This window comes from Puma concolor, chromosome A3 (genome assembly GCF_028749965.1).
Source record: "Puma concolor isolate L17-30 chromosome A3, mPumCon1.1.hap2, whole genome shotgun sequence".
In the NCBI taxonomy this organism is placed as follows: Eukaryota; Metazoa; Chordata; class Mammalia; order Carnivora; family Felidae; genus Puma; species Puma concolor.
Genome location: NC_141669.1, coordinates 30,161,760 through 30,299,864, shown reverse-complemented (window position 1 = coordinate 30,299,864; position 138,105 = coordinate 30,161,760). Strand labels below are relative to the sequence as shown.

The following is a 138,105-nucleotide window of genomic DNA, read 5'->3' as shown; positions in this document are numbered from 1 at the left end:
ACAGAAGGCTAGGAAGATGCCAAAAGTTTTTTCATGGATTAACGGGCCCTCTGGGGTGCCCCAGAGTGTTCCTCTGACCTGCATTGGGTTCCCCAAGACCATCACCGAGGTTTTGAGGGGCCCCAGAGATGTTCTGGCACTTAGGATAGTCCCCAGGAACACCTAGGAATCTGGCAGCGCCATGTAACTCAAACACTGTGGCTATGAAGTGCCCCATCCACTTGTTCCTTATTAGTTAACACCTGTTGCTTACAGTGATCGGGATACTCTGATTTTATGGGGAATCACTGGTACGCACCTCTAAAAATTGGAAACCCTGTCTTCTGGAACACTAACTTAGTATAGTTTGTATACTTTCAAAACCACAGAATTCAAAGTTCACCAACCACAAAATGACTCACTTTGCATTTCACTTAGATCCTACAACCCCAAGTCCTTTCTCCATCCTAGTGGTTTAATTAAGGGTAATGGTGGTTTTAGTCAGACTTGAAGAAGGATCTATTTGAGTGAACAAAATCTGCAATATCCTGCTAACAGGAAGGGCCTATTTTGTAGAAAATTCCCTTGTCCTCGATGATTTAGCCATTCACCTTACATTGCAGGCTGGTCCAGATGCTAACTCTGCATTGACTTTCCCTGTGTGCCTCTTTAAAGATATAATTAATCCAGTAATGTAAAGGAGAACCCACCATAAAACATCTGTTAAATAGCACTTGGAGCACTGGAATGAGTATGGCTAATTCATGTGCCAAAGTTTTCTGTGCTCTCATAAACTGCAGTATATATACCAGGTTCCCAATCTCTAACCTCAAACCACAGATATTTTTTTTTAATTTTTTTTTTCAACGTTTATTTATTTTTGGGACAGAGAGAGACAGAGCATGAACGGGGGAGGGGCAGAGAGAGAGGGAGACACAGAATCGGAAACAGGCTCCAGGCTCTGAGCCATCAGCCCAGAGCCTGACGCGGGGCTCGAACTCACGGACCGCGAGATCATGACCTGGCTGAAGTCGGACGCTTAACCGACTGCGCCACCCAGGCGCCCCAAACCACAGATATTTTTGAATTACCTCATATAATAGCATCACCAAGTTAAGGGTAATGGTAAGGGAAACCCATCATTTACAAATGAAATTTCCCAAACTGAAAAGCTTTCTTTAATTAAATACTGCATGGAATGCAAAAATTTTATGTTTAGTGTGAGTTGTAAAAACAAGGAGTTTGTGACTTGTGTAAGATGTGCTGAAATGTTAAAGTACACTGACATCTAGCTATTTTCTGAGTGAAATGGACCAAGGCAGTAGTTTTTCATAAGTAAGATTAACTTACTTAGAGCAACAGAAATCTCATCAGAAAGTTTACTTTGGGTGCTGGCTAACTTGGGTGAGAGTGTGGGGGAAAACTACCATACCAAGAAGGGAAAGCCACCAGCCCTGCCATCTGGACCCACCACCCATTGGCTCCCTTTTTCCTTTAAATGACTTGGAACGATGACCTCTGGGATCTTTTGACCTCTAAAAGTGAATAGTTCCAATTCTGCCTTGTCATTGCTCCCTGTTACCTAAACGAAAGATTTTTAGGAAGTACATCAAAAGTATTCTAGAGCTCCCAGGTAAAGTGTCAGCATAGCTTTTATTATATTTTAGGAAGCCATATTAACATAGACCCAAGTATGTTGTGCCACTTGTATATGTCAGAATGACGACCAGAAATGTAAAAAATGTTCTCATGAGGCCAAGTGATAATCCCATGAAAAGATCAGAAAGTCATTTTTGTAGGATGAGTTGTTTTGAGTGATTTTACTATGCTTTCAAAACCATTTAAAATATATACTTGCATGTTTCTCTACAGACTTTTGAGCCCATATATTTCAGAATATCCTGTTGGTGGAATAATTTTATTCAGTGTGTATTTTAGAAAGAGAATTCAATGGTCTCATATCTTTTGACAGCTATTAATGATCAAACTCCTGACACTCCCTCCCCTTTTCCTCCCCTCCCCGCTGGAACTCATTGGTATGTAGACCAGTAGCATATGTCTCCATGTTTTGGCTGCCTGGAAAAACAGCGTGTTGTATAGTTTGCAGATAAACATGGAACCTTGTATATTTGATACATGTCAAAATGATTGTGAATATCATGTGAATAATGTTAATTAGCAGTGTCCCCTCAGCTAACAACATTAAGGTTAGATTCTGCCAATTACCATTCAGGAGTTTTGAAAGTATGCACATTGAGCTAAAATACCACTTAATTCATTTAAATGGAAACTTTATTTTTCAGGGAAACAGTACGTGTTCAGTTTCCTTGTAGATCTCAGGGTCAGAAGAAATCAGGCTTTCTCCCAACTCTAAAACATTCAGGCTTTCTTTTATTCATTTTGGTCAGCCTTTTAAATAAGCAAGACAATAAACTCCTGTTTCTCATATCCTGCTATACTTGGGAATACACATCTAATGATTCCAATTAAGAAAAAATAAACCCTGCAAGCAGGCTTCCCCCACCCCCCCTCCCCGTCTTTAGGAACATCATTGCTTTCTGGAGGAGAAATTATTTTACTTCAGAAAATGAAGGTGAGAGATCCATGCAGTTTTGTCTCCTTGATATATGCAAGTTATGTACAGCTTGCCTCTGCAGAAAAACACAAATTTTATTTTGTATGATTTTTAAAAGTTATTTTGGAAGTACAAAAATCAGCAAGGAAGATGTGATAAGTTTATTTTATATACTGTCTTTCAAAATCTTAGATTTTTTGTGTTGCATGGGAAGCATGTAGTGATGAATTTTATTATGAATGCCTTGTTTCTACCCCATCCTCAACTCACATTTTACATATTATGTATTGCTCAGTGTCACGTAACTAAAACAGGTAAATGATTGCTTCAGTCTCTATAAGCTCATTTGTTTTTCTTATATTCTGCTTAGCACCTCTCCTGATTCCTTCCGATATAAAAAGTACTCAAATACTATCTGTGGGTTGAGAAATTAGAAAGCACATTTTCAAAACTCTAAATCTATCCAGATCTTCAAAAACAAATAAATCATCCCTGCAGGTTCCTAGCCGATCGCAGATATATTTAGATCTGTGAGGCTGATCCTAAGATTGAGGTCTGTACCCTGAGGAGGAATTTGGATCTCACCTGGAAGGTGGCAGCAGAATGGCCAAGACACCACCCTCCTGCACACTTCCAGTCCTGCCTACGTGGGAATTAAGCAGAGCATGTGGGGGACAAGGACATGTGTCTCAACACTGTTAAGGGTGCATCTTCTTTCCCTAACCTCTCTAGCACCAACCCACTGGCCTTTGATCTCTTGTGGGGCAGCTCCTCCAGTCTGGAACTTAAACCTGCCGGGACTGTCTTGGGCCCAGGCCAGATCCACCACCCTTTCCTTGCAACCCTCAGACGGTCCAGCTATTCCTAACTGGCTGTTTTTTTCCCCAAAGAAGTAGGAAGTACCTCCCAGTAGAAGATTGTCAAGAAAGGCATTCCTCTGGGGGAACTTGCCTTGGATTTGAAGAATCTAGGACAAATCCCTCGGGATGTTTTCAGGGCTGCTTTTTGCCTAGAAGATTTGATGGTAATTATCTAAACGTTTATTAACACTCCTGGGACCGAGCTCTGTGTTGTCTTGCTTTGCAGCTACCATTCCACCAAGGCCCAAGTGGCTTGCAGCCTTGAGCTGAAAAGCTGAATTGCTTCAGGAGCAAAATAGTCAACAAGTTAGAGACAGACTATATTTTAACAATCAAATGACTTTTAAATCATTAAGAGAATCATTAGAAGAGTAGTGAATTGAATTTTTCACATTTCACATTTCCATTTCTAAAGGAGATGGGTGTTTCACAGATGTAAATAGGGGTACAATTTAAATTACTGCAATTAACTAAAAGAGAAACAAGGTGCATGTGGCCGGCTCAGTTGGAAGAGCATGCGACTCTTGATCTCGAGGTCATGAGTTTGAGCCCCATGTTGGCTGTAGAGATTACTTAATTAAAAAAAAAAAAAAAAAGCAGCAAGTGAAGTAATGAAGAGACATAATGGCAGAACTCATATCCCACCATACCATTCCACTCCCACCCCATCTTGTAACAGCCTGATCTATGTATCCCTATTTTTGTTCATCCAGATAGGTGTACACAAATACTACACAGGGTTTTGTCTTACTCTACATGTTCTCTGCAACTTGCTTTTAAAATTTAATGTGTATTTTGAGCACCTTCAAGTCCATACATAGACTTCTTTTAAATTCCTTAATCTACACACACACACTCCCATGTAAATGAAATGAGATTTTTTTTGGTGTGTCTGTTTGCTGTAAATAAGTGGGATAACACATACCCTCTGCATCTTTTCTCATCCAAAAATGTGTGATGGAAATCCCTCCAAGTCTGTCTCATAGCTGTTATTTCATTCTTCTGAATGCTGTATAATACTCTATGATGACTTAAACTTCTTCTCTAATTAATGGACATGTACTTTGCTACCAGATTTTCACTATTATGGTAACTATGCCTGTGCACATACTCATGACCATGATGGTGTCACTTCTGTGGAGTAGATTGCCTGCAGTAGAATTGCTGGTTGACAGCTACATAGATTTAAATTTTTTTAATAACTATTGACAGATTATTTCCCAAAAAGGCTGGAGCAATTTATATCTTCATCAGTAAATGTACAGTATAAAAATTACCCATGCCCTTCATCCCCACTAGGGATGTTGTATCATTTTAAAAAAATAGAAGAAAAAAAAGACTGGTGGTGTGTATAATGATTTCTCAGTATTACTTTATTTGCATTTTACCTAATTATTGTAAATCTGCATAACTTTTCATATGTTCTTTGGTTATTTGGGTTTCACTCATAATTAAATTACCTTTTGTATTTTCTATTGCTGTATAACCGATTAGCACCAATTTAGCAGCTTAAAGTGATACCTGTTTATTATCTCACAGTTATATGGGTTAGAACTTCAAGCAGGCTTGACTGGGCTCTTTGTTTACTGTCTGATAAGGCTGAAATGAAGATGGGTGCCAGTCTGAGCTCTTAACTGAAGGATCTGGGGAAGAATTCACTTCCAAGCTCATTCATGTTGTTGGCAGAATCTGAATCCTTAAAACTGTAGGACGGTTGTAGATGGAGGGCTCTGTTTTCTTGCAGGCTGTCAGCCAGAGGTTGATCTCAGCTTTTAGACGTTACTCTCCAGTCCTTGTACGTGACCCCTCCCATCTTCCAAGTTAGCAAGGATTCATCAAGATCCTTCTCATGCTTGACTTTCTCTGCTTTTTCTTCTGCTGCAAGCCAGAGAAAACTCTGCTTTTAAAGGACTTATGTACCTAGGGCGAACCCACCCAGATAATTTCTGTATGTTAAGGTCTACTGGTTAGTAACCTTAATTAAGTCTACAGACTCCCTTTGCTCTGTAAATGTAGCATTATCATGGGAGGAACATCAGGGTGAAAGATTATGGGGGCCATCTTAGAATTCTGCCCTACCACAAATCTTCATATTTTTATTTATATCTTTATATTTGTGTCCATGTTTCTATTGTGTTTACCTTTTTATTTAGTTTGTAGGAGGTTTTTGTATATTACATCTATTAAGCCTTCCTACTCTTGGTTGCAAATAGTTTTACCAACTCATTTATAAGTTGTCTATTGACCACTAATATTATTAAGTACTTTTTCCACAGAAAACTTAGCTATTTGGATTTCCCTCTTAAGGTGAATTGCATATTTGTATTTTTTAATTCACATTTAAAATTTTTACTCATTTTTTCATTTACTTGATTTTTTATTAACATTTTGCCCATATGTGCACTGTCTTTTAAAAAAATTTTAAGCACTCTTTCAATCATTATATGTAAATGCTTCATCATATTATTTGCAAATTTTCTCCAAATCTGTCATCATTTACCATATTTATAATATATTTTCCCATTAAAAACTTTGTATTAGTATATACTCAAGTATATTAATTTACGAAATGTGAACACTTGTAAATACATAAAAATTTCAAAGTATTCTGTATTGATTAAGGCCTTCACTTCTGAGTGACGTGTGTAGTCTCCTAGAATGTCTTCTACATTTCATTTTTGTTGTTAGTGTTCTTTCACATTGTTTTTACTCCATTTGGAATTTGGTTTTGTATAGAACGCCAGCTATGGACCCAACTCTCCTTTCTTCCACGTGGGTTGCCAGTTGTTCCAGCACTTTTTATTAAATTATCCTTTAACAATGAAATGAAATACCAACTTTGTCATATATTAAATTTTCATATATAATGAGATTTCTCAATATACTGTGCTGTTTCACTTATAGTACTCTTTATATGTGGCAATATCACACTGATTTAATTACAGTGGCTTTATGTATAGTCATACAGTGGCTTCATAAAATGGTCAGGCAGAACTTTTTCCCACCCCACGGTCCTGCATACTGTTCTTTTTACTACCTTTCTTGGCTATTATCAGGCATTTCAAGTTTGTGATCATTTTATCCAATTAGGGGCTGAAATTCCATTAAATTTAAAAATTAATTTGGGGAAATTTGACATATGATATTGTCTTCTGTTTTTATTTTTATTTTTATTTTTTATTTTTTTTTAAAATTTTTTTTCAACGTTTATTTATTTTTGGGACAGAGAGAGACAGAGCATGAACGGGGGAGGGGCAGAGAGAGAGGGAGACACAGAATCGGAAACAGGCTCCAGGCTCTGAGCCATCAGCCCAGAGCCTGACGCGGGGCTCGAACTCACGGACCGCGAGATCGTGACCTGGCTGAAGTCGGACGCTTAACCGACTGCGCCACCCAGGCGCCCCTATTTTTATTTTTAAATTTAATTTATTTTTGATAGAGACAGAGCACAAGTGGGGGAGGGGCAGAGAGAGAAGGAGACACAGAATCCAAAGCAGGCTCCAGGCTCCGAGCTGTCAGCACAGAGCCTGATGCGGGGCCAGAACCCACAAATTGTGAGATCATGACCTGAGCCAAAGTCGGACGCTCAGCCGACTGAGCCACCCAGACTTCCCGCCATATGATATGTCTTCTAAGAACTAACAAAATTATATCATTTTCTGTTTGCTCAGATCTTGTCTATATCATTAGAATGATTAAGATTTGAGAGTTTTTTTCACTTAAGTCCTGTGTCTTTTTTTTTTACTAAATGTAGTCTTGTTCCTTAGTTTTTTGGTCATTATTAAGAACGGATTTTTTTTTCCCATTTTCATTTCTAAAGGCTTATTACAAATAAAAAGCCTATTTTTTTTCCTGTGTGCTTAAACCTTATATGTAACAGATTTATTATATATACTTACTAAATTTTCTCATGAAGTTTTCACTAGTCTCTTGGGACTTTTAGAAATATAATGATGATACAAATATTATGATACACGAAATCACAAAAATAACTCGTTTTTTTTTTTAATATTAGAAATATTCTTTTCCTCTCTAGAATCTTTATTGTCTAGAAACTCTATTATAGTGTTGAATGGTAATGGTGATAGCCAGCACCTCTGTCACGGATTTTAATTGAAGTAGTTTATTGAGCTGTTTCGAATATTCATGTTGCTTTTTGGTAAATAATCTTATCTAAACAAATTCTTGTTTTACCAAGACATTTTATCAGAAAATGCTGCTGAATTTTGTCAAATGCCTTTTCAGCCTTTTTTGATGTGGTTTTGTGTTAGTCTTCTTTAATCTGTTGACTACTTAGATTACATTGGAGCTGCTGATATTAAGCCACTCTTGTCTCCTTGGAATAAAACCTACTTGGTCATAATGTGTTATTCTTTTTTTTTTTTTTTTTATAAATCAGTATTCCAGTTGCTAATATTTTACTTAGAATTTCAGCATGCATATTCATACATGAGATTAGTCTATAGGTTTCTTTAGTGGTCTGTTTTTATTAGGTATAAAAAGTTATGCAGGTTGACAAAATGTGGGACTAATCAGAAGGCTCACCCACTGTGGTTGAGAATGCAAATTTATTCAAATGTGTTAGAAAACCACTTGGCTGAATCTACTGACGTGAAAATATAAAATCTAGTAATTCTGCTTCTGGGCAAACACCCAATAAAATGCATACATATGTTTACCAAAAGACATGTTCTAGAATGTTTATAGCAACATTATTAGCAATAGCTTCAAACCAGGAACTACCTAAAAGTCCATCTACTATAGCATGGATAAATACATTTTTGTGTTCATACAGTGGAATATTATACAGCAACAAGAATGAACAGTTTGTAAGCACATGCAATATATGGATGAATCTCAGAAACGTTATGTCGAGCCTTAAAAGGCAGATATAAAAAGAATACTGTGTGCTTGCCTTTTTATAAGTGCAAAAACAGGCAAAACTAATCTGTTAACTGTTAGAAGACAGGAGCGTGGTTATCTTCAGTGAGAGATAAGTAGAGGGGGAGGTAGTGTCTGAAAGAGTTTGAAGGGGATTCTGCAGTGCTGGTAACATTTTGTGTCTTTGTCTAGGTGCCTGTTTATGTTCGATTGTTTAGGTCATGGAAACTCATCTACTTTACACTTACATGTACACTTTTCTGTATGTATTTTATACTTGAATAAAATGTTTTTAGAAAGCAATACTTGTTTCATAGAATGAATTGGGGAGATTTCATCTTTTTCTACAGTTTAGAATTGTTTAAGAGGTCTTTGAAATTATATGTTAAAGATTAGATGAAACTTGGCCGAGAGACTTTCGGTCCTGAGGCCTTCTTGTTTAGAGGTAGGATTTTTCATTGCTTTTCTACCTTTGGTTCAAAATATTCACTTCTTGAATTAATTCTGATAATTTATATTTTGTAGGAAATACTTCATTTTTTTGTAGGTTTTCACATTTATTTTCTATAGATCTGTGTTTTTATGTTTCTTGTAATTTCTTCAGTGTGTGGTATTATGGTTTTTATTCTTTTTATCCAAGGATTATCTATCTGTGTTTCTTAATTTTCAAGGAGTTCAGGAAAAGCAGTACTAATTTTTCACATTCAGTTCCTCTTGGCAAGTTGAAGGGTGAGGAGGAAACAATCAAGGTGGATCAAGAATTTGCTCAGAATCCCATCTGAAGATTCCTGGATCAGAGGAGGTGTGTTACTGAGCTTCTCCATGTCCCTTACCTTTCCTGGAAAAACAGGACACCAATTCTTTTTTCCCCTCTCCCCAAGTCTATTGCTTTACCCAAACATCTCTTTTTTGTGTGTCAGTTGGAAGAGTAGTGTGGCTCCTGATACTATAGTCAGTGGTCTATTTCCACTAACGTAAACAGTCTTTCTAGGTACAAACATGTGAAACAAATGGCAAGGAATAATTAGGAATCGGCTATGGATATTAGCCACCTTTCCTATCTTATTCCCTTTGTGTTTGGTCATTGTTACTGGGGCCTATTTGCCGTCAATGTACAAAGTACAGCCCTGCCAATTTGCCTTTTGCTTCTGTATCAGCAAGAAATGGAATTAGCTTTTAAGTTTGAGAAAACCCAACAAATAATGGCCTAAAAAATAGGGTTTGTTTCTCTCCTATAAGAAGCCCAGTGTAAGGGAGTTGTTGGCATTGGTCCAACTGTTCAAAATGTCAAGAAGGACCCAGGCTCTTTTTATTTCTCTTTGCCCCTTCTGAGAGTATTGGATTTTCATCTATTGTTTGGTCTCAAGATGGCGCCCACAATACCAGTCATATTATCAAGTTCAAGGCAAGAAGAAGGTAAAAAGGGGGGAAGGGCAGAACTAATTAGGACTTTTCTTTTTTTGACAGCAAAGGAAATCTGCCCAGTGGCCCTCCAGCAGATTTCTCCATGTATCTCACTGGCCACAACATTGCCTCTCTACCTTTAATGGATGTTGAGAAAGTGAGTATCTCACTGTTCAGCTTCTGTAGTAGGAGATGGCAGTGAGAAGTCAATTTCAAATGGCTTTTGGGTTAGACAACAAATGTTCCCTCTCACAACTACCCCATTAGCCAGGAACCTCTTTAATCACTCATTTCTATTTTGCATTTGCCCTCATTTCTCCTCTCTCGCCCTGATTATGAAAAGAAATATATGTGGTTTGTGGATGCTGAGTCCTAATTTTCCAATTCTTGAGAACAGTGCCTCAAATCACCTTCCAAATGAGACATTTGCTTTCTCCATGGGATATTACAGTCATTCTAATCTTGTTTGTTCATTCCCGGTTTTGAATTCACTCACTCTCTGAAGAACCATCAAACAAACCCTGATAAGTAGGCTTCCTTTCACACAAATCCTGAAGAACTCTGTTGTCTTAGATATAGCCTGGAGTTTGTCTCTAAGGTTAAGTTTCATATCAGTTGGTACATAACTCTTCTTGAATTCTTTCTGCTCCAAGAGGATTACCTTTTACATCTTAGAAGAAGTCAGTTTGTTTTCCTAAAGATGCTATAAAAAAAAAAAAAAAAAAAAAAAAAAAAAACACCTTAAGAAATGTCATAAAAAATAAACATCCTTACACATAAATTCTTTGGGCCAACCAGTACCAAAAAAAACCCTAAATTTCAACCTTCTGATATAAAAAGTGTACCCCTCCTTTGCTCTTTAAAATTGAAGACCAAATTATGCTTCTGGCTAAGTGAAGTAACAGAGATCAGATTTACCGTCCCCCTTTAAGCAATAGAGGGGGAAAAAACCCCAGTAGTTTTCAGACATTGAACAACAGCCAGCACAAGGCAATAATCCCTGAGAGAGAGGAAAACAAATTGTTGACCTGGCTTCTTGCCTAGAGAGAGTGTCCATGATCAGTGCAAGGAGGGGCAACCCAGGCAGAGCTTAGAGATCTCTGAGTTGAAGAGACAGAGTTGGGAGTTTGGCAAGTCCAAGATAGTTAGAGTTTGCAGGACAAAATACTACAGGAAAGCTCTGGAGATCTGAACTGGGTCTTCTCCAACTCTTCAGCTGAGTATTGGTACGTACAAGCATGTGAGGAAACTATGAGAGACTGAGGAAAGAGTCACCCAGTATATAGGCAGAACAATCCTCTGGTGTTACACAGGGTTGGGAATAGTTTGTTTCCACCAGGCACAGTGGAATAATATAAAATGTGAGGCATTAGGTAGAGGGCTCAGAAGGATATTATTGCCTTATCACTGTGGAAAAACTCAGCCCTCGGCTAAAGGTTGCTTTGACTCTGTCTTAAAGCTTAAAAGTAAGATCTGGAAAGCTCAAACACACACACACACACACACACACACACACACACACACACACACACACCCTGAATATCTAGTTCCCCAAAAGGTAAAATTCAGAATGTTTGGAATCCAATTATCTGGAATGCAAAGAAGCAGGAAAACACAACCCCAAATGAGGAGGGAATGTAATAAATTAAAAATAACCCAGAATGAACACATACAGAATTAGTAAACAATGGCATTTAATTGTTTTTATAACTATATTGATATGCTAGAAGACAGAGAAGAATCTTTAAAACACTGAAAAGAAAAAACTCTGTAAACTTTCAATTCTATACCCAATAAGAATATCTTTGAAAAACAAAGGCAAAGACTCATAAGTGCCAAAAGTATTCATGACTAGCAGATATACTAAAGCAAGTCCTTCAGGCAGGAGGAAATTGATAGCAAATATAATTGATGCAAGATAATAACAGAAAAAATTACTCTTTCTACTTCTTAAATTGCTAAATGACAATTGACAGTTTAAAGCAAAAAATAACAAGGCGCCTGGGTGGCTCAGTCGTTAAGCATCTGACATAGGCTCAGGTCATAATCTCATGGCTTGTGAGTTTGAGTCCTGCTTTGGGTGAGCCCCACTTCTCTCTGTCTCTCTCTGTGTGTCCCTCATGGGATTCTCTCTCTCTCTCTCTCTCTCTCTCTCTCTCTGGCCCTTGCTCACTTGGCCCCTCTCTCTCTCTCTATTTTAAAAAGTAAAGCAAAAAATAATATACAGAGGGTTATAAAACAAATGTAGAAGGAAACATATGAGAATAATAACACAAAGGCTAGAAGAGTGTAATAGAAATAGACTGCAAGGTTCTTATACTATTTCTGAAGTAGTATAATATAAATTATAGATGTATACCATTGAATCTAAGGCAACCATTTTAAAAAAGCCAATAAAGGAGACAGAATAACAGAATAATTCAATTAATCCAAAAGAAGACAGGAAAAGGAAAAGAGGAACAAAGAACAAGTATGACAAATAGAAAACAAATATCAAGATGGTAGATTTACACCCAACCACATAAGTAACATTAAATGTAAATGGTGTAAACACCATAATTAAAAGGCACAACTGACAGGTTATATACAAATAATGAGACCTTGCCTATATGAAATGCTGCATATAAGAAATCCACTTTAAATATAAAGATTCAAATAGGTTACAAGTAAAAGGATAGAAAAAGATATGCCATACCAAAAGAAAGCTTAGTGACTATATTAACATCAGACAACATAGATTTCAGAGAAAAGAATATTTCCAGGGATAAAGAGGTTTTTTTCATAATGATTAAGAGGTTAATTCATCAAGAGAACATAACAGTCCTGCAAGTGTATGCCCTTAATGGCAGAGCTTCAAAATAAGTGGAGCAAAAGCTAATAGAATGAAGGGAGAAATAGACAAATCTACAATTATAGTTGGGGATTTCAAACGTCTTCTTGCAATAACTAAGAACAAGTAGACAGAAAAGCAATCAGGATATGGAAGACTTGGGTAACAGTACCAACTTAATTAACATTTTATGGAACATTCTACCCAACAACAGCAGAAAACACCTTTTTTTTCCCCAAGTGCCAAGAACATTTACTAAGATAGACCATATTCGGAGCCATAAGACAAGTCTTGATAAATTGAAGAGGATCCAAATCATACAAAGTATGTTCACTGACCACAGTAAAATTAAATTAGAAGCCAATAAAAGAAAGGTGTCTGGAAAATCTCCAAATATTTGGAAACCAAATAACACACTTCTAAATAACCAAAGGGTCAAAGGAAAATTAAAAAGTATTTTGCCTGGTGAGGATGTGGAACAAGAAATCTCATTCACTGATGATGGGAATACAAATGGTACCACTACTTTGGGAGACAGTTTGGCAGTTTCTTATAAAACTAGACCTACTCTTAGTATACAATTCAGCATTCATGCTCCTTGGTGTTTACCCAAATGAGTGGACAGGTTATAATCACACAAAAGCCTGAATAAGGATATTATAGAAGCTTTACTCATAATTGCCAAAACTTAGAAGCAATCAAGATGTCCTTTGGTAAGTGAATGGATAAATAAATAGTGGCACATCCAGAAAATGGAATATTATTCAGCACTAAAAAGAAATGAATTGTTGGGGTGCCTGAGTGGCTCAATCAGTTAAGCGTCCAGCTCTTGGTTTCAGCTCAGGTCATGATCTCATGGTTTGTGAGTTTGAGGCCCACATTGGGCTCAGTACTGACAGTGAGGAGCCTGCTTGAGATTATCTCTCTCCCTCTCTCCCTCTCTGTCTGCCCCTCCCTGGCTTGCTCTCTCTTTCTTTCTATCAGAAAATAAAAAAATAAACATTAAAAATTTATTTAAAAAAAAAAAGAAATGAATTGTCAAGCCATGAAAAGACATGGTGGAAACTTAAATGCATATTACTAAGTGAAAGAATGAACCTGAAAAGGCTACCTACTATATGATTCCAATTATATGATAATCTGGAAACTATAGAGATAGTAAAAATATCAGTGTTTTTCAGGGACTTGGGAGAGGGAAAGATGAATAGACAGCCCAGAAAATTTTTAGGACAGTGAAACTATTTGTATGATACTATAATGGTGGATATATGTCATTATACATGTGTGAACTCTGAGGTAAACTGTGAGCTTTGGGTAATAACGTTGTGTCAGAGTAGGCTCATCTATTTTGATAAATGTACCACCTGGCTATGAGATCTTGATAGTGGGGGAGGCTGTGGAGGGTGAGGGGCAGGGAGTATATAAGAAATTTCTATACTTTCTGCTCAATTTTATTGTGAGCCTAAAACTGCTCTAAAAAAAATAAAGTCTATAAAAAATATTGTGAACAAATATTTTGATCTGAATGAAAATGAAAATGCAACAACATTTGTGAGATACAAAATAAAGAGTACTCAGAGGGAAATTTATAGCACTGAACTCCTATATGAGAAAAGAAGAAAGCTTTCAATTAAATGACCTCAGCTTTCACATTAAGACACTAGACAAAGAGGAGTAAAATAAACCCAAAGTTAGTTGAACAAAGGGAATGATGGAAATAAAAGCAGAAATCGGTAACATGTAAAACAGAAAAACAGAAGAGAAAGTCAATGAAAACATAAGCTGTATTTTTGAGAAGATGAATAAAATGGTTATTCTGGCAGGTTCTCCAGGGAGCTCCTACCTGAATAGGTGGAGGCAGGGACTTGTAATTCCTTCTCACACCCAAGAAAGATGACAAAAAAGGTCTCTGGGTAATGAGAAATACCCACTACCATCTCTGCAGGTGGCTGATCTTCTAAAATCAAGTAAGATCTGCGTTCTTCAGTGAGGGAAAAACACAGGATTTCTTTTTTCATCCAGGAAACTCGTTCTTATCTAGTCATTTGAGAAGTTTCTATATATGCCTGAAAGTTTGAAAACAATATTTCTTCAAATAATTCTGTATTTCCGACTTCATGTTAGACATCTTTCTCTCATCCTCCCTCTTATTCAGAATTTATAACTTTGAGCTTTCTTCGTATCTTCACTTTATTTTGTTCCATGGCTTTTCAGCTTATTGGCTTTCTGTTTTCTTCTATAGGTAGCAAACCTCAAATAATTGTTTCCCCTCAAAATATTGGTGCATAATTTTATTGCATTTACTTAAAGTATGTTCTATTTACTTAAATGATTTTTTTTTTCTTGAGGCAGATTTGCGTTTAAACCAGCCATTTATCCAATATGTGGGCCCAGACAAGAGATTCTGTGAGAGTCTATTTTTCCCTCTAAGAAATGGTGGCTTCACATCTCTTATCCCACTTAAGTCCTGCAAAGATAGTAGCAGGCATCTGAAAGCCCCTCAGGAGGGCCAGGTTCTCAGCTCTTTCCTATTCCCACCCCAGCAAACCTAGGGTAGCTGCTCACAGTGTCCAGCCTGCCGCAAGAAGCTTTGCTGTGGAGAATTCTGGACCTGGTAACCAAAAGCAACACATTACAAAGACCTCTTGGTTTAAAAACATTCGTAACCTGAATCTTTCCAGGTGGTTTATTTAGAAACCTTCTTAGGAAAGGAGTCACACTAAAATAAAACTAATTTTCTCCATTCCTAATTTTCCCCAGAAAATGATGAGATTCATTCAAAAGAATTTATAGGCAATGCCACATTTAGGAGCAAAAATCTAAAACAGCTCCCTTTTAATTCCCCAAGTGTGCTTTTCAAGATGCAGCTTTGCTCTTTAAACTACGGAGATGGATAGATCCCAACTCCCCCATCCCACTGCCGTGACAGATACCACGAATTGATTTTAGTGTCTCTTTCTTTAAGGGCCCTTTGGCCTCAGAATCTCTCTTCATATGCTTCGTCAGGCAGTCACTCCTACCAGACACCCAGACGAAACGTATGTACCATCCCAGCCCAAAGCTTTCAGGGTATCAACCCAGTGTGGTGAAGGTGGTGTGGTTGCAAACATGTGTATATCTGAAAAGAGAACTCTTTGTTCTGTACTTTGCTCTTAGGAAGAAAAAGTTCCCCAACCCCTGGCAGAGCATTTGCAACTGGGACAGGTGACTGGGGTAGGCCTTGGCATTGTTGTGGGTGTGCAAGATCTGGGGCATCTAGAAACCTCTTTGAGGGTGATACTGCGGTAGGAAGGGCTTCCTAGGGCAACTTGAAAAAAACAGCAGCTGTCAAGTGGCCAGCAGGCCCCAGGCAGCCGCAATTACTGCCAGGGCCAGGTGGGCTTGCCACACTGCAACAGGTTTGGCAGGTAAGGACACAAATGGCCCAAGTGGCTTAAGACAGCCTACTACATAGGCTCTCTTGTCCCACGGGACATCAACGTGCATGGCAGGACACCAATACCAGAGGGCAGTGGATTCTCTTTATAAGCTATGGCTCAACCCTAGGGAGGGCCCAGGTGGAAAGTAAGTCCTAGGCATGATGTGGTGAATATAAATCTGCTAGCACAATTGGTGGCACGTTGGGACTTTGTCATTGATGTCTAACGGTTGGTTTTCCTTCTGTCACCGGAATTTCCCTAGGCCTCCTCAGCCTGTGGGTATGAAGGCAATCATAGGAACATAACTGCTCCGTAGTACTGGCTATCCTCATGGGCATGCTGCAGGACCAAGCATTTCTGGGGTCTTGAGGGTTGTCTCAGATCTTCTCATGAGCAAGCCTGTGGTCCAGCCAGGACACTCTTGGCCGCTGCCCCTGTGGGCATCCCTCCCTCCCCCCTGAGGCTGCCACAGCTCCACCAGCATTTGATGTCCAGGATGGGAGCAGCTCCCAGATGAAAAGGTTGATTTTTCACTTCAGGAGAATGCCCCCTCTCTGCAGAGAGAAACAGGCCTGTGGGTGTTCCAGGCCTTGCATGTAGGTCATAGGAGCTGGAAGGGTCCCCTGTGGTTTCCACACTCTGGTTGTCTCCTGGTTCAATGAGGGTATTCTCTTAGGAGAGAACCAAACTGTACTGCCGCTTTGCCCTTTAGAAATTTCTGTCTGCTCATTTATTTTGCTTGGTGCATATCTTAGACAGTTATTACCACAGTGGTTTGTAGCCTTCGACTTGCCCCTGTTCCCTCTTTGGCTTTCAAATGCCACACACACCCCCGCCTATTGAGGTTGGAAAGAAACTCCCTTTCGCTGGGGTTTCAAGGAGAAACTTGCAGACTATAAGGGTAATTGAAAAAAAAAATCGATATTGTAATATCAGGATACAGGTTTACAGATGCCTTGGGGATGTCAGGCTAACAACAATTAAATTGATTTGGGGTCTGGTTTTGGTGTTTGCAGTTTCCATGGCTTCCAGACCTTCCCTGTTTCTGTGCCCTGGGCAGCCATGTAAAGGCTCTTTGTTGAGAACCCAGATTCAAATTTGCCATTAACCTGAATATACCCTGCTCACCTCAACTGAGTGTGAAACTAGAGGAGGCACAGAAAGAAGCCATTCAGCTGGGATTGTACTTTTTATAAGAAAGCCTCAGCTGCCAAGCCGAGTTTAGGATTTGCTTACTTGGGCAGCCTCTAGCCTGCAGGCTCCGTTTGTGTAAAAGGGATGGCAGGAATAAAGCTAAGCTCAGTATTTCTCAATTACAGGAGAAGGAAAAGAAAAGAAAAGAAAAGAAAAGAGAAAAGAAAAGAGAGGAAGGAAGAAAGGAGGGAGGGGGGAAGGAAGGAAAGAAGGAAAGGAGAAAGAGAAAGAAAAAGCTTGCACTGAAACTGTGGTCTTTCAATCTGATTTGTTTTCCATGTAGATGGTTATTTAAACAGCACATTTCTCCTTGGTCAGGCCTTCCTACTGAAAACAGAAGTGGATCCCGGAAGCAGTGCCGTGCCTCTCTGACAGTCTTAACAGTCTTCGAAGGCTGTAGCCTGTAAACAAGTAATGTAAGTGTAGCCATCCAGGCAGAAGGAAGTGAAAGTCTTAGCAAGACAGTCATTGGTTTTCTGGGGTGAAACTTCTTTTTTTAATTTTTTTATTTTTTTATGTTTATTCATTTTTGAGAGAGAGAGAGAGAGACAGACAGGCAGAGCATGAGCAAGGGATGGGGAGAGAGAGAGGGAGACACAGAATCTGAAGCAGGCTCCAGGCTCTGAGCTGTCAGCACAGAACCTGACGTGGGGCTTAACCCCAGGAACCGTGAGATCACGACCTGAGCTGAAATCAGATGCTTAGCCAACTGAGCCACCCAGGCACCCCTCTGGGGTAAAACTTCTAAACAAGACCGAGGGAGACCGCACTGCTGGAAGGCTTTTATTCAGCCTGTCGTTGGTTCTTTCCCAATGCAGGAACTTGTGGACACACAGTCACTAGCATTCCAAACAACTTGATGAAGGAACTTCAAGAGGTTACTACCTGTAAGGTGATCAGAAAGAACAGTGGGGGTGCTTGTCCCCAGCCAGCCACATCAGTGTGGTTTCCTGAGTGGCCTTGCTGAAGAAGGCTGCTGCAGGGGGTCAATCCTTAATGGGCGGGAAGCTTCACTCTGTTCCCTCTCTGCAGGGTTGCCCAACACTTTCCAGATGAAGATCTTTCTGGAGGAGAGCAGAGGGAGAGGGCTGACTGGTTCTCCTATTCTGCTCCTGACCTTCCTCCCCTTTCTGTGACTGCTGCCTCCCTAACCCTGGACTTCATGAGTTATTCCAGTTTCCTTCCAAAAACTGCCCCTTTGCTTGAGCTACTGTGAATTGAGTTCCTGTTACTTGCAACTGAGAGAGTGTTAACCAATGCAGCCTCCTGTGGCCTGGCCCCTGCCTTGCTCCCCAGCTCTGTTCCTGGACACCTCACATTTCATGCTGTCACTCTCTCTGTGCATTGCTGCTTCCTGCCTCCTTGCCTTTGCTCCTGTCATTCCCTCTGCTGGGATATCTTTTCCATCTTTGTCTGGCTAAAACAGACAAACCCAGCTCAGGAAGCCTCCCCAAGCGTGCCTGTCAACTATCCTATCAGTCAGATGTTAGCTGTTTATCTTTGTGTCTCCCACACTGGCCTCTAAGCTCCTTGGGCAGAGACCAGATCTTATTCATCATCTCTGTACCCTGGTGTCTATTACCATACCTGGTGCATGATAGGTGTTTGTTGGAAGAAAACATGTTTGTTGAAAGAGATTCAAGAGGGTAAACTAAAAAAAGGGTTTCCGTTTCTGCAGAAGTGAGAGCAGAAGGTGAGGAGAAGAGTTACCCTGTGGGTGGGTCCCTGGAGAGGATTTTGGCCCTAGCCCTAGAAAAAGAGCGATTGTAACATACAGTAGTAGACGTCGGAAGGGCGTTCTAAACAGTGGTGCAGACTGGACGGAATTAGATCCTCTTTTTCTCTTGCCATCGTATCATGCTTCTCTCTTCCTGAAATATCTCCGCCTCCCATTCTACCAGCGCCATTGTATTAGGGGTTGACACTGTTTGGGTGATTTACATTCAAAGTTCTCATTTCCTGTATTCCATGTCCCTAGTGACATGTGTGAATTGTGTCCCCTAAAGAGAGGGACTCAGGAGGTTGCTGGAAAATGGGTGGGTCAGGATTTTGTATCCAGAGAGTCTAAATCTATCTGAGCAAATCGGAGAGGGCTCCAAAGAAGAGGTGGCATTTGGCCTGAGACTTGAAGCATAATGAGGAGTTTAACAAGAGGATGGTGAGCCCAGTGTGTTCAGGGAGCTATAGGGACTGTGGATAATAGGTTAAAATCACTCATCTCAGGTCTCCTGGGTGGCTCAGTTGGTTGAACATCTGACTTTCGATTTTCTGCTCAGGTCGTAATCCCAGGGTTGTGGGATGGAGCCCTGTGTCGGGCTTTTGCTGAGCATGGAGACTGCTTAAGATTCTCTCTCTCTCTCTCTCTCTCTCTCTCTCTCTCTCTCTGCCCCTCCCACAGCCCTGTCTCTCTCTCTCTCTCTCTCTCTCTCTCTCTCTCTCTCTCAAAAAAAAAAAAAAATCACTCATCTTAAGTGAGGGCAAGGTGGCCGGCCACAGAATCAGGTGTAGGAATGGGGAGAAGTGCAGTGTACCTTGGACATTTAACAGACTCTTCACTTTGTACATTTAATAGACCCTGGGAGCACACTTTGCAGAATTATACATATACTTTAAACTGTTAAGCTTGGTAGAGAACCTTCTATGTAGCCACCATTAACAAGAAGCAAAGTGGTTAAGTATATAGACCCTGGAGTCAGATTGTCTGGCTTTAATTCCCAGATCTGCCTCTACCAGCTCTGTGACCTTGGGCAAGTTATTTGATGCCTCCATGCCTTGGTTGCATGGTCTGTAAATCGAGCATAATAGTACCTCTCTCAGCAAGTCGTAGGGGTAAGATGAGTGAGTTAATACATGAGAAGCCCGCAGAATAGTGCCCAGTGCACAGCAAACACTCACGAACTGTCGGGCACTAGTATGATTTCATTTCTCATAAGGTTGTTTGCAATCACCAACCGTGCACTTAGTGCATGATCCCATGATAGTAATTACATGGTTTTAGTTGTTCATTTGGTGGTGTTTCCCGCTGGACTGTGAATTCCTCAAAGGCATTAGCTGAATAAATGTCTCTTTCCAAAGTAATTGAATTCATGCTTTCAAGCGTATTTCCTACTTACTACATTTATGTGTTGGTAATCTAAGGGGAGAACTTTCCTTAGGATTGTGAGGGGGAAATAACATTCTTAGTTGGAAACTCCTTTGCGAGGCGGGAAAATCTTTGCACACAGAAGCATTGTCTTCTTTATGAACCCAGGCCAGCCCCTTGAGATTGTTGCTGGAAAACTTGCTTCATGGAGGTTTTGTCCTATTCAAAAGGGTTTAAGGAGCCCAGAGAAATAAGAAATATCTGAACCCTGAAACTTGTCCATTTGGCTGGACATTTTTAGCAGAGCCTTGTTATAAAACTTTTAGCAAAGAAACTTCTTTCAAAGGGCCCTAACTCCTGAAAGGTGGGAAAATTAAGTTAAGTGGAGTTTAGACATCACATGCACCCAGAGAAACTGGCCTGATGCTCCTTCTCGGCTTGTTTTGATTGCCTTGGAGGAGAAAGGACACAGAGAAGCTTTTCTGCTGAGACCACGGAATGAAAGTTAAAGTTGCCTTAGGAGATTGGCTCTGAGTCTGCAGGACCCAGGAGCTCTGCAAAGGCTGGACCATAGCCCAGAGGGCAGACCCAGATTGTGTGTGTGTGTGTGTGTGTGTGTGTGTGTGTGTGTGTGTGTGTGCGCGCGCGCGCGCGAGAGAGAGAGAGAGAGAGAGAGAGAGAGAGAGAGAGAGAAAGAGAGATGGAGGTGATGGTGGGGGTTCTAACTTCTAACCCTCCCCCACTCAGGAAGGCAGTCAAATAAGTCAGTTGGAAGACAGAGATCTGAATTCCCTTTGTATCTGCATGACCTTCCTCGAGACTGGTTTTTCTCTTTTGCCACTGGAGGGCTTGACGTGAATTGTCTGTAAGGTTCTGTTCCCAGTGTTGATTCTGGCTTGGCCCCAGCAGTGTTGGGCACAGTCTGGGTAGAGCAAGGTAGCATTTACTTCCAAGCTTCCCACATCATCCATCACTACCAGGACCCTTATCTCCAAACTGCTCTGTGCAACCCTGACCTGACCCAGCCCACTCCCACGCCAGCCTGCCCACTGCATCATGGGGCCACTCCTCTCTGTTGCCAGCAAGCTCCCAGAAGCCTCAGGGCTTTCTTGCCCCTGCTCATCTGCACCCTAAGGGGAGGCTCTTCGTGCTCTCTCATCCCTTGATCTTCACGCCTAGGGTGGGGAGAGGCCTGCTCCTCACCTCCTTTGCCCTTCCAGTCTCCCTCCTTCCTTCTGCAATGTCTCCAGCTCCCTTGGAGATCTGACCTCAGCCCTCCACCCTCATCACTGCTGTCTTCTCTCAACTGGATCACCTCTCGTTCGCCGAAGATGGTGAAACTTGGCTCACTACTGGTCTCTCCATCCTGACTCACGCCACCAAATTTGGCGATTTGAACATCCACTCAGATGATTCTGGCAACTCCATAGTCTCCAGGTTCCTCGACGACCTCACCTCTGATGCTCCCTTCCTCCACACACATACACTCAAATATTTGTTGGCAACATGTAGACAATGGGCCCACTTGGAGAAGTTTCATTTATCTTGAAAACTATGATACCTAAACTAGAGTGATCATATAATTTATTTTCCAAACTGGGACAGTATTGTGAATGAAAGAGGACACCAAAGTGATTTAGATTATATTATTTTTGCAAATATTTATGTATTGATGAAAAATTGGCTTTTATATTAAGGCCCCTATGAAATAATTATATTCAAAAACTTTTTTCCAAAAATAAGTTTTTCTTCAAAAATTAAAAAAAACTGGGCGCCTGGGTGGCTCAGTTGGTTAAGCGTCTGACTTCGGCTCGGGTCATGATCTCATGGTTCGTGAGTTCCAGCCCTGCATCAGGCTCTCTGCTCTCAGCACAGAGGCCGCTTCAGATCCTCTGTCTTCCTCTCTCTCTGCCCCTCCCCCACTCATGCTCTCTTGCACATGCGCGCTCTCTCTCAAAAATAAACATTTTTTTAAAAAAGACAAAAAATTTAAAAACACTTGTATGTGTACATATTTTTATGTATGTACATTGAAGAGACATTAAACAAAACTCTTTTGTATTGATTATCTGCATATTCAAAAACATAGGCAGAATAAGACTTCCTTGTACTTGTTTAACTTCTTTAGCTTCTTAGCTGAAGTTCTCACTAATTGTGTGTGTCACTGGTATCTTTATAAAGAATTTCCTTTTTGAAAATGTTTTTGTATTTGGAGGTTTTTGAACAAATCTGTTTGTAATCGCTTTTGAAGTAAAATTTAGGGTTAAAGAATTTGAAATTGCTGACAATTAATGACTTGATTCCTCCCTGTAGACTTCAATGTTTTTAGTTGACAATATACTGTCTCTCCAGGTACCGAGAAATTTGGTAAGCTTGATACAAATTCTGCTAAATAGATATCTTCAAACTGTTTATGTTAAATATTTTGTCCCAAGTGTTGACACAGGTATAATCTTTTTGACGCCATTCATGGTAGCAGCCTTCAACACACATTTTCACGAAACACAATTTGTCAGGTAAGTCATCTTTATTAAGGATTCTTTGGAACACTCACCCATTACACACAGATTTCATATCCTAACAGATGAGTCCTTGGCAGGAGCTGGAAGTAGAAAGTGGAGCTCAACCAAACCCCATCCTGGCTTATCTGAATGCAACTATTAATGATCATATCTGGTTAACGACAAATGCAGTGCAAATGGTAAAACTGAATAGGACACAAGGCAACAGGCCCAAACAGGGGCTCTCCCAGGAAACACCTATAACACTGACCCCTCAGAGGCAGCTCATGGTTCTCAATCAATGGCAGCATAGCAGTATTGCCAGAGAGCTCTTCAAACAATGCTGGTGTTCAGGCTCCACCCCCCGAGACCCAGATTCCATAGCTATTGGAATGGAGCCAGCATTTTAGTCTCTAAGAGAGTCTAAGGTGCAGCTCAGGCCAAGAGCAGCCTCACGCACTGCTGTTAGGCCAGATCACCGTGGTCCTCCAGGGCCGTTCCTCAACTCCTAACGCTATAGGATGCAGGTACACAGTGACTCAGATAATAGAGAGGAGGGAGGTAAATCAGGAGTGGCTATGCTGCTGCCACACTTTCTCTGCACCCCCATGGTTGTATTGTTACCATGGGCCAGGGGTGGGTGCATAGCAGGTGCTCTGAGAAACGAGAAGAGCGGAGGGTGGTTCTGCCATAAACCCTGTGAACATTAGCCATGATATGGTCAGAATGATTGCATGTAATCCTTTAAAACATTTAATGAAGCTACTCCTCTATTGTTATGATAAAAATGAAATTTGTTGAGGGTTACAGAATTGTAATTAGAAATAAAAATGGAAAAAATCTCACAAAAGCTCTAGTGAAGCCTGTCTTAAGTTCTGCACTCGATTCTGAACATTTATTTTGAAAATAATCACCAAATGTAAATCCCCAGCACCCTCAAAATGATGTATCATTTTGCCTCATTCTATAAGTTTCTGATCATCTTTCTCACTCCAAGTTTCAAAGTATGAAAAACCACACAGGCAGAAAACAATCACAGCACATCCATTGTCCAAGCCCTACACGCCTTACTGCCCCATAATGCATTGGGGTTGTCCCAGAGCCAGTCGGGAAAGCAGCATCCGTCAGTGCTTCACCTGCTCTGAATTCAGTTTCGAGGCTGTGAGTTGAACTCTGTACAAATGTTCTGGATGACCTTGGGGACAAATTTGTACAGGTTGTCAAACTCGTCGACAAAGAAGGAATGGTCCTTGGCGGGGTGAGTGGCAATGACTTCCAGCTCGTCCTGCGCAGCCCATGCGACACCTATTGCGTAGGTGATCACTCCTGTGGGGACAAAGTTTAGATGAAGCAAAAGTGCCCAAGAAAAGGTACTGCTGATGAATCCTTGCCTTACTGTTGCTCTGTTGGCTATTGTGTTTGAATGCAAACAAATTCAAAATCAGAAGTGTTCCTCAAAGCATAACCACCTGCTATGTACCAACAGTAACAAAATTGATAGAGCTGCCATCTCATAGGAGTTTAGAATCTTTGGGAGGAAAAAACCCAGACAAAATGGAATAAATAAGTAAGATGTTCATGTCCAAGGGCAGTAGAGGGTATTTTGGGACAAGTAAAACTTGGTGCCGTGTAGATGACATCACACAGTACATGCCTGCTCTACCTGTGTGTAGAGCCAAACAAAATCTGATTGATTGATTGATTGATTTTTTCAAAGATTGTATTTGTTTTTAAATCATCTCCATACCCAACGTGGGGCTTGAACTCACAACCCTGTGGTCAAGAGTTGTCAACTTGCTCCACTGACTGAGCCAGCCAGGCTCCCCTCAGTCTTAAATGCATCAAAAGTCAGTTTGAGATCTTAACGAAAACCGTGGAACTGAATTACTTTAGGCTTGAAGGTGACTTTACAAGCCATACAATGCAATGTCATTCCCAGGGCAGGAGCCCTTGCACAAGGACCCGGAGAGACGGTGACCCAGCGTCTGCTCCATCACTGGTATGAAGAAAGACTTTCAAGACAAGGAAGTGCCCAACAGTATTGGATGCTGCAGGGAGGTCATGTGGGATTAAAACAAACAAACAAAAATGCACATTGGATTTAGAAAACAAGACATAGGTAGAGTGGTGAGAGCAGTTTCAGGGAAGTAAGTAGATGCCAAAAACCCCAGATGAATTGCTGTGAGGTGAGAGTGAAAAAGAACAGAAGATGTGGACACAACACATAGAACTGATCCTTTTCAAAAGTTTGGCTGCAAAGAGAAGGAGGTAGGTGGGAAGTGGAGCAGAACATGGTATCAAAGAGTTTGGTTTTATTTTTTAGGGAGGGATCTCGGTGTGCCTAGATGCAAATGGGGAAGGGTGCCGGGGGGTTAAAGGTTCTGGACTGCAGTGAGGAAAAAGAGTCCCTAGGGAGGAGAGGACAGACTCCGAGACTAGGCATCTGTCCTCAGTGGGAAAACTGGAAGACTCGCTGCTGGATGGTTCCTGATTGGGGTTGGGGGCAGCTGGTCAGCGGGAGCTTGAGGTTACTCTGCAAAAGCCTGTTCCCATGCCACCTGCAGGCTGGCAGAGTGGGGTCAGCTACTTGGCCATGAAGCAGAGGGGAGAGCCTGGGTGTGGCTCTCCTACCCAGCCACCCATGGCAGCCCATGTCACCATCTTCCAAGTGCCCTGTTGTGCTGATTGGAGAGTCATCCACACCTCACATGGCTGTGGCCTAAGCTGCTTTTCAACTGTGGCTCGATAAGCTGCATTTAAGCTGCCAGTCCCTTTTCTTACCTCTCCAGTGTCTTTTCTCTGGATATTGTCTCTGTTGTTGTCTACAAACACTAGCATTAGGCTTAAGAATGCTGCCAAGTGGCAGTGGGAACAGATTTGCTGCACAACGTGGCTCAGATCGGCTAAGCCCTCGTTTTGCACAAAGATTGAAAGGCTGCCCCCCAATAAAGGCAACACAAACAGTATTAGAAATTTAGCTTTTCAGATCCTTGAGTCCACCCTTGTAGAGAACCTTCTACTGGCAATTCTGACCAATGGTCAGCCAGCCTTGGCTTGGACACTCCTGGGGACACAATGCTCATTGCCTCCACATAATTTGCTTCTATTGTAAAGTTTCCCAGAACGTCTCTCTCAGTCTTCACTTCTTCTAATGAGGAGGCCGAGAATATCCTCTGGGTGAGGCCCAAAGGATGTCCATTGAGGAAAATGAGTAAGAGTGGAGCTAAACATGAACTGGAGACAGATGTTTGGAGATAGCAGGAGAGCCCTGGGCTTTCAGACAAAAGCTGGCCCATCTGGCTCTGCCCACTCACTTTGGAACTTTGAGAAGGCTGCGTCTCAGCTGTTTATCTTCACTCCGCTGACATGAGCCCGAGGGAGGCTGTGACTGCTGGCTGACATGCAGGCCGTCTACCATTTTGCTGTTGAATACCCCCCGTAGGCTCTACAAGGGCAAATCACTGGGAAGACTCTGCCTGAACCTGGTGTCTGGTTACTTTGGTTCCCAGAAGGCAGAGCTGCTGGTTCATGAAGGCTTGTTTATTTTTCCCCCTCCTTGTTTAGGGAAGGATTAAAGCAGCTTTAAAGAATACTGAATATCCTGCAAACTAACGGAAATCAAATGCAGGCTCAGAAGAAGGGGACAACCCTGGCCCTGAGTGAGTCTTCTACCCTAGTATGTATCTGTCCAGTCTTTGGTGTTCACAGACAACTCAGTTTACTTTGGTTATCCTTCCTATTATTACTAGCACTTGGGTTTTTGCCAGTTGTTTGTATTTTTGTGATATTTTGTGGTACTTTTCAAAATGGTGATTAAACTTGATTCTGTGAAAAAGGCATTTAATGGGACTGATTTTCCAAACAGCTCAATTTTCATAGTTTTAATTTTTTTAGTTTATTTTTTGAGAAAGAGCGAGAGCGAGAGAGAAAGAGAGAGAAAGTGAACAGGGGACGGGCTGAGAGGGCGGGGAAGAGAGAATCCCAAGCAGGCTCCGCACTGTCAGTGCACAGCCCAATGTGGGGCTCAAACTCACAAACCATCAGAGCATGACTTGAGCTGAAATCAAGAGGCAAACGTTTAACCAGCTGAACCACCCAGGTGCCCCTCATTTTTCATAGTTTTAAACTTTCTGTTGCCCTCTTACAAATTTTTATTCAGAAATATCTCTTTAAGTATTTTGGATGAAAATTTCTCTGAGGTTTCCTCAAAACCCCCAACATCTGGCTAGCAGCTACTTACAAAAAATAGTACTTTTCTTTTAAAACACTAGTTTTCTTCAAATTTCTAACACAATTTGGTGGCCTTCAATAGAGACTAAAATAATGAGTCAAATTCCTTTTTAATGCATTACAACTTCATGTGTAATGCCTCAGAGTGTTGGGCGCAAAGGAGAGGGTTAATGTTCCCAGTCATCTGCAGGCCTTGGGTTTGCCATGACACTTTGTAAACCATCGTGGTACTCCCCACCTTGTTCCTTCTTTGCTGCTCATAGAGGCCTGTAGTGCTTACCAACACCTCAAATACATTCCCCATGGTTTTGGGCATTTTATTAAATGGTGGACAAAACCAGTGCATAAAAAGACAGCCCCGGGGTGCCTGGTGGCTCAGTTGGTTAAGCTACTGACTCTTGATTTCTGCTCAGGTTATGATCTCATGGTTCATGAGTTTGAGCCATGCAAACAGCCACAGCTGTGCTGTGCTGACGGCAGAGAGCCTACTTTGGATCCTCTGTTCCCCTCTCCCTCTGCTCCTCCCCTGCTTGCGCGCGCGCTCTCTCTCTCTCAAATATAAATAAATAAATAAATAAATAAATAAATAAATAAAAATAATGTATAAATATATAAATATAAATAAATAACATTTATAAATGCATATAAATATATAAAAATACAAATATAAATAAAATATTTACATAAATAAAACGTATTTAAAATAAATAAATAAAATAAAACAAAATAAAAAGACAGCCCCTCCTTGTCCCTCACTGGACTGGTCAGCAAGACCAGCTTACCCTTGTGATGGGCAACCATGGCCGGTATTCGGACGTCATCATAGGATCTCCCATCAGTGATGAGGATCATTAACTTCCTCTTGTTGGGTTTGGACTTCTTGAAGAGCTGTTCCAGGGCATAGTTGATGGCGGCCCCCGTGCTGGTCCCACCACTCCAGTATCCCACCCTCTTGATGGCATTGAGGATGTCAGACTTGGTGTTGTAATCGTCAAATCCAAATTCCAGCCGCTGCTCGTAGGTGTACTGCACAGCCCCGATTCGCGTGTCTATGTCCGAAATCTCAAACTCTTTGCTGAGGTTGGCCACAAACTGGAGAACCGTGCGGAAGTTGCCTGTCCCCACGCTGCTGGAGCCGTCGATGACGAAGCCAATGTCGGCCGAGTTCAAGCAGGTCTTGCTACAGGCCAGTCTGTCGGTGTCACAGACCCGCTTCACCAGGGCTTGCACTGTCTTGTGGAGGCTGAACCAGCTCTGCACATTGAGCGAGTAGAAGCCATTTGTTCTGCACACAGCCTGGAAGACAGAGGGAAGGGACACTCGCCACGTCAGGTGTCACATTCTCCAGGCTGTTGTCACTACCCCGACCAGCAAGGCAGGCGAAGAAAGAAGCAAACAGACTCTTGTTTTCTGCACTCTTCTTCCTAATGCTCTTTCTGCACCACGGTTCCCCCAGTCAGGTGCTCATTGGGGCAAAGATCCCTCAAGTTATCTCTGGACTCAGTCTTACTCCCTCAGCTGGCTCTCCGCTTTAGGGGAGAGCTATCACTTAAGCAAATCCTTAGAGAGAGGTGAATCACTCATTTCAGCTTTGTACCTGTGCCTCCCTGGGCCCCTCAGTTCATTTGTACTGGCAGCCGGCCATAAGATTGGCACTGGTGGGCACCAACATATGAGAGGATTAAAGAAAGTTTTTGTTCTGATGGGGAAAACAAGATGCGTGAGAAATAGATGAAGAAATGTTTCCAGAGCAGCCTTGCACCCAGCAACAAGGGGTCCCATACATATGTAAGGAGTCATGCTAGAAGTTCTTGGAGAGATTCTCTCATAACCCCCTGCCCTCATCCTAAAAGGAGGATATAACCCCTCTTCGTGAAGGAACAAACTGGGGGCCGCCTGTGAAGGGACATCCCTGAGTCCCTAAGACGGGAACACAAGTCTCTCTGCCTGCAAAACCCAAATTCTGTCCTCCAGATGACCCTGCCTCCAGACAAATGAGTATTTATTGACTTGTGCCCAAGCGTGTTCCAGAAAAAATTTAAGGTAGCTACAAGTAAACATTGAGCAACCTGACTGGTGTGCTCCTGGAAGGGACCAGGCTTGTGTTCCTAAAGTGAAGTGTTTCCTCCTTGCCGCTGTCTGTCCGGGGGTCACAGAGAGAGTCACAGACCTGGTGACTACAGATGAAGCAGTAAGATTACCAATTTATTTTAAAACAAGAAATGACTTTAAAATATCCTAGGAAATGTTTTTAATTGGTTTGCAAAAACCTAAAAGGGGTTTATAAAACTTTCCATGAACTAGGTGGTATTTGAGATGAGTGTCCAGGTTGAGCTGAGTTCTAGCCAGTGGAGGGAAAGGAGGGAGACCCACCAGGCACTGGCTGAGGTCATGGAGGGAGAGGGCAGTGGTGCTTGGTGTGGGCAGGAGATGGGTCGGGACCACACTCCAGAAGGCCTCAAGAGTGTGGGGGACAATGAAGGGTTTGGAGCAAGGACCCCTCTGGACTGGAAGAACTCTCCATAAACAGGAGTTGGGCTTCATTGTGGAATCTAAACTAGACTGGGGAGCCATAAGCGGGGAGACAGACCAGATGCAGAGTGCTAGCATGACCCAGGGAGGTGGCATTGGGAGTTATCGAGGCCTCTGGGACAGCTGTGGGGCCATTCATGTGAAGTCCAGAGGAGGAATAAATTTGGTGGGAAAGATGGCACTCAAGCTTTTTACATGCAAGATTCAAAGCTCTTCATGACATCAGGTGGAGGGAAGTCAATTGGCTGGAAACAGATGGAAACAGAGCTCAGGAGAGACCGGGGTTGGGGATAGATGAGGGTATTGTTGCTTGTGACTTGTGAGTGAAGGTGGCAGATGTGGCCTGGGAGGACTCTGTGGGGAGAAAGCCCAGTGAGAGGGAAGGAGAGGGCCAAGCACTGAGTCCGGGCAAGTCGGGTGCAAGACAGGAAAGGGTAGAGAGAGCAAAGGAGATAAGAGCCACGCTGTGTCCTGGAAGTCAAGGGAGATGAGAATTTCAAGGACGATGAAGTGGTCAGCAGATTGGTGCAGGAGGTTGAGCCCTGTGAGATCTGGAGACACAGACCATCAAAGCTAGAAGGGCGTCAAAGACAAACCAGTACAACGTATTCCTCCCTCCTTTCTTTTCCGTTTCAAGCTGGGGCCTTTTCCTTGGAGGCAGGTTTATGTGGAGTCCCACTGTGTAAAACATACAAAAGGTGAGCTTCTCCAGGGGAGTGGGCGCAGAGGCCTGGCTCCCCGTCTATCCTGCTCCTGTCTGCTGTCAGCCATCTCCACAGAAACCATGAGCAGAGTTTGGAAACCTGATCTGCCTGACCTGATTCAATGCCTTTCTTTTCTTGTTTATCGGGTTGGTTAATCTGCAGTGTGTGTGTATGTGTGCATGCACATGTGTGTGAGCAAGTGGACATGTGGCTGTGTGTGTGCTCACATGAGGCCTCACCAGGTGGCCTGGTGGAGGTCCTCTGTGGCCATGGAAAGAGCCTGGGGAAGCCTCTATTGGAGACTTGGGGACACTGCTTCTCCCGAGGGGCTGTTGTTGGCCTCAGTTCACCAGGTGGGTGTGGGGTCTTGCTCTGAGAGGGTAAGTCTGGCTTCCAGACTTACTAGCCCCTCACTAGAGGCTCCCCTACCTAGAAGAGAGCTCAATCCTTCTTTGAAAGTAGGAGAACAGCCTTGATGGCAGTTACAGCTTTGCAAAGTGCAGCAGATCCTGACGGTGGGTGGGTCCCTTGGGCAGTTACGTACCTTATGAGAGAAGTTGGGCTCCACCACATACTGCTTCTCATTTTCAGTGGCACCTTCGATGGTGATGAAGAAAATATTGATTCCTGACTCCCTTGCAAACCTCGAAGCCTCCTCCACCTTGTCGGTGGGCCAGCCATCCACAATCACCACGGCCACATTGGGAGCACTGCCTCTGTTCCCATTAGCTTTGGAAAAGAAGTTCTTGGTCACAAAGGAGATGGCCCGGCCTGGAAGAAAAAGAAACTTCATGCTTGGAGTGCTTAGAAATGCAGGCAAGATCCTAGTGGTGTAAAGAGAGCCAGAAAAACCCATTCATTCTCTTCTTTTGTTTGTTGGTTCCCCCCACCCCCACCAACTTTTTTTTTTTAAAACCACATTAACTATTTTGAGGTGTACAATTCAGTGGTATTAAGTACATTCACAATGTTGTAAAACCACGACCACTAACCATTTCCCTCCCCCATTTCACTTTAAGCCTTTAACTTCTAATTGTCTTTTATTTAAAAAAAAAAAAAAAGTGTTAGGGACCAGCAAACAGATGAGAAAGACTTTCATGGGAATAAAAGGGTCCCCTCTTTGCCTGCATGCTGGAACCACACTATGCTCTTTCTGGGAGCATGGGGTGGGAGGGGTTGACCTGGAGCGACAGGAGCCTTTTCTCCACCTCCTGTCACTGGGGGTCAGCCAGCCTGGTGCTCTAGGGGCTGCTGGGTGTGGAAGGCTACATTCGAGGTTGAGTGGTGTCTTTTGTCCAGTTAGGGGCACAGGTCTGGCTGGCGAGGGAAGCACTGCACCTGCTAAGAACTGAGGGACTGTGTTCTAGCCCTGGCTGTGCTGCCTACTGGCTGTGTGGGCCCAGGTAGGTCACTCTGGGCCTCTGGGCCTGGATTTCCATTTCAGCTGAAAGCCACAGTTGTAAGATGTAATGGAGCCTCCCAGCCTGCCTTTCCAAAGCACATGTTTCACACCACATAGGACCTCAGGGATTTTTCAGTCAAGCAGGGTGACAATTGTCCCAGTTTGCTGGGACTTTCCCAGTTTAAGCGCTGAAAGCCCCATATGTTCCTGGGAAGATTGGGATGACCAGGTCACCCTAGAGTTAGCATAGCTGCATACAGTAAGGTGGTGCTCTTAACCCGGGCTCTGTGGACCCCTGGGGGCAATGGGCATGTGTATCCACAAATTCCCTGAAATTATACACAACATTTTGTGTATAAAAGTATTTATTTGGGTAGAGGAGTAGCTTTCAGGATATGCTCAAAGGGGTCTTCAATCTAAATAAAAGTTAAGAACCATCTTAAGACTTTAGGATTAACGTTATTTCACTCAATGCTTTTTGGTTTTGGCCAATATCCTGGCTCCACGGGTTAATCTTAACCTGTCAAAAGAAGGATCAAATGATCACACATTCAGTTGCTGGAGAAAAGTCTTGGAAAACCCATGTGATCTGGCTGCAGGGAGCACAGTTGCTGAGGGAAAACCTGGCTGCTGAGAACTGCCTTCACAGCCAAGGGACATGTCCCTCAAGGCCCAAGGCACCTGGCAGTCCCCTCTGGCTTAATGTTAGATGCCTGTAAACAGAGCACACCCCTGGCCTCACTCAATCTTAAATTTGGAGGCCATAGTCCATTACTGCTCAACCCACATTGCATCCACCTTCTAGCACATCTTGGAAGCAGAGGCTGGAAATCTGAAAACTACGTTGTTGAGACTCCCTTGCAACTACAGCCCTGGATTTGTTCTAGTTTCATGAATCGATGTGCATATATGAAATTTAGAAGAGTGAAGAGAGGCAGAGACTGTATTTTGGACTCTGTTCTTTCTGCTTATGAGCATCTGTAGGGTACTTGACTTCTTGGGTGGTGCCAGAGGAACTTATGTCTGCTGTCTAGCTTTGTTGCCATTGAGGTGGCAGGGTGCAGAACATTCTTTCTGTGCATGTGAATGGAGCAGGCAAGGCCTGGTTGGGGGGCTGACCACCGTAGCAGGAACTTCCTGACTGTGGTGGCTTCCTGGCTAAATCAGGTTCCTGAAGAGACTCTATTGGCAGAATTGAGAATGTGATTTCCTGATCTTGGAAGAGGCAGCAGCTCCTTGGAGGTCCAAGTTTTGCAGGAAGACTTTAGAAAACATCTCTCAAAGTTCAACCTAGAGTTCATTTCTGCAGTCCTTTTGATTATCTTCAAAACCATTTAATACCTAGGAATAAACCCCTTTCTGCTTGAACCAGTTGAAATGGGTCCTGTTCTCTGAACCCAAACTCTGATCAGTACAGGGCAGGGATAGAACATGTTATCTGCTGAAAAAGGTATATGATTTTATTAAGACACCACTCTAATCCCATCAAGAACATAGGGTGTCTTCGGAAGTTTTAAAGTTTTGCTTCATGATACATTACTGAAGTATGACTGATATAAGTATTCAATTGAAATCAAATCAGAAATAAACTCTATCGGGGCACCTGGGTGGCTCAGTCAGTTAAACATCTGACTCGACTTTGGCTCAGGTCATGATCTCATAGCTCATGGGTTCGAGCCCCATATCGGGCTCTGCTCTGGCAGGGCAGAGGCTGCTTGGGATTCTCTCTCTCTCCCTTTCTCTCTGCTCCTCCCCTGCTCACATGCTGTCTCTCTCTCAAAATAAATAAATAAACTTTTTTTAAAAAAGAAATTAAGTCTATTACATTTGCAATGTGGTAATACTGATTTGGGGTCCCAGATAGCAGTGACTTGGCTAATGTTTATTTAGCATTTTTCGAAGATCAAGGGCTTTTCATTTGCCAGATACTAACATACCGGTCCACAGAGATGTACAATGAAGCAGAGAACAAAATAATCAGACTTATAGTAACTTCAAAGATGTTCCTTCAGAGTCAGTTCTATTCTCTGTGTGCTCCATGCCAAGCAACTGTGGCTCACTTCTCCATTTCTTTGGGTTTCAATGATACAAAGAGGTTCCCTGAGAAGTAGACAGCCCTCCCAGTGCCCCCAAAGCCAGACTACCATTTATGAATTGATATGCTGGCCTAGGCTTACTGGCAACTTTTGAGTTTGGTTAGTGTGAAAGGGTTCCCCAATGCCTGGATAGCTCCTGGTGAACTGGCAAAATGGTTTCTGGACACATTGAGGGCTAGACTTGGACTTCTGGTAACCCCCCCACCCCACCCCTAACCACCAAGGTGCAGACATCTCAGGAGACTCAGCTTGAAACAAGGAACCTGTCTCTGTTTCCAGAGTCAACACTAGAACAGGGGAGCTCATTGGAGGAAGATTCCCAAGGGGCACTGTGGAGCTTTCTGAGTGGAATTGGTTATAACATTTAATGTTAAATAGTTTATGGCTTGTCAGTCAATTAGGAAACAGTTACAATAGCAGTCCTGCTTGTCCTGAAGAAAGCTGCCAACCTGAGGAACCAGGCATGCTGGAACTCTTCAGCATATGTGTGGTGATGATTCTTACCCCTGAATCCATGATGATACCTTAGAAAAGATATAATTCATTTGTATATGTGTGTCATTTCTTGATGGATTATTATTATTATTTTTCCTCCTCCTATATAGGATGTTAGAAGACAATCACACAGAGGGAGAACCGTGGAAGCAAGCTAGAATGATCTGAATTCGGTCACATACCTGCATTGGAAAGCCCTCCTCTCTGGGTGATTTTCTCTATGGCAGTTCTCAGATCCCGGGAATTCATGTGAGTTCTGAGGTTAAACTGGGCAGAAGGGTTGTCTCTGGAGAGTGAGAACAAGAAATAAAAATTAGCTGGAAAGAGAACATGTTATATGCTGAAAAAGGTATATGGTTTTATTAAGACACCACTCTAATCCCATCAAGGATATAGGGTGTCTTCTGAAGTTTTAAGTTGTACTCCATGATTACGTTACTGTAATGTGATTGATCTAAGTATTCAGTTGAAAACAAATCAGAAATCAACTCTAAAATCCAACTCTAAAATCCTTTGGAGGAAAGCAGAAATCAGAGTCTATTCTTTTATATATGAATAGAATGGAAGCCGCTTCAAAGCCTTGAGCTGGGTTTCATAAAATGCCCCACTGTGGACAGAAGGAACAATGAGATGGGGGGACTGGGGTCCTCTTCAGTGTGTGTAGAGAAAAGTGGTCTGTTTTAGGACTCAGGGTTCTAGTTTTGAGTGTGCTATTTCCTAGCTGTGTGACCTTGGAAAGTTGTTTAACTTCTCTCGGCTTCAACTTCCTCATCTAGGTAAAAGCAAAGATTGTGACATTCGGATTTCTAAAAAAACCAGGATGATAGTCAAGTGGGATTCTGCAAATGTGTAGGTGTCCCCAGGTTGCCTCAGACCCTCCTCTCCAGGGAGATAATCCCAGCTGGCAGCCACTGCCTGGGTCACCCCTCCACTGGAATTGCGCCTTAACAGTGTTGTCCAGGAGAGGACATCCCTTTATTTTTTCATTTTGTGGTGCCTGTGACTGGGTGAGAATATTCAAATCTTACCCAAAAGTTTAATCTATTAACCAAAAGGTCAGCTGGAGAGGAGGTGGAGTGAATTAAATGGAGAAAGGGAAGGAGAATCCTTCTCTAGAGACGAGTCTCTGTGGGTAAGCTGGGCGTACAGGCATGGGAGCAGCTGAGCAGAGGGTGTGGATATGTTTTATGACCAGGTTGGGGAGGGGGGGATCTATCGGGTGGGTGTTTGCACCCACAGCTGCGATGAAGTGGGGAAGCACAGTATGAGCACATCTCACGATGCACTGACACAGAGCCATTGGTGCGGCTGCATGTGAGTGTGACCTCTAAGGTCACGTGGGCCCCCCACTCCAGAAAAGCCAGTGCTCGGTTCAGTGCTCTGATGCTGCCATCTTGAAATCCTTAGTTTTTAAAACAGGGCCCAGCAAATCATGTAACAGGTCATGCCTGCAGTTTACTAAGCCTTCACGGGGAGGGAGAAGACTTTTTTCTGTTTATTTATTTATTTTGAGAGAGAGGGCCAGTGCAAGTGGGGAAGGGGCAGAAAGAGAGGGGGGCAGAGAATCCCAAGCACTAATAGTGTGGAGCCCTACGCAGGGCTCAAATTCACGAAACTGTGAGATCATGACCTGAGCTGAACCCCAGAGTCAGAGGTCTAACTAACCGAGCCACCCAGACATTCCAGGAGAAGACTTTAAAAAGCAGCCTTTCCACAAGCACCTGGAGTAGGTCCCAAGAGAAGCAGCTTTAGGCGGTTTAGGTGGGAATTCCAAGGGGACTTACAGTGGATTCTTAGCAAGTCCTCTAGGAGACCTGGCAGTGTGGTCACCAGGAAGCCAGTTCCCTAGGACTGAGAGGAGACATCTTCTGTCTCTCTCCCTGCTTCCCTCCCCTACTCTGCCCATGATTCCCACTTTTCTAGGTATCTCAAGGTGATCTATGTTGGAGGAGAACTCTTGGAGACTGGCAGTGTGACCCTCTGTCCTCCATTTTATTAGTAAACGTGAGGGACATGGGCTGGTTCTCAGACCAAACCAAAGCAAAGTGCCCAGAAGGCATGCTGGTCTCGGTGAGAGGCAGGACAGGCTCCATTCAGGGAAGATGAGGGAGGTTTAAAAGCAGCTCAGTGATGTGAGTGTTGGGGCCAAACCCAACCAGAGAAATGCCACCAGATGAAAACCAAGTTCTAGTTTAGGATTCAACAAGAACAAACAACAACAAAGCAAACTGCAGAATGGGGAAATGTGGGCGTTTTAGCTGAGCCCGACCTTACTCTCAACCTAAGTATGGTGTGGGTCCTCACGAATGGGCTGCAGTAACACAAGCCCTGTGCGGGACGGGGAGGAGGCATCACACAGAGAAGGAGCTCTGTGGTTTCCATGGTTAGATTTCTCTCTCCCTCCTGGCTCAAGGGTTTTGGGGCTTATATGCTTTGCAGATCAATCAGTGAATGCTGAACTTGCCCCCTGGCCATCAAGACTCAAAACCTGGACTCCCATCGCTATTTGCTCATCATAGGGCCTGTGAGTCCAATCAGTAAAACCCTTCAAGTTCCTCTATACACCATCACTTGCTTTCATCCCTCCTCCATATGTCTGCAGTGACCCTCTGAGTTCAGGCACCCTGCTTCTTGCTGCTTCTATTATAAGAGTCTCTATTTGGTCTGTGCAAAGCCAATTGTATGCACATCTTCTAAAAACCTCTTCCTCATGTTCAGCTCTGAGAGTAAAATTCCTCTGCTCAAAAATCATCAGAAGCTCCCATGGTTAAACTTCATATTTTGGCTTTCAAAAGCCCATCTATAATTTAATGCCAACGTACAATGTTCATATCATGCTCTCTGTCTTTGTCCCAGGATAACCTATATCCTAGTTGGAAAGAGCTGCTCACTGTTTCCTGGTTTTTGAGCTTTGTGACTTTGCTCATTAACTCCCTCATCTGGAAAACCCAAATTGTGCTCACCCTCTACCTCTAGCTCCCTGTCACCCTGCCCGGTGCTGACAACCTCCATACCTGACTCTGCTCTCCTCTAACTCAACACCATACACAGTATGTAATCCCTGCAGGTTCTCAATGAACAGTATGAAGAAACAAACATTTCCTCTTTTTCTGTGCATCTCTACCTCTAAATGATGGTGTTGCCCAGAGTGTATCTCCCTCATGTCTCCCTCCTCATTTATGCACTTCCCTGGGAGAGCTCATCAACTTCAGTCACCAGGGGTTCAGAGACCATTCACATGCCAACAGCTGTCTGGTGCACACTGGTGGATGCTCTGTCTTGAGCCCCAGATAGACATAAAATGACTTCCATCCATCTCTGTCCAGAATGCACTGTGTGGTGCCTGGGGGTGGTCCACAGCCACCTCAGGTTTGATATTTCCAAAACTGAAGTCATTTATCTTCTAAATCTGCTCCATCCAACCACTCATATCCCCTTCTGTGTTCCCTCTTCTGACTCATTGTCATCTCAGCAGAAAACATGCTGGACATGTTCTGACACCTCCTTCATCAAATGACATTTCCTATCAGACCAACCTCATAAATATCTCTTGTTATCTCTCCCTTCCTTTCCATCCCCATGTTTGTACTTTGATCTTTCCTTTCTTGAACTGCTAGAATTTCCTACCTGGTCTTCCTATACCCAGGGTGGCCTCTGAAGAGGACCTTTTTTTTTTTTTTTTTTTTTTTTAAGCAGGCTTCACACCCAGTGTGGAAGCCAATGTGGGGCTTGAACTCATGACTCCAAGATCAAGACCTGAGCTGAGATCAAGAACTCGATGTTTAACTGACTGAGCCACCCAGGCACCTCTCTGCAGAGGACCTTTTATTCAATAGGCTATACATGCTGATCAGAGGCAAATTAACCTGGGAGCTAATAATACTTCTTCCAAGGGGCCTAATTTTGTATTTGTAATTTTGTGTTCTTTTTCTTCACAGGACCCTTGAGCTGCATAGGCTTCAGAGTCCCCAGTCTTGATCTTCCCTTGGTTACCAAGGACTAGGAACTTTCTCAAGGCCTAAAAAATAAAATACGAGTTGAACCAAAACAAAATATTATGGGCTATAAAATTAAAAATTGCAAAATGGATATTGCCAATGGTAAGTATGTAAATTGTCTACCAAACATAACACAACTTACACTTCCATAGTTGTACAATTTTAAACTCACCAAATTTTAATTACATTTGAAACTGATTTGTGGGCTAGATTTTCTCCCTCTGCAGGATTTCCTGCATATGTGAGATGATCGTGTAGAAATCATAGCTAATCATAAAGTATTGCTCATACACACATAACTTAAAAAGCAAAAACATAAAATTTTCTTTTGAAAGTTTTTCCAGAAAAAAATGTATTTAAATGTAGAACCTAGTCACTTAGTCACGTCCACAGCATTCCCTGGAATGTTGCTCAGGAAGCTGTCTTGATATTCATCACTTCGCAGAGCAATCGATTACCTGTCTCTTTCCCATTCTACATATACAGCCAAGTCTCCTTATTTGCAGTAGTTACGTTCTATAAAGTTGCTGCGAGCATCACATTAGCAAATACTAAGCCCTTGCTCCTAGGGGAAATACTCGCTTAGGTTCCTGTGGGCCTCTGGTCACAACATTTTCATCAGCAGATCGATATATAAACTTGTTTTATGTACGTTTCTGTTGGAAGACACCTAATTTAATATATGTTTCTTACAAATAATTAATTACATGCAATATTTCTGTCTAATAAAACACAGCTGAGAAGGGTTTAACAGTTTCCTGACCCTGAGTAATGTTACCATAAATTTTCTTTGGCTTTTAGCCTCACAATGCTGTCCACCATTTTTTTTTTTTTTTTTTTTTTTTTTTGCAAATCAGTCTTCACTTCATGAATTCATAAGTTCAGCTACTTTTCCATCTTTTTCATAGCTTCATCAGACATTATAGATATTACCTTAGAACTTTCCAGAGCAGAAGCACACACATATCAGCGACGTTCCTCTTTCTTTTTCTGAAAGTACTGAATTATTGGTTCATTAACTTTGAGCTCATGACCAACGCACTGTCACGCATGCCTGAAGGAAACTTATCAAACAGTTGTAGTGTCTTGGTAAGTGCATCACAGCCTTCTTGTGCTCTGAACCCTAGATAGGATTTTCAGCACCACATTTGGGGGGCATTTCAAATAGTGAACATAACCAATGACAAGCACAAAAATATGAAGACTGTGGCACTAGATAGATTGTGACAAGGAGACTTGTTTATAGCATGGCGGCTGAAACAAGGCACAACATTGCCTTGTTTGACCTGGGCTGGGGATGTGTGTCAAGCAACTCAAATCCCACCCCTATGCTGTGCTAGTCTGCAGATGACTGTAAAAGTACCATGAGAGTTTGCTGTCAAATATGGAAGCCACAAGTCAGGAGGATCGACTGTTACCTATTTGAGAATAGGCGCTATGTCCCGGTATTTCCTATCCCTAGTGCTTAGCGTACAAGTGATAATAGGTGATTGTGGAATAAATAAATGAAAGGAAGAAAGCTCAAATGTCCTTTCCTCTCTCAGATCATCCCCGGTGGAGTTGAACACTCTGCTTCTGGGCTCCACACTGATCCTTCTCTTCCTTTATGATACCATAGAGGTGGATGAATCCATCTACAGAGGCAGACAGATGAGCTATTCACATACCCAGTGAATGGATGCTTTTAATTTTATTTAATGTTATTTCTTTTAAAAATATTGCCTCCCTTACTAGATGGTGAAGTCCTGAAGAACACAATCTCTATCACATTTATTGATTTATTTTTAGCAGATTGAAAGTTTGGATCAGAGGACCTCTGAAACTCTGCAAATGCTAAAATTATGATTAGGGGCAAAGCAACTGAGCCATCCATCAAGAGACTTATAGGCAAATGTAATCAAACCACTTAGAAGAATTTCACATTAGCATCTCCTACAAATGGCATAGAGCTTAGTGCATGGTAAACACTCAATAAATCTTTATTAAATTGAAATGTAATTAAATCAGAGGGATGAGTGATAAGTCTTAAATCTGCAAACTGTAGCAGCTCTTGGTACTAGAACACATGGATGTATGTATCCTTTTTCAGGATATACGGGCTGGTGGCCTGACATCCGAGCCAGGTTACTTTTCAGAGACAGACTAGTTAAAAAGTTCAAAGAGGTATGCCACTACATTTCCATCTAAGTAATTTTATTACAAGATCTCATTAAAGGAAAACAATTTTTTTCCCTCAGCGATTTCAAAGCTTTCCTTTGAAAATAAGAGAAGAAAATAAAAAAAGGTTTATAGCTCAAGGAGAAAATAACAAATTGTTCTGTTTGGAAAAGAAGCTAATGACGAGAAATTATAGGGAGCCAGAATTTGTGCATGGAAAGGAATAATTTATGTGACAGGAAATGATGAGTCTGTGCATGTTTAAGAAAAAAGAATACCTGTCAGAAATGGCCCCAGGTGATCAATTCCTAGGAAGGCTTGGGACCAGGGGGTAGGGAATTGGGATGGATATCAGTGTTTCCAGGCTTTCCTGCTGGTGCAACTCACCTGAGGCACTTGCTAAACTACATAGGTACCAGATCTCCTGCTGACAGAAACTCAATTCAGTTGATCTGGGCTGGAAGTGGGAATTTTTATTTGTTTGTTTGTTTTCAACTAGGGATCCAGGCGAATCCTATCCTTAGGAAAGTTTGGGAAGGCCTGGGGTCTGAGGACTAATGAAGCCCTTTCAGTCCTAAGGTCCATGCAGTTCTAGTCCCAGAGGCTACTGCTTTACCCCCATAATACTTTCGGTCACACTGCGTGAGCCCCTCAAATGAATTTTTATGCCAGTAGAGACATATTAACTGATCATATAGCAAGAACCTTTCAAAACGGGTTCCTCCAACAAGGCATCACCTTAAGGTTACTAATGCTAAAATGTGATGATTCATGGGCTTAGTCACTGAGATGTACCATGTGAAATCAGGAGGATGTTCTAGGGTGACCCTGGCCACCCAAGGACATGCTGGTGGCTACAGATTGGGTGGCAAACTTGTTCCTTTAGCGCATTACCTGGCTCAGAACAGAAATTATTTTGCCCCCATCCTCTCAAAGGACCGAGAGCTATGGTCCACCCGGTGGCCTGGGCCAATCTGCTGAGGGACTTTGTACAACTAGCCCCTTCTGAAAGGACACTGGCCTTACACTTCCAAGGATCAGAGATGGGAAGCAGGGTCTCAGAATCAAATTTTATCTTTAGATGAGTGTTTTTTTGTCACTAATGACAACAAATTCAATCCACCCACCAAAAAGTGGAGAATTGACCTGAGTACCTCTTCCTTGTGGGGGAAAAGCAGACATGCAATCTGCTCATCTGAGAGTCACTCTGGAACCAACGGACTCTCAGGCTGGCTCGTCTGTGACCACATCACAGGGCTCGGAAGCACTACAACGTGGAATGTCTTGGCAACAGACACACTTGCTGGCACCCCCTGGGCTCAGACGTGCACCCAATCTCCTGGGGATCCTGTCTGATTCTATAGGTCTAGAGTGAGGTCTGAGGTTCTGCCTTTCTCCCAGATGATACTGTGGATCCCATGTTGAGAAGCAATGTCTTAGAGGATGCCACGCCATCAAGAAAATCAGCAGTGCGCTGCCAGTGATAAGGGGAAGGGAGGAGAACAGCTGAGGAGTCTAGAGGAAGCATGAGAAAGGCAGAGAAAAGGAGGAGGAGGACGGAGCGGAGGCAGCTCTGTAGGCACAGAGCTGGGAGAGGATTCACCAGATGACAGCACAAGCCTGTGGGACTATCTGTGCCTGAGCTCTCTGGTTGCACAATATAATCACCTGGGGAGCTCTAAAAATTAATGATGCCTGGGTCCCACACTCAGAAATTCTGATTTAATCGATCTGAGGTTTGGTCGGGGAATTGGGATTTTCAAAAGCTCCCCAAGTGGTTCTAATTGCATGGGGGTGGCCATCTGCTTCTCTAGCAGAATGATCTAGGGATCTAGGGATGTAGGGAGAATGATCTCAGGGGGGGCCCTGGGATAAACCCAGCCAACGTGCGGTGGGGGCTGAAGGGGGACCGCTGAAAGGGAAGTGGTAGAAGTCAAGTGCACTCTGTGTTTTATTTGTACCTCTGGGAGAACTGAATGGTGAGGAATAGAAAAAGCATAGGGTTCCTTGTGTAGAGTTTATTCATAGCTCATTCAGCTTTGAGACTGTGTCCCTGAGGAGTGTGGCACACAGGCTCACCTGTGATCCTGTGAGAAGGGTCCTGTGAGGAAGGCAGAGGCAGTCTTTACAAGTTCCATTAGGCCCTTGGAGAGGCTGCTCGGGGGCCCCATTGGTTTCTGTAAAGGCAGTGTAGACTAGGGCACGAGGAGGAGAATGGGGTGGGCATGGGAGAGATCTGAGTTCTGGACGGCGTGGCCACTCTGCTCCTGGGAGGCCGAGCTGTGCCTGACTCTCTCAACAACAGACTGAAACTACAGACTAAAATATCAGCTTCTGGGTTTTTACCAGATTCTGACTTACTCAGTCTGGAATGGGACCTGGGCAGCGGCATCTGTGAAGCCCCCTAGGTGACACTAGCATGCAGTCGGGGCCTGGGCCACAGCTTCTTGCTCTGAGCCCCCTGGAGCCATGTCTCATGCTCCAGCCCTGCCCGCTCCTCTTTTGCTGCAGACTCAAGAGAATGTGACAGAATGGTCCTCCTTGCCAGGCATATTCGTTTTCTCTTTCCGCTGTAACAAATGGCCATAAACCTAGGGGCTTAAACGCTCAGTAGCTTACGGTTCTGGAGGTCAGAAGTCTGACACGGGTCTCCCTGGCAGGGCTGCGTTCCCTTCCGGAGGCTTGGGGGCAGGGGTGGGGTGGGTCCATCTCTTTGTCTTTTCTATCTTCTAGAGGCCACTTGCATTCCTTAGTTGTGGCCCCTCTCCTCCATCTTCAAAGTCAACACTCACACCTCTGACCATCTTTCCATAGGCATATGTTCCTCTGACTGATAACAGCTGGGGAAGATTCTCTGCTTTAAGGCCTCGTGTGATTAGATTGGGGCACTGGATAATCCAGGATAATCTCCCCATCTCAGGGTCCTTAGCTTTAATCACATCTGCAAAGTCCCTTTTGCCCTGTGAGGTAACATAATTATAGGTTCCAGGGATTTGGATGTGGACGAGTTTGGGGGCACTGTTCTGCCTGCCACACCAGGCCTGACATTGGTTCTTCCCTCCACTCTGACTGTCCCGTGCACGGGGGCTCAGCTGATCCACGGGAGTCTCTGGGCATCCTTTCTTTGTGGGGGGTGGGGAGGCAGGGAAGGAGGGAGGGGAGCCGCTGAGTGTACGACTGAGGGTCTTCAGTCCAGGGCTGATAGGTAAGAAGGGTAAGAAAGTGCAGCCCGCTTTCTACCTCACTGGACGACTGGTACAGAGCAATGAGCAAAGTCTTATTTCATTTTGAAATGAAGAAAAGCCAACATGTGGCTTTGTTCTGTAACTGTTTTCGAATGTTGATATCCTAGGGTTGATTACAGAGTTCAGAAGCACAGGTGCAATTCTGTTCCATTTGTACCGAAACTGGGGGCTAAAACAAAATCATGTCGAAGGTCAGGGGGCACGAGGCACACGCGGATCCAGGCTGCAGTGAAAACACCAGTGTGTTGGTTTCATTCGTTCTGCCGGCTCGAGTTCACCTACTAGCCACTTGCTCCGGCTGTCCTTGCGTTTAGCCTTTCCGTGTGCCTGTTGGCTGTGCACTTCTAAATCAGAGCTCAGCTGCAAAACAAGGGCTTGGTCCTAGGCTTTTTGCTCAAGCACAGCGTTTCAGTCTTCAGCTTGGTGGAAAGCTTCAATCATCAGAAGCTTTCTCGGCAGATGAGCAAAATCTTTGCTTTGAAGTCAATTTTGGTTGACATTGTAGGGATTAACCCAAGATTTAATACCTGCCCTCTCCCCAGTGGTCATGCATTTAGCTGTGTGCTCTTGGGCAAGTCACTCAACCTCTCTGAGGGCAGCACCGCCTCTCTTACAGCAGGCCTGTGATGATTGGGGAATGAACTCTGTGGTTGCCGGAAGGCTGGTGCGGTTGGGGGTTAGAGGCTTCTTCATGTGCAGGGAGGGGGGACGTGGGAGCATGCTGGTACCACAGTGGTTGAGGCCTCCCCTGGTCTGGATCAGGAGCAGAAGCCCAGGAAGTGCAAGGTGAAGGTGAGGAGGAGCAGAGACCGCGAGCCCGCTGCTCGGCTGAATGGGGAATCGAGGGGACAGAGAGACGCAGAGAGGCAAAGAGGGAAGGACCAACCACCTGTCAGTCCTGTGACATCAACCCCCTTCCCTTGGGCTACCTGGACTGATTTTCTGTTTCTTGCACCCAAAAGATCTTTGTGTAGGATGCTTGGGAATCAGGATTCGGAATGAGCACTGCATCCTGTCAATCAGATCATTTTTAATACTTCCGGTATTTTTTTTTTATTTTATTTTTTTAAATTTTTTTTTTCAACGTTTTTTTTTATTTATTTTTGGGACAGAGAGAGACAGAGCATGAACGGGGGAGGGGCAGAGAGAGAGGGAGACACAGAATCGGAAACAGGCTCCAGGCTCTGAGCCATCAGCCCAGAGCCCGACGCGGGGCTCGAACTCACGGACCGCGAGATCGTGACCTGGCTGAAGTCGGACGCTCAACCGACTGCGCCACCCAGGCGCCCCGACTTCCGGTATTTTTATCTCATATTTGCCTTTTGTTTCCTGTTAATAGTATGAGTCTCTTAAATTCTAAATTTAAAAGTCTAAATCTAGCCGTGAAAGTCTAAATTCTGACGCAGCCCTCCTAAGGAAATGCGGGGAAGGAATCTTCCGAGCCTGGCACGTATGAGCAGAGTTTCCAGATTTCAGGGACTCCTGCCTGGCCAGCTTCTTCCCAGCCCACACCTCTCCTCGGAGTGCTCATTGTTGGTAGGCTGGGCACTTCCTGTAGAACCTCATTTCCTCATTATAACACGCGGGACTTTCTATGGCCCCAAGGCTCTGTGATCCTGAGAAAGCAATGTGATCCCAGTGACCCTAAGGTGGGCACTGGAATCCACTGAGGACCCAAGACTCCAGGAGAAGGATCAGATACCAAATCAGCCAAACACTGGCCCTTCCTGCTTTTCATCTTCCAGAAACACAGGCCCCACATCTGCCTCTACTTCTGCTTCCTCCCCTTTCCTGCCCCACTCCCTCCCTCTAGATGCACTAAGACCATTTGGTAAAGAAAGGATTGAAGGGAGCCCCCTCAGGAAGGAAGCCAGGGGGCTGAAATCAAAAGCAATTTCAGCTGGGCACACGGATTTCCCTTCCACCTCACACACACTTCTCATACCGCCCTCCAATTTATTGTGTTCCCCACATTCCAATGAAGGATGCATCACCTCCGTGCAACACATCAGGTCATTACTGACCACGCCACCTAACTGGAACCAAGGCTGGAAGGAAGGGAGAGGCGGCTCGTTTAGTCTGTTAGCCCAACCTTCATTTATTGGGTGTCTTCCGAGTACAGAGCCAGTCACTGAATCACAGGACATCAGGGCTGGTGGCGCCCTAATAAATCATCCCGTCCGCCCCCAGGACTTCACAGATGGCAGCACTCACATGGAGGGGTTAAAGCACCTGCTTAAGGTCACACAGCAGAGCTCAGGCCAGAATTCAAGACATCTGTCACCAGTTTGTTGTGCTTTCTAGCCCACCCTATGGCTGAAGGAAGGTGCAGATGATTGATTCGCTTCTATGAGTACATAAAGTGAAGGAAAACATGCAATTTCTCTTAAGTGCTCCAAATTAATAAGGACCCAGGATACAGAAAAAGATGAATAGCAAAGGCATTTTTAGAAAGCAAAATTGGAAAGCATGGAGGTAACTCTTCTTCTGCAAATGGTGATCACATTAGGAAAACGTGGGGGGAAATAGTTTTCTGGGGGGAAAGAGCCTTTATTGAATTGGTTTTCCTTCCCTGCTACATTTGCTCGTTCATCCGCCTTCCCACTGGCACACAACACTATTCTTCCGCCCATTTTTCTTTCCCCTGACATATTTATTACCTTATTTTCATATTATACTATAACCCTTGGTATACACAGCTTTTAAAGCAGCTATTTTTAATGCAAGATGACGCGCCAAGCTTTGAACCCCCCAATAAAATTGACCGGGGACATCTGGCACTAAAATGCTTACACTTCCTCCCTAGAGAAGCCTGCTCTCCGTTTGCTATCTTTAAAAAGTAACGTAGGAATGAAAATAGGTTGACATTTCGAAAACAAAACAATGACCAAAAAATCTCATTTTTCTATTTCAAGTTAAAGTCTTCAAGATAGATCCCTTGAGAGTTGACATTTGACGCAATTGGTTATTTTCATATATTTGACTCTGACTATATACAAGGGCCAGGTAGCTCATCTACTAATTTTTCTTCAGAGGAATACAAGATAGTACTAAACGTGTCATTGGAATTCAATGTTAAAAGTACAAATGCTATAAATTTATGAAAACAAAGGATTTGTGATTATTTCTTTTGACAATTGAAAAATAAATATTCTAAGGTCTTTGAGATAACAGCCTTGATTAAAATACAGCTCCTGGAGATCCTTGGGGAATTCCAAAGGATCTGGAGACCCTCTGGTTGTTGTCAGGTACACATGTTTTTACTTTTTAGGTGCAGAGAAATTAAGTCGTGACTGAAGCTTCTGAGCTACAGGCACAGAGGTCTGTGTTAGTTTCCGCTGCTAAGGTTAAGCCGTGGGTCTGCGGGGAAGAAGGGGTCATCTTGTGTCTGAGAGTCCTTTGTGGAAAGGGAGATAACTATCCTGCCCTTAATGGTTTCTGGTCAAAAGTCCATCTATTATTTGAGATTTGTGCTTGTTCGCTCTTCTGACTGTTTGCTTATTACCTGTCAATATCTGTATATCTGCTTCAGGGAGAAGTAGGTTTCTCGTATTATAATGAAATAAGATGGGCTTATTATCCCAAAGAAGAGGTTGAGATTGGATGTCAGTATGAATGCTCGATTTCTACCCCAGCTAAAATAATAGAACGGAATGGGGACAGGCACCTGGTGCTCAGCTGACTGACAGAGACCACTCCCCTCCCCGCCCATTCTTCCCCATTGCCTGGTGAGCTCTTCTGGTACCAGTGCAGAGGCCTAAGGTCATATGGAGAAAAGAGAAAGGTCAACCTAGAACACCATATCTTCTGGGCATCTTACCTGTCTGTGTGCAGGAGTGAGCACATGGTACGGTCCACCTTCCTCATCTACAGACGACAAAACTGAGGACAAGAGAGAGGCGAAGGCCTAGCCTGAGGCCACGTGCTTGTTGTGGGCAGAGCGAACACTGGATTCCAGCTCTCCTCCTTCCAGATAAATATCCTCTCTACCAATCGGAAGTGCAAATGCCATTTACCTCCAAATGTTCATTAACCTGTCCTTCCCTTCTGGAAGAATCAGATTTCTTAAATGGCACCTGAATTGCTTCAGTTTCTTTCACTTACATTTGTATTAGGGAAGACATGAATTTATGCTCTAGGATGCATTGGTATTATTTGTGGCACAAGATTAAGTATGCGACGCCACTTGGTTTCACAGCACTTACCCATACTGAACGATGCCCATCAGTGGACCAGCAGGGCCAATGTCAAGAGCTTGGGCAACATCAGCCAGGAACTGCTTTTGGATTCGGAATCGACGTTTGCCAATGCTTGAGCTCCCGTCAATTACAAATGACAAGTCAATTTTGCAGTCTGAGGAATGGAAAAGGGGTCTGTTATTCTGATGATCTCTCATTGCATTAACCTGGGCATTCTCCCCCTCCCTCTTTCCCCATCAGAGCCCTCCCCACCCCACCCCGAGAATCCAATGAAAAGAAAATAAAAAGAAGTGGCAAGATGCAGGGTATATTCACTTATTTATATTCCTGACAGATTTTCACTGGGCCCCAAGATCCGGGACACTTGGACTAGTACTTATTTCTATAAATGTTTTAGAATTCTCTGCCCCAGCCACATTGATAGACTTCAGAAGCAATGACCTCCCATTCAAGTTTGGGGAAATCCTGAGGATGGTTTCCTCGGCTCAGACCACATAGGTTCAGACCCCTAGATGTAGAATTCACGAAGACTGAGTCTCAGGAGCTTGTGCTCTCTAACTCTCATCTTAATTTTGTAGAATTATGTGTTGGGTCTTTATAAAGGCAAGAAAAAATCAGCAAGGCTAGTGCGGAGGGGAGGGCAGGAATGGTAGGATGAGAAATTAATACCAATCTTCTCCTCATGTCCCTGGGTAAGGCAACCATAGAATTAACCATAGAATTATCTACACCTATCAGTACTTGTTTGTAGCAGTCTTTGAATTTTTCCCTTTCTTTTAGTTGTGATAAAGACTGGGACATTTTTCTGGCTAGGATCCCTGGACTTCCATGAATATATGGAGGTTATGTTGGAGGTGGGGGCGAAGAGCTATTCTCGGCCTCTCAAATGCTGTAGAAATTGGTGGAAAGCCACATAGGCTAATAGTGTCTTCTTTGCTCTTGACTGAAATTGCATCACCTTAGTATGATAAAACTGATTATTCAAAGCTGATCAGAAGTTCTTATTGGGAGGTATGTATCCCTTTGATCAATAAAAACAAAAAAACAAACAAACAAACAAAAAAACCGGGGAGGGGTGCCTGGCTGGCTTAGCTGGTTAAATGTCTGACTTCAGCTCAGGTCACGATCTCATGGTTTGTGGGTTCAAGCCCCACGTCAGGCTTTGCACTGACATCTCAGAGCCTGGAGCCTGCTTCGGATTCTGTGTGTGTGTCTCTCTCTCTGCCCCTCCCCTGCTTGTGCTCTCTTTCTCTCTCAAAAATAAAGAAACATTAAAAAAAAAATGGGGAATGAATTGTTTAACAACTGCAATTTGGGAGACAAAAATATTTCAAAGCACAGTTCCACGTGGAGAAAAAGAGAGGGGGACAGTAAAATTGGGAATTTCTGGGCTGGAGCATCCATGAGGACACAAGGACCAGTGATGCCCTTTGTGCTTGGTGGTCGCAGCTGCCTGAACAAGCCTGGATCTCTTTAAGCTGCCATAGGATCGCCCATGAGGCCACTCTCAGCCTTCTCTTCTCTCCAATGCAAGTTGTATTGCTTCCATGTGACTGGGGTCTTCCCTTCCCCAGAAGGAGGTCGGTGGGCAGGGAGGGATATCTATCTACCTACCAATCAATCCAAGTATATATATATATATATATATATATATATATATATATATATATATATAAATATGAGAACAAGAAATGGACATGAATTGACACAGTTTTAAGCAGATTTGATGAGAAATACTTATTAAAGAGTGATACTACGGAATTGGCAGATTAAGGGAAAAAAGTTGTATCTGAGAATGTGCTTCATTATCTTGCACTGGTGCATGGCAATGAAAGCGAGGGGAGAAGTAGGCGATGACAGCGACCTCTCTGGGCCTGGCTGACTCTGCTCCATCTGGAATCAGTGCCTTGGCTCACTAGTGGATCTTGCAAACTTTTACTTCCTGTCTGCCTGGACATTTAGTGCCGGCCAACTCTTCTTTTTCTGCTGGCTTCCCCTGTCCTTTGCTGCCCCCAAACTGCCTATACCCAAGCATGATCCTTGAGATGAAGATTACAGGAATCAAAGAAAATCAAGAAGTGAAGCTTAAAGATGTCACAGAAGCCTGGGAAAAAGCAGAAGAGAAGCAGAACAGTTCTAGGGCTACTGATGTACCCCACACGGGGCCAGCCCATTCTTTCCTATGTCTGAGCTTGCAATGAGAATTGTTGCCAGCAGGTGGCAGTGGTGTTCTTCAGGGCTTGCCGCTCACCAGGCAGGCACCTGTGGTTTGCTAGAAATGAGGACTCCCAGGCTCCACCCAGATCTACAGAATCAGATCCCCATTTCAGCAAGACCTCCAGGTGACCTGTGTGCACATTAAAGTTTGAGAAGCACTCCTGAACAGGGCTTTTTCTTCTAGATGTCAGTAGATTAGTTTCTTTTGAAATGAAAACTTTTTTTTTTTTAATAACTGTTAATTAGAATAAGGCCCCGAAGTGACTTCCTTTCTTTTTTTAAAAGAATGTTTATTTTTGAGCCTGGGAGGGACACAGAGGATCCTAAGTAGGCTCCTCGCAGACAGCAAGGAGCCTGATGCAGGGCTTGAACTCAGGAACCGGGAGGTCATGACCTGAGCCGAAATTGGATGCTTAACCGACTGAGCCACCCAGGCACTCTAAAGGCGGTTTTCTTTTTAAATAAATAAAGCCCACGGGGCACGTGGCTGGCTCCGTTTGTAGAACTTTGACTCTTGATCTCAGGGTCAGGAGTTCAAGTCCCATGTTGGGTGTGGAGCTTACTTAAATAAAGCGATGAGCCTCTTCTTCACGGACAATTTTTTCTCATTTCTTACAACTTGAACCTCGTTCAGGATTCAAGTGTTCACTTCATAGCTAGGCTTTAAAGAAGTTGAGATGCTCTCTATTTGCTTAGGTCTCTTTACTACTACCTGATGGCTGACATTGGAATCACCTGTGCTCCCCATTGCCCAGAATGCTTTACTGATCTGGCTTTCAGCTCTGCGCATGTGCTCACTGAGACACAGCGGCTTTCTCGTAGTGAGAGGAAAACATGCCGATATGAAGATGGCATCACTACTACAGGATAGAACTGAGTTACTAAATGTTCAGCATGAACAATTTATTACGGTCACAGAGGGCAGAGGTTGGAAGACGAGGAAGAAAAGGTAAGATATAGTGTCTACGGGAATCAATCTACCAATTTTCTTAATTGCTTTGGTTTTCTCCAACATGATACAATTTTTATAGATTAATGCTTTGTGTTGTCTCATACATTAGGCCAGTGTTTCTTAACCCTGGATATATATCAGAGTCGCTTATGCAGCTTCAACAAGTAAGAATGCCTGGGAATCTCTCTGGGCTGTGCTTCTTAAGGTTTGATGTGCAAAGAAATCACTTGACTCGGTAGGTCTGGGGTAGAGCGTGGGATTCTGCCTTCCTAACAGGCCTCCAGGTGATGCTGACGTGGCCAGACCATACACTGAGTAGCAAGATCTAGGGTGAGTGGGATTCAGTAGGTATGAGCAGGAACTGGACATCTTGAGTCTTCAGGTGATTCTCACACACAGCTGGGTTGGGGCTCACAGCGCCCTGGTAGCTGACTTGCAGCGACTTTCTAGGGGAATCTGCGGGTGCTCCCTTGGGCCTGTAGCACTCACCTGCCTCTCGGTTTTCCTCTTCCCCCCCCAACCCCGCCCGGATCCCTCCTGTCTGGTATCCTCAGGTGGCTTCTCCACCTATTTAGTGCTGAAGTTCTTCAAGTTTTTTCACTTTTTAAAAATGTATTTATTTATTTTGAGAGAGAGTGGGGGAGGGGCAGAGAGAGAGAGAGAAAGAGAAAGAGAGAATTCCAAGCAGGCTCCACTGTGTCAGCACAGAGCCCAACACAGGGCTCAATCTTGCAAACCATGAGATCATGACTGGAGCCGAACTCGAGAGTCGTATGCTTAAGTGACTAAGGCTCCCAGGCACCCTAGAAGTTCTTCACGATTAAGCCCTCTGGTTTCCCTAGGTCACCTTTCCTGTTCTCATGACCTTGGTTTTAAACCCTAGCTCATCATCTTCCAACTCTGAATTCCCAGGGGGCTCCTCCTTCTCAAGTCAGATCTGGGGAGTCAGGCACCTACTGGACCAAATGTCTTTCAGAAGATGGAAGACAGAAACCATCTCCCTGCCCTACCCCTGTGGACCTCATGGCAGTACCATTAGCCCAGCTGCTTCCTCTCTCATACCTCCCCCTCCAAGCCTCTAGATTCTTCCTCTCTGTTTCCTGTTTCTCTCCATTTCCAGTTCCAGCTCGGAGCTCTGTCTGCCCTCATGCCCAGTAAGCCCCTGGCCCTGCTGGCAAGCCAGTCTCCTCCTCTACCCCCCTCCTTTGTCTCCCTTTTCCATCCCACCCTGTTGCCATAGTGATGTTTAAAAAATCCGATCCTCTCCCCTTCGTGTACACAGTTTAAATCCTCCACAAGCTTCCCTTTCCCCTTAGAACAAAGTGACAGAAGAGAGGAGCTCAATAGATCCAGGGTGGGAAAGAGGTGGGTTTGGGTGGGAGTAAGCGGGGAGAGAGGGAAGCAGATTGGATGTCACGGCCACTATGGGTCTCTAGTTGTCAGTTAACTTACTTGGATCTCCCTGGGATAGCGGCTCCAAAGCCTGCGTGCTTAATTCTTCTTTTGGAACAAATCCTGGAAAGAGCAGTAAAACTTTTGGTGACTTACAAGAACAGGAAGCATCTGGCCTTACCCCAGGGATGGGGACATAATGGATATTCACACCCAGCTGCAGGGTGAGGGGCTTGGCTACAGGCTTGACTGTGTTCTTCTCCACACCACCCCCACCTTGAGAGATAAGACTGAATTACTGACAGTCTACAAAAGACATGGCAGCTTATGGGTGCTCAGGGGTCTGAAGTCAGAAACTTGAGTTCTGTTCCCTACTGCCTGTTAACTGAGTCTGTCTGAGCCTTAGTTGCCTTACCTGCAAGCAGTAAGCACTTTGCCAGCGTGAATTATCCCTCTGTAAAACTCTGAAAATCTCAAGGTCAGGGCATGTGTCTTACCCATCGTATAAACCTTCACGGTGCCTATCACCATAGGTCCTCGGTCAACATTTGGTGACTGAGTCAATGCACAAAGATGGGTGAGACACATGGCTAGTCTAACTGGGGGGGGGGGGGGATGTAAGCTGCAGGGCAGGAGATAAGATACCAGCAACTCCAACAAGTGAGAGGATCTAGAACGCAACCCCTCCCCTCCACAGCCTGAGATTAGAGGGGAAGCTACAAAAGGGTTTTGTCCTTTTAGTGCGTGCGTGCGTGCGTGCGTGTGTGTGTGTGTGTGTGTTGAATTTCAGCCTTGGGAATGTGCTTTAGAGCCATTTACATGGAAGCCAAGTTCACACATGTATCATATAAGGGAATAAAGACCATCAATAAGATGGCCTGGGAAGTTGGTCTTCCTATTTTCAGCATGCCTGGAGTGTGGGGTGCCCTCCCAGAGGCTCCGTCAGAGGAGGGAAGTGCGGGGGGCTCTGCTCTTGGCTGTGGTGAGCTTTCTCCAGGCTTGTTAGTTTTTCCAATTTGCCAAGCACATGATTTCATCTTTCCATGAAAGGTCAGTCTGCTCATCCCACTTCCTCACATCATTTTGAAAATTCGCTTTGGGTGTCTAACGGCATTTCTCAGCCAGGAGCCTCTCAGGGAAACTGTCCAAGGCTCCATGTTGGAGGGAGGGGGGAAGAAACGTGAGGCCAGAGGCCTCTCCTCCACCCCGTCGTTCCCTACCAGTAAAATCTACCCTCAGACCGAGAGCCAGAAGGCTGTGTTTGCTGTTGGAGTTTCAGACCCTTAATTCAGTAAACAGTAAACAGCGAGCAACACTCATTCATGTCAAGGGCCAAGCTGAATACCACTTTGCAAAGAAGGACAGGGCAATAGAAGGAAGTCAGAGTGTGCTTCGAGATGGAGTGAGCCTCTAAACCTAACTTTGGGGTGAGGAACTCACTCCCTTGTATGTTCGGGTCTTCATGACTCTCACTTCCCTTTCGTTATCCGGTGGACAACAGTGGCCTCTGTGCCACCAGCTGGATTATCAGACTCTCGTGATTCTGTAATCCTATGTCTCCATCTAGTCATGGCCAGGGGGTTGGGCTGTATAATTACCTGCATCTAAAAGGACCGATCCAGGTTTCCACAAGTCCATTTCCCCTGATTTTCAAAATTAAAAAGAAGCAAACTTGTTATTTAGGTGAAACCAGTAGAAACTTTCAAGTAAACTGCCCGGATGATAACATTTTCCACTTGTGGCAGAGAGTTCAATAAAAGAACACGGGACCAGACGTTAGGAAGATACCACCTAAAACCTACAGCGTTTTTTCTCCTGGGAAGCTCTGAAAACCAAAGACAAAAACATCTTTGCCCTTTCCTTTCTTTTACTGTGCACCAAGAATCATGGACTATAAAAATCCCGGGATTCAAGGGGACCTAAAAGCTCATCCAATCCAGACCAACCTCCCCAGCATGCTTCCACAACATCACTACCAAGTGAGTGGATGGCTGGTGCTTGGATACCGCCAGAGACAGGAAACTCATTACATACCCAACCAAGACAGTACATTTCTTCTCGGACCGTTGAGACTGTTAGAAAATTTTTCATCATATTGATCGGAAATCTTAATCCACCCCTCCATCCACACTTACTAAGCGCCCAGCATATACCCAATATCATTTCAGGTACATTTGACTCACCCATCTATTTTATGTTCTCTTCCTTAGAACCACACAGAACAAATCTGGCCCCGTCAGGGAGTGGGCAGTCCACTCATTTCCTGGGGCTCGGCTGCTCATTGTGTGCCTCATGCAGAATAAAGCAGAGTCACCGGGCATTTCTATGTGCAGTAAAATGTTTAATGCCCCACTATAAACTGGGGTTGATAAGGTGGAAAGCATGGTCAGGAAGGGAGGGGGATTCTTACCCAATAGTCCCTGACGTCTTTTGGAGAATCATGGCCAGGAGGGGCTCAGAGGCAGCACAAACGTGTTATGAAGGCTTATAAGGACACCAAAATAGCTGTTTCTCTTCCTCTGTCCCTTCCTTCTGTCCCCACCTCCCCAGCTCAGAAAGTGTAATCAGCCCATCAGCTTTGCGGCAGGCTGAAATGAGTAACACACCCAAAAGAAGTGATGTTTTCCTTCATAGGATGAAGGTGCCCGGCTATTTTGAAAGGCCGTCTGCGTTCGTGCACATTCTGATTTAGTGGTGAGAACTGAGTTTAATCTGGCTCAGCCATTAACCAGGCGTACACCTTAAACAAGTCTCCTACCCTCTGTGAACCTTAATTTCTCTGCGAATCCCATTAGCAGGTTGGGTGAGATGATCTCCCTGTTCAAATATTTATGACTTAGAAGTTTAAACGGTCGGCTCGCCTCATTTCTCTATCGCCACCTACTGGTAAACACACGCACTTCACCCTTTCCTTGAAGAACGAGTCTGGTAGCATCTCAGTTTTTGCCCAAGGCTTTCAGCACCCTTGAATGCTACAACGAATTAGAATTCTGGGCATACTTTAGCAAGAGAGAAACAGTTCCCTGACAGCAGGGAACCAAGCCCTTCCTCCTGTCCTGGGAGCCTGTCTTTCTGTTGGTGCCACTTATATTTGTTTGGGACAAGCATGAACCAAATCACTTATCCAAAAGCCGGAGGCTGAAAAATATTTGGACAGCTGAGACTTGGTGTTTTTTGGACTTGGTGGTGATGGGAAGGAAGTCTGTGAGAATACTGACTTTCTGGTGTTGAAGAGTAACCAGGTGATGTGAGGATAAAAGGCACTGGAAGACCCATCCTCTGTCTACCCAACCTTGGCTGGGGGGTTGGGGGACTTGCCTACCTTCTCTGACCTCAAGTTTTCTCCTGTGTAAAGCTGAGGTCACGAACACCTGCCTTGACCTGCTTCCCACAGAGGTTAATGTGTACAAAATCACATCGCAAAGTGTAAGCCAGTCTTAAAAAACAAGGACTTATTTTTTTGGGGCGATACTCGCTTGGTCATCTCATAGATACAGTCAGCGTCTAAGGGAAGAACTGGCTCTGAAGGATTTCCGTGGAAAAAAATGTAGATCCGTTAACGTTTACTAAGAGCGTGCTTGGCGTCAGGCACTGGCCAAGCACTTTGCAAGTTTAAGTCACAACGGCCCCGAGAGTTGGGTTACGGCTGTGACCTCACGTTACAGGTGAGGAAGCTGAGGCACAGGGAGAGGTCGAGCTGAACTTCGAGCTCAGGCTCCAGAGTCTGCACTTAATCACCCCCTGTTCATCACACGTGCGAAGTCACTGTCAAGTCGGCATCTCAGGGTCATCTTAGGCCACTGAAGGACACACAACCTGGCACACTCCCCGTGACTCACGCTAAATGTGGGGGACCCCCATATCCCTGCTCTGAGACCCTGGTGATGACCTCTGCACTGGTGACAGCTTCCGTTCCCTGCACATCTGGAGGTGACCAGCACAGGACCTAAGCGGGAGCTGTAAGACACGGCCCTTAGGGCTGTAAAGTTTTATGGGGCAGAAGCACAGTTGGCCCTTCGCCCCCCCCCCCCACCGGGTTCTCCCCAGAGAGTCCCCTGGAGTGTGAGTGTTAGGAGGTGGCGGTCTGAGAGGCAGCAGGCCTCCGGAGCTGGGGCACCCCCGTACCCTCCTTCCCTTGGCCCAGCTCCCTGCCTGGAGCCGCACGGTCCCTGTGGACAGCTCCCTCTTGCTGTAGTGAAATGGCACGCACTCGCAGAGCCGCTGGCTGGGCCAGAGAGAGCACAAGGGCTATCAGAGCAGGCTGAGGACAGTCCAAGGTTCTAGGCACTTGATCTGTCACGGACGCATCCATAATGCTGGGTTTACAGACGGGTTGCCCTCCCAGCTTGGTGTGGGATATTGGTTTGGGACCTGGCAGCCTTTTCGCGTGCAGACAACATTAATTCCATGGTTGGGTTTCCAGGCAGGTGAAGCCTATTGGATCGAACACGGTAGCCTGAAGCCAGACAGCAGAAGCAGAATGGTTCTGAGGCAAAGTCACCGAGTTCTAACTGAAATCATCAGAAGCACCCTCCTTCCCCTGGAAATACAGCTGGCGTGGCCATGCTAGCAAGGTGGCTCCTGTCCCCACTCAGAGGGTGCTGGAAGGAGGGGCAGGGCCTGGCAGTGGAGGCCAGAGGTGGCAGTGGCCTTATGGATGACTCTGAAGGACCAGGGTGTGGGGCCTTCTACCTGTGGAGGCAGAATTCCAGAACCTGAAAATATCTTAGTTGTCTTTGTAGTCCTAATGCAAAGCACAGTGTCTGACATCTAGCATGCTCAGGAAATAGAATTTCTTTTAATTAAAGAACAGTTCCTCTGCAGTGGGGATGGTGGCTTAAATTGGGGAGGTTGGGCAGAAGGCATGGTGGGAGGTGGGTTTTAAGTCTGGCGTCCTGTAGAGGAGAGGATGAACTACTGAGGCCAACGACAATCTCATGAGGTCCATGTATAGCTGTCGGCGTCTGTTAGTGGGTTGCCTTAAACACAGGTATTTAGTGGGGCTCTGAGATTTGGTCCCATGTGGTATAGATTTGTATCAGTGATGAGAAAAGAGGCAGGTGGCACATTAATCAATTATGCGGATGACAGAAAAGTCGGAAGGATAGTTAATACACTAAATGACAGAATTAAGATACAGGAAGATGGCAAGAGACAAAACTGAGGAATTTCACAGCGATAAGTTTGATATTCTAAGTTGGGTTCAAAGACTCAATGGCACAAAGACAGGACGGATGTGACCTGCTTCTGTAGAAGTGCAAGAGAAAAACACCCTGGTGACTTGAGTTACTGAGTTATTGCCATGATGGAAGCAGAATATTTAGGCAGCGAGAGGCAGTGCCCTGGCACACACCACTCGTAGGTGGCATCGTGTTCTGGTCTGAGTGCTCTGTGTGAGTCCTTCGAGGACTGTGGTCACAATCTGCCAGGTCACAGAAAGACCTGTGGGAGGAACCGGAGAAATTTATCCTAGAAAAGATGAGACGTAAGGTGGATGTGAAGGCTCCTTTTGTATATTTGAAAGGCTCTCAAATTCATACTCTTAAAAATGAGTGAAGGGGCGCCTGGGTGGCTCAGTTGGTTAAGCATCCAGCTTTGGCTCAGCTCATGATCTCATGGTTCATGAGTTCAAGCCCTGCGTTGGGCTCTCTGCTGACAGCTCGGAGCCTGGAGCCTGTGTCTCCCTTTCTCTCTGCCCCTCCACCTCTCGTGCTCTGTCTCTCTCTCTCTCTCTCTCTCTCTCTCTCTCTCAATAAATAAATAAATAAATAAATAAATAAATAAATAAATGTTTAAAAAAATGACCGAAGACCCCAAGGGGTTCTTGTTTGTGTGTTATCCTACTAAAAATCAAAATGCTCGGTCATTTGAAACAGAATGTTAACTATTTCACCATTTATTATGCTTTTTTTTTTTTAACATGAGAAATAGCTATTTTCCAAAATAATTCAGTGACAAGGGTGACAAATTTCTTCAATGCCTGGCATAACAGAAGACTGTGGGAATCTGATATCTGTTCCTCAGTCTGTTGGGACATGTTTCGGTTGAAGGACGAGAAGAAAGTCTGGCCTCACTCAGTTGTGCGGTGGGAGCAGGGAGGACATCCCAGGATCCCCATGAGCAGGGTCCTCAGGCTTCACTCTGAGACACACTAGTTTAGCCAAATTAGGATCAATGGGCCTAAGTTCTAGATAGTTACGTCTAACAGTGAGGGGGCTGGGACCCCTCCTGACCACTCACTCAAAGGTATCTGACGTGGGGCAAAAGCCTTTCTCTGGCATATTTGGTGGGGAATCAGACCAGAGGCAGTTTATGCAATTCATCCCAATTCCATGTCTCAGTGATTTTCTAGCTGAAGAACTGGGCAACTTGCCTGATAGGCCTGATTACCTCTGAGGTGAGAGCCTGACAGAGGGTATCTAAGAGCCCCAAACGTTCTGACCTGCCTTTGCTCACGGTGTGCGAGTGGCTTCTGCCCACAGGCAGGAGCCCTAACGAGGCTGCGGGACCGGTGAGGCCTGGGTGCCCGTGGGCTAGGAGACACTCCGAGGCCAGGGCTCTCTGGGGGTGGGTGGGTGGCTCAGAGCAAAGTTCCAGGGATGACGGTGAGGGAAGGAGCTGCAGAAATGGGTAGGATTTGAGGATACAAAGGCAGCTGGGCGCATCTGGAGAGTTTAGGAAGATGGAGCATAATGGCTGGGAGCATGAAAGAGAAAGGGAAAGGAATGAGGGCTCAGAGCTAGAGAACTAGAGAGGTAGCATTAGAAAAAGAGAATGGGGTCAATCACTGAAAGTAACCTTGGGTTCTTGGGAGTCAAAAGTAGGAGCTTGGAGATCAGGTAAAGTGCCTCATTACCAACCACCCCCTGAGCCGTGTCTGATTTGTGGTGTATGTGAGCTCAATCAATCCCAGAGGCGGGTCCTGGGGTGTGCAAGGTTGGGGCATAGGCCACCCAGGCGGGAGCCTCTCAAGCAGACCCAACCCATGAGCGCTACTGGGTGTCTGCACGGCTGGAGATTTTTCTCTTTGACACGCCAAGAACAGACAAAGCAAAGAGATGTTTTCTAGAAGGTAAAACGCCTTGGCATGCCCACAAACTCTGACCATGTGGCAGGATGAGCTGCAGGGGCCAGCAGCCAGTGCGTGGGGAGTAAGGTATTTGCAAGGGTGCTGGAGCACGGCTGGTGAGCAGCGGGCAGCTTACCCGGGCTGACCTGTGCTCCAGCAGGCTTCTGGAAAGCAGCTCTGGGAGAATCCTGACTTTGGATACCTGATGGGATCACCCGGCATCAGCTGATTCAGGTGCAACCAGCAGTCTGCTCTCCTCCCTTAATTTGCCCCCTAGTATAAGTGCCCCCGGTTCAGATCTTCCTCGGAGGTCAGCCAAGCTGGCTGAGCTTGGCTCTCCTTCTGGGGGTGGTGGAGGAGGCAGAGATCCTAGCCAAGGGGACAGGGTGCAGGAGTGCCCCGTGCCTGGCTGCCTGAAGGGTCCCGGGGGCCTACTGAAGGCTAGGATGGCCTTGGAACCCTTGCCTTGCCCAGAGATCTGATTCTTAAAACCCTTTGTCCAGGACAACAGCGTGTGCTTTGGCAAAGGTACAGTTGGGCAGCAACTAGATGGGGGACCACATGGAGCCCCTGCTCTGATCCAGTATCAAAGCAAAACAGAACCTATAGTCTCTAGGAATCTTTTAACATGCGGAGGACAGACTGGTATCCCCCAGCAAGAGTAAAACCTGGACTCTTTTCCTTGGGAGACCCAGGCCCCACATGGCAGTGCCCTGTGGCTGCAAAAGGCTTTGTGTCCCTGGATCAAGTGGATCAGCTTGTGGCCCAGGCCCTGAGCACAGTTTGTAGAAAGCGCCCGGCCCTGCTGGATTTTCCTTTCTAATCTCTGCAGGCCTCCAGGGCATCACAGAGAAGAGAATTACTTGCCTCATCCCTCTGCCATCCCAGGGCTTGGGCCAAACTTTAAGGGATCCACACAGACGTGAACAAAGGGTTGCTGGGAGTGTCATAAGTCACAGAATTCCTGGAGGAGAGAGAATGGGCTTCTATTCTCCATATCATAGAATTACCCCCAGCAAGATCGGCTCTGCCCTTCCCTAGACAAAGCCACAAATTTTTCTCTTTCTTTTACCCTAGTTCCTCAAGCATAAACCCCAGAGAGTATCCCTTTTCAGGTTTACAAGAGCCTAGTTACTGAATCCTTAGGAATTTCCATCGTAACCTGCACAAAAGTGCCTCGAGGGAACAGCCATGGGTGAAAGCTTTGCATTCCTTTCAAGTTTCCTCACAAGCTGGGCCCCTGAGCAGTATCTCCTGTTGGCATCACTGGTTTAATGCCCTCTGTCCAAATCTAAATCAAATGGCAAGGATCTGGAATGACAAAGCTCATGTAAACACGCTTAACTTCCATCAGTAGCTGGAAAGGTGAGTTCAGGTTCTTACCTGGATCCGCGTGGGGGCTGTTTTGGCCGCTTGTGTAGGTGCTGGTGGCCCAGAGATCTGTAATAACATTTGACCGGTCAGAGCATGAATTTTCATTGAACTGTTCTCATTCTTTCCATGATCCAGCCTAGCAAGACATTACCAAGGTCAGAGCTAAGGTAAAGCTTTGTTCTTGGGCGGTCTGAACCTACCCAGAGGAGGCATTGAAATGGAAAAAAAAAAGGGGGGGGGGGAGCAGGAATTTAACTCAAAAAACTGACTGAAAATTCCACATAATAATCACCCTTGTATTTCACAATTGTCAAAGTAAGTATCTTTTACTAAAGTGCCCTATTTTTTTTTTATACTTCATTATTCTTACAATAATTCTCAACGGTGCCACTCCTGAGGAGGTTAAAGTAATCCTTCAATAGCAATGTCACTTAACATTTAACAATTTGCTTAAATGGCGTTAACAGGGTATTGACACAAATAGCATTAGCTTTCAGTCATTTTAAAGGCACACGAAGGGTTATCCTTAATTACTTTATGAGAAAATCAAATGCAACTTCGGTGTTCATTATTTATTGGGCAATTGCTCTGAAGCAAGGCTTTAAAAGGAAGGAGGGGGATTTTATAAAGAGGGAACCATGGAAAATGAGCTGAGAGAAGGAACCAAGTTTCAGGGAGGGGGAGAGAAAAAAAAGGTCATGGAACAATATCAATTTCTCTTAAAACCCAAACTGTCCACAAGTCAACGTTTCCCTCCCTTTGACTCTGTTCCATCCGTCTGAATACAAACTCTAAATAGCTTTGTCTTCTGTCTCATTGTAACGATAACATGTGCTCACTGTGAAAATATATGCGGTGTATAGCAAGAACCCACATGCAATCCCTCTATCCTCCGGTTGCTGGTACACAAGTGAGATCAGCACCCGTGCTGTTTTGTCGACTCCTTCCTTGAGTTAACAACCCACCACAGGCCAGTCTCCTGCCAGGAGGTGCACATATTCATCAAAATGGTAATAGCTGTGTGCTAATTGCTTTAACCATTCTGATGGTGGACAATTAAATCGCTTGTACTTCTTTTTCTGTTAGGAACAACATCTGTGTCCAGGCTCCTTGTCCCCCTCAGATGACGTTACCTCAGGATACATTCCAGTAAGTGCAAATTCTGGGTCGTTTCTCTACACTTTTGCCCAAACCACGTATCCTCAGTTTCTCATGTGAATTGGTGAAGAAGGATGTGGTATAGCTTAATTTGCATTGATTTGATTCCTGGGGAGGTTGAACATCTTCTGCTCTATTTATTGGTCATTTACAGTTCTTCCACTGTGGCTTGCCTGGTCATGACCTTCACCTATTTTTCCATGGGAATGTTCACCTTTTTCTTACTATTTGTAAGACTGGACTTGAAGACCTAAGTTTTCCAGATAAACTTAAAGACAGATACGCTTTCAGAGAGGAGCTAAACGGTGAGAAGGTGAATGACCACAGCCGCCCGCATGTCTTGCCACCAGGCGGCGCTCTGCTCCCTTCCTTGGTTTACCCTTCCTAGTGGGCACATGTAATGTTAGGTCTCCTGAGTCACCTGCGGCACTTCTTGAAAGGAACCCGACTAGGAAAATCGTGCCCAGCAGAGCCACCCCACCCTTGTAAGCCTGCGGTAGATTCAGCTGACCCTGCGGAGCAGGCCTGGAGGGATTTTCCATCTTTTCCAGAACTCCTTCCCCAGCATATCTACGGATCTGGTTCTACTGGCTGCCCTCTCTGGTTGTGGGATGTGGCTCTGTGGGTGCCCGTGTAGTCTGGCTTCTCTCACGACGGACAGCCTCACTCCTGTCCCTCTGAGAAATCTCTGTTGCTCTGGCTCTTGGCTCCCTTACCCCCAGCCTTGATTTGTTCCTCACTGTCTTGCTAGGTTTGCCTATTCACGGGTCAGTTAAGGGGTGTCCAGACCCATCCTTTTTCTTCCATCTGTTATCAGCTGCTCTTCTTGGGCTGGGAGAGCCCCTGTCTTTTCCTGCTACAAAGCTTCCACCTTCCGCAAGACTCCCTCCAAGTTCCTATGTTCTGTCTGAGAGGCAGCCTTTTATCTTATTGTAGAGCAAAGATACTCATCGATCCCAGAGGCAGATTGCTCCTGTTCTGGTACACACTTCTAGGTGTCCTAAGCTGAAGGGACCCGTTGCAGGGATCTTGCTAGGGTGTGTTGACAGGTGTAGCCCAAGATCTCAGGGCAGTGCCTGACACATAGTAGGCTCTCAATAAATATTTGTTGAATAAACAAATAAATTAGGTTTCACCTGGACACCCCATCTACAACACACTTCTACAATCTTTTGACTCTCGTCAATACAAAAGAGGAGAAAACCCTTAATAAAGGCAGTAACAACAACTCACTTGTCTATCAGCAATAAGAGAGTTGCTCTGTTATAGCTAGCAGAACATTCTCAATTGATTTGAAGAAAAAAAGGAATTATCTGTGTACTGATTATGATATAATATAGTTGGGCTAAAAGATCACAGCAAGTTACCTATAGCCATACATGAATATAGGCATTCGTGAAAGTAGACTTATGGTTACCTGGGGCTGGGGGACGGAGGGATCAGTTAATGGGTACAGGTTTCTTTTGGGGATGATGCAAATGTTCTAGAATCGATCGTGGGGATGGTTGCCTAACTCTGCAAATATACTAAGAACAACTGAATTGTATGATTTCCATGGGTGAATTGTATGATATGTGGAAAGTATTTCAACAAACTCTTCTTAAAAAAAGAAAAAGAGGGCTTCAAACATCCATTTTCACTTCTCTTCATTCCTACAGCAAATCCTTTGAGCGGGCAACATGGTTTCTTCATGCCCCCTCTCCCTTCCTCCCCTTCCAGTCTGGCCCATTTCTTGGCAGTTACCGTGGAGGCGGCATGGAGCGCTCCTTCTGAGTGTTTGCCTGGCAGGCTGTGGGGCGGCGTGGGCGCTGGCCGAGGTTGAAGAGGGAGGCTGCCGGGCTGGGAGGCTGCTGTCCAACGGCCCCTGTCCCCCAGCCAGGAATAATGAGGCTTTGCCAGGTCAGGAGCCACTACATCAAGTTCCTTGAGGTTTCCACCAGCACAGGCCCAGCCTGTCACAGGATTTCCAAGCTCCCAGTGTAGCCAGATAAATATGCCACATGTTTAATTATACGTGTTATGTAAAAACTGACCTCCTCCGAGGAGACACCAGGAGCAAACAACTTACTCAACCACTCAAAAGTCTCTGAAAGAATCAAGGGCCCCTAAAGTCAAGAGCCTGAAGTTATGAAGAAGGAAAGCTTGTGGCTTGAGGGCCTCTCTCACCCAGGATCCTTGCTTCCTATTTCTCTTGCTGTCAGGCATCATGTGCCTGTGCTCGTGTTAGCCGAGGTTCCAGAGGAACAGGATGGCGGGGGCGGGGACGGGGGTCATGTCCTGTGTATCCCAGCAATTATTTTTATGGCATTTTTATTTGGGTACTTTCCATCATCGATCCTTCCAGGGGTTGTTCATCCCGTGGAATGAAAATAACCTTTGTTTCATAGAGTAGTTAGGAACATTGAGTAAAAAAACAGTGCACACAGGGTGCCCAGCACAGGGAAGCATGGACTGCGTGCTCCACTGTTGTTATTCTTCACCACAGTGGGCATTGGGGGTGCCTAACATCCTCTGGCCTCGCTGCCCCATCCGTGGCAAGGGCAGGTCAGGCCCTTGTTTCTGGGATGGCTTCATTCGTGCCTGGGGTGTTCGGTTATGGCAGGGATGCCTCCTGCAGGACAGTCAGGGGGGAACCTGGCTGCTGGGGTGCCATCGTGGCTCTGCTGTTTCCCAGCCGTGTGAACTGAGGCCGGTTTCCTCACTGCCCTTCTCTCTGGTTTCCTCATCAATGCAAGGAATTAGTGAAATCAGAAGTCGTAGATCTAATTACGTAGCTCGGTTATGAGGATCTCATAGACTAATTGTAAGGTGCTTCGAAGTGTCCAGCATGTTGCAAGTGCTGACGTTATTTGTTAGATAAAAGGACGAATGGATGGCTGGACTCTGATATGGAACAGGCAAGGGCCCTGCTGTGTGGCGGGAGGTGAGGCTGAAGGAACAAGTCCCGGGCACGTCCTCCTAGAAGGAGAAAATGGCCCTGGGTGGGAAATATTTAGGAAAACCTGCTGTCACTCCTGCTGTGGAATGTTCCGGACTCTTTCCAGAAGACCTTTAGAAATGAGACGGTCTTACTAGCCTAGGATGGCTTGCATAAAAACCTGCATAGAAACTAGAGACTGAGTTATCAGTTATCAGCTCTTGAGGTAATACCATGTAATACCAAGATTGGTTAAATCTAAAACACTATTTAAGAAACGGATACATAAAAAGCAATCAGAAAGGGAATAAAAACTTTAGCTGTCTGGCTTTTCCTATAGTTTTGTTTTTTTTTTTTTTTTTTTTTTTGGTTTCTTTTTTTTTTTTTGGTTTTGTTTGCTTCTAATATTTGAAGACTTCCAGGAGCATACATTTGTCCCTTAAAACAAAACGCAACAGCATTTACCTTGAAACCTACTATCCCTTCAACTCGGCTTTTGCAATGGGAAAGTTTCACGTGACGTCCTACCTTCCTAAGTATGGTAACAGCAGTCACACTTCCGAATCTGTCTTAAGCCCCTTCCACGTGGTTCGCTTAGCTCTTAGCTTGGTCCTAACGTAGTATCAGGCTCAGATTTACCCCTGGAGTCTGGAAGGACACAACCACGTACTTCCGGCCCAGGTCTCGGCGCTACTCCTCAGCCAGCTCAAGAGGCGGGACTCCGCACGAGCATTCGGACAGAGCTGTTACCCCGGAAGCCCCGTCTCCCATTTTCCTAGAGCATGACAACACACAGTCTACCTACTGACCCAGCTCCCCGCTCCTGAGGCCCACGGGCTGGGGTCCGAGGCTGCTGCTGGTGGAGCCGGCAGAGGGGGACGGCTTTGGCAGGCTGGCGTGGGCGGCTCCAGTGGCAGTGGCTCCCGTTATCTGCGTCAGGGTGACTGGCTGTGCGGTTGTTCCTGGAACTGGTGGCTTCTGGTAGGCTTTCGTGGTCTCATCTGTAAAAAAGACGAAATTATACTGAGTCCTACCAATTGGCTGGTGGGCCCGTCAGGACAGAAATGAATGCTTATTGAACACTAGCTTTGGGCGAAGATCTCTGCTAGCTGCTGCGGAGGAGAAAATCCACCTGCCCGAAAGGAATGTACAATCTGGAGGGAACAATGAGCCAATAAACAAACCAAAGACTAAGTAACAATAAAATATTTAACTTTTTTTTACGTTTATTCATTTTTTGAGAGAGAGAGAGAGAGAGACAGAGCGCGAGCGGGGGAGTGGCAGAGAGAGAAGGAGACACAGAATCCAAAGCAGGCTCCTGGTTCTGAAATGACAGCACGGAGCCCGATGCGGGGCTCGAACTCACAATGTGAGATCATGACGTGAGCCGAAGTTGGACGCTTAACTGAGCCACCCAGGCGCCCCATAACAATAAAATATTTAAATAGTTAAATCCTACAGCAACACTGAGAAGGCAGAACATGATTTACTGCCAAATTAATTTGCCAGACACCAGAAGCAATGGTTTATGAACCTTTTTCTTTTTTTTTTTTTTTTTTTTCTGCTGTGTCAGCATTGACCTAGGGATGGAAGGAACTTTGGGGCTTTCACTGTGACTTACTCTCAGAGAATGCATTCTAGATGTTCTAGCTTAGACTGGTTCATGACTAGTCAACTCACTCCTCTGGGCCCCAGTTTTCTCATCTGTAAAATGGGGTAATGGAAATAATTACATGGTAAGGATCAACTAGATTCTACTAAATTGTGCTCTTCATTCATGTGTAATGATTTACATTGTTTCCATGATTTAAAGAAATTTTTTTAGTTGGGGCACCTGGGTGGCTCAGTCAGTTGAGCATCCAACTTCAGCTCAGGTCATGATCTCACTGTTCGTGGGTTCAAGCCCTGGGTCGGGCTCTGTGCTGACAGCTCAGAGCCTGGAGCCTGTTTTGGATTCTGTGTCTCCCTCTCTCTCTTCCCCTCCCCCACTCATTCTCTCTCTCTCTCTCTCTCTCTCTCTCTCTCTCTCTCAAATAAATAAACATTAAAAAAATTAAAAAAAATTTTTTAAGTTTTATTTATTTAGTTTGAGGAAGACAGAGACAGTGTGAGTGGGGAAGAGGCAGAGAAGGAGGGAGAGAGAGAATCCCAAGCAGGCTCCGTGCCCGATGTGGGGCTTGAACCGTGAGATCATGACCTGAGCTGAAATCAGAGTCAGACACTTAACCGACTGAGCCACCCAGGCACCCCTCCACAATTTTAAACAAGTCTTAATGTGTTAGTTCTCTGGGGGCCCTGACAGTTTCTCTGAAGGTTTAGGGCACCAGTGGCTATCCTCTGGGCATTGGATATTGTATTGACAGCCATGGTCTGTGTCAGAAGGGGACACAAAATGGTCCCCAAACCGAAGAGCACCCCAGTCCTGGGAGGGACCAGTTACATGTGTCACCTGAGCCCCCCAGCAGGGACATTAACTCCTATGCCTGCTTCTCTGTATTAGTGTCCTAGTGCTGCTGTCATAAATTGTCACAAACGCACAAACTGGTTTAAAACAACAAAAATCTATTCTCTCACAGCTCTGAAGGCCAAAAGTTGGAACTCAGTGTCACTGGGGCTGACCTCAAGGTGTCAGCAGTCAAGGTGTGAGCGGAACCTGCTTTCTGCCTCTTCCATTGTCTGGTGGCTGCTGGTATTACTTGGCTTGTGGCCACACCCCTCCAGTCCTCAAGGCCAACCTCCTGAGTTTCTCTCTGCTCTGTCTTCACATGACCGTCTCCTCCATGTGTGTCAGATCTCCCTCTGTCTCCCCCTGCCCCAGATAATTCAGGATAGTCTCCCCATCCAAAGATCTTGACCTAATCCCATTGGCCAAGCCCCCCTCCCCTTTCTCGTTTTGCCGTATATGGAAGAATTCACAGATACCAGGGACAAGGACGTGGGTATCTTTGGTGGTGCTGGGGCATTTTTCAGCTTACCACAGCATCGTAGCCATAGCTTTTTTATTATTATTATTAAGTTTATTTATTTTGAGAGAGAGACAAGTGACAGAGCAGGAGCAGGAGAGGGGCAGAGAGAGAGGGAGAGAGAGAATCCCAAGCAGACTCCATGCTCTCAGCATGGAGCCCGACATGGGGCTCAATCTCATGAACTGTGAGATGATGACCTGAGCTGAAATTAAGAGTTAGATGCTTAACCAGCTGAGGCACCCAGGTGCTCCCCGCCCCCAGCTCTAGCTTTTAACTCTGCTTAGGGATATGCATCTTCGGTACATAGAACAGCAGGCCGAAGGGACAGCATCTGAGATTAGGTGCCGTGCTGTTCCTGTGAACCATCCAACTTCCTCTTTGACACTGTACAGCATGCTGGGAAAACAGTGTCAGCACCATGACCTTGGACCGGTCACGCAGGCACATGTGTGCCGGGGCATTTAGACCCATCACCCAGCACTGGCATCTGCTCGTTTCCCACCCTGCCGCTGTCACCTGTGAGCACTGACTCGGGAGAGCATATCAGCACACAGTGCCCCAGACACAGGTTGGAGTTTGGCCGTTCAGTCTGCTCTCGTAGGCCATCCGGGCCCTCCTTTTCCCTGTTGTCACTAACAGTAGGTCACCTTCAAATCTGCCCGGAGATGGTGGCAGACGATTGCTAAAGAGCTGGCAGCAGCTTTGGGGGGGGGTCAGCCAGTCTTCACGCCGTCCTTGGGCAAAACCAAACCTGCGTGGTTTATGACATTTCTGTGACTTCAAAGGAACTGAGCCTTCATGACAAGTCCTAGGGAAGTTTCTGATTTCTCCGGAGTAGTCTTCTGTCTTACTCTCTGGTAAATGCTCTGAAGCATTAGCGTCTTGTCAGGGGGATGTGGGCCCAGGTAGGACCCGCTTCATACAGGGAAGAGCCATTTAATAGAATAACATATATATTTTATGAAATAGGATAAAAGTATTAATTTGGAAAGAAAGATATAAAACCTACAGTACATTTTACTTGGAAATTGTTAATTAAGCCACAATTAAAAATAAAACTTCTAGCAGTAATGAATTTTGTCACCTTACACTCATGAGATACTGAAAACATGAAATGTCTTTTTCTCACACCATTGGCTAACTGTGAGGTTTCCAAGCACCCTCAGTCTTCCTTTGCTAACATTGATGGCTGGAGAGCAGATTAAATATCCTGATGGCAGCCAGTCGTGTTAGCTGCTTAGGACACAGATACTTTCAAGCGAGTCATAAATTCCACCAAGAGATCCATGTGTCTGGTTTTCCATGGTCTTCCATGGGCTGTTACTTCCACCTGCTCTCCTGCCTGGAACAGAACTGTCTTTAAGATGAAGACGGAGAAAGAACTCTTCCCCAATTGCTCCCAATTCCTTACGGAACATAAGGCCTGATGTGACCCAAAGTGAATTCTTCATTGCACCAGGTTCCTTTTGAGCAGTTAGAAACGAAACCATTAAAATGGTTTCTTCATACAATGTCAGATACACAGAAGCCTCATGGAAATCTTTTCAAAGATTTTCATGGGAAAACGTGAAAATTTCCTTTAGGCTCTTAACCTATTACTCTATGGACAAGGTCATGTAGTGTTCTTTTTTTTTTAAATTTTTTAAGTTTAGTTATTTATTTTGAGAGAGAGAGCAAGTGAGCATGAGAGGGGGAAGGGCAGCGAGACAGAGGGGGAGAGAGAGAGAGAGAGAGAGAGAGAATTCCAAGCAGGCTTTACACCATCAGCGCAGAGCCCGATGTGGAGCCCAAACCCACAAACTGTGAGATCGTGACCTGAGCCAAAATCCAGAGTTGGATGCTCAACGAATGGAGCCCACCCAGGCGCCCCAGGTCATGAACAGTTCTGAACAACCTGCTCAACAGCAGCAGGAGGTCCTCAGAGCTCCCTACACCTGACTCATCATTGAATCATAGCGACGGTGTTAAAATGCAGACTCCGGGGCCCTAATCACATAGATTCTGATGCGCTGCATCTGGGACGGACCCTGGAAATCTGATTTGAGAACCGTCAGCCAGCATCAGGCTGGACTCCTGACTTCAGGCCTCAGCAGCTCGGCCACTACCGTTCCTTTGCTGTAAAACAGGGATGGTCAGACCGACCTGACGAGGCCGGGTCCTAACTAGGCACCACGTCTGTGAGGGGCCCGCACAGTGCCCGGCACATGGTGGGCACTCGGCAAGTGGCAGTAGCTGACACTTATCATCGTGTTGTGTCACCCCTCCCCTTCCCCCAGTGGAGGACAGTGCGGACACTGAAGCCCAGTTAACAGCAGTGTCTGGAGGTCAGGGTGACGAGGGAGGGTTTGCTCTTCCCACCACTGACTCAGGATTATACACGAGGGCAGGAAATCTATTCACTAAGCATCTATTACGTGCCAGATGCCGTGAAGGCCTCTTTGACAGCGGCATTCACATTGGATACCAGTCACAGTCCCAGAAGCCAAGCCAAGAAGAGGTCTCACAGACAACAGGTGGCAGAGCCAGGATTCGGACCCCTGTTGGTTTGATTCCAAATCCCGTATGTCTTTCCTCCAAAGGGGAACACGGTGGAAAGCAAGTCATCAAAAGCCTCGAGATTCCTGAATGCGGTTCCCACCAGAGGGTGGCCCAAGGTCTCTCTAGAGTGGTGGCGGAGCCTGTCTTATTCCCAAGACGGGGGGGGGGGGGGGGGGGGGGGCAGGGGTGGCCTTGGTGGGTACAGGCTGTGAGGGCAGGAGGCTCTGCGAAGTCAAGTGTAATGGATTTTGATTTTCCTCTGGGGGGTGGGAGGGGCCGGGGCACGTGGCCAAGGGGAAGCAGGAGGGGGCTCTCCGGCCACTTTCGCTCAGAACCCTCTGAGAAGCATTTCCTTCCCTTTCTCTTGCTGTAGTGCCAGCGATGCGCCTTCTCGGGTTTGGTGAGCTTCTCTGAACCAACACTTACCTGTTTTTACTTAGTTCAGAGTAGCTTGAGACTCGAGCCCAATACCAGCTGCCTGCCTGACGGTTGCTGCCTGCCTGGGGAAACAGCATTTAAATCAGAAGGAGCTGCCCCTGGCAAATCAAGGTGCTTTGTAGTTTTTTGTTTTTGTTTTTTTTTTAAGATGTTTCCTATTTGTTGAGTGAGCTCTTTTCCCATGGAAGAAGGCTGCTTTGCTGTGAGGGGGTCATCCTGACCTGATTTACCTGTTAACTCACTGTCTTGGAGGGATTAGGAAGCCTGTTATCTGCACATGCCAAGACCAGAGCAAGTAACTGCTGGCCCCATATCTTCATCTCATCTGCTTCCCCCCATTTCTATAGGAATTTTGTCATCGGGATAGGAAAAAAGGGGACCCCCCTTTTATGGTTCTCACTGGAATTTTTTTTTAATATTTATTTTTGAGAGAAAGCCTAAGAGTGTCCACGAGTAGGGGAAGGACGGGGGGTGGGGAGGGGGGACACAGGATCTCAAAGCAGGCTCTGCACTGACAGCAGAGAGCCCAACATGGGGCTCGAACTCACAAACCATGAGATCATGATCTGATCCAAAGTCGGATGTTTAATCGACTGAGCCACCCAGGCGCCCCAGTGCTTTTTATTATTTTTAAAATTTATTTTGAGAGAGAAAGAGAGGGAGCCAGTGGGGGAGGGGCACAGAGAGGGAGACAGAGAATCTCAAGCAGGCTCCACGCTGTCAGTGCAGAGCCTGATGTCGGGCTCGAACCCACAAACCGTGAGATCACGACCTGAGCTGAAACCATGAGTCAGACACTCAACTGACTGAGCCACCCAGGTGCCCAGAGACTATAACTTTAAAGAGTGGTTCCTCTAGAAGCTGGGCAAGACCCCAAGTGTCCCTTTTGTGTTTATGTTGGAAAGGGATGTTTATCCCTTCTCTTTGTGTGGGAAATCAAAATGCCCCCAAAGACACAATAACGCATAGCTTAGTTCTCCCTTGACACAAAAACCTAGAAAAAGGTATTTTCCTGACCTGAAGTCTATCTGGCTCCCTTTGTGGTTCACGTGACGCACAACCTCATAAACACTGTATCTTTGGCTTGGGTTATTTCTATTAGTTGTTTTCTGTTAACACCATCCTTTTTGCTTCCCTTCATTTCATACCTAGTAAGAGACAGCTTTTCCCCTTTCATCTGCCAGGGAACATTTCTAGACAGAATATCCTGTCATCTTCTAAAGTAACAATACAATTCAAGGCAACAACCATTGTGAATGAAGATTACAAAACATAGAGATCATCTTGGAACTCGAAAACCAAAACCAAAAACTGAAGCCTTACTCTTCAGCCCCAGCCATCTGATCCCCTTGATTTCTGGGGCCACGTTTCTGGCATTGGTGAAAATATTGCTGGCATCATTGGGGCTTGACCAGATGTTAATTTCTACACTACCTTCTAAAACACGTGTTTACAAACTCAGAATATTTAGATGAAATCACATATGAACACTTGCCTGTTTTCGCAGCAGGGCTTTTAGATGATGAGTATGTGAGCGCCGATGGGTAGGTTACACCCTTTTGGGATTTACCTTCTGCAAAAAAGAAACAAATTATTTGTAGAGCTAGAAGTTTTAGATGGTTCTATTCTGGTATGCTGATTCCCTCTTTCCTATTGATCTCTCTTGAGTTCAATAAATCGGTGGTCTCCCCCACCAAGCTGAACTGCTGATTACAATAAGAAAGTCAAGTGAGGTTTTGTTTTCCTGTATAGCCTGTGTTTTATTAATATTAGAAAGGAAGCAATAATATCTCTGTGACTCAGAGTTCACATTAGCAAACCTCGTTCTGCCCACGAAGATGTGACATGTGAGCTAAGGTTTTCATATGTGTGGCGCTGAATGTTTAATTAGGTCAGTAGATGAATGTAAAAGCACTCCCCGTGCTCTCCTTCTGGATGCTCCAGAGCTCTGGTCACAAGCTGGCTGTGCATGAATGGCTCTTTCCCCCTTTCACGGACCCTGTGGGATCCATTTGAATTCCATGGCACTAAAGAAACCTAGAAGTAGTTTTCAAAATAAGCATTTGTTGCCCACCTAGGGAAAGAAAGTTTAGAGGCCAGGTGAGGAGAAGGAATGTTAATATGTATCAGGGAAAACAAAGGAGGCATAAAAAAGAAAAACGATCAGGTGATTGGAGCTGGGTAAGCAAGTACCAAGCCTGATAGGACTGGAAATTGCCCGGAAAAGGCTATGGCGTCTAAAGCCTTCCTCTGCCAGGAAATGATGCCTAGAATTCCACACAAGAGTTTTGCTCCGCAATGAGGTGGACAGTGTCACTTGGAAGGTGGAATCTCCCTGGAGACTGGGGATTTGTCTCACTTGGTAACCATTGAGACACTGCCTCAAGCGATGGCTGGTATGTAGGAGATGATCAGTTAGTATTTATTCGAAGGAGGAATATCTTCATGCTTAGATCTCTGTTACAATTTCAAATACCCTTAAGAGGGGTCCTACCTGGTATCTAATATTTGCATCGGACAGTGAAAGAATTTTAAATCTCAGTCTAAGGAAATAGTTTTATAGGATGGGCTTGGGGACGAGATGGGGAGGAGTGTTGAATGGAGAGCCCGAGCGGTAGAACAGAATCTAGTGCACGATTCTTGCCAAAAGCCCTACTGACACAAAAGGCTGTAGAGCCGTGAAGCAGCCAGAATGATGGGGTCTCAGAAAGGACCTGGAACTGGGAATGAGAACATCTACGTTTCTGTTTGTCTTTGCCATGTATTCTCTGCCTCAGCCTCTGAGACTCTCATTTTTCTCATTCAGGAAATATGGACAATGATATGGACCAACTTACTATCTATTAAGTTGTAGGGGCCTAATGAAAAAAAAGAAGTTAAAATGTTCTGGAACCATGTATTACCAGAGAGATGCAAAGGTTCTCTGCTGGTATGGTCTATAAATATCACTCAAAGTGGGGATGAGGCAAAATGTTTGGGCTGACTGAGTTATTTTATCCCATTAAAGTCCCCTGGGAACAGAGTTTTCCAGGTCCCCTGCCCTTGACTGGGCCTCTTCCAAATTGTGATTGAGGTTATTTCGGGCCCAGGGAGGGCCCTATGGCCGTTGGCCTCACTTGATCAACAGAGGGGACTGCACAGACATGGTCTTCATCTGTTTACTGTTCTCACATTTAAAATCCTATGGCTTTTCCTGCTTCTATTCAGAAGGAAAAGGAGCATGAGCTCAGTTTTCTGAAATGTGGATCAAAGAACAAACGGGCAGTATTAGGAAGTCCCTCTCTGACCATTCCTATCCACGGACCGCCAAAAGATTGTGCTGACCAAAAAGGCATATCCTATCGTCTGCTTCCATCCCAGCCCACCAAAGTGAATTAACTAAAGGAGCACAGTGATGCGTGAAAGTTAAAAATAAGAAGGTCATGGAGGCACCGGAGCCTTCAGAGGAGGATTCTGACACCATCCAGCTGAAGCTGGTGGCCTTGAGCTCCCAGATAGTGGGGAGCGTGGCTTGGCTGCTGGCCAGTGTTGCCCCCCCCCCCCCAAGTCACCCATTCGAAAGAGATTCCTACTCATTGCAGAAGCACCAATGTTTATTATAATTGGCAAAAAGTGTTTCGGTTAAATGTCACCAGGTGAAATGAGGGGACATGGAAGTTGAGTTTGTAGGGAATAATCTCAGTAGACTGATTTTCATTTAAAAAACCCAAAACATCTCTACTCTCTTGGAGTTAATTTTTCCTTTAAACCTCTGTTGGGGATTCTTGAATTGCAGGCTATGCATTTAAGATGGGAACACTCTTATTTAGCCAGGAGCTACTTGGTAAACACCTATGTGGGGATTACATTTCTCTATATACTTGACAAATTTGTAGTCTAGCTATTAGCATTTTCATATGGCCCCTGTTCTGAATTCTCACGGCGCTGTGGTTGATGACTTTCCACTACCTGACATAGAAGCCAGTTTAATTTGAACCCTAGGCTGCAGAATTCTGCAGGCAAGAGGAAACAGGGATTGCTCAAGTTGTGAAGAATCCTAAAAGGTCTGTTTGTAGTTCTATTAAAACTCTGAAAAAAGCCAACTCTGATCAATGGAGGATAGTAGGAGTTGGGGCATGGGATGCATAAAGGTACCAGAACACCATCCAGACGGGAAGACCTACTATATTATGAAACATTTTTCTTTTCCTTGCTTTGGGTGGTCTTCCACAGGTGGCTCCTCAGGAGAGTTTCAAGATTCCTAATCTTGTTGGCATGCCAGAAGCTTTGCTAGAATATAGTTTAAAATCATGTGAAACCTCTTTGAAGAAAATGATGGGGCGCCTGGGTGGCGCAGTCGGTTAAGCGTCCGACTTCAGCCAGGTCACGATCTTGCGGTCCGTGAGTTCGAGCCCCGCGTCGGGCTCTGGGCTGATGGCCTGGAGCCTGTTTCCGATTCTGTGTCTCCCTCTCTCTCTGCCCCTCCCCCGTTCATGCTCTGTCTCTCTCTGTCCCAAAAATAAATAAACGTTGAAAAAAAAAAAAAAAAAAAAAAAAAAAAAAAAAAAAAAAAAAGAAAATGGGATATGCAAGGCCCAGCATAAGGCCAAGTACAACACAAGGATAGAACACTATGTTGTGCTCAAACACCAATGAGGACGTGCCAAAAAAGCCCGAAGGGCTCCCACTGGCTGAATTTGGAAAACTTGAGCATCAAAAAGAATAATGATAGCCAAATTATGGAAAGAGCGCAAATTTCCATCAATTGATGAATGGACACACACATACACACACATATACATACAATGGAATACTACTCAGCGATGAAAAAGGAGGAAATCTTGCCATTTGCAGCAATGTGGATGGAACTAGAGGGTATTATGCTAAGTGAAATAATCCAGAGAAAGATATCAGATGATTTCACTCATATGTGGAATTTGAGAAACACGATAAACATAGTGAAAAGGAAGGAAAAATTAGATAAAAACACGGAAGGAGGCAAACCATAAGAGACTCTTAAATACAGAGAACAAACTGAGGGTTGCTTGAAGGGTGGTGGGTAGGGGAATAGATTAAATGGGTGACAGGCATGAAGGAGGGCACTTTTTGAGATGAGCACTGGGTGTCATATGTAAGAGATGAAACACTGGGTTCTACTCCTGAAGCCACGACAACACTGCATGTTAAATTAAGAAAAGAATACTGGTGCTAATGGATTATAACATATTTTCAAAAACAATCCATGACTCCCTAGTGGTACTTGAAAAAACAGGTGTGCAGAGAGGGGAAAAAAACCCTCTTCTTTATGTAAGAAAACTTGCTAACAAATGTGGAAGGAATGACAGAATTAGAACAATTATAATTTTGCAAATTCTAGTGTAATTCTTGCTAGTGCAAGGATCATCAATGGATGTTAAACCATTGGATGAATTTGTTGGGGAATGAGCTATTCATGCTGATTTGAAGTATCTCCCTACAGATTGCTTATTCGTTACAAAGTATCTCTACCATGGAGAGATACTGGAAAGTATCCAAGCAGTCCAGTTTAGCATCACCGACAACTGGATAAACTGACATTATTGAGTCTTCTGATATGACCACTGTGATAAAGCACAATGTGTATGCTATGATACTACTTATGTAGTAACCTTGGCAAAATATGTAACCTGAATCCAATCATGAGGACATGGCTGGACATGTTTGTGGTCCAGACTGGGAGACACAGTACTGGACAACTGGCTGGGACTTCAAAAATGTCATTGTCATTCATGACAAAAAAAAAAAAGGTAGTGTGGTGGTAGATAGTTTTAGATTATTGGAGAGTTAATAGACATGACAACTAAAGGCAATGGGTGATTTTTATTATTTATTAGACTGTGGATCTGGAAGGAAGGAAGGGAGGGAGGGAGGGAGAGAGGGAGAGAGGAGGGAAGGAGAGAAAAGGAGGAGGAGGAAGAAATTCCTATGAAGACTAAGATAACTGGATACTATTGAGGAAGAACTATTTGTTGGATAACATAATTGCACCAATGTTAATGTTTTAGGTGTGGTATTGGTATTGTGGTTATTAGGAAAATCTTGTTTTTACCAGATGTGTGCAGAAGTATTGAGAGATAAAGTGTCATGATGCCTGCAGCTTATTTTCACATGGTTTAGAGCAAAATGTAGATAAATGATAAGTAGGTTAATAAAGCAAATGTTGCTAGGTGAAGGGAATGTGGATATTCATTGTACTATTCTTTCAATTAAAAAAGTTTCAAAACAAAAGTTTGCGGAATTCACAATAATAGGAAAGGGAGGGTCATGATAATACAGATACTAGGTCACCTTTTTTCCCATGAAATCACACTTGTCATTAGCTCATTGACATTACCTCATTGGAAGAGGGAGGAAAAGAGTGAAAATGTTATCTACAAAAATCCTAAGGAGCTAGATAGCAAGGACCAACGAGTGAAACAATCAATTAAATAAAAAGAAACCTCAAAATTGCAGCTCAGTTCTATAAGAGCCTATATCCCTTTCCATTTACCAGAAATATCAAGGAATGAGGTTCCAGATATGAGACATATTTGGCCTAACTAAAGGAGTAGTTCAAAACCGAAGTTATTAAATGTAATTCATTTCATTAAAAGTTTGATTGGATTTATGGATAGCTGCAGTGTGTTTAAAATGAGAAATTGGAGCCTTTTAATATTTCCAGACTTTGTAGTGATTTATCACTGTAATTATAGTTTATTGTTTCATGATCCTAATTATCAGAAGAGCTAATGCTTCAGACTTTTATGAAATGAGTTGGGCCATAAACTAAAACCAATAGAACATTGAAAAGAATACATTTCATCCCATGAGGTCACTTAAGCCAAGTGCCTGGGTAGGGCTGTGTTTCTCCAGTGTGTGGGCGTACCTGAGACGATGAAGGACTCTCTCCAGCGTGGCAGGGACAATGACTGGACACCATTGGAATAACTCCCCTTATAGCCAGATTGCCCGGCAACTTTCCGAACAAGTATTTTCCCTCCTGAATTATCAAGCACACCACTATGAAGAGAGAAAAAAAAAAAATTGAAGAACAGAAAAATATTCTTTGACACAGTCAACAGACTGATATCAAAGTAGCCTCCATCTTTATTTGAAGATATGAAAGAGTGAGATTAAGAAAAGGTTTATCCTGACCTTCAGTCCATCCCCCAAGAAGGGTGCCTTCATCCCATGGCCCAGCATCTGACCTCCCAGGTCAGATATGCTTCTCTTTCTTATTACAGAACCTGTTTGTTCCATTGGGCAGCAATTTCTGTTTGCCACCATGCCTCAAATTTCTCTTCCTTCGTTTGCTCATTCTAACTAGATCTTTTGAGTAAAACTTCTGACAATTTCCAGTTTGGTTTTGTGACATCACAGAATGAGTCCAGTTGTCTCGGAGGGTGGCCATGAACTTTTACCAAGCAAATCATTCCTTTTATTTTGAGCAAGGGAAGGAAGGTGCGTGGCTATACTGAACTCATTAAAAAGAGTCCTGAAGGACTAGAAATTGTTTCTTTAATTTCTAGGATTTTGAAGGTTTTAGATCCTGATGTAACAGTGACTGACCTATATACCTCTTGGCTTGTATGTGAAGCAGGGGTCCCATTCTGCTTCCTCGTAATCACTTCACATTGTCATTTCCCTGCCCCAGAGCCAAAAATGGCTCCTGTGGGTATCTGTGATTTACGGCACAGAGGGAACTAAAAAAGCACTTAGATTTGTTCTCATCAACACCCTCCCTTCCCTCCAGGAGTGAGAGTTGCCATTTCCTGCCCTCCCACCTTCATGAACCAACAAGTTTCAAGACTCACCTGCTCAATGACCCAGAAGGAAAGATAGTGATAATAGTACTTGACATGCAGAGCGCTTAATTGATTTGAAATCATTCTCATGTATGGTATCTCACCGGGTCCACCCAGCAAACCCCTGACTTGTGGCATAGAGGCAGTGCTGTTGTTCCCATTTCACAGAATTGGGCTTGGACCAGCGGAGTGACTCAGGCCAGATTTTGTAACTAGTAAATTGGCAAGGCAGGGATTTGAACCCAGGTCTCTCTGACCTGGAATCGCGGGTCGGTCCCGCTTGGTCACAGTTGCCTCTGAGAGTCCAAAAGCACAGGCACCAAACTCCTCATCTTTCCAAATCTTTGCAACCCTGCCCTCCTTTCTCTCGGGGGCTCAGGATCTGTTACCTCACCAATTCCAGCTGTGGCTAGGCTGGTCTCGGCTCCCCGGACAGAGCACCTGGTTCCCACTCCCGTGTCTGCTCCTCCTGCTCTTTTGCTCTGGAAAACCAGCTCCCACTTCCACCTGACAAGGCCCGTGTTGCTCAGTGCCCAACCTTTTCTTCTCTCCAGAGATTCTGGAAAGACTTTGCGGCATCCCTTCCTAACGATGCCTTAGAATCTTGTCTCACAACCGAGACTCTGATCGTATTTGGTCTTGGGCCATCTTCTAAAAATTTCTTGAGTTGCTTTTGTCTCCCAACCAGATTAGAAATGTTCGTATGGAAAAGGCAGTGTTTTAGGCTTCTGCGCTGGAAGGCCTGTCAGTGGTGTGCCACTCACGCTGGCTTAGGAGAGCCAGTTGTTAACTTTTCAGGATCGTGGGAGTTGGTTCTCTTCCCACTGTAGCTTGACTCAGCCACAGTGGGAGTATTTATGCCACAGAAGCTGGTAAAATCAGAATTACCCCTGCGTTTGAGGAGCTGGTTGTTAAACATTTACAAGCACAGCTCTGGTGCGGCTGAAAATTCTAGTTATTAAAAAAATTATCCCATGCTCCGTTTACTTATAATTAATGAGGGAATTAGAAATCACAGTAACACTTATGTTTTTATTTTCTTCCCAAGAAATTATTCTGCCCTTGGTTTCATACTCCAGTGTATTCAGGAAATGTGTGTGTGCGTGCATTTGCTCCTGTTTAAGAGTCAGAAGAAGAAGAACAGGGGCACCTGGGCGCCTCAGTCGATTGAGCGTCCGACTTCGGCTCAGGTCATGACCTCACAGTTTGCGGGTTCGAGCCCTGCATCAGGCTCTGTGCTGACAGCTCAGAGCCTGGAGCCTGCTTCAGATTCTGTGTCTCCTTCTCTCTCTGCCCCTCCCTCGCTCACACTTCGTCTTAGTTTCTCAAAAATAAATAAATGTTAAAAAAAATTAAAAAAAAAAAAAGAGAGGAACAGTAGCTGCCACCTAGAAGGAAGGGAAGCAAGCGAAGGGGGGGTCTGTGTTGAGCTTCCCTCAGGCTGTTCAAGGAGATGGGAAGGGTGGGGGCGGCGGTGGTCTCAAGCTGGACAGGCCTACTGATATCCCTTGTGAGGGTGAGGTAAGGCTGAAAACCTAGACTTTGGGGAAGATGTGATACCCAGCTAGGGTGTGCTCCTGAGATTTCCCTGTTGCAGACCAGACTGATGCCTGACCCTGGCAGTGGACTTAACTGGAGGATGTGGATCTTCCCAGATATTCTAGAGAAGAGTGGATACTGGAGAGGTCAATGGTCTGTGAACTACAGGTGCTAGTAGTCCATGGAGATGGAATGCACTAGAGACTTGACCACTGTAGGAGACACTAGAGAAGAGAGACAGCCTGAAAGAGGCTGTGGTTTTGCTTATGAAGCAGATGGGAGTCATGGTACTTTGGAGAATTTATGTACATGTGCCCTCATTTCTATCCTCACTCAGAGATAGGCACCTCATAAATATTCTCCAAAAGAGCAAAACAGTTTTACTTCTTTGCATTCCTTAGATGCCCTGCATGGTACTGGGCATGGCCTTCTCCTCCCTATCCCTGGTATCCAAGGATTGGGCTACGCTGAGGGTCAGCTGCGTGGTTCAGAGAAAAGGGCCGTTTTGAACAGCTGCCATTCTCAGGGTGGGCCTCCGGTCAGAAATCAGCATGAAGAGGGGCGCCTGGGTGGCTCAGTCAGTTAAGCGTCTGACGTCAGTTCGGGTCATGATCTCATGGTTCACAAGTTCAATCTTCGTGTCCGGCTCTGTGCTCAGAGCCTGGAGCCTGCCTCACATTCTGTGTCTCCTTCTCTCTTTGGCCCCTCCCCACTCATGCTCTTGTCTCTCTGTCTCTCTGTCTCTCTCTCTCTCTCTCTCTCTCTCTCTCTCTCAAAAATAAACATTTAAAAAAATCAGCATGAAGAGTACTCTGCATGGGGATGGCCTCCTCATCACCCCATTGGGCAGAAATCTTCCCCCTCCCTGGCACTTGGTCCTACTCTATGTATAGAGGTTAGTTCGGGACAAGATTGAGCCGAAATATGATGCCTCCAGTGTGTTCATTATCCCTTTGGGTTGACAGAATCAAGGGAACCATTCATAATAAGACATCTGATTATGATATATTGTATTAATATTAAATTCTAACCGCTAAATCTGAATTTCTAAACCAAAGTATGCTCTCTCCAGCTTCCCAGTTCTGACCGTGGGGACTCTGAAGGGATAATATGGGAGGACCCGTGTGTACTTTCTACTCATGTTCTAGGTCTTAAAGCCTGCCTTATGAAGACAGACTCATTCTGTTTGTGAAAAACAAAACTGAGAGTATGAAAAAACTCCTATCTGTTCTCCCTTAAGGTCTTCATTCATCCTCCCCAGGGACAGTTTCTGAATAGTTTCTGAGTAGTTTCGCACTAGATCAGACACTGGTCCAGAAAACTACAATGGCACTCGGTTGTTCAAGTAGCAAATCTTGTGTTCTGAAACATTCAAGCTCTTCTCCTCCACCCCTCCACCCTCCTCTGTATTCTCTCCCCACGTTCTTTCCTACTCTCCAACCCCCAACATTGGGATTGCTGAGTCCTGGTCCTTGTCAAAACCCTTCTTATTTTCTCCCCAGTGGGGTCTCCATCCATCATAAAGCCATTCTCAACTCTTACTGGTCCAAAGTCTACATCTACCTCACATCCTCACTTGTACATTAAGCAGTGCTGGGACCCCTGCCCCTGTTCTTATGTACATATGTCACCTGGGCTCTGGACTGGAAGTCAGGGGACATGAGGTCTAATCCCGAATTTGCAACTAACTAGCAACTTAATTAGCTTCCCTATTTCTCAGCTCCTCTTGTAGCAAATGGGGATGTTAACCATAGCCTCAGGGTCAAGATGATGCTGGAAGGAGGGAATCATAGCGCAAGGAATTACTGTGATTACGATGACATCTTTGTGAGGTTGAATGAACTCGTGTGACTCTGTCCTGCATGGGAAGCATGGAAAGGCAAGAGAGATCCAGCAAATGCCAGAGGGAGCAGAGTGCCAACCATCTGGATCACAGATGGGAAAATACAGGCAACCCGAAGACAGGCTCAGCCTCTGCAGCGGACCCTGTGTCCACACAGACACAGCCTGGAGAGGGCCAATGGCGCTGGAGCTGACTGGGCATGCACGTGTGTGGGGATGTGGGTGTGCATGCACATTTGTGCAAGCACACGTGTGGGAGCACGCACGTGTGCATTCGTGCATATGCATGTGTGTGTAGATTTGTGTGCCTCTTTCCTTTTTGCAGGAGATTTATTTCAGAGTGAAAGCGAAATATTTTTTTCATAGTCTGGCGTTAAGAAATAGTGTTTGGTGTAGTTTCTGTCCCTTTTTTTAAGTTTATTTACCCATTTTGAGAGAGAGAGAGAGAGAGAGAACAGCATGAGTGGGGGAGGGACAGAGAGAGAGGGAGAGAGAGAAACCCAAGCAGGCTCCGTGCTGTCAGCAGAAGGAGCCCCACACGGGGCTTGATCTCACGAACTGTGAGATCATGACCTGAGCTGAAATCAGGAGTCAGACACTCAACCGACTGAGCCCCCCACGCGCCCCTGGTATTGTTTCTCTTGAATGTTTCACTAGTTCTCCGTAATAGAGCGTTTGTAGTCCTTTTCCCATCGGAAAATCAGCTCATCATCCCCCCGCAGTGGCGGGGAAAAGAGGCCAGCCAACAGACTCTTCCAGTAATTCTTACGTCTTATTTTACACATAGACTTTGCTTTTGCTGCTTCCCCAAATTTCTGAAAAGCTGCTGACGACACACCTTCAAAGGGAGTGAATTTTTTTTTTTTAATTTTTTTTTTCAACATTTATTTTATTTTTTGGGACAGAGAGAGACAGAGCATGAACGGGGGAGGGGCAGAGAGAGAGGGAGACACAGAATCGGAAACAGGCTCCAGGCTCTGAGCCATCAGCCCAGAGTCCGACGCGGGGCTCGAACTCACGGAGCGCGAGATCGTGACCTGGCTGAAGTCGGACGCTTAACCGACTGCGCCACCCAGGCGCCCCCAAAGGGAGTGAATTTTACATCTTTGCCCCTCTGTCTGGCAGAGATAGGACGGTACTATCACCTGACCGGTGTGCAGGAAGGAAAAAGATACAGAAGCCTGACTGATTCAGAAACTTCATCCGGCATCCGGTGGCCAAGCACTGACTCAGGGGCCGCATCTCAAAGCAGTCTCAGAGTGGTAGTTAAGAGCTGGACTTAGGTGCCAGTCCCCACACGAGTACTTTCTAACAGTGTGGCTTTAGAAAATCTAGTCTGCCTCTCTCTCAAGATGTGGACGGTAGTAGCAGCCACGGCGTTGGGAACTGTGAGGATTAAATAAGGTGACACAGGTGAGGCGCTTGACCCAGACACATTGGCCTTTTTGTCAAAGGCGCTGCGTGGACACGCATTCCCCTGTGTTTGGACTCGCAGCCTGAGCAAAAGAGGTTACGAGCGTTTCGGGGCACCTGGGTGGCTCACTCGGTCACGTGGCTGACTCTCGGTTTCGGCTCAGGTCATGATCTCACAGTTGGTGAGTTCCAGCCTCACGCGGGGCTCTGCGCTGACAGCACGGAGCCTGCTGGGGAGTCTCTTTCCCACTCTCTCTGCTCTTCCCCTGCTTGCGCGCGCGCTCTCACTCAAAATAAACTTAAAAAAAGAAAGAAGGATGAGGATTCTGTGAAGGTCACTTTTGCCTCTCCTCATTTAGGCAGTGACTTAGTTCAAAACATGTCATGCTTCCTGTCCTCCTTCCTGGAGGACAGCTGACCAAGCAGTGGCACCTGCCACCCTCCTTCTCACGTGTCCTGTTCTACTTGTCTCCAGGCCATCGCCACGGCTGTGACACTTCTCTACACTTCTGTGCCTTGCTTAGTCATATCCTGATTATTGCCTTGTTCAGCACGTACAGGTAGAAAAAACATGCTTCACGTCACCGAGAACTGTGGCTCCCTTGTCACGAACATGAGAGAGTAGAATTCTCCCCGTCCCATGAAGTCAGTTCTTTCCCCAGAGGGCTGTGAAAGGAGACTCGGGGCCATGCTTGGCCTCTGCCTAATCCCAGGGGATAGGGTTGCCACACGAAATACAGGATGCTCGGTTACATTTGTAGAGTCTCGTTTGCTAAAGCAGGCAGCCCTGCATGGCAGGGGGTGGGAGGGGTGGGGGGTGGGGGGGAGCCCTGCCCGCAGCCTGGTTGCTGGTTGTTAAGCCCCGTGGAGCTACCCACCTGTGAATCGCAGCACCGCACACGCTTGAGTAAGACGCGTAGATGTCCGTGCCATAAACGTGGTATTTGGGGTCTTGGCACCCTGCTGGGCATTTCACAACGAACTCAGGATTGATGATCTTTCCGGCTTTGACATCACAGTTGATCTGAGGCACAGCTGGGAAAGCAAAATGAGGCCAAAATTACACCTAGGGGTATCAGCTTATACACTGGGTGGCTCTGTCAGGTCATACATGATCATTTACTTAATCTCTAAAAGCCAGGGCCTGGGCCGACCCTGGGTCCCCTCCATATAATGAAAGCAAAGATATAATTAGGACATTCCTCAGGCTAAAAGAACAACAGTGACCATCCACCGCATTTAACCTGCTGAGAGCAAAAACAGAGGTGGATTCTTGTGCTTATTGAGACAGTTGAAGAGAACTCTGGGAAAAGACCCACCTCCGGGGGGTGGGGGGTCAGCAATGTCACTGTGGGTCCATGACTGGGGAACACTGGCTTTTCAGATGCTCTGGAGCTAGTTCGGGAAAAGAGGGAACTCTCAGATGGCCTTTCGGGCCACAGGGAAGGTATTTCAGGGAGGGTAGATGAGGGAGCACGGGCTGGGGCCAGGCGGCCTGATGCATCAGAGGCTCTGTACTGGAGCCGGGCGGGAAGGTGGGGATTGGGGGGGGCGGTGCTGGGCCAGGTCAGGAGGCTTGAGGGCTTGTGTTCTGTGCAGGAGGTGGGACACAGTGGAAGGTTTCTGGGCAGGGGAGACAGATAATGGAAGAGATCTTAGGTCGTGGTCCTAGACAGGGGTCCTAGGTCCGGGCTCAACATGATAGTGATATTTACTCATCTGCCTCAACACATGATGGAAAACTAGGACCCTCCCCCCCCCCCCCATCCCCTCTGCAGAGCAGCCAGGGGAAGCTCAGTCTTTCCTGTCTCCTTTGTCCTTCTTTGGCTTTGTGACAGCCATTGCCAGACTAGCACCATCCATCAGGCAAGTGTTCTAGAGCTGAAAGCTTGTCTGGGAACGAGGTGAGGTAGGTTCTCCAGGGGCAGCAACTAAAAGGGGATGTAGCTGCATCTTCCTTGGAGAAATTTCCCTCAGAAACTCTGAAGGACAAGGTCTCCTGGATGATACTATACTGGTGCCCTTGCAGCTGGGAAATGTATTCCGTTCAGGGCCCTGTTCTCCAGAAGGGATTCTGAAACATGAGCATAGTTCAAAAAATAGGCAGAGGCTCAGGAGGTGTCTGTAAACCATCAGGTGGGAGGGCTGGCTGGCAGAACAGGTTGTCTGGCCACAAGGAGGTGAGAATTCGGAGGCGACAAGTGATTGCCGTCTTCACACGTAGGGCTGGTGTGTGCTAGGACACCAGAGGACCAAGCTAGAACTGAAGGAGCGACTTTCCATAGAGGCAAATTTTGTAAAGAAGAACCTTCCAGTGATCGAGGCTGTCCTTGAAGGAATGGGCTGCCTTGTGAAGCGGTGCGTGAGCTGAAGTATGCAAGCAGGGACTGAAGAGTTGAAGATGAGATTTCTCCATTGGGTGGGAGGTAGAATCAAGCCCCGCCCAGGGCTAAGAGTTGGTGAGGACACGCATGGAGCCAGGATCTCTGCCAGGCCACCCACCCTCTCCCTGGGTTACTGAGATGGTCTCAGAGTTGTTAATGGCTTCCAGCTGTACCCAAAACTCCCCCCACCCACCCCCCCACTCTCTCTCTTTTAACCCTTATGTACCTGAATGGAGCAGAGTTGCATTTCTCTCAGACTGCAGAGAAAACTGATGTTAGAACTTCTGCTCTTTTCCTAAGCTCCTCCCAGACGATATCGGAAGCCCTCCTCCCCCGGGGGGGGGGGGGGGTGCTGAGTCTGATCACAGGCTAAAACAATTTGTGGTCTAGGTTAAGAAGCGGAGTGCTGTGCTCAGAACAGCCTGTGGTTTTCTTCTCCCTACCACAGGTTGCCTCCTCTCCAAAGCTATTTTCCTTTTATCTTTCATTCTCTTAAATCCCGATACTCAAGTCTGCATTTACTATTTTGAGTCTCAGAATATCTTTTTTTTTTTTTCTTTTGTAAGCAATTTGGGGGCTGAAGACGCCAGTGTAGTGTCTCCTTAAATTAGTTAATTGATCCCTGGGCGTAAGTGGACGTGTTCGGCTCTCCTCCCTTCCGCACACCACTTCCCCACCCCCAAATGCATCTGCTCCTTTACATGGACACAAAACGGAAGCATGCCTTCTTGGTTCTTAGGGATTTGAACCAGGAGGTGACCGGCTCTGCGAACTGGGATTTAATGTGGATGTGACTTTGGCTCTCCTGGAGGCCAACCCAAATCTTCTGGAGTGGAATAAATGGGGGTATATCTGGAAGTTTATTGCCTGAGTATTACACAGTGATCAACGCTATTGAAAGACTTTAAGGTATACACAACACACGCAAAGGATTTTCCATGAAATAGTTGTTTTAAAAAGACAAGTTGGGGGGGGGGAATGTCACATGGGAATATTTTGCTTCCTGCTAATCAAGTTCCCCTTTCCCTCAAGGGGTGTTTGTTTCATTTTTTACAAAGGCCTGGAAGTGCCCTAAATAAGCTCTGTTTTAACTGCACCCAATTGGATTAGCAAAATCAGTGAATTAACTCAACCCATAGCAGGGAAAAATGAAATCAAGCACATATGCTCATGTACTTTGGAAAAACAGAGTGCAATGGCAAAGTGTGGCTAAAGGTCAAATATTTGTTAAATTTGTACAGAAAATTAAGCTGGAGAGAGTGAGCTAATTAAAAGTAATTGCCCAAATCACTGGGAAGAGTAATGTCTGAATCCAGCCTCAGGAAGAAGCGGCCACTTGCATTTTGGGGGCCACTTTTCTTTGAGTATAGAAACCACAGTTTGGTTGTTTAAAGTATTCCCCCAGGTATTTGTGAAGTAGCCTGTTTTCTTGTAACCTCGAAGAATCTTTCATCCATCCACTTATAGTCCAAAGGAAGTGATTTCTCTTTGCATTTCCTCTGAATATTTTTGAACCACTCTGATCTTACAGCTTAGGTTTTCCTTTCCTTTTTCTTTCTCTTTTGTTGTTCAGGTTCATTTTCGTATCTCCCTTCACCCTTCTCTGGGTTTTATCTCAACCGTGCAGAACTAAGACTTCCTTAAGAGGACAAGACAAAATTAAGGCAGCTCAGGAAGTATCATCCTCAGGTCTGAGGGGAGGAGGAAGACCTTTGGCAAATGCCTGGTGAGGGGTGGGCAGCGCGCGCTGCTTCCCTACTGTCAACTTCAGGGGATAACCTAGAAGTCATCAAAAGGTTTACTGCCAGCAACGTTTGAAGAAAGCAAGACGAGAGCCTCTCCCGGTCCTTCCAGAGTAGACAGGTGCCATGGTGGTGAGGGAGCCCGGGGCTGAAGTCACAGAGATGCTAGGGTTGTCCAGAACTGCTTGGGTGGAACCTTTGCACAGAGACCTGTTCCTTGGCCATATACTCTTCTTCTCCCTAGTAGGATGCCTTTAGGTTACCTTGCTTTCTCATGGTCACTATCACTTTCATTGACAGAGCTCACATGAGAGCATTGCAGAATCCACCAAGATTTCTTCCTGGAGGTCCTTGGCACCAGCCATAGGCAACAGGGAACCACTTACAACCCAGATGATTAGAACTGAGGGATGAACTTTAGTTGCTGCTCACTGAGGTCCTGTGTTTGCTGTATGGATCTCAGCGGGTCCCTGGGCAAAACTGGTACTGTCTGAGTCACTATTTCATACAACACAGGAATACTAGAGGTAGGTCTTCTGCCTGATCTAACAACGGATCAGGTGATGGGCTATCAGACTGGGTAATGTCGCATACAATACGCCAATCAGATAGCAGACCAAATCAAACGGAATACTTGTTTTCTATTCATCTTTTCACTGATCCCAGGTGAGCTACATTGCTTCTGGAAAACAGATAGGTTTCCTAATCAGTTAAGAGAAGCCCTTTGTAAGGTTGCCTCCTGGCAGCTTATGAGGAGGAATTATTATAACATAAAAGCACTTATGTATAAACAGTTTTGATGTGAAATTTGATTTGTTAGAAATTTGAAACTGAATATGAAATTTGTTAGAGTGTGCTATTGAACTCAAGCAAAGTCCAATTTTTAAGATAATTATGCAAAAACATTAATGAAATAAAAATGACCTTTAAATAAAATTTGAAGATGAACTGTCTCCTTGATCCTCATGCCCAGTGACCAGATCATGTGAATCCTTCCTTGGTAGTGACTTCTTTTGCAAAGCATTCTTGCCCATTTTTCTTAAACGGTCCTTGACCACCTTGAATCTTTGGGCAAAAGCCATCAATACTATTTTGCTGCCCGTGGAAAAATTTCAGAATCCTTAAGGCCTTTCCCAATCCCCTCCACAGGACTTCTGGGCTCGCCAATATTGCTGCTGGCACTTTTCAAATGCATGTCATCTTGCAAACTTGGCTTGTATCATTTCCCACACCTGGAACCCTCTTTCTTATATCTGTGTAAATGTTACTACTTGTCAAGGCCCCAGTTTCAGTCAGATCTTCATCTACCTCCTGGAATATATATTCCACAAAAGTAAGGATTCTTGTCTGCTTTGTTTACTGCTGATCAAAAATGTCTGCTGAATGAATGAATGGATGAATGAATGAACTGGTCCATTAGCAAATCTTACTAGTTTTATTTCCAAATCTGCTATTTCTCTCTACCTCCATCTTGGTCCAAGTCACCAACATTTCCTGTCTGGACTATTAACATAATAGCCACCTATCTTGTCTTCTTCCTTCCATGTTGCCCACCCTTTGCCCCAAGCTTTCCCCATTAGACAGTCAGGGTGATTCTTAAAAAAAATGTAATCACATTTCATCAGTTTCCTGATTAAAACCCTCATTGGCTTCTTATTGCCCTTAGGATAATGTCCAAGCTCCTTGAGATGGTCTACAAGACCCAAAGGACTTGGTCCCTGTACTCCTGTCTACTGAATCTCCTACCACTGTTACTTGGTGATGAGAATGTGCCAGGCAACAAAATCCTAGAAGAAGGAGCCTTCAGACAGAAAGAAGAGCCAGTGCAAAAACCCTAATGTGGGAATGGGCTTGGTGGTTTGAAGAATATAAAGGAGGCCAGTGTGTGTAGAGAACAGTGGAGGAGGGAGAGAGAGATCTCTGATACAGACTGGGAGGTCAGAAGGGGTCAAATCACATGGGGACTAGATGAATTAATAATCCTGCCATAACCAAGATGTCAGAAATTGTTTTTGCTAGCCCTCTTTCCAGGACTGTACAATAGCTTTTTTTTTTCAGAAGAAATTTATTGATAAGCCTACTCGGGATAGAGGCTGAGCTTCCAAGGACCTGTGTGTGGGCTGAACTCTTCAGAGAGGCAAGGAGAAGCATCTATGTGTAAAAGGGGCTTGAGAGGGAGGTAGGGGCATGAGATGATAAAGGAGAGAGAGCGAGGGTGAAATGAGGTGCTGGCAGAAGATTTTATGCTCTACAAGATGACCTCTTCTGTTGATCCTGGAAAGTCCATAGTAAAAGCTCCAAAATACGATAAAACATCAGATGCAGGGAAGTTTCTTGTACAAGTTAGTAAAGTAGCTGAATCACAGGGCAGGGTGGAACAGGAAGGCCATTGCAACACAGGAGTGACTAGGTAGAGAAATCATGAAGTTCATTGCAGATTCTCCAGAAATCATGGGGAATGCTCCAGACTTTTTAAAAGATTATGGAACTGGTATTTATACAGGTTTAATCTGGCATCTGAGGATCCATGGTGGCCAAGCTAACACTGGGACGACATCACTCTAGATGATGGAATGACAGCATTAGTTAGAGGTGGGGCTGGATTTGAACTCTAACATGTCTGATTCTAACACTATACCACATTTTCCCTGAGACAAGCTTTTGCCAAGATGTGAAGGCTTGGGGTTAAAAATATTTTCCTTAGGTCATAAAAGATTCCTTAAGAAGACTATATCAAGCGACATTGGAGGGAAACATAAGGCATGTGATGGAAATTGTTTACAAAGGCAAACCCAGTAGAGAGCATGTGCCTCAACAGGTAACTCCAAGCTCAAGCTTTAAGCACTTCTTAAAAACTCTATAAAGGTTGGTCCTTCTAACCAGGCTTCCATATGCTATGGAAGGACAGCGATGAAGGAGTGACTGGAGAACAGAGGTTAATCTATCTGTGGCAACACAGCTTTTGGGCAGCTGCAAAAGTTTGTGTCTCTAAAAATAACCTATTTTTAGTTTTCAAAGGACTCTAATACACATTTTTTCTTTCACTTGAACCATACAAAACCTTGAGAGGTATATTATTTCTACATTTCAGAGAAGTGAGTTGACTTGCCCAAGCCCAAGTACTAAGTAAGTGGCAGAGGTAGGACCCGCACTCAGGTCTCTGGCTCTAAAGCCAAAGTTTTGCCGCTTCCACCTGTTTACTTCTTCCGTAACTGAGAGAAAGAATTAAATTACTCTTCCCTAATCTAATCCTAAGGGTTTTCCTGAACTCAGAGGTCACTGACAACCACCAGTGGGTGAATATTTCTTGAAAATTTGTGTGTGTGTGTGTGTGTGTGCGCGCGCGCACGCACTCATCTGTGCATTTATCCCATTGTTTCCCTCTTATTTCTGACAAGGGCCATGGTAGAGTTTGCTCAACTAAAAATCTGCAACACAGAGAGTGCACCTCCCTTCTCACTCCCACCTCAGAAGGAGGGCTAGAAAGTGAATCCTCTTCCTGTTTCATGGTCTGAGAAAGGGCACACACACCATTCTGTGTGGAGAACACACTGGTGTTGGTACCAGGTGTCTAAGAAGCAAGCAAGCACTGAAGGTTACTCACAAGTTGCTACAGCTAACAACACGTGAGCCTACTCGGGAAGCTGTGTGTGTGTTCTGCCCAAATCTGACAACCACCCAGAGCTGTCTCTTCATCAGTGTCCAATGCACTAAATAACCAAGTCCCAGAACAATTACCTCTTCATGCCCAAGGCAGTACCTCTGGGAATCATCAACCTTTCAAGGTTGATTGCAAAAATCTTTCCATGCCTTACAAGGTATTAAGGTTAACTTATTGGAAAGAACCACGTGGATTAAAGGTTGTACATTTCACTGCAAGTTAAGACTATTTTAACAGACTCAATGTAATGGAAATATTTCAGAATGTAGCTTTACTGCCCTGGAGAATATCTCACTGTTACTTATCCTACTGATTGTTGTCTTCATTGTGTAGACAGCTCAGGAAACTCTGAAGGTCCCCATCATCTAATGAATGGCAAAGAACAAAGCTTCTCCACCTGGCCTTGTCTAGTCCTAACCCATTTCCCAGCTGCATCTCCCATGACTCCCCCACACTTAAACCGACTACATAACTCACTGTTTCCTGACATCATCTTCCACTTTTTCCCCAGGATGTCTGGGCTTAGTCTACCTAGAAAACCCTCCCACATACCTCTGCCCTACTTTCAGTTCGTGTCCTACCTCGAATGCTTCTTCATCAAAGCAGTATGAATCTTTTTTTAAATTTTTTTAACGTTTATTTATTTTTGAGACAGAGACAGAGCATGAACGGGGGAGGGTCAGAGAGAGAGAGGGAGACCCAGAATCTGAAACAGGCTCCAGGCTCCGAGCTGTCAGCACGGAGCCCGACGCAGGGCCTGAACTCACGGACCGCGAGATCATGACCTGAGCCAAAGTCGGACACTTAACCGACTGAGCCACCCAGGCGCCCCAGTATGAATCTTATTCATACATCCCTTGTTATTCTTATGTAATCATTTGCCACATTTTGCTTTATTTTATAGTGGGTTTTGGATGTTGTTTTTGTTGTTGATTTGTCCATCCATTCAACAAATACTCAATGAGCATTCAATGAGTCTTCATGTTGCTTTTGATCTAGATGGCAAGACAGACTCTATAAAAAAGCTCTTCTAAGAATGTGGGATAAGTACAGAGCAGAGGAAGTGTAGTGCACATAGGAGCCATATAAACTCGTTTAGTGTGTGTGTGGCAGTGGGAATTAGGTCCAGGAGGTCTCACCTTTGCATAATTTAATTTTATCTTCTACAAGATTGGGTGCTCACTGAAGTCAGGGACTCTGCAGGATGGATGGCTGGTAACATGTTGCATGGAGCTGATCATGGCTCTCACCTGTGTGATGCCATCTCGCCTGAACCCACTTTTAATGGAAGCCATTGCTTCTGAGGCTCTTCTGGGGCTTCCTTACATGTAGAAAAGCCATGGAGGAGACTTTATAATTTAAAAGATTTTTTTCCTCCTTTACAGACACTGCCTGGCAGGGATTGTTCCAGAGATGCTGGTGGACATAATTTAAGGGGAAACATATGATGTGTTTGTTACAGTGTGGCCTGAAATGTTCACGAGTTGAAGACTAGGCTCTTTTTGAATGTGGAATCTACACACAGACGAAGTTAACAATTAAAATTCATAAAGTACAGTGACTGCCTTAGGAGAAGAGTCTTATGAATATACCCGAACCCTTCAATAATTATTTGTAGCCTACAACAATCGAGAAAAATGCCCCCACATTTTGGTCATTTGTTAGCAACTGCTTGAATAGGTTTGTACTGACTGTGTCTACCACTGAGGTGCCTCTAAGTAAGGTCAGACGCATGGCTCTAAAACATATCAGGAAAATGAGAACCTTGAGAAATCACCTCTGAAAATAAACTTGGTGAAACTCTCATTGCATATAGTGTGGTAAGCTTTACCATGGACTATACAGTGGGTTGATTTATTGAGACATTAACTTAGGTTTATTCTGATTGTATTCCTCCCGCCGCCCCCCCACCCCCTTACTATTCTAAGAAGGTAGTCAGGCCTTTGTCTTCTCCCACCTCTGGAATTCAAGGTTGCAAGAGAGAGGGCAGAGTTGCCCAAACACAGCCCTCACGCATTGGGAATTCGTTTCTCCAAATCCCCCCTGTTTGAGAGCACTGAGCTTGGTCAGCCCAAAGAGTGATGGAGAGGAAATGATCTTCCAAGACTGGGAAGGTGGGAGTGGGCAGATAGGTCTCGGTGGGGGAAATGTCTCTGTTCCCTAATAGCTGCCTTGGAGGAAAATCATCTGGGAGCAATACCTGGTGTGGTGCCCCTCACAGTGAATCCTTATTCCTGGGACTGCCGCCATCTTTCCCAAGATCCCACATTTCAGAAAACAATGGAGTGCCCAACTTCTACAGATAACATGGGCTTGGACACTGAGCAGGGCACGGGAGCTCCCTGAATACTGTAGATTGCATAAGCCTTCCAGGGACTGGAGCGGGGAGGGAGGAAGCCCCTGTAATGATGACATTTTAATTTCTCAGCCCCTGGAAATTGGCAGTTTGGAGTCAGACTTGATTTGATTAGAAAATGAAGTGATGTGATAAGCCAAGCGTGCTGAAATTACATTGTGCCTAATACAATTGTGTACATGAAAGCAAAATATTAGCTTGAAATGAATGGTCATGCATAAGAGCGAAGAATAAGTTTGTAAGAGCTTCTCCCATTTCTTTTTTTTTTTTTTTTTTAACCTTTGCTTTCCCTTTTGTAAGACTCCCATGCCAGATTATTTTCAACATGTAATACCTTCTTGGTCTGAAGGGCCCCCAACGGAGATAAGTGATATCCATGAGGGCCTCTGGGGAGCCATAGGAAGACCAAAGAAATGGAAAAAGGAAAAGGAGATGAGAAGAAAAAGAAATGATAAAGAAGACGAAGGAGAGAAAGCAAAGTCTACATGTAGACAGAATAGATGCACTTGTATGGCACATGGCTTCTGGCCAGACCAAAGGAAGACACCCAAGCTGGTTCCTCCTTTTCCTGTTCTCTCCATGTCTCTTCTACTTTATTTCCTATTTGGTCAGCCTGTAGTCATCCCACACCCCTCATCTGTCTCCAGGCAACAGATACTTCGTTCCTAAGCCCTGGCTGGCTTGGCAGAAGGCACTAAGAAAGCATCTAGGGTTGAACCTCACACAGACCTGCATTTCCAATCTGGCTCTGCCAGCCTGTGGCACCAAGTCGTGGGCACTGAGTCAAGAGCAGCGTTGCATGGGTCGTAGGGGTCAGTGTCCACTCACCAAAACTCTAAGATTAGTTTCTTCTTGTTAGCCTTGAATGGGCACTGGTGCCAACGGAGGGCTGGCCCGAAGAGGGGCCAGAGGGCACTGATGAGTACCCATGGTTTTACAATCATATCTGCAAGTCTGTCTTGCAAGTCATATCTGGGATGTCTGTCTACTTCATGGGTTCTCAAATTTCACCAGGCATTGGGATTACAGGAGGGCTTGTTAAAACATGGATGGCTGGGACCTGGCGTTCGTATGTCTGATGTCAGCAGCCTGGGCGGGGTGGGGCAGAAGGTCCCAGGTGCTGCTGGTGCGGCTGGTCCAGGAGCACACTGTGAGCATCACTGACCCAGTTCGTTCTCACACCGAGGCCAAAGTGATTGGTTGAAAGTCTTGCTTTTATGATTTCCCTTTTCTGCCTAAAATCCTTCAGTAGCTCCCTACAAGATACATTTTGGGGTGTCAGCTGAGCTGGAAATGAAACAACATTTTCCTTGGGGAAGAGGTCGGAGACCACCTCCTCCCCACCTCCTCCTTTTTGAGCGTCTCCTGGGAATATGGGCTCCAAAAAGGCCCACCTTTTGATCTTATGATGCAAGGCCTTCAGCCTTCTGACCTGTGGATCCGTAAATACTTACTTCTAGAAGGAGCTCGGGGCTGTCCAGGTATAGGGGAGACGACCACGGAGTCCATGCATTCACCTCTCAAGGAGATGAGAGAAAATGTAATTGTCGTGCCTCCTACTTCACTGTAGACCTTCGTGTGAAGTGCTGGGCAGACTCAGTGGATGCTTTCACTGTACCCGTATATGCATGTAAATCCGTACCCTCACCAACAAACTGCATGCTCTCTCCTCTCTCTCCATTTGTTGGCAGAAAGAGTTTTGTGTTTTTTCAATTTTTTTTTTTTTCTTGGCAGGATGGTCTTATTTCCCCAGCACAACCCTAACTACTTTATTCTTCTCTGAGAACCACCCTGCCGCCTGGGATGATGCAATTAGGTTCTATCTCCCAAGAATGTGGAGTCAGTATTGACAGACACCATGTGCAGAGTGGGTAAAGGGAGGGGGAGAGGGAGGACCAGGGAGAGAGAGGGAGAGGGAGACAGTGAGGCAGACATGCATAGAGAAGCAGAGGTACTCATTCTTGGGGACTTTTCGTCTGGAGTGCGGTTCCAGCGAGTTCCAGCTACCAACCCCCCACCCACGTCCTGCCAAAATCCCTTTTGGAGTTATGCTGGTTGCAACCAAAATAATGTGCGCTGAGATATTCCCATAGCCCTCATAAGGAAGTCCAGATTCCCGGGCACGGTAACAAAGCTCTCCACGATCCCACGCCTGTTTAGTCCTTCACCTCCTATCTCAACACCTTCACTTCCTACTCTATGTTTCAGTCACATCAAACTACTTTTTAGCTCTTTCCACTCTTCAGGCCTTAAGCGTGCTGTTTTCTCTCTGCTTGCATCCCTCTCTTCTCACCTTTGCCTGGTCTATACCTAGTCGGTCTTCACATATCAGTGTAGGTGTGGTGCTTCCTCCAGGAAGCCCTCCCAGATATACAGCTCTTCTCCACATTCTTGGAGTACGTTTAGCTGCCTGGTGACTTGCCTTTCTTTCTCCCTAGATTTTGAGCTCTGTGAGGGCAAAGACTGAGTCTCAATCGCTGTTGTATCTGGGTGTCTAACATAGAAACCGGTACTTGGTGGGCACTCAATAAACACTGATCAAATGAATGGAGTGCCTCTTTGCCATCAGTCACCTACCCCAGTGGCAGACTGACAACAGCGAAAAGAAAACATGAAAATGACTTTGGCCTCAAGCCATATAGACTGTCATTTAGAAATACTCCTGAGGTAAAGAATCAGACATTGCCATGGTTTGAGAATATCCTATTACCTTCACTGTATCCCCATCTCCCTACCCCCCTTATTTCATCATTGTGCCAGGGTTTCCAGCTAGAGAAAAGGTCTCTTGCATGTATTGATTCAAATGTGCTGCATCACCAGGGAGATTTCGAGTATAAGGTTAGAATTTAGCATATCAGAAATCTAATCCATTTGAGATCTCTCAAAGAGGTTTGCCTTTGGGTCATTTAGCACAGGCTTTCATAGTCACTGACAACTGTTGTCATGGTAATCATGGAGCCTTTCATGATTTTTGTAGATGAGTTAATGAAGATACTGGAAACAGCCCAAAGGAATTCATACTTGGGTGTGCGTTTGTCTCCATATTAACCCAATCATTGTTTTGAACACACATCTGCCCCTGGGCTGATTCTCTTGGCTCTTGGTACCGACAGGAATAAATAAACAACTGATTCCTTTTTAGGATTTTAGGCTTGGAGGCTGTGGATGGCTGCTCTTTTGGTCTCATTTCAACAGGAAATCCCACATGGAGGGTTTAAAGGAGCAGAAGGGAAAAAGAATGGTGTGTGAAGCAAATATCTTTCTTTTATTTCAAATTATTAATGTTGCTGATTGCCAGCATCTAAATTTAATGCCTGTGAAGAAGTTTCAGTTGTGGGAAGCACAGAACATTGACTATATCTACAGCATTTCTTTCATGGTCCTTTATAAATATACCTTCACTTAGGCCTCCATCAAATGCACAAATTTAGATCCAGATATCTGAGCGTGTTTACAGTATTGGAGTGTGAGATTTTCCATCTATGTCCTGTCCTGCTAGTGATTTCCCAATATCCATTCTTCCTTCTTTCCTGTAATACAATCCCTTACTTTTAGCTAGGCATGTGGATGCTTGAAATGAAGACATTTCCCATTCTTCCTTAAAGCTGGCCAATGACATTTAAGTAGAAGTGGTGTATTTCACTTGCTGGACTTATCTTTAAAGGGGTGGGTATGTGTCCTTCTTCATCTCTTCCTGCTGACAGGAATGTGGATGTGATGGATGGAGCTGGGGCACCCATTCTGGGCAATGAGTTGAGAGCCATGTTGAGGAGAGCAGAATGACAAGACAGAAGGGGTCCAGGTCCCTGGAGACTGTAAACCTTCCATAAAAGCCCAAACTGACTATGTTTACAGGAGAAAGAAGCTTTGCTCCTATTTAAGCAATTGTTATTCTGGGTTTTCTGTCATCTAATTTTAACTGATTATCCAAAAATGAAATTTATTTTTCCTCTTTCCACTGATGAGGTGTGAAACCTTATGCGCTTTTCTGTGAGATTTACCTTCTTATCCCAGAGCATGCTGGAAGGTGAACATGTTTGCATTAGCCAGACTCAATTTTCTGGTATGGAGAATTGAGACAGCATTTCAATGGCAAGAAACTAGCTACTCCAGCTTAGCCATAGAGACTTAATGTTGCCCGGCCTTTGTATGTACATTTTGAAATTTTCCAATATGATGGGACCACATATCTTTTACCCTAAAATCAGCGCTCCTATTTCAGATGCTTTTGTGGAATGAGGTAGGCGGTAAATAATAATTACTACTAATTAGACTGAATGCAAAGTAATTGAAGGAAGACCAAGAAACCCCAAACCTTCCAAATTATCTGAAACAAGCATAACAGCCCAATACACGGGAGATACAAGTCTTATGCTAGTAAGGAACTGCAGTTTTACTTACTTAACTTGGGCCTTTTAATCTTCTTTGTCATGTCTTTATTTGAGTGTATTCCAGTCGCCAGCAAAACTACATGAAAAAGAAAATTGAAGAAAACCTAATCAGTATCATTTTACCTAAACACTTTCCTTTGACCCTTATCTTTGCTTCGATCCCATGTTAAAATATTCTCATTGGTGGAACTAATTTTCCCTTAAATGAAGGTCGGGGAAATAAGATGATTAGTTTGTGTTTTTGTCCTCCGCGGAAACAGGCCTTTCAAAAACATCTCTTGGATACCTGCCCTTTGCTTTTCTTCACATTTCACCACATCAACTCCCCTCTCTTCATTTCCAAAGGAGGAAATGTGGGCCTGGAGAAGTCTACTCTTTGCTTGGTGCAGAAATAAATGATGGAGGAAGGATGAGCACCAAGCTCTGCTGGCGCTCTTTCCTCCGGTCCACACTCAGTTTCCAAATGGCTAATTCCCCTCTAGTCGGAGAACTCCATGCGCATGCGCATGCCTGTGTGCTTGTGTGCATGTCTGCGCATGTGCATGCGAGTGAGAAAGGGAGGGTTGGCAGGGAAAGGTAAACTAGGAGGAGGGGGACTGGGGAGAAGAGGGGGACTGGTCGCAGGGTCTTAGGTGTGACCTGGGTGTCCCCTGTTGGTGCAGCACCTGGTTCTGTGCCCCATCAAGGCCAACTGCAGGTAGGTGGCCTTTCCCCTCAGAAACAGGAATAGAACAGCTTTTGGAGACGGCTGTCTTAAGGAGGTGTAACACCAGAGGAAGGAGGGGGGAACTCTCTCCTTTTTAATTCGAAGTCACGTTACCAGTTTGAGCCTTGTGTTTTTAAAAAATAACATTGGCCAGTTTTTCTTATTTCCAAAATAGTACACGTTCCTCACTGAAGGATGTAAAAAACACAAAGAACAGTAAGGAAAATATAAATATAGATGAACACAAGAGTATAATATTTTTGGGTTTTTTTCTATATGTGTACTTATTCATGCAGGTGCTCAAACAAACCTTTGATCATGCTCACACCGTTTACAATGTTTTATAACTTATTTCTACTTGAGGATATATACAAACACTTTTTCATGTCATTAAATGTGCCTCTCACAATAATTTTAAGTGTGGGCAAGGTATTGCACTGTATGGATGTATCAGAATTTAGCTAACATCTGATTTAATATAAATTGCTTCATCTCCACACGGATCCTTTGTTATTTCCTTTAAATAAATTTCCAAACAGGATTTCTTGTCTGAGAGACATGCCCACTTAAAATTTCAATATGTATTATGAATATTTCTCATAGCATTTTTTTTTTATTAGCAATGTCTGAAAACGCTCATGTCTCTACCAATGTGAATTCTACCTGCAGATAGAAAAGCAATGTTTTCCCTTCAAAAGGCTGGTCAATTCTCCATTCTCCTTCCTTCCTCTCTAGGTCTCCCTTCTACCCTACCCACCCAAAGCTGGTACTGTTTCCCGCGTCTCTATTTTAGCCACGTTTTTGAGAACTCACTTTGTGGATGGGGTTGGGACTCCAGAGGTAAACATGGAGAGATAGAGTAATCAAAACAGGCATTCTACTTCCTGCCGTGTGTGTGTGTGTGTGTGTGTGTGTAACACAACTCAGATGCTCAATGTAAGCATACATGGACTTAGGAATTCTTGAATTGGCAACTACCTTTGAAGGAAAATGTCACCAGCATTCGTTAAGAAAACTTTGTATTTATCTTGTGATTAGCTAGTCTGCACCAATGGTACAGCCCTTGAATTATCCCCAGTTTCGACCTTTAATGTTAAGCGGAGGCCTGGACAGTTGACATACCATATCCTGCAAGAACAGACACATGAAAGAGAACTGAATGAGACCCAGAAGTCGAGCCAGGTGGAATGAAGGCAGACATTTTTTACGTGTTATTTACTTCTGGGGTTTGGGTGGGTGTGAGTGTCCTGGAGGTCTAATTTTTATAGTGGTCTCTGTGTCATTGAACTCTGTGCAAAGACACATCTTCATTTTATCCACGAAAACAACGAGCCCTAGAATATTTAAAAAAAAAAAAAAAAGCAAGTACTAAATAAGTATATAGAAGAAAATTAAGTAGAAGGAGTAAATGAAATAGTAAGTAATACATTTGGATATCAATATTTGTGGAAAACCAAATACTGTCCTCCCAGGTCTGTGTGCCTGTGGCAAGTGGTTTACAAGTCTCTGTATCATTAGGACTATAAATACATCGGTAAGACCACCCCATCACTCGCATTTGCTCCCCCATGACCCTCCAGGCTGAAAACATGCATAACTGGGCTCAGTTTTACCACAGTGGTTAATAAAGTCATTATTTTCAATGGAACGCAGAGGCCCTCTCCTTGGCCTAGATGCTTGTTAATTAAAACTCTCCAGAAACCACTCCTCAAGGGGAGGGCTGGTCAATAAGGCTGCAAATGTGCTTGTGCCCTGGAGCAAGTCTTCATTCCTCACATATAAGGCTTCCCTCCCTGCACTGGAAATGGTGAATTGACTGTTGAATTTGGGAAAGAGAAAAATCAGTCTTGTGTTGCCTTTCTTAGGAAGTCAGGCAGAGCGCAGGGATGGATGACCAATAAGGGATGGATGGCCAATACTCACTTCCGAGGACAAAGTGGACCACAGGTCTGAAAGCCAATCCCTTCTGTAGGAGTAGCTAGTCACCGGGCTATGGAGGCCATTAGTGTCTAGAAGGCCTGAGGATGTTAAATCTAGAGGCCAAAGTTCCAAGGCAATCATGGTTTATGAAATTTGTTGCAATACTTCTCAATTGTTGAAAATTCAATATTCTAGTTTTGAGTAACATTGAATAAAGGGAATACGGTTCTCACCTTTTGATAGTAGTGCTTGAAATTACCAAACCAACGAACTGTTGACATTACTTTTTCAAAGAAAAGATTTCCCCCCACTTCTCACTCTCTTCCTCTTTAGAGTAGCCATGAGTACAGTTGAGAGGGCTGAGGTGTGATTGTTTTAAAATTCAATTTAAATAAATTATCATCCAGATAGCTTATAGATAAATACAAATGAGTTGGCTTAAAATGATGTTCGGTCTCATTAATGACAAGAAATGCAAGGTAAAGCCAAACATGATAGTTTCTCTTATCATGTCAGTAAATATTGAATAGAAGATTATACTTAATCTTGGCATGGATTTGAGATGATGGCATTTAGGTACACTGCTGGTAAAGTCTAAGCAGGTACAGTCATTCTGGAAAGTCATTTGGCAATATATGTCAGTAGCCTTAAAAATATTTCTATTCTTTGTCCTAGAAAATATGCCCCTAGGAATATATCCCAAGTTATAATTAGAGATAAAGATAAAAAGTGAGGTAAACAAATGTCCATTACAGCATTATATATAATGGCAATCTGGAAATAATGAAATGTTGGAAATATCCCAACAATAGGGTATCCTGAGCATTTATTACAAATGATGTGTTAAAGAATATTAAACGGCAAGTGCTCAGTTCTAAACTTAAGAATGATTTTGACAAAGTTAGAATATATGCAGAGAGAAATAACATAGCAAAATGTTAATGATGGAATTATCATTTCTATTTTCTATATTTTCCCCATTTTATAGTGTATTCCATATATGTATTCCATATTTTATATAGAATATGTTTCTTTTACAATTAGAAAAAGGCAAAATGTTTTATAATTGGGTCATGTTGAAATCATATAGGCTTATGATAATGCAAAGTCCATTCCAAAATCATTGGTATGATTAATAGGCACTTGTGTCCCAGTTCTCCCTATCAATAATGAATTATAATCAGAATTCACTTACTTTCAAGAAAAGACATGAAGGGCCAGAACATCTAATCAATGACCAAATCAGGAAGTACTTACTGAAAACTTATTATGTGCCGAGAACTTTTATGGAAGTGCCTCGTTTTAGCCCATAAACTTTTTGATAGATCCCTTCAGGACCCCTGAAGACACTAACTCTGGTGGTGTTGACAAAAACTCTCTCCTTGACCAAACTTTAATTCAACTCCTCCAGACCCTCTTCCCAGCTGGCCTTTGACCGTGGGCTTCATTGTCTCTCCTTGTTGATTCTGCATCACTCGGTTTTAGCAAGAATCCTGTTTAGAGAGAATCCTCCACCCTTGATACCTGATCGCCCTGGTCTGCCTTTAGCAAGAACCCCCCACCCTTGATGTCTTCACTCAGTAATTTCCATCCACTGACCCATGCGACTTGCTGCTTGGATAGAAATCTCCATGTTCCTTGTTGTATTTGGATTTGAGCCCAGTTCTATAGTGCGATCTCCTCTACTGCAATAGTTCCTGATTACAATCTGTTTTTACCTCTTTAAACACTATCCAGCTCTGGTTCTCTTTAAGTGTCCACAATGCCTTCCTGAAAACTGATTTACGAGGCAGGTCATTTTAAAGCAGTTCAAATTTCCCCCATGCTTTAATTTGGGATTATGTTCTCAATGAAACATCTGGCATTAAATAAATCAGAGCTTCATAGCAAAGACAGGACAACTTACTCTCTACAATCATATAAATCATACAGTTATGCTTCAGATCACAAATATTAAAGCTGGGAGGAGCTTTGCAGGTTATCCTTTTATTTTATAAAAAAGAAACAAAGTTCAAGGTTAACACCTTGGCTAAAGCGGCAGTTATTTGGGGGCAGAAGTTGGAACCAGAACGCAAGTTTGCTGGCTACTGTCTTAGCCCATGTATACCACTTGCTCCCCATAGGTGCAGTTGTTGAATTTGACGCCGTCTTCAGGTAGGTAGAGTCAGAATTGAGTTAAATTACAGGACATTCAGCTGGTGTTGGGGAATCACCTTGTGTGGTGAAAAAACCCACACATCAGAATTGGGTACAGAGTTGGGCTCTGATACCTTAGAAATCCAGCATCCCTAAGGAGGACAATTTATTTCACGATTATTCTTGAGTGCCGGTGGGATGTGTCAAGCACTGGCAATGCACCAGCTCTTGCCTTCAGTGAGTTCACAGCTTTGGGGGACCTGGGCTAGTGGCAAGGCAAATGCCATGCAGCTATGATGAGAATCAATACAGGGTGCAATGGCACACTTAGAAAGATGACCTGATCAAATGAGGGGCTGAGGGAAGCTTTCTGAGGACGAGTAGGGCTTGGGGAGGTATGGAGGCAAGAGGAAGAACATTCCAGGAAGGGGAACAGCATGGTCAAAGGCCTGGAGGGGAGAAATGATGTGAGTCTCAGGGGAATGAGAAAGTCAGTACTTTTCAGGTCCCTGGAAGCCAGAGTGGACTCCGTGGGGAGCAAGGAGCACAGAAGACAGCAAGGACCATATCAGGAAGGCCTTCCCAACAAGCAAGGCACTTTAATTGATATGGACCCCATCTCAAAGACAAAAGGGAAATACTGAGGAGTTTAACTCAAGAGTGGTGATCAGACATGGGCTTTAGAGAGATTGGGGTATGGTAGAGAAGGAGTTAGAGGGGTCAGGATTTGGGGCAGGGAGGCTGTCATGGGTACCAAGGAGCATGACAGGGAAATGGTCCTGGGATGGAGACCAGCAGATGAACAAGAGAGATGCCAGGGAGGCAGACGTGTGAGGACACAGAGAGGGGATTTTGTGACAGGAGTCTCCTTTGTCTGCTTTGATTTCTCACTTTCTGAATGAGTAGCCCTGAGGGGAGAGAGTTTTGCAGAAAGGCAGGCTGAGTCAGGCTGGGACCAGGAAGGACAGTCAAGTCTTCCTTCTTGGTTCTGTGATGCAGGGGACATGCTGAGTATGAAATGGCCTCAGGGTTTGCTTGTTTTGTTTGTTTTACAGTCACTAAAGCCTTCTTATTTCTGACTCTCTACCTGCCCTAAATAAGAAACCTGCTAACAGGCGAGTGATTGTGGGAGAGGGCAGCCTCTCAAAGGACAAGGTCCAAGTGAAGGAGCCTGAGTTTCCCAGGTGAATATCCTTCAGCAGGTTGGTGGGGGAGTCTGGACCAGAACCCATGTGAACCCTCCGACTCCCAGTCTAGTCTCCTTCCACCAGGTGAAAGCCCTCTTGCCTTCTCAGCTGTGTTACCTCTTTCTCTTCCATTTACCAATTCTGCACAGGTGGGCCTCTGTGTAGACGCCCTCTGCACAGACCTTGAACATTCAGACTATGTTATGGGTTTAATTTTGTCCATCCTAGATTCATATGTTGAAGTCCCAGCCCCCAATACCGAATATGACCTCATTTTGAAATAGGCTGCTTGCAGATGTAATGATTTAAGTTCTGATGCGGTCCTACTGGACTAGGTTGGGCCTCTAATCCAATATGTTGGATTATAAGTGTTATAAGAAGGGGGAAATTTGGGCGCACACACAGATGCACACACAGAGGGGTGTGACGTTAAGAAGTGCCAAAGATGGCCGGCAAACAACCAGAAGCTGAGAGAGAGGCATGGAACAGACTCTCCACCACAGCCCTCTGAAGAAACCAAGCCTGCTGACACTCTGAGTTTGGACTTCTAGCTTTCAGGACAGTGAGCGAATAAAATCTTGCCATTTGAAGCACCCCCCCCCCCCCCCCCCCCGGTTTGTGGTATTGTGTTGTGGCAGCCCTAGTGAACAGATAGACTGCCTGAAAGGGCTTTGCACACTTCCCTGGCATTAGTATCACAGCCATCCGTGGGGTCACTCTATCCAACATGGTTGGGGTGCAGTGGGGTTGAAATTACTAGAAGATTACCCTTGGGCTTAAAGCTAAACCCGTCAACCCTCTTCTCTCTTCTGGGCGAGCTTCTGCTCCTCCAGAGCCTACCCAAAATTGTGTTCCCTGCTGATAATGGGTAAGGGTTTCATCTCCAAAAGTATGGGTCACCAGTGGTTACAAGTAAGGTCATGTTAGTGATAATAATTTTTTTTTTTTTTGAGGAATAAGAAACAAGAATGTTCCCAAATTCAGAATCCGTAAATGTGCTCTATCTGCAATGTTGGCTAGTTGCTGAAGAATGCACAGATATGTGCATATAAATGTGTGTAATATGTACAAACATATAATACATACATTGCCTTATACAAAAATATATACACACTTATATCCTGAATTCGATCCACAGTTAACATTCTCACTGAAACTTCCCTCCAAACTATGTATCATAAAAAGATACACTGTGCTGTTTACATGCACTGTCTTGGTTTAAACCTTTTCTTGGCAAGATTCTTTGGACTTTAGGAAAATGTTAAAAGTGTATCCAGATACACATATAAAAGTACTTACCAAGGAACATTTCAATAACAGATGCCTTCATAGTGAGGACAACAATCCCCATAAAAATCAAAATGGCACCCTGGAGAGGAAGAAACAATAACACCGTCACATTTCAGCCAAGAGTTCTGAAATTGGACTCATGGAGTGGGGCGGCGGGGCGGGGAGGGCTGCCTCGTTTTGCATCGCTCCCTGGAGTCTCAGGATTCTAAGTGGCAGCTTGCTCTAAGGAGCCCACAGAGATGGCAGTGGCCAGCCTCACTGGTACCCAGAACCCCTGCTGGCCACTAGTCCCTATTCTTCACAGGTTTGGTCTTTACTTAGAACCGAAGACAAAGTAACTCCACAATTTCGGGAAGATGCTCAACCAGCCTTTAAATTAGGACAAAAGCTACACTTATAATATTGAGAGAACATTTTTGGATTACAAGTAAACAATGCATTCCTCATTCAATAAATATTGATTAAATTCCTATTATATGGCTAGGTATTATTAGGGAGGAAGTGATGGAAATGGAACTAATAAAGGTTTCTTAAAAGACTTATATTTTAAAAGAAGTGGGAAGACATGTGTAGATACAAATAACCATAACGTTAGTAAGTGTGCCAGGCTCCATAAGGGAATAGAAGAGGCGTGTGTAGACCAGTGGTTCTCAAACTTTGCTGCATATTAGTATCGTCTGCGAGTTTTATTTTTTCAAAAAAAATTTTTTTTAACGTTTATTTATTTTTGAGACAGAGACAGAGCATGAACGGGGGAGGGTCAGAGAGAGAGGGAGACACAGAATCGGAAGCAGGCTCCAGGCTCTGAGCCATCAGCCCAGAGCCCGACGCGGGGCTCGAACTCGCAGACCGTGAGATCGTGACCTGAGCCGAAGTCGGACGCTCAACCGACTGAGCCACCCAGGCGCCCCACGTCTGCGAGTTTTAAAAGGCCCTGATGTCCGGGCTGCACCTCAGACTAATTGCATCAAAATCTCTTAAGGTGGGATCTAGCATTGTGTTTTTAAGAACTCCCCCAGGTAATTTCAATGTGCTGACACATTTGAGGACCCGTGGTTTAGAGCAAGACTTGCTAAATCTTACATGCATAGGAATTACCTGAGATTTTGTTAAAACGCAGATTCTAATCCAGTAGGTCTGGGATACTGTCAGAGATTCCCTAGGAGGCCAGGGAATTTTAGAGAAAGGAGAGATAATGACAGCCATGGAGATAAGAGAAAGCCTCCTAGAGGTGGTAGCATTTGATCAACTTTGAAAGACCAACAGTTTGGACATGCAGAAATAGGGAGAAGTGACCCCAAGGTCACTTGGGGGAGGAACAGCACTGACAGGAGCTCAGAGGTTAGCATAGAGGATATGAAGATGCTATCGATCTGTATGGGGTTTCCTCCTTCTCTTGAGGCTATGAGGAAACTCTAAAAGGTTTGTTCATACTACCATTACTCATTACATGGAGCACATACTGTGTACTCTGTTGCCTCAAATCTTCACGATAAGCCAGTGTGGCAGATTTTATGATGCCTTCAGGAAAGTAAGGCTTAGAAAGGTTAAATGTCACATCCCTGGTGACCAGGGTGGTCAGTAGGACCGGAATGGAGGTGGAGTAGGTAGGAAGGATCTGCCCTGGGCACAGGCAGTGAGGAAGAACATTGTCTGAAAGAATTTAAACGCTTAAGGTTGGTCTGCTTTTTATTACCTTTATAAGCTAGCAATTCTAAGCAATGTCAGTGATAAAGCACCCCTGTCTTCTGGGGTGCATGGCTCTCTGCCCAGTGCCATTGCTGTGTGGCCTAAATCTGGCATTCATACCCTGCACTCTGCGGTCCCCAGTGGTGTTATTCTCTGGGGCAGGGAGACAGGGAAAGCCCCTGACTTGTAGCGTTTGTTGATTTCTGTGTAAAAATTCCATGGCTGATGACGAAGCCACCAAAGTAGAGAATTGGGAACACCATCTAGTACTAGCTAGGTCCGGTGCAAGCTTATACCCAATATTTAGATTCAGTACCATGCAGATTTTATTAACAAAAAGCAATTATCAAATTATGGTCGAGGTAGTAATACAAGTACCTGATGCAATTAACTTAAATAAAACTTTTTAGTATATGAAAGATTTTATTACAGACAATTAAATTAGGCAGCAAGAGTAACCTCAAACGGAATGGATTATTTTGCTAATTGCCAGCAACAATTGCAATGTGTTAAATTTCCCAATAAAAGTTGTTGACTACTGTTTACATAATAGGCAAATAACGGCTCTTAGCTTCAAAATAGAAATAAAATCATACATACAGTCAGTTTGGCAATTTGATGCTTAAATAGCTGGGTTATGTTTTGGAAATAGGGTGATAGCAATTAAAAAAATTTTTTTCGTCTTTTACTGTTTTGACTCTGAGAAGCTCCGGAGCCACTTAACATGTTTTCAGGACGAAACCGTTAACTTTTTATGGAATAAATGCAGTATATCAAGCTACCCTACTGTACCGACCTAACCCAGCCCCACCAGTTGGCTGTTACTGTTCAGCTTTGCAGATTTTATCAGGTCACCTTGATTTCTGCTTCTCTTTCTCCACATCTTACCTATCAGCCAAGGCTGTTGGCTCTATATTCATAATGTATCCAGAATCTGACCATGTCTTATCATCTTTACTACTGCCATCTGCTCCAGGCCATGCCTCCTGTCACCTGGTTATCACAATCAGCCTCCTTACTGGGCTAGTTCCTTCTTCCTCTGACTCCACAATCCTCACAGCAATCAGAACTCTGAAGTGGCTCCCCATGTTACTCCGAATCAAAGCCCAAGTCTTGACAAGTGGCTTACAACCCTATGTGATTTTGCACCATTGGCCCCCCCGACCTCATTTCTCCCCATTTTCTCCCTTACTTGTTAAGCTCTGAGTACAATGGCCTCCTGGCTGTTTCTAGCACACACTTGGTCTCATGGTCTGTTTCCTCTACCTGGATGCCCCTCCCCCAAGATCAGAACATGATTTACTGCCTCATTTCTTTCAAGTCTTTGCTTAAATGTTACCTTCTCTTGAGACATCCCCTTACCACCCAGCATAACCTCTGCCACCCACCACCAACTGGTACACCCTATCCTTTTCCCACTATTTTTTTTTTCATGTTACTATTGCCACTGACATACTTTATTTTACTTGTTTACTGTTTGTGTTCTCCACTAGAATGCAAGCTCCATGAGGGCAAGGATTTTTTACTCGATTTTTTTTTTATGTGCCCGATAAATACATGTTGGATTAATGAGTGAGTAGCTGGGGCTTTCTCCTTTCCCTGGGAAATAAAAAAAGAAAACCGACAATCTTGTGAATACACTAAAAACCAGTGAATTGTACACTTTCAAGGGTTATCTTATGGCATGTGATTTATATCTCAATAAGCATTATTGATCGTCAACAAACTGAAGATGGATTGCAGAGAGAAATGCTCTCAGATCTGTGTCTTACAACTTGAGGAGACATGATGGACCTGACCTTTACGTGCTGGGACGGGTGGATAAAAACAAACAGGATTCCAGGAAACACTCTAATCCTGTAGGAGTTATCACCCAAATGCTGACTCATTCATCATGGACTAGAATCACTCTGGTCTCTTGGAATCAATGTTTTGAGGCCTCTTTCTTACCACTTCAATTTCTCTCCTTGTTTGGCCCATTCACTCATATACTGAAAGAAAGTATAAATGTGCCTTTTTGAAATGTGTGTTGAAAAACCTCTAACCCTCTCTTAGCCATTCCAGAGGCCGGAAATGAGGATGGCTGCCACCGCTGTTAAGCAGTACTTGTAGACTGTCCAGTGCCACGAAACTGTGTGGTGCACAGTAATGTTGGAGCCCTGAATCCTCATGTGCTCACCAGGGTTTGAACAAAACCCAGACAACTGGAGTTTCCAAAAGAATGTGTTACTGATTCATGAATTTATGGATTGCGCCATGAGATGGAATATGGAGTCCTGAACATGAAGTTCTGGTGAGGCAAATGAAGCCTGATTGTGAAATAAAAATACACACTAACGTAAGTGGAGTAGCCAGCCAACTTAATTAGACCTCTCGTTGCCTGGATTTAGAAAAGAGCGAGTTGGTAATAAATAATAACATCACCTTATATTTATACGGTTCTTCGGGTTTTTTTCCTCCAATTTAAAAATTGTGCTAAAATGCACAAATGTAAAATTTACTGTCTTAACCGTTTTGTAAGAGGTTAATGTTGACACATTCATAATGTACAATCATCACCGCCATCGATTTCCAGAACTCTTTTTGTCTTGTAAAACTGAAATTCTACGCCCATTAAACAAAAACTCCCCATCTCTCCCTACTCCCAAGTCCCTGGCAACCAGCATTCTGCCTCAAGGATTTTTTTTTTTTTTTTAATTTAATTTTATTTTTTTTTCAACGTTTATTTATTTTTGGGACAGAGAGAGACAGAGCATGAACAGGGGAGGGGCAGAGAGAGAGGGAGACACAGAATCGGAAACAGGCTCCAGGCTCTGAGCCATCAGCCCAGAGCCCGACGCGGGGCTCGAACTCACGGACCGCGAGATCGTGACCTGACTGAAGTTGGACGCTTAACCGACTGCGCCACCCAGGCGCCCCCTGCCTCAAGGATTTTGACTAAGTACTTCATTTAAGTGAATCATACGGTATTTGTCTTTTTGTGACCGGCCCATTTCAAATAGTATGATGTTTTCAGGGTTCATCCACGTTGTAGCCTGTCTCAGAATTTCTTTCTTTTTGGTGCTGGGTGATACTGCATTGTATGTATAAACCACATTTTACTTATCCTTTCACCTGTTCATGAACTCTTGGGTTGCTTCTACACTTTGGTTATCGTGAAAAATGCTGCCGTGATCGCGGATGTACAAGTATCTCTTAGAGACCCTGCTTTCAGTTCTTTTGTTTATACCTCAAAGGGAAATCACTGGATCATATGGTAGTTTTATGTTCTTGTGTTTTGAGGAACCACCATACTGTTTTTGGAATGGCTGCACCATTTTACGTGGCCATTAACAGCGCTCAAGGGGTCTAGCATCTGCATGTTGTCACCAACCTTGTTATTTTCAGTTTCTTTCGATGGTACTCATTCTAATGGGTGTGAAGTGGCATCTCGTCGCAGCTTTGATTTGCGTTTCCCTAATGGTTGGGGATGTTGACAACTGTTTGTGTGCTTGTTGGCCACTTGGAGATCTTCTGTGAAGAAATGTCTATTCAAGTCCTTTGCCTGGTTTTTTAGCAGGTGGTTTTCTTGTTGAATTCTTGGAGTCACGTATACTTTCTGGATATTAATCTCTTATCAGCTATGATTTGCAAATATTTTATCCCATTTTTTTGTACTTTGTTGACAGTGCCTTTGATGCACAAGATTTTTAAATATTCATGAAGACTAATTTGTCTATTTTTCTTTTGTTGTCTGTGCCTTTGGGTGTCATATCCAAGAAATCATTGCCAAATCCAATGTCATTCAGCTTTTGTCGTATGTTTTCCCCTAAGAGTTTTATAGTTTTAGGTCTCACATTTAGATCTTTGGTCCATTTGAGTTAAATTTTGTTTATGGTGTTAGGTGAGGGTACAGCTTTGTTCTTTTGCATGTGGATATGCTCTTCTCCCAGCACCATTTGTTTTTTTTTTTTTTTTTTTCAACGTTTATTTATTTTTGGGACAGAGAGAGACAGAGCATGAACGGGGGAGGGGCAGAGAGAGAGGGAGACACAGAACCGGAAACAGGCTCCAGGCTCTGAGCCATCAGCCCAGAGCCTGACGCGGGGCTCGAACTCACGGACCGCGAGATCGTGACCTGGCCGAAGTCGGACGCTCAACCGACTGCGCCACCCAGGCGCCCCACCAGCACCATTTGTTTAAGAGTCTGTCTTTTCCCTATTGAATGGTCTTGGCACCGTGGTCAAAAATGATTTGACCATATATGTAAGGGTTCATTTCTGGGCACTCTATTCTGTTCCATGTATGTTTCTGTCGATGTATGTTTCTCTGCCAATTCCACACTACTTTGATTACTATAGCTTTGTAGTAATTTGTTTTTTTACTTTTAGATCAGGAACTGTGTGTCCTCCAGCTCTCCTCTTCTTTTTCAAGACTGTTTTGGCTATTTGGTGTCCCTTGAGATTTCACATAAATTTTTGGATGCGTTTTTCAATTTCTGCAAAGAACATCATTAGAATTTTGATAGGTATTGTATTGAATCTATAGATTGCTTTAGGTAGTATTGAGATCTTTTTAAAAATAGACTTTATTTTACTTATTTATTTTTGAGACAGAGAGAGAGAGAGAGAGAGAGAGAGAGAGAGAGTGAGCATGCGAATGCCTGCAAGTGGGGGAGGGGCAAAGAGAGAGATAGAGAGAATCTTAAGCAGGCTCCACCATGAGATCGTGACCTGAGCCGAAATCAAGTGTCTGACTTTTAACTAACTGAGCCACCCAGGTGCCCTGGTATTGACATCGTAAAAGTATTAAGTCTTCCAGAGGCACCTGGGTGGCTCAGTCGGTTGAGCATCTGACTCTTGATTTCGGCTCAGGTAATGACCCAGGGTCATGGGATCCAGCTATGTATCAGCCTCTGTGCTAAGTGTGCAGTCTCCTTGGGATTCTCTCTCTCTCTCTGTCTCTCTGTCTCTCTGTCTCTCTCTGTCTCTCTCTCTCTCTCTCTCTCTATATATATATGTGTGTGTGTGTGTGTGTGTGTGTATTATATATAATATATATATATAATAAAATGAAAAAAATACTAAGTCTTCCAGTTTATCAATATGGAATACATTTCTACTTATTTATGCCTCCTTCAGTTTCTTTCAGCAATATTCTGTAGTTTTCATTGTATAAGTCTTTAGCCTCCTTGATTAAATTAATTCCTAAGTATTTTATTCTTTTTGATGCTATTGTAAATGGAATTGTTTTCTTAATTTCCTCTTTAGACTGTATGTTCTTCATGTATAAAGATGCAAGTGATTTTTGCCTGTTGACGTTGTATCCTATTTGGCTGAATTCATTTATTCATTCTAACAATTTGGTTGTGTAATCTTTAGGATTTTCTACGTATAAGAGCATACCATCTGCAAACAGATAATTTTACTTCTTCCTTCCATTTTAGATGAATTTTATTTACCTCCCTTGCCTAATTCCTCTGGCTAGAACTTCCAGTGCTATGTTGAATAGAAGTGGTAAAAACAGATGGGCATCCTTGTCTTGTTCCTGACCCTAAGGAGAAACTTTCAGTCTTTCACCATTGAGCAGGAGGTTTGCTGTAAGATTTCATATATGGTTTTTATTATGTTCAGGTAGTTTCCTTCTATTCCTAGTTTGCTGAGTATTTTTTATCATGAAAGGGTACTAAATTTTGCCAAATGATTTTTCTGCATCACTTGAGATGATGTTTGTTTTTTCCTCCCTTTATTCTATTAACATGGTATATTACATTAGTCGATTTTTGCATGTTCAACCATTTTTCCATTCCAGGAGTAAATCCCACTTGGTCATGTTGTATAATTACTTTTAATCTGCTTCTGAATTCAATTTCCTAATATTCTGTGGAAGAGTTTTGCATCCACATTTATATGGGATATTGTATTGTTAGGCGACACTGTAGTTTTCTTTTCCTGTGGTGCCTTTGTCTAATTTGGGCTCTGGGTAACGCTGGCCTTACAGGATGATTTAAGAAGCATTCCCTTATCTTTAGTTTTTGGGAAAAGTTTGAGAAGGTTTGATATTGGTTCTTCTTTAAATGTTTGGTGGAATTCACCAGAGAAGCCATCAGACCCAGGGCTTTTTGTTGTCAGGCGATTTTTGATTACTGATTAAATCTCTATACTAGTTACAGGTCTATTCAGATTTACTTTTCCTTCAATGTCTTGGTAGGCTTTGCGTGTCTAGAATTTGTCCACGTCAGCTAGGTTATCCAATTTGTTGGCATACAATTGTCCATAGAACTTTCCTATATATTTTTTTTTATCTCAATAACATTGATTACCTCAGAGAAAGAAAACCCGGTAAGTGGTGATGAGAGACCGAAGTGAGTGTGACAGTTTTGTTCTGTTGAAATCCTTACTCTGTGCCCCTATGTAAATAAGTCAGAAATTAGTGAAACAGGCTGTTTGGAAGATTGAACATAGATAACATCGATATTTAACGAGAAGCTGCAGTCATCTCCCAACCCATTCCTTGCTCTCTGCTTTCTGTTCCGGGTCATCCTTCCCCCCAGCTGGGGAGGATCAGCTTCCTGAAGCATGGGTCCGAGTGTACATTCACCCTCTCAGAATCCTCCTTCACAGTCCACTCATCCTCTGTGGAATAAAAGCCTGGCTTCCTCATTGAGGGATTTCAAGCCATCACACTGCAGTTCTTGTCCATAACCCTCTCCTCCGACCCCAGCACACCTGGGAGTCAGAGGAGGGTTTTTCTCTACACACGACACCTCAGCATCTCGTGTGTCCCGTGAGCTTACTATTCCTCTGTCTGGATTAGCTCCTCATCTGCCTTACACAAGCCTCTCCATCTCTCAACGTTCAGCTCATGGGTCACCTCTTTCTTGTAAATCTTTGTGATCTCCTCAAGTCAAAATTCATCTTCATTCGTGCATCCATTTAATCATCCAAAAAAATTGTGTGCTCCATGCTAGGCGGAGAGGAGCGAGATGCAGGTCCCATCATCAAGTTGCCTAGGGTCTTCTAGAAGGAGACTGATGTGCCCTCACCATAACTAACACAGACTGAGCACATACTAAGTGTCAATAATGGCTCATTTAATCTTTGCAACAACCCCATGAGGTGGGGGCTCCTTCCTGCCTTAATTGTAGAGGTCCTCTGCCCAAGGTCACAAGGCTGCGGAAGAAGAGCTGGAATTCACAGCAGGCATTCTGAGCCCAGAGCCCTGCATTGGCAAATCACTGTTTTGTAATAAGCATGCTTCCTTCATCTGTTCTGATGTAATTGCTCTGAGTTGGTATCAATATTGTTTTAAAGCTCCCCCGGTGACTCCCCTGTGCAGCCAGAAGTGAGAATCTCTGCTGTCAAGGATACGGTGATGGCAAAAAGTGTGGATGGTCACATAGGCCTGGGGCATGGGGATTGGAAGGGGCTTGAACTCGTTTAACTGGCAGGTCGGAACACAATGAGTGAGGAGGGGAGGACAGGACACAGGGGACTGAGTAGCTTCAGGAACTGGGAGCTGCTCTGAGAGGCTGGGCGAGAGATCAGACTGTTAGAGAGGAAAGAAGGGGCCATGTTGGCCTTGAATGTCATGCCTAAAGAATGTGCAATTGATCCTTTAGGCAATAGGGAGACATGGAAGACTTAAAAATTATTTTTGCATTCATCATTTTTAATAAGCCCCCTAGAGGCTTACTGGAGCCCCTCACTTGCAGAAAATCTGCCCTAGTGGGCGTGTAAGATTTATGCAGTGCTGGTGTTTGTCTGATCTATGATGCTACAAGGGGGAGCACCTAACAGTACTCTTTGTCCACAAGGCAGAAAGAGCCAGTGTCCATCTGGAAACGCTTAATAGTTATGAGAGGCTTGTGCTGTATTTCCAAAATGCCAAAAATCCCCCGAGGGCAGACATCTCTGAATGGGGAGAGGCTACATGTGCAGCCTTTTGCTTTCCCCATCTCTGCCTGATGTAAAGCCTCAGCTGTTTGTCAGTGGATGTGGGTTGATCTAGGGAGGTTGGAAGAAGGAAGACTGGTCCTAGGAGGGGTCTTTTCAATGTGGAGGTGGCCTCGATCTGCATATAAACCTTTACATAGATCCTATTCCTCTGGGCTGGGCCTGAAACACTGCATTTCCTGTTGCCATGACACCAGCAGTCACTATTACAATCCCCCAGGATTCTGTGAAGGAGAGGGAGAGGGAGGGAGGGAGGGAGGGAGGGAGAGAACACAGGAGCGAGCCAGAAAGCATGGTAGTTTTTCTCCCTTTCCTTATTTTCCTTCTCTTTCCAATCCCTTCTTCTATCTTAAAGAAATACCAACAGAAAAGTACAAGCCAAATAGGCAAAGGAGGCAGGGGAGCGTTTCCCTTTTCTCCATGTTGGCTGCTAAGAATATACCAGGCTACTTGAAGATGTGCTCTGAGGCAGGCTTTGCGGACAGGACGCTGATGGTTGCCTAAGCAGAGCGACCTCTTCTCCACTTCCTCTTTCCTAACACAACCCCAATTTGATAAAAAGAATAAATGCACACAGATGACTTAGAGGAAGCTGCTCTATCCCTGCTCCTGGGGTGGATCCTGATTCCAAGTCTAAGCCAAGGATTGTTATATATACTTTCTCCCCCTTGCTGACGATTGCTTCAGAACCCCAGCCTTGAGCCTATCAACACGGGGCCCCCTCCAAGCGATAGCGCCTAGTTCAAGGGCGGGCTGTGTCCCGAGTTGTGTCAGACACACAGAATGGAAAGACTTAAGTCTGTGTTTTTCAGGGAGAGAGGTTGCCTCCCTTGTTGGTCTGCTGGCAGCCATCTTGTGACCACGAGACAAGTCAGTGTGAGGAAAAAATCAACACAAAAAAGGAGGAGGACAGCCAAGTGAATCACAGAGAAATGGAGCTGGAACTCTGTCTTGTGCCTGGAGGTGGGGCCCACCTCTGGACCACCTGACAAGTGAGATAATGTGTTTCCTTTTCAGTTGGGCTTGTAGCTGAGAAATGATTCCCGATTCTTTCCTAACTCAAAGTACCTGTCTTTGTAACTACAGAAGACTGTAACAATGACAGTGTCTGTAAGAAGCTTTCTCAACAAATCTCTCATCTGAATCACCCAAGAACCTCTTGATGTAGAATGGCCATTATTATCCCTATAATTCAGAGCAGTGAAGTGACTTGTCTAAGGCCAGGTCTCTATTTTAGTCCCATGCTCTTTTGACTATATCAAACCTCTCACGTAACTGTTACTGTAAATAAATCCCATGATTTATTATATATTATTATAAAATAAAAACTCCACTCATTTGTATAGTTCTTTGCACATTTAAATGCCTGGTTACATCTAGGGCTTTAATCTCAAAAGACCCCTGAAATGAATGTCTCAGATGTTACAGTCAGACACAGAAATAATAATGCTAAAATTAAGTGATGCAGCTGGTCTGGCAGGAAAAGATAACCTATGCCAATCAAGATCCCCCTTGGGATTTGGAGTTGGGACCCTGAATAAGATGTAGAGATGAAGGCCAAAGAGAGGAGAAGAGAAAGCCTATGGCCCTGAGAGAAGCAGGGGGAGAAGACACCTTGGTTTCTGGCCACTTTCCAGTTCCCATTTCCAGTGTGACGGAGGTCCAGCTGGACTGGGTCTCCTGCTCATGACATAGATGTTTCTGGGCCCTTTTACTCCAGCCAGTTGGAGTCGGTTTCTATTTCTTGAAGCTTTGATTCAAACTAATGTTTATTTACTTTGAGAGAGGGAGAGAGAGAGGTGGGGGGGGGCACAGAGAGAGAGAGAGAGAGAGAGACCTTAGGCAGGCTCTACGCTGTCAGCACAGAGCCCGATGCAGGGCTCCATCTCCCAAACTGTGAAATCATGACCTGAGCCGAAATCTGGAGTTGGAGGCTTAGCCAGCTGAGCCACCTAGGCGCCCCCAAACCCTTTTTATCTCGTTTTAGTTATCTCTTTCCCTGACATGATTAGTAGTAAAAAATGAAAACACTTAAGATGAAAAGGGCCCTGGTGCCAGTCTTGTGGTAGCCTCAAGCAGGGGTTTGAGAGGCTGTATCCCAGTCTGGAGGGAGGCTCTGGGAACAAGTGTGACAAAGAATCTCACAAGCTGTGGCAGCACCTGAGGAGGAAGAACACAGCCTGCACACCTGGGGTGCTCTGGGAGTGGGTGACCTTGAGCTGATGCTGTGAGAATGTCACCGTGGAGTTTCCGATATGTTTAAGACCATGGTTCATGGGGCAACTGGGTGGCTCAGTCAGTTAAGCGTTGGCTCAGGTCATGATCTCAAGGCTCATGAGCTCGAGCCCCACGTCGGGCTCTGTGCTGACAGCTTGGAGCCTGGAGCCTGCTTCGGATCTGTCTCTCTCTCTCTCTCTCTCTCTCTCTCTCTCTTTCTCTCTCTCTCCCCCTCCCTCCCTCCCTCCCTCCCCTGGTCATGTTCTGTCTCTCTCTCTCCTTCAAAAATAAATAAATATTAAAAAAAAAAAAGACCATGGTTCACAACCAAGAGGATTTTGCCCCCTCCCCAAAAAGGTATGGTAGTGTTTGAAGACATTTTTGGTTGTCACAGCTTGGGGTAGGGCCTCTGCTTCTAGTGGGTAGAAGGGTGGGGGCGAGGGATGCTGCTGAACGCCCTATAGCACATGGGACAGCCTCACAACCGTGAATTATCCAGCCTGACATACCAGTAGTGCCAGGGTTGAGCAACTGTGATTTCTGAGATTTTTTTTCCCAGTGTGTTTATAAGAGGGTTATGTTTACTGATGTTCCAGTCTAGGAATTTTCCATAAATATTATAGGTAAATATTTTTTATAACCAAGGTGTGGACAACTCAGGCTCACTTTCCCCAGGACCGCTTTTGATCACCACGTACAGTCAGGTCAAATCCTGAAGCAGAGAGATTTACTGGTGGACAGTGGGGGACTAGAGAGGTCATCCCTGTGTTCGATGATGGAGATAGGCCTCTGCCATTAGGCTCATTGATCCATGTGGCATGTTTCTGCGTGTCAGAAAAGCAAAAAGGGAAAGCCTTTTTTGGTGTGCGTGTTTCGGACCATCATTTTGTACCTCGTTAAGAACCTGACATATGGTAATGCTTACCACATCCACAAAGGCTTCGACCAATAGTGATTTCTAGTAAGGTTGCAAACAGTAATTACGTTTCTAGAGTGGTAGTTTAGATCTTCTATTGCCAGTAGGAAAAAAATACTAGTTTGCAGGCATGCCCCCAAATGAGCTCTAAAGAACTCCTTCCAAGAGTTATTTATCTTCCGTAATGGAAGGGCAGTAAATCTGGGGGAAGGGCTGAGGACCTCAGTAAAAGGCGAGGTGGACCATGACCGCTCCTTTCGGTTACCCTGGCAACTGTGTGCGGTTAAAAGATTCTCATGGAGCTTTGGAAGATGAGCTTCTCTCATCAGAAGCTTCTTTACTTAATGTGTTTGACACTGTGGATTAGCGCTGCCTCCTCCCAGTGGGTTTTCTCCTTTGGGCTCTGAGGTTTGTGGTTGCCAAGGGCTGTCCACTGTGAATGTGGAGCTGTGTGCTTGGATCCGTCCAGCTGTGATCCCCGGAGCCTCGACTGGCCTGAACACTCTGTGCTTTTTGGTCTGCCTTCAATTCTGAGGCACAGAAAAACATTTTCAGGTCTTGCCTAGCCTCCCAGCTGGGGTAGGAAGGAAGATGAGGGTGATTCTGTAAGATCCATAGCATCTTCTCGTTGGCCTCCTGGTAACGCGTGGATTCCTCTCAGATGAACAGGGTCCTGGGTCTTCCCATGCTGCAGAGAGGCAAGCACGGGGCTGTGGGTTAAAGCGCATTCTTGAATCCCAGCAACCAGAGGCTCCTCGAGGTGGGGGGAGGGCAGGTCGTGGAGGAGGGCAGTCACTGCGGCTGGGCATTTGAGGTGATGGAGGCTTAAGTCCCAGACATCGGCGGAACCAGCAGAAGGAGGCATTCTGAAGCAGGAGACCCAGGTCTCCAAAGCCATGTGGCGTCCCGCTCCAGGGGCTCTCTCCAGACCATTCTCAGCTCTGATGGAGCCTTCCAACCGTCCTTCGTGTCCATCCCGACAATTTTGGCCCAGCTGTCTAGTGCCCTGTTACATGAGATGGGATTCGTTTCTTTGTTGTTCTTCATGGGACGTTTTCGAACCTGAGAGCCCACTGGGATCGTAACAACTTCATTTGTTGAATCCCTACCGAATCTCCACACCGCACACATACCATCTTCTTTAATTATCGTGGCGGTCCTACGAGGTAAGTCCTACTATGCCCACTCTTTAGAGTAGGAAATTGAGGTTTAGAGAATTTAGGGAGCTGTCCAAGGTTGGAATGAATGTGTGGCAGCACCAGAATTCCACCCCAGGCCTCACTTTATCCCCGCTTACTGCCTCATTCTACCCCTGTAGGAGGGTTTCACGTTCCTCTTCACCTTGACACGTATGTCCCAGGTTTTTTGAAATATTCTGTTGACAGTAGTTAAGATGCACACTGTAAAATGCATACGTTGTGTAATAAAATTGTCTTGGTTGTGAGGTCAAGGGATTTTTTTTTTTTTTTTTTTTGAGTCCTATCTGGGCCTGAACTCCCACAGAGCTTTCTCTCTCTCACAAACGCTATTTGGGGTAAAGTGATGCACCAGGCATATTTTTAAGTTTAACCAGGCATAACACACCCATCTAAATAAACATTTGAGTGTATTGTAATTGGCTGTGTAATGAGATGTTAAAATCGGATGACCCTTTGTCTTAGCTTCAGCGGAGACTGGAGACTACATGAGAACTCATTGCATGTTCCAAAGTGGTCTCCCTGACGGTCCTCTTCCTGCTGTCTGAAGTGATGGGGGTGGGGACACGCCCTGCTCCCCTCCTGCGTCTGGAGAGGGGGAGGAGGGGAGGAAATGCCAATAACTTTTCCTACAGCCGTTCCTGCTCTCTGGTCTCCAGCTTCCCACTCGGCTCCTATAACTCTGGTAGTAGTCTGGAGGGAGGCAGTCGGCCACACATCCCGGCTCTTGGTCACCTCCTTTGGAAGTCCATCTTGGATGTCCTGTAGCCCCATTTAAAATGACCGACTGGTCTTGGGGGGTGCAGTGGACGGGTGTCTGGCTCATGATTGAGACATCTACATCTACCGGAGAGAGAATAGCTTGTGGCAAAGCAGACCCTGTGCAAGAGTCAGCCTGGGGTCACTTCAGGTCCTGCCCAAGCCAGCTGCACGGAGGGCTGAAGAGGCCACAGTGGAAATCATAGGAGATAGACTGCCGGTTTTTCAGAGGCTGAGCAAGGAGCTGTAACACAACCCCCTCCCCCGCCCGCCCCTGGCCAGAGCAGATCCGAATGCAGTGGCATCTGGGGAACCACGGCTGAGGCGTTCCCAACAAACTGGTAGCATCTCCCAAGAACCCACAGAAGTGCCCCATGCAAACAAGAAACACCTGCACATGCCTGCCAAACCCAAGGAACCCGGATGCCAACTTAGAACAGAATCCGCTGTAAGGCCCTTCTGTCCTCTTACCTTTCCTCTCTGTACCCACTTCAACTCTGGATCTGAAGGTACTGTCATTGGCAGCTAAGTGGAAGGTGGGTAGAGGCACAAGGCAGAGAGAGAGAATCTGGTCATGCCTCCTCCTCCGTTGCAGCAGTTAGGCCTGGGGTGGGGGTGAAACTTTAAACTTAAGCAGTACTTAGTATTACATCCATATTAATGACTAAACTGATTGTCTGGAGGTGTAGCGTGGGTAAGATCTTTTTAAAAATTCTGCATGTGGCCTGAGATATTAAGGGACCTACTCTGATTTCATCCAGGGCAGAGGCAAGAACTGCGGCAGAGTATGTGAATCGGCGGAGGGGTGGGGTGGGGGGGTGCACCTAGGGGAGCTTGAGAAGCATTAGGATAGTGCCCTCCATTCTGCTTGTCCAAATGCCACGACATTACTTTTCCCCCTCACTCTTCGGCTCCAGACCGTGTGGTCCTTGCAGGCATGGTGCTACCTCAGGGCCTTTGCATTTGCTCTTTTCTCTGCCTGGAATGTTCTTCCTCCAAGTGTCCACATAGATTGCTCCCTGGTTTTCTTCACCTCTCTCTCTGTTTAAATGTCCCTTTATCAGACATTTTATCTAACCATGCAATGCACATCGTCATCCACATCTCACTGCTCTGTCCAGTCCCCTTATTATACATTCTTAGGTTTTCCACAGCCCATAATACCACCAGACCTCTCGTGTGGATCTGTTTATTGTGTGCTCCCCAGAGCAAGCTCTAGGAGAACAGAGACTATTTTCTTCACTCTTCTTCCCAAATGTATAGAATTATGGATAGCACATGATTGTGGCCCAATAAATATTTGTTGTTTCTGTTGTTCAGTGTTATCTCTGCTTCCCCAAATTCCTTTTACCTTTCGGACTGTAGATTCATTCACTCTATTATACAAGCAAAGCCAGTCTGGGCAAGCTGACTCACACCTTTATTTCCAAAGCCTGTTTTCTCTGTCTGGGACACAAAGGAACCCGGAGGAGGGAATTCACTTAGCATTGAGATGCCAGTGACCTGATCTCTTGGAAACGATACATTGGGTTCCCCTGAAGGAATAGTTTCTCTCTCTCTCTCTCTCTCTCTTTTTCTTTTTAAATCTGAGAAGAAAGAATGCAGAATGAGTCCCTTCTCACTATAGCCCGAAGGGTGGTTTTTATGAATTTTTACCACATGTCCACACAAAACTTTAGCCTTTCTCTCACTGAAGGAAAGAATGTGAGAAATTTTTACTAGAGTCTTGTCCGTGTAGAGACCCTTATCAGGGAAAGTGATTTTCTGAAGTGGCCTGAGTCATTAGGAAATAGGTTTCTTTCTCTGACTCGCAGCTAACTTAGCCCTCGAGCGAAGATAAAGGACTCCTTTTGGGGACTGGCTACTCACAGGGCTTGATAATGAGGTCTGCTCCTTGGCCTTCCCCCTGAGAATCAGGTCTTCCCAGCACACCTGACAAGTGTTCTTAAATCAGGAGCTCATCTAAGAATGACAGAAATAAAAACCTCCCTTCCTGACAGAGCTTCTCTGGTGAGATCCTTACGTCTGTTCCCCTCCATCATTATTACCCCTGTGTCTACACTTGCAGGAAGGAATTTTCTCTGCAATTTCTCTGAAATTTAGTTGGCTTGAAAATGATGTTTTCAGGGATGGCAAAGATTAATTTAGTGCAGTGACAGGGAAACCAGGGCCCTGTGTACTTGCTGCCTGGTGGATTAAGAAAGTGAGCTTTGGAAATAGACCGCGTGGGTTTGAGGTTGAGCGCTATCACTTACTAGCCGTGTGACCTCGGACAAGTTACTTAACTTCTCAGTGCCTCAGTTTTCTCATCTGCAGAATAGGAATAGTAACAACCTACCACATATGGTTGTTGTTAGGATTAAATGAGTGAATATAGGAGGAGGGCTGAGAACAGTGTCTGGGCACATAAGAATAGCTGTGTAGGTGTCGGCAAATATTATTTTTGTTCAGTGGTGGTCAATCGTGATTATCGTCATTATCCTCATTGTTTTATCTCCATCCTCTTGCAAATACGGCCCATTTATTTATTTATTTATTTATTTTACATCTAAGTTAGCAAGCATATAGTGCAACAATGATTCAGGAGTAGATTCCTTAATTCCCCTTACCCATTTAGCCCATCCCTTCTCCCACAACTGCTCCAGCAACCCTCTGTTTGTTCTCCATATTTAAGAGTCTCTTAGGTTTTGTCCCCCTCCCTGTTTTTATATTATTTTTGCTTCCCTTCCCTTATGTTCATCTGTTTTGTCTCTTAGAGTCCTCATATGAGTGAAGTCATGTGATTTTTGTCTTTCTCTGACTAATTTCACTTAGCATAATACCCTCCAGTTCCGTCCACGTAGTTGCAAATGGCAAGATTTCACTCTTTTTGATTGCCGAGTAATACTCCATTGTATATATATATATGCCGCATCTTCTTTATCCATTCATCCGTCGATGGACATTTGGGCTCTTTCCGTACTTTGGCTATTGTTGATAGTGCTGCTATCAACATGGGGGTGCATGTGTCCCTTCGAAACAGCACACCTGTATCCCGTGGATAAATGCCTGGTAGTTCAATTGCTGGGTCATAGGGTAGTTCTATTTTTAGTTTTTTTGAGGAATCTCCATACTGTTTTCCAAAGTGGCTGCACCAGTTTGCATTCAAATGGGGTCCATTTAGACTCTAGTTGAGGACTTAGGAGAGGAAAAGCAGCCAGCTGAATCTCTCTCAACAAGATGCTGCTCAGGTTAATCATGGCTTGATTTTTTTTGACTTGTTGGTGAAGGAACCACACGGGTTTGTGACCCCCATTGAGTTCTGTTCTTCTAGGGCTCCAGAAAGGGAGTGATTCTACACTTATGTTCCTTCCTACTCTCTCAGATTTATAAGGATCATCACCCCATTCTCATGAAAATCTTCTACATGACTGTAGGGCAATCGAACCAATCAGATGGCTGAGGAATGATACCTAGCTTTTTAAAAAGAATTGAAGAAAGCCTCTAGTCAAGAAATGGGAAGTAGAAGTGAGCCTAAACATTTTTTTTTAATTGTATCACCAAAATAAAACACAAACACCAAAATAGTCTCCAAACTGGATCTAAACCAAACTAGTGTTTCTTTTGTTCCAAGACCATGGCTTGTAGATTTGAGGAAAGGATTTTGGCATCCACTATCTCAGTTCACCTTTCTCCCTCAGGATATTAGCACTGGAATGTGGCAGCGGATTTCAGCCGAGTCACAACATCTGCATGGGGGATTTGCCTTTTGCAGGTTGCCACATGATGTGCCGCGTTTATAGGTCTCAACTCAGAGCATCACCTGGTACCTGCTTTGTACACTTCCCAGGCAGCCCCGAGCATTTCACATGGGCAGTCTCTAAGGATCTCTTCAAGCTTTGCAGTCTGTTGAAGCGGAAAGTTTTCTAGCTGATTAAAAACAAATTCTAAATCTAGTATCCACGACTGTTTGTTTAACGGATGAGGTAACCGTAGAAAAATGCAATAAACAAAACTGAAATAGTCTTTGCTCCATTGTGAACGTGGGGCTCTGGGAATCTTGCTGGATTTTGGTCCTTCCTCTCCTGTTCTGCAAACAGGAACTCACCTAGATGATCACAGACTGACTTTGTGTGTGTGTGTGTGTGTGTGTGTGTGTGTGTGTGTGTGTGTTAATTAAAATTTTATTCTTCATTGTGGAATTTCTTTTTGGTTCTGTTTTATGTCGTCTAGGTCTTTGTTGAGCCTATTTTGTTTTTGTGTTGTTTTCCTGGTGTTATTATCTAGCTGCATTGTAGCTTTAGAACAATTATTTTGAATTCTTTGTCAGGTAGTTCATGTATCTCCATTTCTTGAGGGTCAGTTTTTGGAGATTCACTGCGCTTCTTTGGTGATGTTGTTTCCCTGTTGCTTCATGATCCTTATACCCTTGTCCAGTGTCCAGTTACCTCTTTTGGACTTCATGGCCTGATTTCAGTAAGGAAAGGTGACTTTGGTAAGGTGACTTCACCTGTGGGTCGAGGCATGATGGGGCAGACTGCAACCCTGGGTCTAGTGGTACAGGGAACCAAGTGTAGCGGCTTGTGGTGGCTCTGGGTCCAAGGACGTATGATGTCTCGACAGCTCAGGCTGCTCGGGTCCATAACATTGACAACCGTGTAGTCCTTGGTGAGAACTTTGGTGTATCTGCAAGGGCTCTTTGGGTCCTTAGTGATGCCTCAGGGTCCAGAGGCTAGAGACCAGGGAGGGCAGGCAGTGGTGATGGCTGGAGCTGGCGTTGTGCATGCAGGGGCTGCCGTGGTCAGCTGCAGGTGCCTGTGTGGTGGCAGGGGCCGGTTGCGGGCCGGGGTGGGGGTGGGGGCAGGCCCAACTGCTGGTGCATTAGCAGGTGCCTGGCCCCTGATTGTCATTATGCTCTCTTGTGGCCTCGGGGTCTCACCATGGGCTGTGCACAGCAGTGGAGCCAGTGATGGGAGTTGGGCCAGCAGGGCACAGGTGCACAACTGGAGTGGCTTAGCTGCAGGTGAGCTCAGGGGTGCGGGCAAGTAATAGGAGTTAGGGCTGGATCTGAGCTGACGAGCTGCTGTGCGGGCCCTGGCTGTTGGCATGCTCTCCTGCCACTTAATTAAAAATTAACAACCAGGAGCACCCGGGTGGCTCAGTTGGTTAAGCATCCGACCCTTGATTTCAGATCAGGTCATGATCTCAGGGTGTGTGGGATCGAACCCCTGTCGACGGGCTCTGTGCTTACGGTGTGGAGCCTGCTTCGAATTCTCTCTCCCTGTCTCCACTCTCTCCCTCCCTCTCTCTCTCTCTCTGTCTCTCTGTCTCTCTCTCTCTTTCTCTCAAAATAAATGAACGTTTTAAAATTAACAGCCAGCACTATATCAAACGGTCATTTCTGATGCCTCACCTAAATTCGCCCCGGTCTGTCGCTCCTTCCTTTCCCTATTCTCTGCACTAACTATGTAAGCTGCTCACTGCCATGTGTACAAGGACGTTTCTTATATGTCACATGTCGCAGGCCCCCTTTGCAGCTCTCTAGCTCACACCATGTATGTTCAGAGGGCCAAGAATTCCATGCCCTTCTGCAAACCAGAGGGACACATTCTTAGGCAACGAGAGAGGGCCTTTGGGGTTTCTCAAATTACAGACATTACAGAAGTTGCCTCTCTTGCTTATCATTTGCTGACTGATTAATTAGCTCATATCCTCTGGATGAAGAAATAGCAACACATTTCTCATAATTATACTCATATCACATAATTTCCTAAGTCTAATTACTTAGGACATCCACAAGGGTTAATGGCTAAAAGTTTGAAGAGTATCACCATCAATGTGTCTCACAGCTGATCTGATTTCTTCGTTCTAGTCACATGCAATAAAGAGAATTTGGGGGCATCTGGGTGGCTCAGGTAAGTGTCTGGCTGCAGCTCAGGTCTTGATCTCATAGTTCGTGGGTTCAAGCCCCACGTTGGGCTCTGTGCTGACAGCTCAGAGCCTGGAGCCTGCTTTGCATTCTGTGTCTCCCTCTTTCTCTGCCCCTCCCCGGCTTGCACTGTGTCTCTCTCTGTCTCTCAAAGATAAATGAACGTTAGAAGAAATTAAAAAACATTTTTTTGCTGACATTTGGGTACTGATGGTATATCAAGCACCAATGGAAGCTTTTTGTCACAATCCTAATAGACACTAAATGATAGATGCCTTTTACAGATGAGAAAACCGAGGCCCAAAAAGTTGAAGTAACTTGCCAAGGTTAACACGTTTAAAAAGAGGCAGATCCTCCTGCCAGACAAACTCCCACAGGATCCATACAGCACAAGTGGGCCACTTGAACTTGGCCTTGCATGCAAGGCCTTAAATTTAGGTATTTGACATTATCTCCATATGAGGTCACACAGTCATAGAAATGCACTAGAAAACTGAAGTAGGTCTGGCATACAATTTGGACCACACTGTCCTCATAATAAAACTGTTATATATTATATATATACACACACACACGTTTACATACATATAATTATGTAATATATAATAGTATATACACATACACATGTATACACAGTTGGGTTACATTTCTGTAATATGCAACTACGGTACATTTCATTTTTGTGTGTGTTAAAGTCTTAGGTAAACACAAATATTTTAAATATATCATAGGTTCCATACTTCTTTCACTTTGTAATATACAGAGGCCTGGCCATGTCTTGACATGGGAGAGGTCCCAGTGCACAGAACCGTAGCATTAGGAGGGAAACTTAGAGACTAACTGTCTTGCCCAACTTTTCATTTCATACGTGAAGACATGGAGACACAGAGATGTCGAGTAACCTCCCCAAGGTTACACAGCTAGAAGGCCCTTCTACTGACCGAACTGTGTGCTCTGTCCTGCACCCACTGCTGCTGCTGTAGCTGCTGCTACCTGGTTCGTGCTTCCAAATAAGCAAGGAGAGGTTACGGTATGGAAGCCTTGTAACATTTCTTTCCAGGGCAGTGACTCCCTCCAGTGTAATCTGTTTTTGAATATGGGGGGAAAAAGATTACATTTCCATGGGACTTTGCGCATTTCAAAACCCATTTGGAGCTGAGAATCAGCAGTGGACCTTGTGACCACCCTGGGAGGGTGTGTGCGCAGGCATTGCTACTTCTGTTTTTCAGATGGGTAAACAAAAGTCAAGAAATGTTGCACACCTCTCCCAAGGTAACACAGCCAGGTAGTGGCAGAACTGTTACTGTAATTTAGGACTCCTGGCTTAGACCGTTGTGCTGCACGCCGCTGCTTTTCTGCGTGTGATACGTCCTACAGGAATTACAGAGGAGAGAGCACAAGCATTTTTGTTTTCCTGATGTTATTCATAAACCATGTTAAACCCAGTGTATTTTTGTCTGAAAGAAACTATTCCTCATGTAATCAGTAACCTGGCAAAAAAGATAACTAGATCTTCTAAATGATATTCATACAGTAAATGCTATGAAGATAGATAGTAAGCGTTTCCAGTGTTCCTTAGGTGTTTCCTTTCAGTGGTGAGGTATAAGATATATTTAAATGAAGCTTAGTCTGGGAAACCAGCACATTGCAATTAAAAATGCAGCCCTTTAGTCTTGCATTTCTTTGTCTAAAGCCCTTTTACAAAAGACGGTATTTTAATTCAATAAATGAAAGGCACTTCCAGCTTTCCTACAGGAGGAGGAGGAGGAGGAGGAGGAGGAAGCTTAGCTACCACTTGCAACTAACACACAAAACAGAGGAAACACACAAACAAATAGCATTTGATCTTGCTTTGCTGCAGGGCGTTTTCATCTTTCAAAAGACGGAGGGAAAAACAACCTCAGAACTTTAACCACCAAAGCTTCCAAATTTATTGCAACACAACGTAATGGCAAAATGCTATTTTCTTAGCGCTCAGATTTTTTGAATAACCACCATGGCCAAGAATGCCTGGTTTTATTTTTACAATACACCCAAAGAAAATCTGGAATTCTACTCTCGATTTGGGGATGGCAGAGATGCCGGGGTTTTTCAGAGCAAACCATTGAGTCTAGTTATTCGATCTTATCCTCTCTGTTTAACCTGTGCTTGAGGCATTTATTTCATGTTTATACTAGTTTGACACAAATCATGCTTAAAAGAGATTTCATACCCTGTCTCCCTCTGCAAAGTTGGGCTACAATAGTAGACTTAACAATGCCAGCCCTTTCTTGGGCTTATCAGTTAAAGAAGCATTCAGCCTAAGAAAACGCTTCCAGTGGAAACAGGATACACAATTGTACATCTAGCCACATTCCACCGAGATTTGTGTGAGCAGAGAGAAGTATAGATCTGCACTAAAAAACTTCTCTTCATTTAGCATCAATGTGTCCATTTCTCATACTGCTTTTCATACATGGTTGGAAGCAACTTGTTACAATTCTGTTACATTCCGTATAGGAAGCAAGGTTTAAAAAGGGCAGGATAATAAAGAGACTTAAAGCTACTTCAAAGTTCTACACAAATGTCCTACTTTTCAACTTTTTTTTTTTAACCATAATTAAATCGGTTTAAAAATACAGTGAAAATCTTGTTCTAATCTTATCTCAGCACAATTTATTTATAGTTGATATACATAATATTAGTCATTTACAAGGATGTCAACTACCCCCACTCCCTCCCAATTCTCCTGAGACTGAAATTTGTCCAGACTGATTTCTTGGTCAGGGTGTGTATTATAGTTTCTTAATGAGAAATACATTTTAACATTTTTATAATAAGGTATGGAAAGAAAACTATCTACATAGCTTAGTAATTCATCAGACATACCTTGTTTGAAGAAAGCAATTTTTTTTCAAAAATTTTCCACCACACAGAATGGATATCCTTTTTTCTTTAAGCTTTTCTGCATCACAAATCCCATCCAAATTATTCTAAAGAAGAAACAAGGAGAGGTCCAAGCAACTTTCCTCTTTTCTCAGAGGAGCTAATCAAACATTCCCATCAACCTCTCAGCACTTTGAAAAGCACATTTTAGCCACACACACACATCCACACACGTACATGCTCACGCACACACACACACACACACACACACACACCCTCACACACTGCTTCTCACACTGGTTTTAGTGCTGAATTAGGCGGTCCTCTTTCAAATTTCCACTCCCACTTGCTTTTCTTTGGGGTAAGGATTTCTAAATATTCTTCTCTAGCCTAAAGCACACATTTTCAGTAAGCAAATTCTATAATTAGAAATTCTAAAAAGTAGAAGAGAGGAGGCTAGATAAAATGGGAAACAAAAAGTATCCTTTAAAAAGGTTGTACACGGGGCAATTAGATTTTCTCTTTCTTTTTCAAATGCTACGAAACAGCTGGTTAAACTGCATAAGGAAAGACTACTGTGCCAACACGACCAACCTGATTCTACCGGACTCTCACTCCTGGAGTCAAAAGCACTTTTCCTACATGGTAATGCTATTTTTTTTTTTAATTTTTATTTTTTAGCTCACTGTGGTCCTTTCTGCATTTTGGAAAGCTTAATGAAATGACTGTAGTCTATGTTGCTGGTAACAGGACACAAGATAATAATAGTGGGAAGCCAAACCTGACTCATGTTTCGAAAAACTGATGGTGGCGAGCTCACATCATCAGTGAAATCTGCCGATTTTAGTTATTATTGGTGTCATCAGTTACATGAAAGGAATGCAGACCCAAAACATGCACAGGCATTAGCATATCACAGCATTTTAAACAGCACACCGTGAGTCCATCTGGCACTCCTTGAGATTCAAGTGTGTGTCAATATGTCGAGCATCTTCTCTCCAGCAGGGCAGGAGGTAGCACAGAACCATTTCTCCTCCTGCTGGGGAATGTGCACTCACGCAGCCTGGGAGGACAGTCCTCCCCCCAGCAGCCTTTCCACCCTATCTGTTGCTCTGAGGTTGCCCCTTATTTAAGATTACGGTTGGAATGCTATTGAACTTTTTCCCGCCTCCATTTGGTTCTGCGTGTAAATTATTTCTTAGTCCTGTTTCTTCTTCCACCAACCCCTGAGCCAAAACCATTGGTAGTAAGAATGGGGCTGCCATCATCATAAGGATGGCTTGTCCCACCATCAGGGTTAGGGGAGGTTCAGATGAAATGGCTGCCCAGGGCACCTGCGTGGCTCAGTCAGTTAAGCATCTGAGTCTTGATCTCGGCTCAGGTCATGAGCGCATGGTTTGTGAGTTCAAGCCCTGCATCAGGCTATATGCTGATAGCACAGAGCCTGCTTGGGATTCTGTCTCTCCTCTCCACCCCTCTCCACCCCCCTCAAAATAAATAAACTTAAAAAAAGAAATAAATGACATTCCAACCTGAATAACTGCTGTTTATCAAATACTTACTTTCGCTAGGAATGGTGATAGCCATTAGATCATAGATCATAGGTCATCTCATTTAAAACTTAAAAGAATCTAGAGAGGCTGGTACCATTATTCCCATTCCTCAGATAAGAGGACTAAGGCTTAAAGAGATTAAGTAACCCAGACAGAGAGGCAAGAACTGGGATTCAAATTCAAGGCCATCTCATTCAGAGGCAAGTGTGCTGTGTTAGCTTCTAATGTTAGTCTGGAGCTTCTTCTCTTTCCCTAATTTGTTTTCTTTTGGTGAATAAGGCAGAATCAGATGTAAAGGTACTGAGAAACATGTGAAGAGATGCTCAAAGAGAAGTGCAAATTCAAAGCAACTATATTTGTGGTGATGAAAAATACTGTGGTCACCCCATATCCTTGGAGGACATATTCCAAGACCTGTAGTGGATGCCCGACACTGACTATAGTACCGAACCTTATCTATACTATGTTTCTTCCTCTGAACCTTGTCTATACTATGTTTCTTCCTCTGCATGCATACCTACCTACCATAAAATGCAACTTAGAAATTAGGCACAGTGAGAGATTAGCAACAATAACTAATAATAAAATAGAACAATTATAACAATATACTGTAATAAAAGTTATATAATGTGATCACTCTCTCAAAATATCTCATTGTATTGTATTCTTGTGATGGCACAAGATAATGTAACAGAGTGAGGTGACAGACAGGCACATTGTGACACAGCGTTAGGCTACTATTGACCCTCTGGCAATTTGTCGGAAGACCCATCTGTTTCTAGACCAGGTTGACCATGGGTAAGAGAAACCACAGGTAAAGGAGACTACTGTAGATACTGATGGTTGTACATTATGAATGTAATTAATGCTAGTGCATTAATGAACTTAAAATGGTTAGACTAGCAAGTGTCTTGTTATATACGTTTCATAATAAAACAGAAATTCCCTTTTGGGAAAAATAATAAAACCTATATAATAACATTATGACAAGGAAATTAATATTCGTAAAGTTCTTGGAACCTTACCTATGTGAGGCAAATATGATATTAGTGTTTTTAAAATGAGTAAAATGTACATCAGCACTACTGCGATCATTTTCTATTGCTGGGTCACAAATGACCATACAGTCAGTGTCTTAAAACAATGCCCATTTCCTGTCTCCCAGTTGTGTGGGTTGGAAGTCCAGGTGGGGCATGACTGGGTTTTCTGCTCAGGGTCTCACAAGGCTGAAATCAAAGTATCAGCTGGACTGAGCTCTTATCTGGACTCTCTGAGAAAGAATCTACCTTAAGTTTGTTCAGGTTGTTGGCTGAATTCAGTCCTTTGTAGTAGTAGGATTGAAGTCCTCATTTATTTTCTTTCTTTCTTTCTTTCTTTCTTTCTTTCTTTCTTTCTTTCTTTCTTTCTTTCTTTCTTTCTTTCTTTCTGTTTATTTATTTTGAGAGAGAGAGAGAGAGTGTGTGTGAGCAGGGGAGGGGCAGAGAGACAGGGAGAGAGAGAATCCCTATCCGTGCAGAGCCTGATGCAGGGCTTGAGCTCACGAACTGTGAGTTCATGACCTGAGCGGAAATCAAGAGTCAGACACGTAACTGACTGAGCCACTCAGGTGCCCATTTTCTTGTTGGCTGTCAACCACAGGCTGCTCTGAACTCTAGAGGTCACCCCACTTCTCCCCACATGCCCCCCCCCCATCTTTAAGCCAGCCATGACATGTTGCATCCTTTTCATGCTTGGATTCTGTCTTTCTCTTCTACAACAAACCAGAGAAAACTGCCTATAAAGGGTTGTTGTGATTAGTTTAGGCCCACTGGGATAATATCTTAATGTCGACTGATTAGTGACTATAATTACATCTGCAATGTTGCTTTGCCGCTTAACTGTGACATAATCATGCCCCAGGGGCAAAGATCATCGTAGAAGCCTGCCTACCTGCTGCTATTCATCTCAACAACGTTACTTTGAGGGAAAGAAAGAAGCAGAATGAGAAACAATACAACATCGGAATGGTTCATTGTTTGTGTCAATCTATGTGTCTAGCTTGCTGACTGCAGACCCCAGATTTCTCAGTCACCATGTGATCCAATTTCTCAGCAAACCTCTCTCTCTCTCCCCTTGGTTCTGCTGCTTTGGAGAGCCCCCACGACTACAAATGCAATTATGAAGATTAAAACGATGCACATAAAACTGCAATGTTCATTTTGCAAGAACACTTATCAGTCAATGAATATATACTCAGCAGACCCCTGGTGCTTCTGAGCCTCCTGCTTGCTGTTGCTGACGGCTTTTCTCGGATCCCTGTGTGGATCACATGCTCATCTTCTTTGCTCAAATATCAAGATGTGAGTGAGGCTCTGCTTGGACACCCTGATTTATTTATTTATTTATTTATTTATTTATTTATTTATTTATTTTAAAAAAAATTTTTTTTTCAACGTTTTTATTTTTATTTTTGGGACAGAGAGAGACAGAGCATGAACAGGGGAGGGGCAGAGAGAGAGGGAGACACAGAATCGGAAACAGGCTCCAGGCTCTGAGCCATCAGCCCAGAGCCCGACGCGGGGCTTGAACTCACGGACCGCGAGATCGTGACCTGGCTGAAGTCGGACTCTCAACCGACTGCGCCACCCAGGCGCCCCTATTTATTTATTTATTTATTTATTTATTTTTAATTTTTTAAAAATTTTTTTCAACATTTATTTATTTTTTGGGACAGAGAGAGACAGAGCATGAACAGGGGAGGGGCAGAGAGAGAGGGAGACACAGAACCGGAAACAGGCTCCAGGCCCTGAGCCATCAGCCCAGAGCCCGACGCGGGGCTCGAACTCACGGACCGCGAGATCGTGACCTGGCTGAAGTCGGACGCTTAACCGACTGCGCCACCCAGGCGCCCCTGGACACCCTGATTTAAAATGGCACTCGCCTCTCCCCGCAGCACTCCCTCTGTTTTCCTCATGGTGCTTATTGCATTTTAATATTTACTATTTGTCTTTTCATTGTGCGTCCTCCACTAGCATGTAGGCTTTGGGAAGGCAGAGGTCTTTCTCTGTTCTGGTCTCTGACGTATTCCTAGTTCTTTGAACTGACACGTGATAGATATACAGTAAGTCTTTCCTTTTAAAGTTTTTTTTTAGTGTTTGTTTATTTTGGGGTCAGAAAGAGAGAGAGAGTGAGCGCACTCTCTGGGGGAGGGGCAGAGAGAGAGAGAGAGAGAGAGAGAGAGAGAGAGGGAGGCAGAGGATCCCAAGCAGGCTCTGTGCTGACAGCAGCAAGCCAATGCGGGGCTCGAACTCACGAACTGTGAGATCATGACCTGCGCTAAAGTTGGACACTTGACTGTGTGAGCCACCCAGGCACCCAGATATACAGTAAGTCTTAACTATATGATTACAAACACATTAGAATGCTTGCCTGTAGGGAAAGGGAATGCGAGTGGAGAATTGGGATAAGTTGAATAAAACACATGATAGCAGAAGGTCCCAGAGTCTTGTGTGGACCAGTGAGGAGGGTGCTGGGAATTGACTGGACCTTCCACACCTAAAGGCTGGCCGCAATAGTACCAGCTCAACCCTCAAGCTGGGAGCTTCAGGGAAATCTTTTGACTTCAACAAAAACAAGGTCACACCTTCCTGGTAAGTGGCCTTGAGCTTGCTACTTGGCATAAACTGAACTTTTCGATTGTTTCTAGTTGAGAACAAAATTTGTGGCGTTCAGTTTTTTCCTGCATTACTTCTTGAAATTCTGTTTGGCTTATAAATCACCTGTGGTTGCTTGAAAGCATCGGCTGTTTCCTAAATAACTGTTTGTCACTACGTAAACTTAGTGTCCCAGTCTTTACTGTACCCAGCACAAAAACTCAAACCTCTTTTAGAACATTTTCTATTAAAAGTTTTTTATTATTGTCGTAAACATTGAATTTGATGGCTCTTTAAAATACTACCTCATTTTTTTTTTCCACTCCAGAGATAGAACTCAGGGAAATCAATGCCCTCTTCATACCACAAGTCCATTATTTTATGTGACTTTTAAAAATGCAGGGTGGCAATTTAAGAGTAAGTAATGAGGTAGCCTTTTCAGGCACTCCTGATACTTTTACTGTGAACAGGTATAAAATGCAAGAGTTACACCTTTTATAACACAAGCTCTCTGAAATGTCTAAGGCCGCGTCGTGTTTGATGCTCCATCAATTTTTCATAGAAATATGATTTGCCTTGAACTCCTCTACAGTAGTTTTGGGACTTTTTTCCCCCTTTGGTAGAAGCTTACTGCAATGATCAGGTGTTATTTCTGTTTCCTGGACACTTTTGAACATTGCTGCTTAAGTGCACCTGTTCTGTGTACTGTCAGTGCGACATGGGCAATTTGCTACCATAATTAACTTGTGTTAAATTTATGTTACCGCTGTCTTTCAGAAGCAAAGGGGTTATTACAAGAGAAACATATCTTTTAAAAAATGGAAGGAACCAAACTGAGAGTGTGAATAACTTATAGACCATGGGTAGCCAAAAGAGATTTTGCCACAGAACATAAAAGAACCTCTGAAACTGGAAGGAAGGTTTGTTTGGAGTATATCAGAGGGAAAAATTGATTAGAGATTGGACAGGAGTTATTGATTATGATACAAAAGATAAACTTAGTGGTGCAAAGGCGATAGTGAACCAATAGGACTCATCTTTCTCAGCCTTTTTTGTTTGTTTGTTTGTTTAAGGATGTTAGAAAGATTACTACTCCCAAATGCTTCCCTGAAAGAAATGAGCTGAAATCACTGTATCAAATATTGGACAACCCCCACAATATTCCAGGCCAAATTGACAAAAAAATAAATGCAGATAAATCACTGTGTGTGCAATAGCAGAAAAGAGATTCAAAGACCTACATGATGATATTTGGAACAGGAGGCTGTAATGTAGATCCTAGCATTAAAAAAGGCTGCTGGTCTGGCAGATTCGCAAAATACAAAAGTACCTTACTCAAAACAAGGGCTCGAAATGTTTGGCAGGAGATCATAGGCCTTATATCTCCCTTTTATGCCACGTAAGCAAATGGAGTCTGAAATAAAGGACTGGTTCATTGAACACTGGCCAGCTGGGGCTCTGCTGATCTAAGCTGGTCGCGGCGTGCTATGTAGCTCTCTTCTCACTGCAGGTCTGGGGGTTGGCTGGCGGGGCCTCCGTTCTACGGGTATGTATTTTGGCGCCTATGCTGCAGGGCAGCAGCTATACAGGGGGGGAGCTTCTCACGGCAATGGCATAGTCATAAGAGGGCAACAGGAAATGTGTGAGGAGTCTTAAGGCCTGGTCTCAGAACTGGCACACTGTCATGTCTGGCCCATCCCACTGGCCAGAACAAGTTTCACGAGCCAGCCCAAAGTCTGGGGTCAGGACACAAGACTCTACCCATAAAGAGGCTATGGCAAGGGTGTGAATGAAGAGAGGCGTGGAGATTTTCATGGTTGATACACTGGCACACTTTATCAGTGTCCGTGTTTGCCTCTGTGTCTTTCTTCCCATGCCTTCTTTCTGGATTCAGGTTTCTTCTTGCTGATAAAAGTTTTGAAGAAAAGAAGAATTGGTAGATACTTTAACGTGATAAAATATATCTGCCTTAGTCCTAGAACCCATTCTCTCATTTAACGGGGAAACTGTAGAGGCATTCCCACTAAGATCAGCAAGGATGCCTACTATCTCTACTACTATTCCACTGTACTAGAGATGTTAGCTAATGCAGTTCAACCAGAGAAGTCTATTAAAAGAAAGAAAAACTAGCAACGAAAGAGTAGCACTGTCTCTATTTACCAATATAGAAATTTACGTGAGAGAGTGTGTGTGTGTGTGTGTGCGCACATATATCTTTGCCTCCCGAGAATGCGTAGAAGCCATAAAACCTCATTACCAATGAGCATATGTAGAACAAAAGCTTGGTTTCTAAATATAATTCTTCAATAAACAGAATCAAATATTCTTAGAAAATACTTGATTCTCGGGCTCAGGATGGGAAAGTACAAGATGTGCCTGGAACATTTGGGAGCCGGTAAGTGAGAAAAATGATGGCGACATGTCAAAGGATGCACGAGCTGACTGGAGGAACCCTCCGTAGCCAGATCCGGGACAATTTGGACAACAGACCAAATAATGGTATTAATGAATTAACACATTAAATAAAATCACAATTTGGGGATTTGTACTATATAAATAATTAATTGAAGAAAAACAAATGCAGGAGAGGAACAGCTTCTTTGTACAAAAGAATTCTAACTAATAAAGGAAGAACGATGGAAATAGAAACCATTCAGCAAATAGCACAGTAGTCGGTGAAAAGATGATGAGAAACAGGATATTTGCAGAGCCTCAAAGTATCTCCCCAGAAGATATTTATTAATTAAGTAGGGGGAAATAATATCTTTACAGTGGAGAAACCTGGAAGATGCCACTTAACCCAGTGATTCCAATTGACATCATCAGTGTTTAGACAAATGATACTACATGCTCCTAACAGGATGTCCTGAGAACACAACATTACTTCTGTGGGATCCTTGCCAAAAATGTGTAACTGACATTAATCATGAGGACGCATCAGACAAACCCAAATAGAGGAACGGTCTACAAACGAACTGGCTAGTACTTCTCAAAAGTGTCACAGTCATGAAATGTCATTAAAAGAGAAAAAGATGGGACAGTGAAAGCAACGTGTGAGTGCAGATTTGCTCTTGGACCAGAAAAAGGATATTAATGGGAAAATTGGTGGAATTTAAACGAAGTCCAAAGATTAGCTAATGATGTTGTACTAATGTTAATTTTTTGATTTGGATAATTGTAAGTATGTGAAATATTAGTATTTGGGGAAGCTGGGTAGAGAGTATACAGAAATTCTTTGTACTATTTTTACAACACTTTTGTAAATCTGGAATTATTTTAATATGAAGAGATAAATTTTTTAAAAGGAAAAAAGGTACCATATGAATGGAAAATTGGATTAAAATTGGATAACAAGTTTTAGTAGAAATAACATCAGATTTGTACCAGGAGACCCGTATTTGTATCTTTTGGCTCCTTATCCTCAAATGAGTTACTTGGGCAGTCAGATTCTTCATTCTGTAAAATGAGGAAGATAATTTGCATGATCACTATATCAAGGGGGTAAAGTTGATTGAGAAAATACCCCGTAATCTCTGAATTGCTGCACAAATTGTTATTATTAATAATAACGATGATATGGCCTTGTTTTGGACAAGATCAGAGACAGTATTCAGGAATCAGATCCTTTCAGTAATATTTGTAACTGCTCTGGAGAAAAAGCGCATAGCAAACATTAAGGTTTTCCAATGACCCCCAACTGTGCCAGCTTGTGAATCGATGTGGATGTGAAGCAGGGGGAAGCCAGGCCTTTGTGGGGCACAATGCAAGGGGCAGCACCTGGAGATGAACCAAACTCCTGCCACAAGCAGAAAGGACAGGCTCAGAGTGCCTTAAAACAGTAGAGAAAAAGGACCTGGGTCTCTCTATGGAAGGGACTCCAAGAATGCCTGCACAAAGCCCAGGTCACACAGATCAATATGCTTGTCATGGGACGCTCGGGTGGCTCAGTTGGTTAAGCCTCCAACTTCAGCTCAGGTCATGATCTCATGGTTTGTGCATTCGATCCCTGCATCAGGCTCTGTGCGGACAGCTTCTCCCCTGCTTGTGCTCTCTCTCTCTCTCTCTCTCAAATAAATAAATATATTTTAAAAATGTATTTGTCGTGGGGCACCTGGGTGGCTTGGTCGGTTAAGCGTCCGACTTCAGCTCAGGTCATGATCTCACGGTCCGTGAGTCCGAGCCCTGCGTCGGGCTCTGTGCTGACCGCTCAGAGCCTGGAGCCTGTTTCAGATTCTGTGTCTTCCTCTCTCTCTGCCCCTCCTC

General features: G+C 44.4%; 1 protein-coding gene across 1 annotated transcript; it reads right to left on the bottom strand.

Annotated features, from left to right (window-relative positions):
- Positions 1–22,732: 22,732 nt before the first annotated feature.
- VIT (vitrin) lies at positions 22,733–128,935 on the bottom strand. Its single transcript, XM_086700361.1, has 15 exons — positions 128,661–128,935; positions 105,183–105,252; positions 97,945–98,010; positions 84,279–84,435; positions 77,688–77,821; positions 72,294–72,377; positions 65,672–65,863; positions 60,797–60,853; positions 53,943–53,987; positions 52,405–52,467; positions 47,790–47,937; positions 34,367–34,470; positions 30,736–30,962; positions 27,738–28,251; positions 22,733–24,051 (listed from the first exon to the last, which is right to left on the bottom strand). Exons 2-15 carry the CDS (start codon positions 105,232–105,234, stop codon positions 23,873–23,875), a joined length of 2,022 nt encoding a protein of 673 aa, XP_086556487.1. The 5' UTR covers positions 105,235–105,252; positions 128,661–128,935; the 3' UTR covers positions 22,733–23,872.
- Between the last annotated feature and the right edge of the window lie 9,170 nt (positions 128,936–138,105).

Excerpts from the sequence above, each read along its gene's own strand:
- VIT (XM_086700361.1), bottom strand. The coding sequence starts at position 105,234 with ATGGGGATTGTTGTCCTCACTATGAAGGCATCTGTTATTGAAATGTTC. Across the intron at positions 60,854-65,671 it reads CCTCAGGAGCGGGGAGCTGG|ATCTCTGGGCCACCAGCACC; the intron begins GTCAGTAGGTAG and ends ATGTTATTACAG. Across the intron at positions 47,938-52,404 it reads GCTATCCCAGGGAGATCCAA|ACTGCAAAATTGACTTGTCA; the intron begins GTAAGTTAACTG and ends TCCATTCCTCAG.